Genomic DNA, 121,233 nt, shown 5'->3' on the forward strand with positions numbered 1-121,233 from the left:
TCAAAACATGCTATCCACACTCATCTGTGTCCACACTTGTTAATTATAACAAAAATAATTATGAGAAATTTTCACATGCATGTATTTCAAATTGTTAAAATTAGAAGATATTCATTTATATAATTAACACTACGAGTCTAGCTTAGAGTAGCCGTAATACATATTGTAATGTTGAAATAGTACAAACCATAATGTAATATGCTTGGTATTCGATAATTTGTATATCTAAACTTAATACCATATATGAATGTTTCATCAATGTCATATTTCAAGCCAGCACAACAGCTTGTGGTGATACTAACAGACATTTAAAACTGTGAATAATGTAACCTAACTGCTAACTTTTATCCGAAAATGTCATCAAAATGGCATAATATTTTCCTCTGAAATCTACATCAGTATATTGGGTTTATTTTAAACATGAATTTTAATTCTATTGAACTCTTTGTAATTATAGAGACTGTTTTGAAATTTGATATTCGTTAAAATAAATGAATTGTACAAACATTTTTTTATCAAATGTCAAACGTTCTTATATTCACAACAACACAACAATTAAATAGTAATTGTTTGTAAAATCGAGTGTTTGTCCATAAAAATATCTATTTTTAATAAATCAATCTATTTGGTCATGTCATAGAATATATATATATATGCATAACACATAAATAAATTGTTCGAAAATATATAAATTTTCATCAAAATAAATAAGTGCTTTTAAAATTAAGAGAAATATGTGTTTATTAAACTAAATCATTTGTCATCAAATAGCAAAATATATACATACAGGGTTCAATACTATAGGATTAAATGACTTTTTAAAGGATTTTATAGGTTTATAAATTCGTCTAATTTTTTTAAGATAAGAGAAAAAAGGGGTTAATTTTTTGAAGATTAGAAAAAAAAAGGGGTGAAAATTAAACGTTTACAGAATAACAGACCCCCTCCCCCCAATCCAGACCCTCATACACAATGAAGATTTAGACCTTTATAGATTGTATATAACATTGTAAATTTTTAATGGTCATTTGATAAATTTAATATTTCTTTGATAATTTTTGCTTTCTTTCACATCTATATGCTTAGATTGAATAATTCTGTCAACTGTATTGTTTTGGTGTTAATCTAACAGGGGTAAAAAAGATCGAGTAAGTAAGAGCCAATAAATATATTCAGTATTAAACTGGATAACATTGAGACATTTCATATTTCATCACCGCGGCCTTTTAGTTCGGTGTAGGTGTTTCAAATTATCATAACGTCCCAGGAGTATAATTTTATATTAATTATTTGCATATTTGAACTTTTATTTTGAAGAGGATGATTGATAGGCTGTCTCTTTATCTTCATATAATTATAGACAGATTATTTAAAGAGGGTACTGAAAGGTCGTGTAATCATACCATGGAGGTGTTGTAGAATTTAATGTCCAATTAGATGGTCAAATTATGATAATTAATAGTCTGATGAGCGTAATTAAGGCATATTATATTAAAGTAGCTTTAAATGTCATCATTGCATGCTTGCATATGTTCATTCGGCCTCATTTTTATCATTTGACATTTTGACAATAAATAACATAAGTACATTTTGTTTATTTAATTTTTATACATACCGTAAAATTACCACATGTAAACATTTGTGAGCTTCTATTTACAATCTTTGAAAAAAAAATCAAATGTTAATAAATACAATTCAACATTATACAGCATTTCCAAAGAAACTGTCACTTGTACAATAGAACGGGATAGATGAAGCTTCACTTATTTGGAAATTAAAAAAAATCTTTCAAAATTGAGATTGTTGATACTGGCTGCGGTGGATGGAGGTTAACAGGAGGAGAAAAATTGGGTCAAAAAATAAAGAGTTTATACTAATGAGGTGCTTACATAGTAAGAATAAAAAAAAATGGATAAAAAGCTTCAAGAATAGAGAAAAAAGGGCAACAAACTTAAGAATACAGAAATAAGAAACCCAATCCAGACTCTCATATCTATAACCGTTTTCAGAATATTTATTGTCTTTTGAATGTATGTTTTAGTTTTCATTTTAATTTAACTAATCAAAATAATGTATGCCTTTCTTTGTGCATGTGTCTTCCATATGTTTGAAAGTAGATTCTCTCAAATATTGCCGAGAGCAAAATTCACGGTGGAGTTTTTGTTTCTAACATTTATTCTGTACTATATATTTTTTTTTTTTTTTTTTTATTTTTTTTTTCCACAAAAGAGAAGGTATTTGGCACAACTTTTTGAAATTTTGAATCCTCAATGCTCTGCAACTTTGTACTTGTTTGGCTTAACTAATATTTTGATATGAGCGTCACTGATGAGTCTTATTTAGACGAAACGCGTGTCTGGCGTACTAAATAATAAACCCGGTACTTTTGATAAAACTATTTACACCACTGGGTCGATGCCACTGCTGGTGGACGTTTCGTCCCCGAGGGTATCATAAGCCCAGTAGTCAACACTTCGTTGACATGAATATCAATGGTGTAGTCATTTCTATAAATTTCCTGTTTACAAAACTTTGAATTTTTCGTAAAACTAAGGATTTTCTTATCCCAGGCATTGATTACCTTAGCCGTATTTGGCACAACTTTTTGGAATTTCGAATCCTCAATGCTCTTCAACTTTGGCTTTATTAATATTTTAATATGAGCGTCACTGGTGAGTATTATTAAGATGAAACGCGCGTCTGACGTACGAAATTATAAACCTGGTACTTTTGATAACTATTTGATATTTTTGATATATTACTTTTTTCTTTAAGTATCACCAGAGACCAAATGACACAGAAATTAACAATAATAGGTAACCAAACTGCCGTCAGACATGAGCAAAGCCTTAACCGCACAATCAGCTATAAAAGGTCTCGAAATTACATTGTGAAACAATTTAAACGAACGGCTTAATTTATGTACATAAAATGAACGAAAAACAAATATGTTACACATAAACATACGACACATATTGTATATATTAGTTAATTTGTAAATAAAACCTAATAACATATAATATATAAATGTTTCATCAGATGTCATATTTCAAGCCTAAACAACATCTTGGGTGAAACAAAAAGATACTTTTAAAAAACTGTGTAACACATGCTAACTTACTCCGCTGATGTCATTATCATAGCATATTATTTTTCTGTGAAATCTTCATTAGGATATTGGGTTTATTTTTCACTTGAGTTTTCATTCTATACTCTTTGTAATTGTAGATTGTTTTGTTATTTGATATTCGTTAAAATAAATTGTACAATCATTTTATAATGGCAAGGCAAACCTTGTAATATTCACTAAAAAATATTGAATATTCTAAAATAGTTTGTTAAATCGAATATATGTTCATAAAAAATATACATTGACATAATAAATCTATGTGTTCATGAAACAACATATATATGCTCAAAAACCTAATAATGTTTCATAAGAATTAAACATTTGTTCATAAAAATAATGAGTTGCACATTAAAATATTATCAATATTTCAGGATTAAACGACGTTGTAAAGGAACTTTTGGGTATATAAACTGGACCATTTGACTGACCATTTTGACTTAGCAAATTATAACAAAAAAAGTTTTAAGAAATTTTCACATGCATGTACTTAAATATATACCATCTTTTTGATAGTGGAATAAAATCATTCAGAAAAAAAACATTAATATAGAGAGACCTCTGATAAGGTTGTACACAATGTGATTGTCTTTTGCAAAGGTATTTTTGTTATTTGACTTTTTCTTTACATCACGTCAATGATTACACGATTTTTATTTTCGATTGTTATAAACGTCCTACATCTGCCTTAAGCTTCCAAATGGTTTGTTGTTATAACATATTTGAAATCTTTATTTAGTCTCAACATATATCAAACACATGCACTTGTATCTGAAAACACGTTTTAAATTGAATTATAGAGTTTTGTGTCCAGAGAAAAATGCTGTGATTTCATATTGTTAAATTTAAAAGATATTCATTTATATACTTAACACTAAGTCTAGCTTACAGTAGCCGTAATACATATTGTAAAGTTGAAATAGTACAAACAATAATTGTATATGCTTAATATTTGTTAATTTGTATATTTAAACTTAATACCATATATCAAATGTCTTATTTCAAGCCAGCACAACAGCTTATGGTGATACTAACAGATATTTAAAACTGTGAATAATGTAACCTATCTGCTAACTTTTACTCCGAAAATTTCATCAAAATGACATAATATTTTCCCCTGAAATTTGATATTCGTTTAAATAAATGATCTGTTCATGTCATAGAATATATATATATATTCATCACTGAAGAGACATTTATTGTCGAAATCCGGATATGGTGTACTAAAGAAATATTGACACCGAATGTTTGTGGCACAACATCCTGTACACAAGTTAACAATTTTTTTTTTTTTTCTGTGACGTATTAACTTTATATAAGAATCCATTTTGTTACATCTTGTGATCAATTTTATTTGGCAATCGCCAATGGCAGTCAGCAGGGTTAAAGAACATCAGTTGTTCGACCTGTTAGTCAAATGCGTTTTGTTTAAATATACTTTTTCACTCTTTTGGTCTTTTGGAAAATGTTGTTTGTGCTGTTTTTAGACCCTTCTACAACGAAATTTGTTTGACATGCACACGTATAAAAACTGCGGTTTTTATCCAACGCAGTCATAGGTTTGAACGTAGTTTTCAATTTAGACTCTTTTATATTTTTTGTTTGGGCATGTATCATATTTTCCCTCCGGTTTATATGATCCGTTCATCCTATATATTGACTCTTAAAATTCAAGAGTTAATCTAAAAATGAGGGTACTTTCTCTAAAAATGAGGGTACTTTCTCTAAAAATGAGGGTACTTTCTCTAAAAATGAGGGTACTTTCTCTAAAAATGAGGGTACTTTCTCTAAAAATGAGGGTACTTTTTATATGGCCTTCCAAATACCTTTTCGATCCCTAACATCACTGAAGAGACATTTATTGTCGAAATCTGGATATGGTGTACTAAAGAAATATTGACACCGAATGTTTGTGGCACAACATCCTGTCCACAAGTTAACAATTTTTTTTTCTGTGACGTATTAACTTTATATAAGAATCCATTTTGTTACATCTTGTGATCAATTTTATTTGGCAATCGCCAATGGCAGTCAGCAGGGTTAAAGAACATCAGTTGTTCGACCTGTTAGTCAAATGCGTTTTGTTTAAATATACTTTTTCACTCTTTTGGTCTTTTGGAAAATGTTGTTTGTGCTGTTTTTAGACCCTTCTACAACGAAATTTGTTTGACATGCACACGTATAAAAACTGCGGTTTTTATCCAACGCAGTCATAGGTTTGAACGTAGTTTTCAATTTAGACTCTTTTATATATATATATATATATGCATAATACACAAATAAATTATTCGAAAAAAAAATGTTCTTAAAATATATAAATTTTCATCAAAATAAATAAATGCTTTTAAAATTAAAAGAAATATGCGTTTATAGAACTAAATCATTTGTCATCAAATAGCAAAATATATACATACAGGGTTCAATACTATAGGATTAAATAACTTTTTAAAGGATTGTATAGGTTGATAAATTTGTCTAATTTTTTGAAGATTAGGGAAAAAAGGGGTTCATTTTTTGAAGATTAAATAAAAAGGGGTGAATTTTTTGAAGATTAAATAAAAAGGGGTGAATGTTTTGAAGATTAAATAAAAAGGGGTGAATTTTTTGAAGATTAAATAAAAAGGGTTGAATTTTTGGAAGATTAGAAAAAAGGGTTGAAAATTTAATGTTTACAGATCAACAGACCCCCTCCCCCCAATCAAGACCCTCATACACAGTGAAGATTAAGAGCTTTATAGATTGTATATTACATTGTCTATTGTTAATGGTCATTTGATAAACTTAATATTTCTTTGATAATTTTTGCTTTCTTTCACATCTATATGCTTTGATTGAATAATTCTGTCAACTGTATTGTTTTGGTGTTATTTTTTTGGAGTAAAAAAAGATCGCATAAGAGCCAATAAATATATTCAGGATTAAGCTGGATAACATTGAGACGTTTCATATTTCATCACCGCGGCTATGTAGTTGGGTATAGGTGTTACAATTTATCATAACGTTCCAGGAGTATAATTTTTATATTAATAATTTGCATATTTGAACTTTTATTTTGAAGAGGATGATTGATAGGCTGTCTCTTTATCTTCATATAATTATAGACAGATTATTTAAAGAGGGTACTAAAAGGTCGTGTTATCATACCATGAAGGTGTTGTAGAATTGAAAGTTCAATTAGATGGTCAATTTAAGATAATTAATAGTATTATGAGTCCAATTAAGGCATATTATATCAAAATAGCTTTACATGTCATCATTGCTTGCTTGCATATGTTCATTTGGCCTCATCTTTATCATTTGACATTTTGACAATAAATAACATTTTTTAACATAAGTACATTTTGTTTATTTAATTTTTATACATACCGTAAAATTACCACATGTAAACATTTGTGAGCTTCTATTTACAATCTTTGAAAAAAAATTCAAATGTTAATAAATACAATTCAACATTATACAGCATTTCCAAAGAAACTGTCACTTGTACAATAGAACGGGATAGATGAAGCTTCACTTATTTGAAAATTAAAAAAAATCTTTCAAAATTGAGATTGTTGATACTGGCTGCGGTGGATGGAGGTAAAGAGGAGGAGAAAAATTGGGCCAAAAAATACAGAGTTTATACTAATGAGGTGCTTAAATAGTAAGAATAAAAAAAAAATGGATAAAAAGCTTCAAGAATAGAGAAAAAAGGGCAACAAACTTAAGAATACAGAAATAAGAAACCCAATCCAGACTCTCATATCTATAACCGTTTTCAGAATATTCATTGTCTTTTGTATGTTTGTTTTAGTTTCAATTTTAATTTAACTAATCAAAATAATGTATGCCTTTCTTTGTGCATGTGTCTTCCATATGTTTGAAAGTAGATTCTCTCAAATATTACCGAGAGCAAAATTCACGGTGGAGTATTTGTTTCTAACATTTATTCTGTACTATATATTTTTTTTTTTTATTTTTTTTTTAACTTTTCCACAAAAGAGAAGGTATTTGGCACAACTTTTTGGAATTTTGAATCCTCAATGCTCTTGAACTTTGTACTTGTTTGGCTCTATTAATATTTTGATATGAGCGTCACTGATGAGTCTTATTTAGACGAAACGCGTGTCTGGCGTACTAAATAATAAACCCGGTACTTTTGATAACTATTTACACCACTGGGTCGATGCCACTGCTGGTGGACGTGTAGTCCCCGAGGGTATCATAAGCCCAGTAGTCAACACTTCGGTGTTGACATGAATATCAATGGTGTAGTCATTTCTATAAATTTCCTGTTTACAAAACTTTGAATTTTTCGTAAAACTAAGGATTTTCTTATCCCAGGCATTGATTACCTTAGCCGTATTTGGCACAACTTTTTGGAATTTTGAATCCTCAATGCTCTTCAACTTTGTACTTGTTTGGCTTTATTAATATTTTGATATGAGCGTCACTGTTGAGTATTATTAGAGAAAACAACACAAGCGACATAAGTATCTACTTTATACGTTAAATGTTACTTAACAATGGTATTTGTACGTAGGAAGCGTCAACTTCATGTTATTTATACCTTCCAAGCGTCATTTCAACATACATTAAACATATGAAAGTGAAAACTAATAATTTGGATTGTCTTTCTTTTCCCAAAATCATGTTTAGACCGTTAAACAGGTGAAAACGTATGTATTAATCACTGACTTTGCATACGTAAGATGGTAAGTCGGTGATTGTTTTTACAGATTTATATTTTTTTGACAGTAGGCCAAAAAATACGATTTTTATAGATATAATGAAATATATCAGTATCTTTTTATTTAAGTTGACATATTTCATACCTCTTTTTCCAAATTGATTTATTTAAGTTTTTGGTGAAGACGACTTGGACATTTGTATCTTTACAGTTGTTATGTTAATGTGCAATGTTATTTATCAACCGATGAACACTTATTTAGATTACTAGAAGATCTTTGTAGCGCCCCCAGTCATCAATTCCAATTTTTTAAATGCGTTGCAGCGCATGCTACAGGAAATCGAACAAACTTTGAAGTTTATGCAAGGAAATAAATCAAGATTTTAAAATTATAAGGAGTCAAAACAAATAAAAAGAAATGTAGCTGATGGCTGCAATTTTTTATTTTTTTATTTTTTTTGGTTTCTGAAAGTTTATCCTCTTTCATGCAGAAAGAGCAAGAGCCATTACAACATATGAAAAGTAAATTTGAAGAAACAGTCATACACTGGTCCACACGATTTCATATTACTTTCAATTTTTTTATAGTCTGAGTAAAGCCGTTTTCAATTAATATTTTATAGTGCGTCTTTTCTGTTTGAAATGTTAATATACTGCTGTATCAGGTTGAGGGTGAAGATTGACGCCTGTTAAAACGTTCAAATCCGCTGCATATATTATATGCACCTGTTCTCAGTCAGGAATTTAAGTCAGGAACAGTGCTTGTCGTTTGTTGGTATGTTTGATAAATGTTTCTGGTTTTGTAAAATAGATTAGACCGTTGGTTTTCCTGTTTGAATTGTGATACAAAGGTCATTTTGGTGCCCTGTATAGCTTGCTCTTATGCTCATTGTATTCTGCTGTTGCTAAGGGATAGTTATAATGTTGCTACTGCAGCTTTTAAGAATTAAATGAAGGAAATCACATTCAAACTCATTGCATGATTTTTTTTTCTATATTTATATGTTTCATGAATTTAAAGAAAAATCCCCTCTGTTCGTTCTTCACTCAAGCAACAGCAGCAGCAGCATAACTACTTGAGAAATGAGAACGAAAAAAGTTGCAGGAGCATTGGACACAGTTTATTAAAAAAATCGTTTAATCAGCAGCAACAACAACAACACTCTATCCTCAAGTAGCGGCAGCAGCAAAACACACACAAGAAGGTAGTGAGCACAAGTGCTGTAGAGGAAGTAAAAGCATTACATGGAAACACCTTGTATATGACTCAACATGAAGCAACAACAGCAACGACAATACTTTAAAGTGTGAAATAAGCATTACTACACTAGGTCGATATTTAATAACACAACTTGAAAACGTAACCGAAAGCACCCAAATTAGAATTTTATCATTTAAACCTATCAATATAAATAAAAAGATGTGGTGTGAGGGCCAATGAGACAATTCTACATCCTAGTCAAGTCCATATATGAATTTGAGAACGAGGACCTTATAGAAAGCACCCCAACCCGTAACTATAAAGCTCTGTATCGTAGTTGTACCGTTATAACTAAACTCCCAACATTGATCGATTCTGTTCCGGAACTACTTTAATTTACTCCATCTTTTAGTGAAGAGTTGGTCTGAGCTAGAACTGCCAGTGATTTTGCATTGTAACCCAAGATAAAAAAAAAATAACCTAGAACTATTTCTATACAAAACTACCCATCCGAGAAGTTCAGAACCAAAAAGGCGGAAAGATGTTGGTACTCCCAAACGGCACTCCAGGGACGATAAAGAAACTAACTTCGTCTGTATAACGTAATCCAACATTGAAGTTTAAATATATCTTCTCACAGATAAGATGAAGTCTTTTTTTCCTTACAGATTTAATTTAGTTTCACGAAATGTTGCACAATTCTGAAGCGCAAATTCACTGCATGATTTCTCGAAAAACCTTAAAATTAAATGATGCGGTTAATAGCATTCCTATCATGGAAGACCGGTTGCCGATTCACAATGTAAGGGGTATATTCACATCACTTAATGTCATACATCCGATATTTTAGGAAGCTACCATTTGATTTCAGGGGGGGGGGGGGGTAAGATAAAAACATTTTGTCCTGCTTTTTTTTAAAGTTGTAATTTCTGTCCTTTTTTTTTTTTTACTATATTTGGTCCGGTTTTTTTTGGCCCGGTTGCTCATCCTGCCTTTTTTCAATCGAAACTCATGTCCTGTATTTTTTAAATTTCTGTCCTGCCTTTTTTTAAATTTCATCCAACCGGAACTTGTACAACCTTATCTCAAAAAAATGTAATGAAGAAACAAATGTTTCAAGCTCTTTGATGAAACAAATGTTTTAATCTCATAGATGACATCCGTTTACATGGTGTCATCAAGGATGAAACATCGAAGTCCATGGTATAAACGCGTCAAACGGGGGATATAAATAAAACATATAGATCACAGAAAACTATTTTCTATAGGAAATTGTTGTTTAAAAACATGCTTCGTATCACTAGTTTCCAATTATTTTTTATCTGTCAAGTTCGTAATCCAGTCGTAGCAATATAAGTTAAAGCGACTTTACGACAACAATTACATGAACCGTCAATGAATTGTAGTCTAGGCCTTTTATCTGCAATATAGTATTATGCATTTTCTACACAAAATGTAAATCTCTGGATCGACTCAGTTTTGAATAGACCAATAATTATAGACTCATCTTTTAAAGAGTAACATTAAATTTTAAAATCCTAATTAATGTACCAAAAAAATGAACGAAAAACTAATATGTAACACGGCACTAAAAACGACAACCACTGAATTACAGGTTCTAGACTTGGGGACAGGCACATATGTACTTAAAACGGGGTTAAACATGTTAGCGGAGTCACCACCCTCCCCCTAACCTGGAACAGTGGTGTTATAGTACGATATAAGAACGAAATGTAAAAATCATTTGAAAAAGGATTATCTGTAGATATTCGGTCTCCACAGTATTTCATGTACCTTTTGGGAACCCGCAAATATATTTGCTATTCTCTTTATTTCATAGCAACGTTATGTTACATATTTATATATGGCGTTTAAAGCCAAGACGCAAAGATATGCTGATTAAGTTTGACTTGGGTTAATTAAACTAAATTGATTTGTGTGGGACTTGTGCTTAATTAGCTTAAAAAAAATATCTTTTGATTGATATAGATCGTTACTCATCTAGTGTTAACTGGTTTTACAAGTTCCTGACCTGTGTAGTGGAGCTGTAGGAGACCTTATTATATTTGTTTGTCTGTCTGTCGGGTGGTCTTGTCTGTCTGTCTGTCTGTCTGGTGGTCTTGTCTTTGTCTGTCTGGTGGTCTTGTCTGTCTGTATGATTAGTGGTCTAGTCTGATTGTCTTGTCTGTCTGGTGGTCTTGTATGTCTGTCTGTCTGGTGGTATTGTCTGTCTGTCTGATTGTCTTGTCTGTCTTGTGGTCTTGTATGTCTGTCTGTCTGGTGATCTTGTCCATCTATTAGTTTATCTGGTGTTCTTGTCCGTCTGTCCGTTTATCTGATGTGTATGTCTGTCTGTTTAGTGGTCTTTTCTGTCTATCTGTTGGTCTGGTCTGGCTGGCTGGCTGTCTGTCTATGTCTGTTTGGTGGTCTTGTTTGTGTGTCTGTCTGGTGGTGTTTTTATGTGTCTGTCTGGTGGTCTTGTCTGTTGGTATGTATCTCTGATGGTCTTGTCGGTCTGATGGTCTTATCTGTCGGTATATCTGTCTTTCTGGTGGTATAATTGTCTGGCTGGAAAATGTCCATGATTAAATCCAGACCATATTTTTGGGGGTCTTATGAGTTTGGCCGTGTAATTCTATACATGCTGGATACTGTCCACGCTAGTCTGTGTCCACACTTGTTTCATTCGATATTTCATAAAAAGAAGTTCTTCCCCAAAAATAAACTTCGTTATTTATGTTTTCAACCTTACTGTGGATACTCGTTTAAAGAGTTGTTTGGTACAATATGGCCAGGAGATAGCCACTCAGATGTTCCGTTAATTTTCTTTCGAATGTTAACATCATAGAAGGAACGAACAATCTTTTTATTTGATTAAAAAATTGGTGCGGAGGGGCATTTTATTTCGTACAGCCAATTTGATGAAGTACAAATGAAGCAATAAAGAATATAACTTTTAAAAAGTCCTTTGTTCAACCACAAACGATGAATGGTCGATATCTAACAATATTAACAATCATATTGCTAAATACAAGGGGGAGTAATGTTGATTTTAAGCAACTATTGGTTACCGTGTGATCTTCATTATTGAGCTTTAGTCCAGACCCAGGGCTCAATTTCAGATTGCCTTAATTATGTACTGACGACAATAAACAAACAAGAACTATCTTGATATAAGATATACGACACATTTATATGTTGGCGTGAAGTTTTGTATCAACCATAAGTATTTATCTTTAGATTTTTTTTATAATTTCACACATGTTGATTCTGACTTGACTAAAAGGTATATCTGAAGGGTTTATTTTCGTAGAAAAAAAACCTTCAAAATACTAGTTATGATAACTATACGTCAAACACAACTTTACGTCAAACACAACTTTAAATTAGAGATACAACCTATATTGGTGTGAATATCGTGGATAGACGGTCAACAAAGTGAGATGATATTTGTATTATGAGATTTTTTATTTCAATTATAATATTATAATAATAATATGCTTTGACTTAATTTATTAACCCATGCCATTTAAAACAAAGTAAAACAGATGTATAGCAGTGTCTCCAGTTATTGAATCCTAAACTGGATATCAGCTCTTTATACCTTCCTTTGCTTCCATTAATTACGATTATTTTTCTTGCGATTTAATGGTCAATAATTTTAAGTTACCAGAATCACTAAATACTTAAAAATCAAAACTGCTTTTTCAAGTTTAAGACGTGCATGTTAGCTTAAAGATTGACTAGTTGTGCACTGACGAAATCTCTTTTTTGGAAAGGGAATTAAAACGAGAAAGCAAACATGTGCGAACCAAAGACACATATTATAAGCAGCAACAAAGTCAAGCACTGAGTAGCATATGACCGAGCATAAATTATGGCGGTGCACAAACATGTTTACCGACTCAAAATACTCTCATAAGTTTAAAAAGCGATGCAACAGCAGTCGATAAAATCAGTTTAAAAAGACAGTTGCAACATTCCCAATAAATAACTCGTAAGAAATAGTCTAAGCTAGGAAATAGATTAACGATCTGAGATATTAAAGTCCGGGATGACCAAGTATAAAAAAAAGACCCCACCAGACCATAAAGCGGAATTCATCCCATTAATGACATTGGGCTGTAACTGTTTTTTGATCGGTTTGTTTCTATCAAACAAAAAAGACTTACACGTACAGTATTAACCAACAAAAGATTTTTTAATTGTCCAATTTATTCATGATTCCCTTACTGAAAATAAACGTTTTCCACTAATGTTGTCTTAATTCAAATACTAGTATCCTAATTAGATTACGAAAACATATGAAGATGAAGGCGAAATTATGGCTGAATGCATTTCGGAAAAAGGGAGACAATTCAATCTCAAATATAGTCTTAATTTTGATTTCTTACGTATACTTTATGTATGACGCTAGTAAAGTCAGATAAAGAGAATTCTCTATTAGAGAAAACAACACAAGCGACATAAGTATCTACTTTATACGTTAAATGTTACTTAACAATGGTATTTGTACGTATGAAGCGTCAACTTCATGTTATTTATACCTTCCAATCGTCATTTCAACATACATTATACATATGAAAGTGAAAATTATTAATTTGGAATGTCTTTCTTTTCCCAAATTCATTTTTAGACCGTTAAACAGGTGAAAACGTACATGTATTATTCACTGACTTTGTATACGTTAGATGGTAAGTCCGTAATTGTTTTTACAGATTCATACTTTTTTTTGAAAGTAAGCTAAAATATACGATTTTTTTTAGATAAAATGAAATATATCAGTATCTTTTAATTTAAGTTGTAATATTTGATACCTTTTTTCCCAAATTGATTTGTTAATATTTTCGGTGAAGACGACATTTGTATCTCTACAGTTGTTATTTTAATGCGCAATGTTATTTATTAACCGATGGACACTTATTTAGATTACTAGAAGATCTTTGTAGAGTCCCTAGTAATCAATTCCATTTTTGTTAAATGCGTTGCAGCGCATACTACAGTAAATCGAACAAACTTTGAAGTTTACGCAAGGAAATAAATCAAAGATTTTAAAATTATAAGGAGTCAAAACAGATAAAAGGAAATGTAGCTGATGGCTGCATTTTTTTTCCTGATTGAAAGTTCATTCTCTTTCATGCAGAAAGAGCAAAAGCCATTACAACATATGTAAAGTAAATTTGAGGAAATTTCAGTAATACACTGGTACACACGATTTCATATTACATTCATTTATTTTATAGTCTGAGTAAAGCCGTTTTCAATTAATATTTTATAGTGCGTCTTTTCTGTTTGTAATGTTAATATACTGCTGTATCAGGTTTAGGGTGAAGGTTGGCCCCTGTTAAAACGTTCAAATCCGCTGCATATATTCTTAAGTCAGGAATTTAATTCAGGAACAGTGCTTGTCGTTTGTAGTATGTTTGATAAATGTTTCTCGTTTTGGTAAATAGATTAGACCGTCGGTTTTCCTGTTTGAATTGTGATACAATGGTCAGTTTGGGGCCCTTTATAGCTTGCTCTTATGCTCATTGTATTCTGCTGTTGCTTTGGATAGTTATGATGTTGCTGTTAATTTGCTGCTTTTAAGAATAAAATAAAGGAAATCACATTCAAACGCATTGCATGATTTTTTTTCTTTATTTATATGTTTATGAATTTAAAGAGAAATCACCTCTGACAGGCTCTGTTCGTTCTTCCCTCAAGCAACAGCAGTAGCATAACTACTTAGGAAGTGAAATGAGAACGACAAAAGTTGCAGGAGCATTGAAAACAGTTTTAAAAAAAAATCTTAATATGAGTATTTTAAGCAGAAAAACAACTACTCTCTATCCTCGACTAGCGGCAGCAGCAAAACACACACAAGAAGGGAGTGAGCACAAGAGCTGTAGAGGAAGTAAAAGCATTACATGGAAACATCTTGTATATGACTCAACATGAAGCAACAGCAGCACAACTTGAAAAGTCACAGAAAGCACTCAAATTAGAATTTTAACCTATTAATATAAATAAAAAGATGTAGTGTGAGTGCCAATGAGACAATTTTACATCCTAGTCAAGTCCATATATGAATTTGAGAACGCAGAACTTATAGAAAGCACCCGGTCTCGTAGTTGCAACGTTATAACGCCCAACACTGATCGATTCTGTTCCGGAACTATTCTAACTTACTCCATCTTCTAGTGAAGAGTTGGCCTGAGCTGGAACTTGCAGTGATTTTGCATTGTAACCCAAGATAAAAAAAAAACCCAAAAAAAACCCACCTAGAACTATTTCTTTACAAATCTACCCATCCGAGAAGTTTAGAACCAAAAAGGTGGAAAGATGTTGGGACTCCCAATCGGCACTCCAGGGACGATAAAGAAACTAACATCGGCTGTATAACGTAATCCAATATTGGAGTTTAAATATATCTTCTCACAGATTCAATTTAGTTTCGCGAAATGTGGCACAATTCTGAAGCGCAAATTCAATGCATGATTTCTCGAAAAAAACTTTTGAAATTAAATGATGCGGTTAGTATTCCTATCATGGTAGACCAGTTGCCGCATCAAAATGTAAGGGGTATATTCACATCACTTAATGTCATTCATCTGATATTTCAGGAAGCTACCATTTGATTTTAAGGGGCGTGGCTACGATAAAAAAAATTGTGTCCTGCATTTTTTTTAAAGTTGTAATTTCTGTCCTGCATTTTTATTTTATTTGGTCCTGGGTTTTTCTTTTGCCCAGTTGCTCATCCTGCCTTTTTTTCAATCGAAACTCATGTCCTTTATTATTTGAATTTAAATTTCTGTCCTGCCTTTTTTTTTTTTAATTTCCCCTAACCGGAACTTGTACAACCTTATCTAAAAAAAATCTAATGATGAAACAAATGTTTTAAGCTCTTTGATGAAAAAATGTGTTAAGCTCTTTGATGAAACAAATGTGTTCAGCTCTTTAATGAAACAAATGTTTTAATCGCATAGGTTAAATCCGTTTACATGGTGTCAACAAGGGGGTATAAAAGCGTCAAAAGGGGGATATAAATAAAACAAAAAGTCATATATATCACAGAAAACTATTTCTTATAGGAAATTGTTGTTTAAGAACAAATTACATGTTTTGCTTCGTATCACTCATTTCCAATCAATGTTTATCTGTCAAGTTCGTAATCCAGTCGTAGCTATATAAGTTACGACAACAATTACATGAACCGTCAATGAATTGTTGTCTAGGCCTTTTATCTGCAATATAGTAATATGCATTTTCTACACAAAATGTAAAGCTCTGGATCGACTCAGTTTTGAAGAGACTAATAATTGCGATAGACTCATTTTTTAAAGATTAACAATAAAATATTAAAATCCTAATTAATGTACAAAAAATTTAATGAAAAACAAACATGTAACACGGCACTAAACGACAACCACTGAATTACAGGCTCTAGACTTGGGTACAGGCACATATGTACGTAAAACGGGGTTAAACATGTAGGCAGAGTCCCAATCCTCTCCCTAAACTGGAACAGTGGTGTTATAGTACAATATGAGAACAAAATGTAAAAATCATTTGAAAAAGGCTTATCTGTAGATATTCGGTCTCCACAGTATTTCATGTACCTTTTGGGAACCCGCAAATACATTTGCTTTTCTCTTTATTTCATAGCAACGTTGTGTTACATGTTTATATATGACGTTTAAAGCCCAGACGCAAATATAGGCTGATTAAGGAGGTTTGCTACTCAGTTTTTAGACATTTTGTCAGATTTTCGGAATCCTCTGGTTTTATCCTTCAATGTGCCTCGAATTTTTTTGCCCATTAACCCCCTTTTTTATTCATATTTTCAACGACTTATGTCTCGAAGACATGCACACGGACCCTCAATTTTTTCTGCTTTTATAGTTTCTTTAATTGTATACTATCAATTTATAACAGTCTTTTAAAAAGCTTGTTATTTTAAAATAGGGTAGCAAACATCCTTAAGTTTAACTTTGGTTAATTAAACTAAATTGATTTGTGTGGGACTTGTGCTTAATTATATAAAAAAACATTTTATTGATTGATATAGATCGTTACTCATCTAGTGTTAACTGGTTATACAAGTTCCTGACCTGTGAAGTGTAGCTGTAGGAGACTTTATTATATTTGTTTGTCTATCTATCGGGTGGTATTGTTTGTCTGGTCATGTCTGTCTGTCTGTCTGTCTGGCCATGTCTGTCTGTTTGTCTGATTGGTGGTCTAGTCTGGTTGTCTTGTCTGTATAGTGGTATTGTATGTCTGTCTGTCTGTCTGTCTGTCTGGTGATCTTGTCCATCTGTCAGTTTATTTGGTGTTGTTGTCCGTCTGTCTGTTTATCTAGTGTGTCGGTCTGTCTGGTGGTCTTGTCTGTCTGTCAGTGTCTCTTTGGTGGTCTTGTTTGTGTGTCTGTCTGGTGGTGTGTTTTTTTTTATGTCAGTCTGTCTCTCTGATGGTCTTGTCGGTCTGATGGTCTTATCTGTCTTTCTGGTGGTATTGTCTTGCTGGCAAATGTCCATGATTAAATCCAGATCAAGTTCGAATTTGTTTGAATCTTATGAGTTTGGCCGTGTAATTCATTATATGCTGGATACTATCCACGAGCCTGTGTCCACAATTGTTTCATTCGATATTTCAAAAACGTGTTTGCAAGAAATTCTTCCCCAAAAAAAACTTCATTACTTATGTGTTCAACCTTACTGTAGATACTTGTTTACAGAGATGTTAGGTACAATATGACCAGGAGATTGCCATTCAGATGTTCCGTTAATTTTCTTTCTAATTTTGACATCATAGAAGGAACGCACAATCTTTTTAATTGTTTAAAAATTTAGAGCGGAGGGGCATTTTATTTCGTACAGACATTTTGATGAAGTATATATGAAGCATAAAGAATAAAACTTTTAAAAAATCCTTTGTTTAACCACAAAAGATGAATGGTCGATATCTTACAATATAAACAATCAGATAGCTAACTACAAGGGGGAGTAATGTTGATTTTAAGCAACTATTGGTTACCGTATGACCTTCATTATTGGGCTTTAGTCCAGACCCAGGGCTCAATTTCAGATTGCCTTAATTATGTACTGACGACAATAAACAAACGAGAAGTATCTTGATATAAGATATACGACACATGTATATGTTGGCGTGAAGTTTTGTATCAACCATAAATATTCATCTTTAGATTTTTTTTATAATTTCACACATGGTGATTCTGACTTGACTATAAGGTCTGTCTGACGGGGTTAAACAAAAAACTTCAAAATACTAGTTATGATAACTATACGCCAAACACAACTTTAAATTAGAGATACAACCTATTTTGGTGTGAATATCGTGGATATCGTCAACAAAGTGAGATGATATTTGTATTTTGAGATTTTTTATTTCAATTATAATATTATAATAATAATATGCTTTGACTTAATCATTAACCCTTGACATTTAAAACAAAGTATAACAGGTGTATAGCAGTGTCTCCAGTTATTGAATCCTAAACTGGATATCAGATCTTTATACCTTCCTTTGCTTCCATTAATTACGATTATTTTTCTTCCGATTTAATGGTCAATAATTTTAAGTTACCATAATCACTATATGCTAAAAAAATCAAAACTGCTTTTTCAAGTTTAAGACGTCATGTTAGCTTAATGGTAGACTAATTATGCACTGACGAAATCTCTTTTTTGGAAAGGGAATTAAAACGAGAAAGCAAACATGTGCAAACCAAACACAAATATTATAAGCAACAACTTAGTCAAGCACTGAGTAGCATATGACCGAGCATAAATTATGGCGGTGGACGAACATGTTTACCGACTCAAAATGATCTCCTAAGTTTAGAAAGCGATGTAACAGCAGTCGGTAAAAATCAGTTTAAAAAGACAGTTGCAACAATTCACAATAAATAACTCGTAAGAAAAAGTCTAAACCTATATGACATAGATTAACGATCTGAGATTTTAAAGCCCGGGATGACGAAATATAAAAAAAATGAAAGACGAAAACATTTCAAAAAGACGACACCAGACCATAAAGCAGAATTCAGCCAATGAATGGCATTGGGCTGTATCTGTTTTTTTGATCGGTTTGTTTCTATCAAACAAAAAGACTTACACGTGCAGTATCAACCAACAAAAGATTGCTTAATTGTCCAATGTATTCATGATTCCCTAACTGAAAATAAACGTTCCACTAATGTTGTCTTAATTCAAATATCCTAATTAGATTAAGGGAAAATATGATGATAAAGGCGAAATTATGGCTGAATGCATTTCGGAAAAAGGGAGACAATTCAATCTCAAATATAGTCTTAATTGTGATTTCTTGCGTATACTTTATGTATGACGTTAGTAAAGTCAGATATCGAGAATTCTCTACTAAGACGAAACGCGCGTCTGACGTACGAAATTATAAACCTGGTACTTTTGATAACTATTTGATATTTTTAGTATATTACTTTTTTCTTTAAGTATAACCAGAGACCAAATGACACAGAAATTAACAATAATAGGTCACCGTTCTGCCGTCAGACATGAGCAAAGCCTTAACCGCACAATCAGCTACAAAAGGTCTCGAAATTACATTGTGAAACAATTTAAACGAACGGCTTAATTTAGGTAAATAAAATGAACGAAAAACAAATATGTTACACATAAACAAACGACACACATTGTATATTGGTTAATTTGTAAATAAAACCTAATAACATATAACATGTATAATATAAAAATGTTTCATCAAATGTCATATTTCAAGCCAAAACAACAGCTTGCGGTGAAACAAAACGATATTTAAAACTGTGTAACACATGCTAACTTACTCCGCTGATGTCATTAGCATAGCATATTATTTTTCTGTGAAATCTTCATTAGGATATTGGGTTTATTTTTAACTTGAGTTTTAATTCTATACTCTTTGTAATTGTAGATTGTTTTGTTATTTGATATTCGTTAAAATAAATTGTACAAACATTTTATAATGGCAAGGCTAACCTTGTAATATTAATTAAAAAATATTGAATATTCTAAAATAGTTTGTTAAATCGAATATATGTTCATAAAAAATATACATTGATACTAACAGATATTTAAAACTGTGAATAGTGTAACCTGCTAACTTTTATCCGAAAATGTAATCAAAATGACATAATATTTTCCTCTGAAATCTACATCAGTATATTGGATTTATTCTAGACATGAATTTTAATTCTATTGAACTCTTTGTAATTGTTGAGACTGTTTTGAAATTTGATATTCGTTAAAATAAATGATCTGTACAAACATTTTTTTTATGAAATGTCAAACGTTCATATATTCACAACAACACAACACTTAAATAGTAATTGTTTGTAAAATCGAGTGTATGTCCATAAAAATATAAATATTTTAAAAAATCAATCTAATTGGTCATGACATAGAAGATATATATGCATAATACATAAATAAGTTGTTCGAGAAATAATTTTGTCTTAAAATATATAGATGTTCATCAAAATAAATAAATGCTTATAAAATTAAAAGAAATATGTGTTTATAGAACTAATTAATTTGTCATCAAATAGCAAAATGTATACATACATGTTTCAATACTAAAGGATTTAATGACTTTTTAAAGGATTTTATTGGTTTATAAACTAGACTATTTAATGGACCATTTTGATTTAACAAATTATAAAACAAAAAATATACAAATTGAAGAAAATTTTCATGTAGTTAATTTTGTTTTGTAGTGGAATAAAATCGTACAGAAAAAAACCATTAACATCGAGAAACTTCTGTTGAAGATATACACAGTGAAGATTTAGAGCTTACTGATTGCATATTACATTATCTATTGTTAATGATCATTTGATGAACTTAATATTTCTTTGATAATTTTTGCTTTCTTTCACATCTATATGCTTTGATTGAATAATTCTGTCAACTGTATTGTTTTGGTGTTATTTTTTTGGAGTAAAAAAAGATCGCATAAGAGCCAATAAATATATTCAGTATTAAGCTGGATAACATTGAGACATTTCATATTTCATCACCGCGGCTATTTAGTTCGGTGTAGGTGTTACAAATTACCATAACGTCCCAGGAGTATAATTTTTATATTAATAATTTGCATATTTGAACTTTTATTTTGAAGAGGATGATTAATAGGCTGTCTCTTTATCTTCAGATAATTATAGACAGATTATTTGAAGAGGGTACTGAAAGGTCGTGTTATTATACCATGGAGGTGTTGTAGAATTTAATGTCCAATTAGATGGTTAATTTATGATAATTAATAGTCTAATGAGCGTAATTAAGGCATATTATATTAAAGTAGCTTTAAATGTCATCATTGCATGCTTGCATATGTTCATTCGGCCTCATTTTTGACATTTGACATTTTGACAATAACAGTTTGTTTTTTTAATTTTTAGACATCCCGTAACGTTACCATATGTAAACATTAATTTTGTGAACTTCTACTTGCAATCTTTAAAAAAATCAAAAGTTAATGAATACAAGTCAACACTTGTATTTTTTGTCTATCTGATGAGTTAGGCCTTTTTCAACTGATTTTTATAGTTCGTTCTTATGTTGTACTTGTACTGTTATACATGTTATACCACTATTCCAGGTAAGGGGGGTTGCGATCCCGCTAAAATGGTTAACCCCGCCACATTATTTATGTATGTGCCTGTCCCGAGCCTGTAATTCACTGGTTGTCTTTTATTTATGTGTTACATGTTTGTTTTTCGTTCATTTTTTACATAAATAAAGCCGTTAGTTTTCTCGTTTGAATTGTTTTCCATCATTCAAAATATGCATCTCATTATTCAAAATTGGCTAACATGTTTAACCCCGCCACATTATTTATGTATGTGCCTGTCCCAAGTCAGGAGCCTGTAATTCATTGGTTGTCGTTTGTTTATGTGGAACATATTTGTTTTTCGCTATTTTTTAACATAAATAAGGCTGTTAGTTTTCTCGTTTGAATTGTTTTACATTGTCTTATCGGGGCCTTTTATAGCTGACTATGCGGGGCTTTGTTCATTGTTGAAGGCCGTACGGTGACCTATAGTTGTTAATGTTTGTGTCATTTTGGTCTTCTTTTGGGTAGTTGTCTCATTGGCATTCATACCACATCTTCTTTTTTTTTTTATATAATACAGCATTTCCAAAGAAACTGTCACTTGGATAATTTAACGGGAAAGATGAAGCTGCACTTATTTGCAAATTTAAAAAATCCATCAAAATTGAGATTGTTGATACTGGAGGCGTTAGATGGAGGTCAATAGGCTAAAGATAAAGAGTAGATGATAATGAGGTGCTTACATAGAAAGAATAGAAAACAGTGGACAAAAAGCTTCAACATGTTCAAGAATAGAGAAAAAGAGCAAAAAACTAAAGAATACAAAAATAAAAAAACCCATCCAGACTCTCATATATCTATAACCGTTTTCCAGATTATTTCTTGTCTTTGGAATGTTTGTTTTTATTTTAATTAACTAACCAAAAAAATGTATGCCTTTCTTTGTGCATGTGTCTTTTATATGTCTGAAAGTATATTTTCTCAAATATTGCCGAGAGCAAAACAAATGGCTGAGTATTTGTTTCTAACATTTATTCTGTACTTTTTTTAAATCTTTTTTTTGATTTGCTACAAAATGGAAGAAATGTCAGATATAAGGGGAAATAACTCAGATATTAGGCGAGATAAGTCAGTGGTTTTCGTAAAATAATGTGTTGTGAATTTACCGCTATTGTAATAAAGCATGCAAACTAAATAAGTGACCTTAGTTTCTCCTTTTCTTATCGGAAAGCATCTTTTAATAGCTATCTTCTTATATCTTATCTTTCAATTCTAGGCTACAGTTTTTATTTATCTAAAAAAATAGATATTTACAAAAGCTGACAATTCTTCCACAATCCGAAGACAGAAATAAATGCCATGTTACCCATACTTTTTACTCTATTTGGAAAAAGACATGATATATATCACATCTCGACGAATTATTAAAAAAATCTATGTATTTTAATTTTGACCACCCCTTCCATTATAACTTAACAATGTGAACCCTTGTTAAGTACAATAATGCCAAAAATTGCTCATCTTAAAATTAAATGCTTCTTATTTGTGATGAACTTTTATATTTGAATTAAAGTGACGAATTATAACATTTATTTCAAATTTTGGAATGATTAGATCTAATAGAAAGGGTCATTTAAAAGTATTTTTCTCCATTATTAGATATAATGACAATCCACCTCCGCTGTGACCACTGTATATAAACTTGGGATAGTAACTGATCATCATAACAGGGATAAAGTGACACACCAAACATCAAAGATATACAGACAGAGCAAAATTCGTACAAGGTATTTGATATTTTTTTTCATATGCACACGTTAGCTTTGGTTGCTTTTATTTTCTATTTAATTATCCTTGAAAATGAAATTAAACAAGTTTTACAACTGACAGCAAGAACTTCGTACAACGTTGTTGGTAACTAGTCACTTATGAAATATCTAACTCACAATTCATAATTTAAACAGCTGTTTGAACAAACTAATATTTGAATATGAAAGAGTCCAAATTTTCTTTTTCATAACATATTTTAACAATTTTACACATTCCAATGATATTGAAATTGTCTGTTGACGACAACCTAAAAAATACATGGTCGTGTAAAATCGACATCTTTTCACTTTGCTTGTTATTGCATGAGAATCACAAAGGGTACCACATCTGGGTCAGAATCTGCTCACACATATGGAGCACCTGCTCAGTCTTCAGATTTTTATGTTGTGTTTTGTTACTGTTGTTTTTTCGACAAGGCGTTCTTGGACTATTTTTGATTAATGACACTGCTTTTCCGTTCGATACTCTTCGACTGAACTAAACAAAGATGAAGTAATTCGTATCTTATGTACAATTAACATACCTCCTTATTTATATTCTTCCATCTTGTATTTTCAGAAAATGAAAACCCTTTTAGTTTTGACCACACTTGTGATAGTAGGAAACTGTCTACTGGAAGATATTTTGGGGAACATCTCGTCAAATAAAAGATCGGTAAGTAGTATATTGACAACTAACAGATTTGAATGTGAAGAACCAAGAAATTTGTTGAATTGATAAATAAAAAAAGTAGTGCTGTACGAGTTTTGTCAGCAAAAACTGATTCGTCTTCTTTTCCAATTTGAAATGTCGTAAAAATATACATTGTACATTAAATGTGTAATAATGTTTTGTTTGTTATCATCTACTTAGTAGATTCTTAACAAGTTTGAGTATTCGAAGCGTACATTGTAATGTTGTCTTCTTACCATGCTTGTTATTTTTAAACATGATTTTCTTTTATAAGTTCAAACGAACATAAGATAAGCGTAATGACTGTCGATTAAAACAAAACATTGATAAAATGCAAATGCAGGAATGATACACACATTATAAAAAGGTCTTCTACTATGAGCATTTGGTCAAGTTTTAACACTAGTGGTCATCTGTGAAATGTTTAAATAGATGTGGATATATTGTTTACTCCGGGCGCTAATGTTTCTGGAGTGTTATTTAAAAAATAATTTCTCGAGAACTGTTTAACTAGCAGTTAAAAGACAATGAGTCTTAATAGTGTGTAGTTTTCTAGAATTCGAAAGGCTCTTCTATTGGTTAGTGATTAGTTTTGGAATCGAGGCTACACGACCAATCGTTACTACAGCAATAAAGGCAAGCTAATATAAAGAACGTTGTAGATTTTAGTTTAAAATATTATAGACGATTGAATTTATATCATGAATTAAATATTTCTCCTCAGGTTCAAATGCAAACTTACACAATGTGTTTCTTTGGATTTAAGTTAATCTTTTGTGTATCGAATATGTTTACATAAGGCATACACGAAATTGTTTTTTCAAATGTCAAAATTTGTTAAAATCACTTGTAAAAAAAAATGTCACGTAAAAAAATTGATTTTGTACCTAAAATTTTCAGAATTAACTGAAAATAATATTTTTAACATAAATGTTTGCTTTTTTGTATTATGATATGTGTTTTCATAAAGATAAAAATGATCATTTGTGTATGTATTTGTTATACAGCTTCTCATGAGAAGAGGTCATGAAAGTACACTCAACTTTTTGTTTATGGTAGCTGATGATGATAGGGACGGCAATTTATCCGCTTCAGAGTTGCTTCCATATACTAAACCAAAAGACGGAATGACACCAGAGGCGAAGGCTAAAGAGACTATTAAAAAATGTGACACCAATAATGATCACCAGTGTACCAAAAGAGGTAAGTTATCGATCTTTGCCATTAAAGCAGAAGGTTTTGCATGCCACGAAACCAGGTTCAACCCACCATTTGTATCTTAAAATGCCATGTAGGGAAATGACAAATTGTTATATGATAGTTCGTTTCTGTGTGTCTTACATTTTAATGTTATGTCGAAGTTCTCTTATATTTGATGTGTTCCCCTCAGTTTTACTTTGTTTTTTATCTATCGATTTTAGAATTTCAAGCAGCGGTATACTACTGTTGCCTTTATTTGCCACAAAAAAGTCTAAATTTAAGTATTTTTGTATCAGACATCTCCAATTTTACTATTACTTTTTGTTTTAAATTCGGATTTGCTTCAAATTGGAAATCTTTTATAAACAATTGTATGATGACAGTAGATCTACGACGTTTGTCGTTTGTTTGCTGTCTCTCTGACATGTTTACATTGGCACATCAAAATCTAATTGTGAATGTAACCCGTCTTCTGATTGGATATATTGCTTTGTCTATAAGCTTATAGACATACTTTTCCATGTGTCTGCGACGTATTTTTCATTATCTACTACGGTTTAAAATGGAATTTAGAATTAAATTATAAGGAATGACCTTTACCTTTTTTCTGTCTAATTGAAATGACATTAAAAAAAGGGGTGCACACTTTTAAGAAATACTTTACGCGGATTATTGTGGTTGCATAACATTTTGTATGTTATTTCATCATAGACAGAAATGATCTTACAGTCTTTCCTAAATTATCATATAAATATCATATGCATATGCATAATAGGATTTTTTTTAAACATGAAATTCACAAATGCATTTCACGTGACTAAGAATCTTTATTTTGGCTTTTTAACATTTTTTGAATCGAGCGTCACTGATGAGTCTTTTGTAGACGAAACGCACGTCTGGTGTAGATATAAAATTTCAATCCTGATATCTATGATGAGTTTATTTTGTATCGAACGTCACAAAATTTTGGAAGAATGTAGGGGTACTTTGCACACATGTAAATATAGCATAAAATTGAGAATGGAAATGGGGAATGTGTCAAAAAGACAACAACCCGACCATAGAAAAAACAACAGCAGAAGGTCACCAACAGGTCTTCAATGTGGCCAGAAATTCCCGCACCCGGAGGCGTCCTTATTTATCATATTTATTTTCACATATGATTTATTATTAAAAAACTTGTTCAACAAGACATGACAAATGATATAACAGAAAAAAATAATTGTGAATGCCTTTAGTAAAACTTCTTGCACCAATACATATTGTATTATTTTTGAGAAAGGGAAAACATAGAGTTTGAACAACTTCCACCTCAAATTTAAATTTTCTTTTTCAGAAATGCTGACATACTTGAGAAGTGTGGAAAATTGAGGAACGATTGGCGTTTGTTGTTGTAAAAATTATATGCTTTTCTTTATTTCATATTAAAGATGATCAGACAGTATAGATGTTAATAAAAGTAAAACATTAATGCTTCTAGTTTCGAAAATAAAGTTACCCTAGGCTATTGTCAACGAGAGGCGAAAATATACCAAATTGATATTCCATCGCATATGTCGAAAATAAAAACAAAACAAAAAACACAATACAATACAATACAAACCACAAAATAGAAGTTAAAAGAACGCGAATCGCTCCTTAAACAGGGGGTGATCTCAGGTGCTCGCGAATGATTCACAGATCCTGCTTTATGTGGAACCCGCCATGTTTCTCATTTAAATACTAACCCTGTATTAAATCTAGTCTAGTAGATGACTTTCGGGGGAAAGATGGACGTTATAGATCGCTGAAAAATTTATAGCATAAACGAAAAATAGTATGGTCAATGGTTTTTTTGTCAAACTAGAGTCCGTTAGTCGGAATACGAGGAAATATGATATAAAAAAGAAGATGTGGTATGATTGCAAATGAGACATATTTCAACGTAACAGCAACCCATACATTCAATTTACAATTCCCCCCTTTCATGTATTTATTGTAACGCACTCTATTAATGTATAAAAAGGAATGCCGCGTGCATGATGTGTGCTACTTTTCCTTCCTGTGCACATAAGATCACCCCAATTGTGGGTTTTTGTTGACTTTTTAAAATCTATAAAATGATTTGTTTCATGGCGTTTTCAGTTGTGAAGTTTGAATGTGTAATTGTGTATCTTCCGCTTTTTTCCAATGCGAGTAAAACGAGAAAAAGAAACCAGTTAGACATTCGGGGTTCGTGTTGCTTATTCTTTAGTTTTCTATGTTGTGTCATGTGTACTATTGTTTGTCTGTTTTCGATTTATGACTTTGACTGTCTCTCTGTTATCTTCCGTCCCTGTTTTGAAACATCGCGTCTTCTTGGCATAAACATACAATTTTCAACAACAGACATTGGTCAATAAACTTTAATTCGCCCGGACCAAATAACACCGTCAACATTATTACAAAAGAACTAACTTCGAATCGGTGTACAAAATTTTGTTATATGACCCTTATCGCATTTAAATTTAACAGGGTTTACTTGGACTCATGGTGACCTTTAATTCTTTATCAAAAAATAAAATCATAAAAATACTGAACTCCAAGGAAAACTCCAAAATGAAAGTGTCATAAATTATGGCAAAATCAAAAGCTAAAACACACCAGGCGAATGAGTAATAACTTTCGTACTCTTGACTTGGTACAGGCATTTTCTTATATAGAAATCGATGGATTGAACCTGGGTTTTATTTGTAGCTGAACCTTTCACTTGAATGACAGTCGCATCAAATTCCATTATTCGGACAACGATGCGTGAACAAAACAAACAGACACAATAGGTAAAAATATCAAAAATAGGGCCACAGCAGTCAACATTGTGTTATCATCGTTATCACCATAAAACAAACAAGTGAAACAAATAAGCACAGAGAGGCATAAATTAAATTAACAACCTTTTTTGTTTTTTTTATTATACGTTTTTATTGATTTATGAAAAATCCTCCCTTACAGAAAAAGGACATAAGTTGTAATAATGATTTGAATTTCGCCGATAATTCGTTCAGAATGTCATTGAAGAAAACATACTTTAACATCTTTTATTGTAGTCAACTTAAACCGTATATATAGAAATAAAAAAGAAGTGATACGGTAGCAAATGAGACAAATCTCTACAAAAGACGTGACTACACAAAATATAACAATTATAGGTCACCGTACGGACTTCAAAAATTAGCATAACTTATACCGAATAGTTAATTATAAAAGTCTCCGAAACTACAAATATAACAAAATTCAAAAGAGAAAAGTAACGGCCTAGTTTATATACAAAACAATAAACAAAAAAAACAAATATAATATACAGTATCAAACAACGACATTAAATTACAGACTCGGAGCAGGCACATACATAATGTGCAGGGTTAAAAAATATTCGCTGGCGATATTTCCCCCTAACCTTGGACAGTGGTGTTACAATAAATGAATCCAAATGTGCATAATATTTTAATGGATTCATCCAACTTTAAATTGACTTTATATCACAAATTATAACATATATTGTCAATTATGCTTTAACTACATACTACACAATATTTATCGTAAATTAACAATGAACGAATAATTTGATCTGTGATACATGCATGCAAATATATAGGTAATAAAAATTATAAGGGATAAATAATTAAGATCAAAAGTAAATAAATAGGTTTAAACAAGTATGATTAAAATAAATTTTAACAATTTTTTTTTACAAAAATCATCACTTTTGAAAAAAACCTGCGGTAATTTTACACAGTCACGTGAATGAAAATAATTTTGTTGTTACGCATACTTCTTCTGTGTGTGTAAATCCTCCATTTAGGAACGCCAAGAAATGTCTTTAATATCAATAAAACTAATTCAACACTTGGTACATATAGTTTGAATTTCAACAATAACACTATACAATTAAAAACCAATTGTTCAGAGAACAATTGAAGGTCTTTCCACTAGTAAAGATCTATTTTGATATTGATATCGGAAAAATCAGTTAATAATGTTAATTCCTATGGCTTTATGATGTATTTATATGAATTTAAAGCGAAGGTCAAAATCTAGAACGTCCTATTAACCTATGACCTTGACCTCAATTTCAAGGTCATAAACCAAGGACCATAATCAAAAGACTATAGGTCTTATTTATAGTTGGTTAATGAGTTATTTCACCATACGCATATTTTAAATACAAGAGGGGAGAAAACACCCTTTTACGTTCAACGTACCCTTTCAATCAAAATTTACGTGTAACGACATGTCGCAACAAACAATGCAGTTAAAATAATTTGTCGTTATCTTATACAGTTTCTGGAAATAAGAGAGAAAAAGTTAAATTCAAAAATTAAAATATGACCTTGACCTTTGACCTTGACCTAATTTTCATTTTTTTGGACCAAGGACCTCAAATCAAAAGTTCCTAGGTCTTTAGCACTTATGGTTTACAAGATAGAAATGCATTTCACTTATATCAAATGCATAAGGAGAAATAACTCCCATATGAAGCGTTTATATCGCTTCGGTCAAATAGAACAAATCATGCGAAGGATATAACAAGCGATTTTGTAAAATAAATTTGTCGTAATCTTTTACGGTTGCGAAGGAGTTGTGCTCACAAGGAAAACAGTGTTTGGGGAGATAACTCCTACAAAGAAAAGTATTTGGTTACGCAGGGTAAATTTCAAAAGCGCATTATCTGTTCGATATTATATACGAAATATCTAAGCGACATGTTGCGAAACAAATATTTATCGCAAGAACCAAATTAGGCGGAAGGAAAAAAAATAATCAGAAGAAAAACAATAGGTCTTTCCACAGAAAAGTAGAACGACCTAATTATTGCTAGATAAAATCATCTGTACAAGTGCAAAGAACAGTATTTAAGGAGACATGAAATTCTTTTGATGTTCAAAATACGAAGAAGTGAAAGGAGTAGGTTCAGTATGGCCCCTTTTTGCCCACAAGTATAGCAGTTTTAGAAAATTGTGAAAATTTAATATTAAAGCTACAGTTTGAAAGTAAAATGCTTCTGCTACATAATTATGAGCTGTTTTTGACAATACAATGCATAAATATCGCGTTCTAGCATCATTAACTCGTGCTAAATTACTATATTCTTCAAATTTTTAGCATCTTTGTTAATTTTTTAGACAGTTTCCGTCTAAAATGAAAGTGGCCGCATTTGTATTCATTCATTATATTGAAATGTAAGTTATATTTGATAATAGTACAAAACATATATAACGTTTAAGATGAACACGGATACGGCTACATTCATTTTATACAAAAACCATCTGAAAAGTGATGTTTTTTGGCATGTTTGATAGATTTTTCGCATTTAAGCTTGAATCAGAGCGTTTTTAATGACGAAATCAGTTAAAATCTTTCACATGAACTTATCGAATCAATTGAAATAGACATTTAAGTGTTGAAAAAGTGTCCAAAAATGTTCATTAGACGAACCTGAAATCTGAGGCCAAAATCGGCCCTTACCGGACCTACTCCTTTTGTAGTAATTCCAAATAATGAAAGCTGGTATATGGACAAGATCTATGTTTTAACCAACATTTTATAACAAAAATACATTACAAATAGTATCAACAGGTCACATTAACAAGAAAGTCCTATTCGAGAATACTCACAGTTACTGACAGCTTGTAAAAAGCCAGAACCATTAATGCTATAAAAAAATCACGCATCAGAGACTAAAATCAACTAAAACACATCCCAAGGATTTAGTATTTTAGCGTAATGAACTCTTTCAACTTTTACATATCTACAAAATGTGATTTGAAGTTTTTATAAGACAAGTCAATAGTTATCTTCAGTATTTTGTCTATATTATTTTTTAAATGATTTGTAGGGTAGTTACCACATATATCAGAACCATATGATGTAATTATTTTAAAACAGTATACGGTTAAAATATTTAGTAGAATTGAGATATTTTAAACTCGGTCATATAAGACAGTGAAGTTCAAATGAGGTATAAGTTTTCTTTAGGAAACAGAGAATGTGTTGCACTTTTGGTCATGCCCACTTTGTAATGTTATACAAATACAAAATAAAATACTGTGGGACAATCATGTGGTAAAGGTTGACCTCCAATATTACTGATTCATTATAAAAAAAAGGACTTTTACGCCCAAGGTTTTATTTTTAAAACCGCATTATGACATTAATAATTATATTCCAACTCGATATACATGTGGAGTGGAAATGCGGTCTCTTTTCGTTTTTTTACTTTGTCAAATTTTTAGTTTAGTTTACAACAAAAATAGCCTTTACAGCCATTCAAACATTATGAAAGATAGTACCATTAAAACAGTTCATCCAACAGGAGTCAGATATTGACCTTTCAAACATAGTTTAAACAAACATACTGAGATATTGGACAAATAAAACCAAGTTTAAACAAATATTTGTAGTGTTATGGGTTTCAAATTATGACTAGTATCAGCAAAGACCCACTAAAACAACATCTGATACAATAGTTTAACAATTATTTAAGATATATGGATGCTATATTGGCTCGCAATAATGACGACTTCAGTATGTATACTAGATATATTTATCCTGTTGAACTTACTTTATATAAAGCTAATACTAACTATGATTACTGCCCCTTTTCTCGATCTTGGTATCTATATCCTTAACGGGAAGCTCAATACAATCATTCATGATTTATTTTAGATGGTAACGTTCCCTCAAGCGTGTTACCATGATATTTATTTCCCATAATACCTAACACAAGCAAATGGTCACAGTTTTTGCAGTCAGATAAGAAACAACATATAAAGCTCATACTTATCAAACGAAAGAAAAAAAATTTGTCATATTTAAACCAAAAAAGAAGGAGATATGGTACCTTGACTCACAGTTATTTTTATCAGAGCGACATAAAATCATCAGAACCAGTTCAACTAATCGACCGATATGAAACCATGCAACGATTTCAATCAAACAGAGCGATATGGAGTCATCAAAGCCAGTTCAATTAAAGAGAGCTATATGAAACCATCTAACCCAACCCAACAGAACAGGGCTATATGAAAACATCAAACTCAGATCAACCAAATAGAGCAATATTAAACTTTAAATCCATTTTTATCCAAACAGAGCGATATGAAACCACCAAACTCAGTTTAACCAATTAAAATGAGATGTAAAGCCACTAACCAAAGTTTTAATTCAAAAATAAAAGACAAGGAACTATAAAACCTAGTTCAACCGAATGGGCTGAGAGACGGAACTATCAAAACTAATTCAGCCAATATGACTAAGATGCGAAACCATATCATCTAGTCCTAAAAGACGGAGTGAGATGTGAAACCATAAAACTCAAGTCGACCAAATGGACTGAGATATGAATTCATTTCGACAAGTCCAACAAAAATGAGTGATATTTTGAACCATGAAACCCAATTAAATCAAACTAACTGTGATATTTAAACCATAAATTTCAATCAACCAGAGTGATATATGGAGCCATAAAACAACGTTAAACCAGACACACATATAAAGTAAACAACAAACAAAATCAAATTAAGCGGTGAGAATTGGAACCATAAAACCTGTAACTCTGTAAAATCAGCTAAACGTTTTAATTACGTTGTGTTGAGAAGGGAAAATTAAGCTTTTCAAAGATCAAAATAAAATTTTGTCAAACTGCTATATAACCTGTGTAATTTTACTGATAAAAAGGTTGGTTCAAATTTTTTGAAATTTATATATTTTTGTCAAAAAATCAAAGTAAATACTTTGTCAAAATTTTAAGAAAATTAAACGAGCCAGATTAATTTTAGTTAAAGTGTTGGGTACCACCTTAAACAAACTGACTGAGACAAATCTATTCCAATTCCACAAAACAGAGGGAGATATTTTAAAAATACAACATATCAACCGAACGGTGAGATAAATACTGGTAACCATCAAACCCAGTTAAACCAAACAAAGTAAATAAAGAAATAGAACCACAAATCGTATTAACGAAGTCTGTAATAACAGTCAAAAAATTAAAAAGAAAAGATTTGGAAACCAAATATATAAAAAGTTGTAAAGCATCAAAACTAACAAGTTAAAAAATCGTTTTAAGCCATCTTTGCATGCGTAAGATCATTGCGTGGAAATAGGAAATTGAAAGCAATATTTTATCTTAGTTATATCGTGCAAAGTGTCATTGACGTAGCAATAGGACAATTTCAATCACTTAACATATTGTAAATAAAATTGTATTTGTTAATGGCCATTCGCTGATCTTAATAATTCTTTGATAAGTTTGGGTTTCTGTTGTAAGTAGGTAGCAGGTGCCAGTGCACGTGTCCCACGAAGAAATTTGGTTATAGTAAAGCTTTGAGGTGTATTAATGCATCATATGGACTAAAAAATAAATGAATGTAAATGGTAGACAATTATCCTACACAAGTAAGTAGTTGCGTACACAGGTTTCAGATTTCCTCCACGTATGGGTCCGATCAGAAGTCTGAATTAAAGTCTACTCACTAGACGGCATCCAATCTAAGTGGGGAAAATCAGTTTCATGTTAACAAATATATCTTGAGATTTCGATGGTTAGGATAGGTACGGAGAAGGCTCTAATTCACTGATTATCATTATCTCTTGAATTTAGCCTAAAATTTTTGTCTACTACTAGCAAAATTATGAAGGTGATGATTATTTTTGTTATATTTGTATCAGAGTATCAACTGTTTTGTCTTATTTTTAAGGCATTTTTTAATTTTAAATTTTCCACGCTGAACAAACACCCAAATTTAAGGTTTTCCATATACACATATACACTCAAAAGCACGCATATATCTTAATTACTTGAAACCATACAATTTATTTGTTTTTAAGCTTGAATGAATTTACAAGAAATTCAAAACATAAATCCACGAAACTCTAAAGATTTGTTGTTAAATAACCGGTTTCTGCTTCATATACTTCTAAAGGACTATTAAATTAACTATACTGTTTCGATGTTATTTAATGGGCTATGTAGCAAATTTTGCATACAGCCATGGCTCGTTAAACTACAAATGACAAATGAAAAAAACAATGCATTTTCTCTTTTATCAACTAAAATATTGATTTGTCTTCAATATGGATTAACATTAGAATATATAGCACATAAAATCGGCGACAAGTTTTGCAAAATTTGGCTTTAAAACACAATCATATGGTCTCCGACATCATTGTGTGTCCAATAATCAAATTGTTACCTTGTTGCTTGTGAAAAACGTCAAAAATCAATATTTGACGGCCTGTAATGCAATGATATTATAATTATTTCTACGTTTTGTGGGATTTGTTTTTTCCACAAATATCACTTTCGTAAAACCGAAGTCAGTTACCTTCTTTTCATTTAGCATCATTTAAACAGAAATTTAAATATTGACAACATATAGGTTTTTTAAAGAAAAATATGTGTATTAAAAATAAAAAAATTGATGATATTGAGACAAATTTTAGAAAATTTTGTCGAATATTTTATGAGTTTTCTTTACAAATGTTTACCCATTTTGAAAGAATTCATTTAGTTATATTTCAAATGATAAATGAGATAAATGCAATATTTTCGATTTTCTTTGTAGCTTTACTGAAATCTGTGACATAGCCAATTTATTGTAATTCGGCCTTAATCTAACAGGGATGTCGAAATGGATCTAATAATGGCTGAATATTATCGTGTTTCAACAGAAGGATTTTATTGAGAGTTCTCATGTTTCAGCACCGCTGCTTTTAAGCTAGGAGTAGGTGTCTGTAGTTATCAGCAAATAGAATAATTTGATAATGTTTAATTTGAATATTAAAACGTTTTTATTTTAATTTTTTAATTTTTATTTTTAATAGTAGGATAGTTTATAAACTGGGTCAATTTAGCCCAATTTATAGTCAGATGAGTCTTATTAAAGCAAATAATATTAAAATTACATTAAATGTCACTATTGAGTGCATGTGATTTTGTACTTAGCTTGCATATTTTTTATTGGACTTCATTTGGCATGTTGACAACAACAAGTGCAATATCTGTTTTACTTTTAGACATCATACAATGTAACAATGTACCATATGATATAAAAAAAACCTTGGCTTTTAGTTGTAATCTAAAAAAAAACCACTTCAAATGTAAATCAATATTATTCAACATTGCACATTATTTCCAAATCAAACAAGTCGGAAAGTGAAGACACCGTTGCATGCTATCGCTTCGAGTCTCTTCACATGTTCTGTCAAATGAATGGTTAGATTTGTAAGCTGTTTGACGTTTTATAATTAAGTGTGTTCTTTTGTTTGTATTTATCCAAAAAAATGTATTGACTGTCATTAAAGTGAGAGGGTTAGCGCTATAGAACCAGGTTTAATCCACCATTTTCTACATTTGAAAATGCCTGTACCAAGTCAGGAATATGACACTTCTTGTCCATTCGTTTTGTTATTTGATTTTGCCATGTGAGTATGGACTTTCCGAATTGATTTTCCTCTAAGTTCAGTATTTTTGTTATTTTACTTTTTGCTGTGAATGTTACATAGAACAGCCCTGGAAAGCGTCTAAATGAAACTGTTACATGAACAATCAAACAGGACAGATTACACTAAATTAATTTGCAAATCAAAATTAAATGAAAATTGAGATTGTTTTAAAATATTTGAGGGTGTGAATGGAGGTTAACAGAAAAGAGAATAATCAACAAAAAAATAAAGAATAAAGAATAATGGGCAAAATGTATAGACAATAGAAATGATATAAATTCAAAGAATACATAAACTTTTCTATTGATAAACCCTTTGATTTGATTTTGCTGGGAAATTTGGTTTTTGCTTTCATTTTTATTTAACGAATGCATATTGTATATATAAGAAGAAGATTTGGTATGATTGTCAAAACGAAAACTGTTCACAAGGGACCAAAATGATACAACAATTAACAACTTTCTTCGACATAAGTTTTTTCCAATATTCTTCTTTATCTTAATTGTAAATTTCCCTTATATTGCCTCATAGAAAATGTAGGAGGATCTTATTATTCTAATGACATTACTTTCATGTATTCGTCTCCAATAAATCAATAAAACAGGGATATTAAAATATTATGCTTTCTTTCATGGTCGATTATAATGGAAAGGTACACCAGTCTCAGCTTATCAGCATTTATCTGTTCAATCTGTACAATTTCTAATTAATCAAACTCATTTCAGAAGTCTACATATGGTAGATTTATGTTCTTAACCATAAAAAACAACACAAAAACAAGACACAGTATCGCATGAGCATATGTCGATAAATAAATTTGAAAACTAGTCGTTTTGTCAACCTTGATTCATTAGACAAGTACAACTATATCAATAGTTATCAAAGGTACCAGGATTATAATTTAGTACACCAGACGCGCGTTTCGTCAACACAAAACTCATCAGTGACGCTCATATAAAAAAAAAAGTTATAAAGCCAAACAAGTACAAAGTTGAAGAGCATTGGGGATTCAAAATCCAAAAAGTTGTGCCAAATACGGCTAAGGTTATCTATGCCTGGGATAAGAAAGTTCGTAGTTTTTCGAAAAATTCAAACTTTTGTAAACATGACCACATTATTGATATGCATGTCAACAACTAAGTGTGAACTACTGGGCTGGTGGTACCCTCGGGGACTAAACGTCCACCAGCAGTGGCATCGACCCAGTGGTGTATATAGTTATCAAAGTTACCAGAATTATAATTTAGTTCGCCAGACGCGCGTTTCGTCTACATAAGACTTATCAGAGACGCTCATATCAAAATATTTATAAAGTCAAACAAGTAGAACATCATGCATAAAGAGTAAATAATGGTCGGTGTTTTGTGGCATTTGTTTAAACTACCTGCTTTTAGTTTAAAGATAACAGAGATTATGTCTGCGTATAAGTACTGATACGATCATTTTATTGAGTATTCTGCATAAGTTTAGTTGTAGTTTCTTCTTGTAGCGCTGCATTTTTGAACAACAAATATGAAAAAAAAGATGTTGTATGATTGCAAATGAGACAATTCTCCACAAGAGACCAAATGACACAGACATTAATAACAACAGGTCACTGTCTGGTCTGAATCATGTCAAATTGTGTATAAAAATGTCAAGCAATTGATCATCAAAAAATAAATGCTTGCAATTTGCGATGAATTATATTTTTTTATATTCGGGTTAATGTTTCAAATTATAACACTTATTTTTAATTTTCGAATAATGTCATCCTACAGAAAAAATTATTTAAATGTAATTTTCTCCAATATAAGTTATAATGACAGTCCTCCTCCGCTCTGTGCACTGTATATAAACTTGTGCTGGTTACCGATCTTCATTACAGAGGTAACAGGACATACCAAACATCAAACATTTACAGACAGAGCAACAGTCGTACAAGGTATTTAATTTTCTACTTTCATTGTTAGTGTTGATTGCTGATTTTTTTTTTCAGTATCTTTAAATAAAAAACTAAACCAATTTTGCCACTGACAATACGTACCTTCGTTTATTATTGTCAATAACTGTTACATATTTGGCTCTTTTAGTCAACTTAAGAATCATATAAGGGTGAAATCATTCACTTAATATTGTCAATGTCGAAAAAAACCTAAACAGCTACTTTAGTACACGTAATCTAGGTGTACAGTTTTAAAGATAAATATCAAATGTACATCTGTAAATAGATATAGAAAGATATGTGAGTGTAAAGCTATGTATAAACTGTACATCTATAAGGCTATAATATATATATCAACTATGCAGTTATGGATCTGAATATAAACTGTACATCTGTACAGTTTATGTACAGCTTAACATATGTACAGTTGATGTACAGCTTAACATATGTACAGTTTTAAAATATATCTTAACATATGTGCAGTTAATATACAGCTTTACAGATGAACAGATTAAATACAGCTTTACAGATGTACATTTGATATGTATCTTTAGAACTGTAAACATTATTACTTGTACTAAAGTAGCTGTGTAATGATGATTCTACAATACAAGAACGATTCATTAGTAGAATAAAAGATAAGAGAAGATTTAGTTAATAGTTATCAAAGGTACAGGATTATAATTTATGACGCCAGACGCATGTTTCGGCGTCATAAGACTCATCAGTGACGCTCAAAACAGTTACAAAAATAAAATAATAAAATAACTTTGGATCGTCAGTAAATGTTTGTTTTTATCTATATATTTTAAACTGATGATACTATTATCTTTTTCCTAGTTAGGAACTTCATATGCTTTTATTGGCCTTAACAAAACTGTTAATACTTAAATATATTAAAAAAACATAAGTTTCAATGTGTCAGTCGATTGTCCAAAAAAAGAAACATGCAGGACCAAATTAAAATAACAAAACATATACTCACAGGTTTAACAGCTGTTTAAACCCCCTGGATAACCCCCTACAAGCACACTCAAAGCTCCAACATCACTTATAAGGATAACCCCCTTATGTACACTCAAAACCCAAACTTTTATTAAAAGGTCCTCTCTTATGTACACTTAAAGCCCCAACATCTCTTAAAAGGATTACCTCTCTATGACCACTCAAAACCTAACATCTCTTAAAATGATTACTTTCATTATGTACACTCAAAGCCCCAACATATCTAAAAAGGATTACCTCCCTTATGTACAATCAAAGTCCCAACATATCCAATAAGGATTACATCCCTTATGTACATTCTAAGTCCAAAAATCTCTAATGAGGATTACCTCCTCTATGCACAGTTTAATGCTTAATATATCTTTTAAGGATTATCTCCCTTATGTAAACTCAAAGCCCCAACATCTCTTATTAGCGTAACCTCCATTATGTACACTCTCAGTCCAATATTCCTTACAATAATAACTACCAATATTAATGTTATTTCAACTGATCGGACAAAGATTATGTTTTAATTTTCATAAGGACATTCTATTTGAAGATTTTTGTGAAAGGATCATTGGCGTTATAATTATTATTGAATTCTAATCAGATCACCTATCAGTGTCATCAAACGCATAATACAAAATAACTGAGTGTATAATATGGGACGAATAACTGGAAACTTAATTATTAATGAGTTAATCCCAAAACTCCTGTTATGGATGGAGTGGTGTTAAACAAGCGAACTATTTAAACCCCGTCAAGTCCAGTGAAATAAGTCTAGGAATACCTTCATGTCTATATTCTTCCAACTTGTATTTTCAGAAAATGAAAACACTTTTGGTTTTGATGACACTTGTGATAGTAGGACACTGCCTTTTGGAAGATATTTTGGGGAACATACCGGAAAATAAAATATCGGTAAGAAGCCTACAGAAAACACTGCAGATAAGTCACAACTGACTACTTACAGATCGGTAACAACTGACTACTTACAGATCGGTCACAACTGACTGCTTACAGATCGGTGTTTTACAAACAAACAAAAAAACGAACAATCAGTCAGTTTCAGAAATCGTGCATAAAACTATCAGATTGGTGAATAATTTTAAACTCTAAATATAGATAGTTTAGTAACACAAAGAAACAGGCAAACGATCTATACTATAAAGAAAACAAACAAATTTGTTCGCCCAAAACGTACCTTAAGGTGGTATGGGAGTCTAAAATAAGAATGATAGAATTTGTTCATACTTTGCCAAAATGTAGTATCTATTGATACATGTTAAAAAATATTATAAAAATGATAGGTCACCGTGCATTTTTTCAAGCTACGGGTCATGACAAAATGACACATTTTGTATGGATTATACAGGAAAAAACACCATTTTGTGAATAGAAACTAAACGAAATGATAGAATTGTAAAATAAATTAGGAAAATATAGCTTTCAAACAATGCTTTGATAATATCAAAAGAAAAGATAGGGTCACCGTACGTTTTTTCCGGCTAAAATACAAAGTAGGAAAATTCCATGAACAATTTAACAGAAAATGCACTGTTTTAGAGTTACCTCCCCTTAAAATAACAATTTCAAAATATTTAAAAATAACCAAAAATAATCTGCACTTGTACATATATTTATATTTATAAGTTATATTCTTAAAAATTGAATCTTTTAAATGTAAAAACACATGAAATATCTGCATTCTTGCATCAAATTTAGCTAATTTGATAGAAAATATGGACCTTAGATTCTCTGTTTTTTACAATCCAAGATGGCGAAAGACACCCATACCACCTTAAATATATTTGCTAGTAGTTTTAGTGTCATAAATCTGTATGTGTCTGATTCTTTGATTTATATCATTGTTAAGAATATTAGAATATATATCTGATTTGTTGAACTAATAGAAGAAGTTCTCTGTAAGTTTTGTCAGCGAGAGGAGATAAGTCCTCTAAATGTTTCATAATGAACGGTTGCAACTGTCGTAAATTATACAATGTCAATCAAATCAATTTTGTAGTCATTTTTGTTTGTTATTATCTACTTAGTGAATCATTAGTTAGTATTAAGGAAAAATAGTACTATAACATTTTCCCAGCATTATGTTGGCCTTTTCAGTACCCAAGGAAGGTAAAGGAAGTCAACTCAAAACCGCTATATTTAATTGAAAGGATACACTTTTTTATTTATCTATGAATAACTGCACTGTGTTTATTTACAATATGAAATTTGAAATCCATTGCAATATGTTCTAGAGAGATATTCGAAAATACTTATCTTATTGTTCCATATTTACACGACACTAATGTTTTAAAATTAATGTTTGCTTTTTATTTTTATTATTTCATGTGTATCTTCATATACATACTATTTTTACAGCTCGTCACAAAAAGAGGTCATGAAAATACACTAAATTTTTTGTATAGGATAGCTGATAATGATAGGAATGGTCGATTATCAGCTTCAGAATTGGCTCAATATACACAACCTAATCACGGGAAGACACCATTACAGAATGCCAGAGAGACTATTCGACTCTGTGATACCAATAATGATCACGAGTTGACCAAAAGAGGTAATATATCGATCGTTTCCTATGACACAAACAACTTTATGATTGAAGTCTTTTTGTATCATGTTACTCCCATACTTCTAATACTTTTGTGTTAAATACGGATTGGCTTCAAATTTAACATGTGTCCATTATCTCCTCATCATTTAATTGTTGATGCAACGCGGCTTCTGGGTGTATTGTCTTTCAGCTTATAGACAGAATTTTTTTATGCAACTGTGATGTCAATGATGTTTTTTCATGATATACTACGGCTTAAAATGGAATTTAGAATTAAATTATAAGGAATGATTTTTTTTCTGGCCATTATAAATAACGTCGATAGTGTGGTGCACACTTAACATAACACGAACCGCATTTTTACGTTATTTCGTCATAGACTGGAATAATATCACACCCTTTCCTTAATTATCATATCATCATCTGAATGAAAAAATATGCAAAGGAGAAAATTTGTATAACACTTGAAATTCATATAAAAAAAAATCCACGCGACTTGAAGAGAATGTTAGTAAAAATTGTATCAAATCATTAAATTTTGGAAGAACACTTTCCTTACATGTTAATATGGAGTATCTCTTTATACATATGATTTATTTTTTCAAAAAAATGTTCAAATAGACATAACAATTGAATTAACGGAAAAACTCCGACCGCGGGAATGCCTAAATAAAAACATATAGTAATGCATATTCCTATTGTATCATTTCTGAGATGACTTTATTTAGAGGAAGGGAAACATAGGGTTCGAATAACTTCCATCTCAAATTTTCTTTTTCAGAAATGCTGACATACTTGAATAGTGTGGGAAATTGAGGAACGAACGGCATTATTTGTTGTAAAAACTATTTGATTTTTATTACATATTAAAGATGATCACATAATATATGGGTTTATTAGAGTAAAAACATCAATGCTTCTAATTTCAAAAAAATATCCAATTGTAAAAGAGAGGCGAAAAGATACCAGAGATATTTTAACGCATATGTCTAAAATAAACTGACAATGCCATAAAAAAAAACCCAACAAAGACAAAAGACAAACAACACCATACAAACGACAAAATAAAAATCTTGAGACTGCACCATGAATCCCACCAAAAATAGGAGGTGATCCTATGAGACTGCTACACGAATCCCAACAAAAAACGGAGGTGATCCTTAATGACTGTGCAACACGTATCCCACCAAAAAACGGAGGTGGTCCTTTAAGACTGTGCAACACGTATCCCACCAAAAAACCGGAGGTGATCGTTTAAGACTGTGCAACACGAATCCCACCAAAACACGAGGTGATCCTTTAAGACTGTGCAACACGAATCCCACCAAAAAGCGGAGGTGCTCCTTTAAGACTGTGCAACACGAATCACACCAAAAAAACGGAAGAATCCTTTAAGACTGTGCAACACGAATCCCACCAAAAAGCGGAGGTGCTCCTTTAAGACTGTGCAACACGAATCACACCAAAAAAACGGAAGAATCCTTTAAGACTGTGCAACACGAATCCCACCAAAAACATGAGGTGATCCTTTAAGAATGTGCAACACGAATCCCACCAAAAAAACGGAAGAATCCTTTAAGACTGTGCAACACGAATCACACCAAAAAGCGGAGGTGCTCCTTTAAGACTGTGCAACACGAATCACACCAAAAACATAAGGTGATCCTTAAAGCGTTTTTTTTTTTGTAATACAAAACGTAAAAAGTACAAAAAAAAATGCCACACGCATAACGTGTGCTACTGAGGAGCATCCAAGTTTGTGGAGGGTTTCTTGTTAGTCGGTTATTTTTGATTCTCTTTTGCAATTTTCTTCTTTCTTTTAATTGTAAGTTTTCCCTAATATTTTCCCAGCTAATCAGCATTTATCTATTTCGTCTGTACACTTTCTAATCAATCAAACTCAATTCAGAAGTCTATCATTACTAACTTTAACTGTATTATCATAATTTGGATATGATAGTTGATCGTAATAGAATAACCGTTTCACAGATGATATGTCGGACATGTTTCTTACGTTAAAACTATAATCCCTTTCCCTTTTCATGAATGTGACCAACCGAATTATATCATTTACCGGGTTTGTAATTTTGAGCAACACGACGGGTGCCACATGTAGAGCATGATCTGCCTACCCTTCCGGAGCACCTGAGATAACCCCGAGTTTTTGATGGGGTTCGTGTTTCTCAGTCTTTAGTTTTCTATGCTTTTTCTTGTATAGTATTATTTGTCTGTTTTCTTATTCAATTTTAGCCATGGCTTTGTCAGTTTGTTTTCAATTTATGAGGTTGATTGTTCCTCTGGTATCTTTTACCCCTCTTTCGTGCATTTTTCCAAAGAACTATGGCCGTCACATACTATGCAATATGTATCTGTGTTCTCAACGTCTTGTACAATTCTGTTCATTTAAAAATCAAATATACTTTTTGTACCTCTCATCTCCGTAAATTATTATTATTGAAGAAACAGATATCAAATAAAAACTATTCATAATCTAAAATATATTTTAAAATATGTACTTTTTTACATCGCGTTGACCATAGGGGCATTCCAATGTATTGTTACCAAGAAGATTTCTACTTACGTAACCGATCTATAAATACGTGGACATTATCGAGGGCAAAAATAACATTCCTAATCGCTTGATATAAATTCATTTTTTAAATGAATACTTATAAAGTAAATATAAAATTGTTTAGAACATAAATCAATTCGTTGAAATTATATATGTATATATGATATGTATAAGTATAAAACACATTGTTAATATCTTTGCACACGGACAGGTCTTTGTTAACACATGCAGAAGAATATCGCAAGACCATTTTGCGGGTAAATATGAGTGCCTGCTCAAATCAGAAATTATCGAATTATTACAGGAGAGCGTTTTCCATGCACTTTCACTGCACTAGCTCAGTATCTTTGTGATTTCACTTTCTATTATTAGAATAGTAAACCAAAATGCTATACAAACGGATTATAAATAAACATAATGTAACTGTTATATACAAAAAAGGATATAATATATATAACAGCAAACCAGAGAATACTGATTTGTATCACTACAATATAAATCTTATAACGTCATGTCATTTTATTCATCATCCATTTCTCAGAGAAAAAAAAATCTGTACATTAATCTTACTTTCAGGTATACAGATGTAATTTTTTCTGAGACAAGTGCTTGTGACCATCCAAAAGAACTTACGGTCATCCGATGCTCAGTACTTCAGTATTTTGAATTTGATAAGGATTTAATATACATTCATCTTATATACCTTCTATTCCATATATATACAATGTACAACATTGAGGCCTTTAATAGTCAACTATTTTGGAATGATTTCAGATTAATGTTATTAGATGTACAGTCCGCTGTAGTCGTTTAGTTTTGGTCTTGGTTTGTAGCGGAGATCTGTTTAGGGCTTATCTTACAACGTATTCTTAGTTCTGTATATAATACATGATCTAGGCTATATTATCTGACATAAACCCTTACACTTGAAATAAGAAAACCTCTTTCCAGATGACACAAATCTGAATCAAGACCGTGTTAAATGCCGTACTTTGACTTAATATTGTTTACTTTTTACAAATTGTCACTTCGATGAAGAGTTGTCTCATTGGCTCTCATGCCACATTTTTTTATATTTATATATGACGTTAGATAATCTAATTTTGAATTCATTTCTACAAAACATCCTTATTCTGATGCATGACCGAAACAAAAAAGCTCGACAATAATACAATACGTGATGGCGACCATAAAACAGAATATGGTAGATTTATTTACACAATAAAAAATACAGTAGTATCTCATAAGCATGTGAACGATATATAAACTAGAAAAATAGTCGTTTTGTCAACCATGACTTATTGTTTAAATAAGTTCATCTATATCATCATAGTCCTAATAAAGCGTAAATAGAGGTCGGTGTTTTAGGGGTATATTTTTTAATTACCTGGTTTCAGTTTGAACATATTGGTGATTATAATTGCTTAGTACTTATACGATCATTTTATCGAGTATCCTGCATAAGTTTAATATCAGTTTCTTCTTGTAGCAATGTATTTAAAAAATAAATAAATTCTGAACAACAAATATGAAAAAGAAGATGTGGTTTGATTGACAAAGAGACAATTCTCCACAAGAGACAAAATGGCACAGACATTAATAACAACAGGTCACTGTCTGATCTGAATCATATCAAATTGTCAAATCATCAAAACAAAATGCTACAAATTTGCGATGAATTATATTTTTTATATGTGGGTTAATGTTTCAATTTATAACACTTTTTTTTTAAATTTTCGAATAATGTCATCCTACAGAAAAAATCACTTGAATGTAATTTTCTCCATTATTAGACATAATGACAGTCCTCCTCCGCTCTGTGCACTGTATATAAACTTATGGTGGCTTCTGATCTTCATAACAGAGGTAAAGAGGACATACCAAACATCAAACATTTACAGACAGAGCAACACTCGTACAAGGTATTTAATATTTTATTTTCAGTGTTAGTGTTGATTGCTGATTTTTTTTTTCATTATCTTTAAATAATAAATTAAACCAATTTTGCCACTGACAATATGTACATTCGTATATTGTTGTCAGAAACTGTTACATATTTGGCTCTTTTAGTCAATTTTAGAATCATATAAGGGTGAAAAAATTCACTAAGTATTGTCAATGTCGAAAACACCTAACCAGCTACTTCAGTGCAAGTAATCGTGGTGTACAGTTTTAATGATGAATATCAAATATAGACCTGTAAATAGATAAAGGAAGATGTTGTATGAGTGTAAAGCTATGTATAAACTGTACATCTATAAGGTTATAATATATATATCAACTATGCAGTTATGGATCTGAATATAAACTGTACATCTGTACAATTTATGTACAGCTTAACATATGTACAGTTGATTTACAGCTTAACATATGTACAGTTTTAAAATATATCTTTACATATGTGCAGTTTATATACAGATTTACAGATGAACAGATTAAATACAGCTTTACAGATGTATCTTTAGAACTGTACAACATTATTACTTGTACTAAAGTAGCTGTGTAATGATGATTCTACAATACAAGAACGATTCATTAGTAGAATAAAAGATAAGAGAAGATTTAGTTAATAGTTATCAAATGTACAGGATTATAATTTATGACACCAGACGCATGTTTCGTCGTCATAAGACTCATCAGTGACGCTCAAAACAGTTACAAAAATAAAATAATAAAATAACTTTGGATCGTCAGTAAATGTTTGTTTTTATCTCTATATTTTCAACTGATGATACTACTATCTTTTTCCTTGTTAGGAATTTCATATGCTTTTATTGGCCTTAACAAAACTGTTAGTGCTTAAAAATATATTAAAAAAACATAAGTTTACACTGTGACAGTCGATTGTCCAAAAAAAGAAACATGCAGGACTAAATTCAAATAACAAAACATATACTCACAGGTATAACAGCTGTTTAAAACCCCCCGAATAACCCCCTTCAAGCACACTCAAAGCTCCAACATCACTAATAAGGATAAGCCCCTTATGTACACTCAAAGCCCAAACTTTTCTTAAAAGGTCCTCCCTTATGTACACTCAAAGCCCCAACATCTCTTAAAAGGATTACCTCTCTATGACCACTCAAAGCTCAACATCTCTTAAAATGATTACTTTCATTATGTACACTCAAAGCCCCAACATATCTAAAAAGGATTACCTCCCTTATGTACACTCAAAGGCCCACCATATCCAATAAGGATTACATCCCTTATGTACATTCTAAGTCCAAAAAGCTCTAATGAGGATTACCTCCTCTATGCACAGTCTAATGCCTAATATATCTTTTAAGGATTATCTCCCTTATGTAAACTCAAAGCCCCAACATCTCTTATTAGCGTTACCTCCATTATGTACACTCTCAGTCCAATATTCCTTACAATAATAACTACCAATATTAATGTTATTTCAATTGATCGGACAAAGCTTATGTTTTAATTTTCATAAGGACAGTCTATTTGAAGATTTGTGTGATAATGATCATTGGCGTTATAATTATTATTGAATTCTATTCAGATCAACTATCAGTGTCATCAAACGCATAATACAAAATAACTGAGTGTATAATATGGGACGAATAACTGGAAACTTAATTATTAATGAGTTAATCCCAAAACTCCTTTTATGGATTGAGTGGTGTTAAACAAGCGAACTATCTAAACCCCGTCAAGTCCAGTGAAATAAATCTAGGAATACCTTCATGTCTATATTCTTCCAACTTGTATTTTTCAGAAAATGAAAACACTTTTGGTTTTGATGGCACTTGTGATAGTAGGACACTGCCTTTTGGAAGATATTTTGGGGAACATACCGGAAAATAAAAGATCGGTAAGAAGCATACAGAAAACACTGCAGATAAGTCACAACTGACTACTTACAGATCGGTAACAACTGACTACTTACAGATTGGTCACAACTGACTACTTACAGATCGGTGTTTTACAAAAAAAAAAAAAAAAAAAAACAATCAGTCAGTTTCAGATATCGTGCATAAAACTGTCAGATTGGTGAATAATTTTAAACTCTAAATATAGATAGTTTAGTAACACAAAGAAACAGGCAAACGATCTATACTATAAAGAAAACAAACAAATTTGTTCGCCCAAAACGTACCTTAAATATATTTGCTAGTAGTTTTAGTGTCATAAATCTGTATGTGTCTGATTCTTTGATTTATATCATTGTTAAGAATATTAGAATATACATCTGATTTGTTGAACTAATAGAAGAAGTTCTCTGTAAGTTTTGTCAGCGAGAGGAGATAAGTCCTCTAAATGTTTCATAATGAACGGTTGCAACTGTCGTAAATTATACAATGTCAATCAAATCAATTTTGTAGTCATTTTTGTTTGTTATTATCTACTTAGTGAATCATTAGTTAGTATTAAGGAAAAATAGTAATATAACATTTTCCCAGCATTATGTTGGCCTTTTCAGTACCTAAGGAAGGTAAAGGAAGTCAACTCAAAATAGCTATATTTAATTGAAAGGATACACTTTTTTATTTATCTATGAATAACTGCACTGTGTTTATTTACAATATGAAATTTGAAATCCATTGCAATATGTTCTAGAGAGATATTCGAAAATACTTATCTTATTGTTCCATATTTACACGACACTAATGTTTTAAAATTAATGTTTGCTTTTTATTCTTATTATTTCATGTGTATCTTCATATACATACTATTTTTACAGCTCGTCACAAAAAGAGGTCATGAAAATACACTAAACTTTTTGTATAGGATAGCTGATAATGATAGGAATGGTCGATTATCAGCTTCAGAATTGGCTCAATATACACAACCTAATCACGGGAAGACACCATTACAGAATGCCAGAGAGACTATTCGACTCTGTGATACCAATAATGATCACGAGTTGACCAAAAGAGGTAATATATCGATCGCTTCCTATGACACAAACAACTTTATGATTGAAGTCTTTTTGTATCATGTTACTCCCATACTTCTAATAATTTTGTGTTAAATACGGATTGGCTTCAAATTTAACATGTGTCCATTATCTCCTCATCATTTAATTGTTGATGCAACGCATGTTCTGGGTGTATTGTCTTTCAGCTTATAGACAGAATTTTTTTATGCAACTGTGATGTCAATGATGTTTTTTCATGATATACTACGGCTTAAAATGGAATTTAGAATTAAATTATAAGGAATGATTTTTTTTTCTGGCCATTAAAAATAACGTCGATAGTGTGGTGCACACTTAACATAACACGAACCGCATTTTTACGTTATTTCGTTATAGACTGAAATAATATTACACCCGTTCCTTAATTATCATATCATCATCTGAATGAAAAAATATGCAAAGGAGAAAATTTGTGTAACACTTGAAATTCATATCAAAAAATTCCACGCGACTTGAAGAGAATGTTAGTAAAAATTGTATCAAATCATTAAATTTTGGAAGAAAGCTTTCCATACATGTTAATATGGAGTATCTCTTTATACATATGATTTATTTAAAAAAAAAATGTTCAAATAGACATAACAATTGAATTAACGGAAAACTCCGACCGCGAGAATGCCTAAATAAAAACATATAGTAATGCATATTCCTATTGTATCATTTCAAAATGACTTTGTTTAGGGAAAGGGAAACATAGGGTTCGAATAACTTCCATCTCAAATTTTCTTTTTCAGAAATGCTGACATACTTGAATAGTGTGGGAAATTGAGGACCGAACGGCATTATTTGTTGGAAAAACTATATGATTTTAATTACTTATTAAAGATGATCACATGATATAGGTGTTTATTAGAGTAAAACATCAATGCTTCTAATTTCAAAAAATATCCAATTGTAAAAGAGAGGCGAAAAGATACCAGAGATATTTTAACGCATATGTCTAAAATAAACTAACAATGCCATAAAAAATAAAATAAACAAAGACAGAAGACAAACAACACCATACAAACGACAAAATAAAAATCTTAAGACTGCAACACGAATCCCACCAAAAAACGGAGGTGATCCTTTAAGACTATGCAACATGAATCCCACCAAAAAACGGAGGTGATCCTTTAAGACTGTGCAACACGAATCACACCAAAAAGCGGAGGTGATCCTTTAATACTGTGCAACACGAATCCCACCAAAAAAAAACCGGCGGTGCTCCTTTAAGACTGTGCAACACGAATCCCACCAAAAAAACGGAGGTGATCCTTTAAGACTGTGTAATACGAATTCAACCAAAAACACGAGGTGATCCTTTAAGCGTTTTTTTTTGTAATACAAAACGTAAAATATACAGAAAGAATGCCGCACGCATGACTTGTGCTACTGAGGAGCATCCAAGTTTGTGGAGTGTTTCTTGTTGGCCGGGTATTTTTTATTTATATAATATTTTATGTTGTTGTCTTCGTTTTTTTTCATTTTGTTTTCGGTATATAAATTGAAAATGGAAATGGGGAATGTGTCAAAGAGACACCAGTGTTTACTAGTGAGTTTTAATGGTGTTATGGTGTTAAACCGGCTCTTTTTTCGAATAAGAAATGTACGAAAAACAAATAGACATTTAAAACATATAGGCATCAGTTTACAATCTTTTACAACCATATTTGAGTTTGTTTTTCTTGTTGATAGGTCTTTAATTATCTTTGGACTGTGTTATGGAGTTGTAAATATTAAAAAAAGGCATTTTAACTTGTCTCAACTTGAAGTTTGAATGGCCACTTTGTTATTCCGTCATCTGTATATCCAACAAGAAACAAACGACAAAAACACATTAGACATTTAGACCGTTGATTTCCTGTTTGAATAGTTTTAAACTAGTAATTTTTGGGGACCTTTAAAACTTGCTCTGTCAATGAGATGAAAATGAGAAAATGCATCTCGTTTAAAATTATTGTACAAGTATAATTAATGTAAACCATGATATAAATATATAAGATCTGGAAAACACTAAAAAAACCATAATCTGTTTATACCATGCGTAAATCTACATAGAGAGGTGCAATTGTGACCGGTTTGAAACGTTATCTTACAACCACAAATCAAAGTAAAATAGTAAAAATAAAATACAAATGAATGCATCAACAATAAAAGAATACACTCATTTTCCAAAACATATTGAAATAAAATTGTTGATCTCAGGTGATGTAGCTCGTAGTTGCAACACGAACAGCATAAACACCGAGAGTGATTTTAGAATTCTTCAGAAGAGTGGCAGATACGGCTCCACATGTGGCATCATTCATGATGCTCATGTTTACACGACAATAGTGATACATCTTATTCAGTAGGTTCATTCAAGAAAAAGAGGACGCTAATGTGGTTACGACAACTGGTAAATATCCGTCGAATCGGAGAGACTTATTCTCCATAGCGTTCAACCAACTCATGATGACCTCTGTCAAATTGTCATAAAAAGTTTTAAAAGATCATCACTCGGAAACCTAGGTTTAAAAACATCCTTGTAAGCAGAAACCCTCTTTTAAGGAAATCATGATAGTAAATGCAAGCATTACAAGTTTACAACTGCATTGGCATTTTTCTCACATTAAGAGCACAAAGAGGTTAATTATGCCATACGTTGTTGCTATAATAGGGAATGAATTAAAACCTCAAGTTTGGTCATTTTGTATTTCTTATACTTTACATTTCTTCCTACACAGAGAAGGAGATTACTAGAAGTATTACTTTACTCAATTTAAAAACAAATGAATAGTTTCAGAAATGTAAAACAAATCAAAAGAAAAAAATCCAAAAGCATAAGATGACTAATATCAAAATAATTAACGAAAACAATTATGAGAAAGCAGCTAACGACGAACTCTAGATGACAGACACATTTAAAACGTGATGGGATGTAATAATATATGATAAGAGGAGTAATACCAACATTGATTTTCCCAATAAGTCTTTGTTAAATTGGCATTTTTCACAAAATTGTGCAGAATTTTTCTTTGTTACAAAAGAGAAATTAACATGTAAGACGTCCATTTTCTTCCTACACAGAGAAGGTATTTACCATTAGTATTACGTTACTCAATTAGAAACAAATGAATAGTTTCAGAAATGTGTAATCAATTAAAAGAAAAAAATCCAAAAGCATAAGATGACTTATATAAGAAATAATTAACGAAAAAAGAATATGAAAGAAAGCAGCTAACGACGAACTCTAGAGGACAGGCAAATGAAAAATGTGATGGGTTGTATCATAAAATGAGTTTTACCAATATGTATTTCCCCTATTAGTCTTTGTTTAATTGGCATTTTTCACAAAACTGTGCAGAATTTGTCTGTGTTACAAATAAGAAATAAACAAATAAGACGTCCATTTTCATTGAACTTGTACACATTTTGTTTAGGGGCCAGTTGAAATCCGCTTCCGGATGCTCGATTTTTTCGCTATGTTGAAGATCCTTTTGTTGTATATTTCACTCTTTTGTCTGGTTTTGACTCATTGGCACTAGGCATGAATAATGTTTTATCCTGTCCAGTACAGTTCACATTACCTTTCATTGCATATAAGATAATTCCTATTACTGTAAGTAAACAAATAAACTGTTCACAACTTTTCTCTTGTTATGATGAATCAATCGTAATGCAAAAATATTTAATTTGCCGAATAATTTGTACAATAGCATTATAAATTTTCAATCACTTCTTGCTCAGTATATGAAGGGATTAACGATGCCCTGAAACGCACTAAGGATATTCACTAAAATCAAAGTTTTCGACGGAGGTGCAACAAACTCGGAAGTGGTCTTTTTGTTCAATCTACAAAACAAAAAGACGTTATGAGACCACTGAAAAAGAGAGAGCATTCAAAAATATTTTACTCCAGTCCATGCCTCAGGAGGAGAATTTCTTTTGAATGCAAGACTTGGTAGACCAGTCAAAATCCAATCATGTTGAAGACAATGAACTGATTGTACACCAATAGTTTTAAAACAATGCTCAATTTCTATGTTTTCATATCAGAGGTTTTAGAATTGAAGTAACGTTATTAAAGAAACAACATAATATATTCTTTTTATTCCAAACACTATCTAGTTATTTCATAATTTCTATTTAAGGTAATATATCTTTAAAATCACTGTATAATTAATATGATATTTATTTATGTGCATGTATATGCTCGGAAACGGGCGCTCTGATTGGATTTAATGAATATTCTTATTCTTATTCGTGTTAAAAAAAACCTTCTCAGTGACTCTTTTATAAGAGCACAAATAAAAGAACGAAGCTGTTGAGAATAATCTTTTTGTTGAAGACCGTGGACCTGTTGATGTAGGGAACCGTCATTTAACGTCAAGGGAGGTTCGGGTTGGGTTATGTTTTAAACAAAATCTGATGCCAAATTTGATGGTCAAGCAAATGTCTAAAAATAATATTCTGATTCCAAATAGTGCTGAAAATGTTAAAAACTTTGAATTTTCCGTAAAACTAAGGATTTTCTTAACCCAAGCATAGATTACCATAGCCGTATTTGACACCACTTTTTAGAATTTTGGAATCTCATTGCTCTTCAACTTTTAACTTGTTTGACTTTATAAATATTTTGATATATGAGCGTCACTGATAAGTCTTATGTAGACGAAACGCGCGTCTGTCGTACTAAATTATAATCCTGGTACCTATTGAAATATTACTTTTGATTGATAGCGTCGAAATCATTTTTATAAATACGACAAAACACATACCCCCCTTGAAGTTTAACGGTTGATTTCTTTGTAGGTTAGTAATATGTACATAGACGAATATTATAGACGTTTGTGTGGATGGCTGTGAAGTTAGCAGCTGGTTCGTTATTCGATATTCGATATTCAAATTTGATTTAAAATCATAAAAAAGTATAACATTTGTTAACACTTAAAGCATTTTTTTCATTGATGAAAGGAGTGCAAAGATACGTAGGCATTCCTTTTATGACACCCATTACCAAAACGTCTATACTATCAATGTGTATCAAACTCTCGAATATAAACTATTATCAATGTTTTTGTATGTTTCATAGTTGTCTTTGTGTAATATAGATTTTTATCGATAAACAAAAACAAAACTGTTAATTTACATTTATTATTTTTGAAAAAAACAAAAACAATCACTCTAGAAACATTTTGAATTATGAATAGAAATATATATGGAAAGCCCCCAAAAAATATATATAAAAGTTAAAAACCTACCTGAGACCGCTTGAGTGACGATGAGACCCCCTGTTCTTTCAATATCCATAAAAGTCGACGACTTCATAGAATCTGTACATATAAAAATTGTATCACAAGGATTTCCCAGAATGATGTCATCTTCGATATCTAAGGAGAGATTAGCATGTCATTTTTCAGCTAAAAAAAATCAAAATTAAAGGACAAAGGGCACATGTAAATGATAAGAGCCCCAAGATTTCTCAATCTGCCTAATATTTAGCAGATAGTTAGTAAAAACATAGAGTTTAACATGACTAAAAGGAATTTTGTCTTTTATGTTTACGGAGGATCAAAAGTGCTAGTTGGATATCCAAAATATAGAGCGAAAACCTACCTTAGACCGCTAAAATGAGGTTGAGATCTCCTGGTATTTCAATGTCCATAATATTGAAGTAAATCATAGACCCTATATATATATATAAAAAGGTTGTACAAGGAAGATTTTCCGGAATAATGTCATCTTCGGTATCTAGGGAGGGCTTAGATTGTCACCTTTCAGTAAAACAAAATGACTAAGTTTAGGACAAAGGGCACAGGGCAATGGTAAGAGCCCCTTGATGTCCCAAATTTTCTTATATTATGCATACTTCCAGTTAATAACTACGTGACTAGATGAAAATTGAATATAAATCCTGAAAAGAAAGCCAAAGCAGCCAAACTTGGCCTTAAATTTCATGTTCATCTAACGAAAGATTTTGAAAAACGTTTTAACATTAGAAAATTGATGATATTAAGACACATTTTAGGGCATTTTGTCGACGACTTAATGACATTTGTTTACAAATGTTTACCCATTTTGAAAGAATTCAATTAGTAACATTTCAAATGATACATGAGATAAATGCAATATTTCCGATTTTCAGTTGTAGCTTAACTGAAATATGTGAAAAGTAAAATCACAAAAATACTGAACTCAGAGGAAAATCAATTTGGAAAGTCCATACTCACATGGCAAAATCAAAAAACAAAACGCATCAAAAACGAATGGACAAGAACTGTCATATTCCTGACTTGGTACAGGCATTTTCAAATGTAGAAAATGGTGGATTAAACCTGGTTCTATAGCGCTAACCCTCTCACTTAAATAACAGTCTCATCAAATTCCGTTACATTTACATGATGCGTTAAATAAACTGTCACAATCAATAAAATAGTCAAAATATGGGAACATCAGTCATCATCGTATAACAATTTAACAGGACACAACAACATCTACTATCTACGAACACATGGATTGATTTGAGTGTCTGACGTCAGAAAAATTATATACGTCACGTGACATAGCCGATTTATTGTGACTTGCCTTAATCTAACGGGAATGTCGAAATGGATCTTATAACGGCAAAATATGTTTCAGGAAGACTCTATAAAGATTTTTCATGTTTCATCACCGCTGCTTTTAAGCTACAATTGCAAATTATCAGTAATATAATATAATTGAATAATGTTAAATTTGCATATTAAAACGTTTTTTTATTTTTTTTCTTATAGCAGGATGAGTAATAAACTTGGTCAATTTAGCCTTATTGATAGTCAGATGAGTCTTATTAAAGCATATTATAATTTGAAATTACTTTAAATGTCATTATTGAGTGTATTTGATTTTCTACCAAGCTTGCATATTTTTTATTGGACTTCATTTGGCATGATGACAATAACAAGTACACTATTTGTATTATTTTTTAGACATCATTCAATATAAAAATGTACCATATGATATCAAAAACCTCCGTTTGTAGTTGTAATCCTAAAAAAACCCACTTCAAATTTAAATCAATATTATTCAACATTGCACATAATTTCCAAATCAAACAAGTCGGAAAGTGAAGACACCGTTGCATGCTATCGCTTCGAGTCTCATTCCACATGATCTGTAAAATGAATTGTTAGATCTTTTGGCTGATTCATTTATTTTAATTATGAATATTCCTTTGTTTTTCTTTATCCAAAAAAAAGTATTGCTTTGAATGTTCCCTAAAACTGCTCTGGAAAACGTGTGAATGAAATTGTCACTTGAACAATCAAACAGGATAGATCAAACTGTTCACAAGAGCCCAAATGATACAGCAATAAACAACTTTTTGTACATATGCCTTTCTGATTCAATTTTATTCTTTATTTTAATTATAAGTTTTCCTTTTTCAAGCAAAACTGAGGATCTAGTAAATATTTCAATGATTTGACTTGCATGTATACGTCTTTAATAAAGTAATAAAACAGTGATATTAAAAGATTATGTCTGTCATTCTTTCTTTCGTTGCTGATTATATTGGAAAGGTAATCCAGTCTCATGTTATCAGCATGTATCTGTTTCTTTTGTTCACTTTTTAATTAATCAAACTTAATTGAGAATTTTATATCTATTGGATATGTTTCTTACGTCGTAACTATAATCCCCTTCCCTTTTCATATATGTGACCTACCGAATTATATTATATACTGGGTTTGTAATAATGAGCCCCACGACGGATGTCGCATGTAGAGCATGATCTGTCTACCCTTTCGGAGCACCTGGGATAACTTCGAGTTTTTGATGGGGTTTTTGTTGCTCAGTCTTTAGTTTTCTATGTTGTTTGTTGTGTACTATTATTTGTCTGTTTTTTTAATTTTTAGCCATGGCTATGTCAATTTATTTTTTATGTATCAGGTTGACTGTTCCTCTGGTATCTTTCGCCTCTCTTTCATGATTTTTACCATAGAACTTTTGCCGTTACATAATATGCAATATGTAACTGTTTTCTCAACGTCTTATAAATTAAGTTCTATTCATATATTTATACTCTTTCTCCATTAAAAAAAAACCAAAAAGAAACCAGTATTACCTAAAGTGCACGATAAATAAACTTGAAAAATAATCGTTTTTTCAACTATGATTTATTGGTAAAACAAGTACATTTATATGATTATAATCCTCATGAAGAGTATATAAAGTTCATTGTTCATGTTGTTTTAGGGGTATATTTCTAAGTAGCCTGACTTTAGTCTGAAGCTATTGGTGTTTGAAATTGCTAAGTAAATTACGATCATTTCATTGAGTATCCTGCATACGTTTAATAGTAGGTAATTCTTGTAGCAATGCATGTTTAACATTGAGAATCAAAAATATGAAAAAGAAGATGTGGTATGATTGCCAATGAGTCAATTCTCCACAAGAGACCAAATGACACAGACATTTACAAGAACAGGTCACCGTCTGATCTTTATCATGTCAACTTGTGCATAAAAATTTCAAGCAATTGATCATCCAAAAAATAAATACTTGCAATTTGCGATGAATTATATTTAGTATAATTAGGTTAATGTTTCAAATTATAATATTTATTTTCAAATTATAATAATGTCATCCTACTGGAAAAGTCATTTTTTTGTGTAATTTTCTGCATTATTATATATAATGATAGTCCTCCTCCGCTCTGTGTCCACTGTATATAAACCTATGGTGGCTACTGATTTTTATAACAGAGATAACGAGGATATACCCAACATCAAACATCTACAGACAGCGTAACATTCGTACAACGTATTTAATATTTTATTTTCATTGTTAGTGTTGATTGATTTTTTTTTCCATTTGTCATTATCTTTAAAAGAAAAAAGAAAAAAAAGAAGAAAAAATTTAACTATTCTGCCACTGACAACATGTACTTTCATATATTTTTGTTAGAAATTGTTACATATTTGGCTGTTTTGTCATCTTTAGAATCATATAAGGGTTAAATAATTCACTAGGTTTTGTCAATGTCTAAAAAACCTAAACAGCTACTATAATACATCTAGGTGTACAGTTTTCAAGATGAATATCAAATGTGCATCTGTAAATAGATGTAATTTTGGGGCCCTTTATAGCTTGTTATTCGGTGTGAGCCAAGGCTCCGTGTTGAAGGCCGTACATTGACCTATAATGGTTTACTTTTATAAATTGTTATTTGGATGACGATTTATCTATAAAGCTGTATATCAACTGTGCAGTTGTAAATCTGAATATAAACTGTACATATGTAAAGCTTTTTATAAACTGTACATCTGTAAAATACATATAAACAACTTTACAGATGAACAGTTTATACACAGCTTTACAGATGTACAATTGAAATGTATCATTAGAATTGTAAATTAAGATTACTTGTACTCAAGTAGCTGTGTAATGATGATTCTACAAAACAAGAACAACTCATTAATAGAATAATTATTAAAGATAAGATAATATTCAGTTAATAGTTATCAAAGGTACCAGGATTATAATTTATTACGCCAGACGCATGTTTCGTCGTCATAAGACTTATAAGTGACGCTCAGATCAAAAAAGATATAAAAAAATTAAAAAAAATTAAAAAACTTTGGATCGTTAGTTAATTTTTGTTAAAAGAGGGACGAAAGATACCAAAGGGACAGTCAAACTCATAAATCTAAAACAAACTGACAACGCCATGGCTAAAAATGAAAAAGACAAACAGAAAAACAATAGTACACATGAAACAACATAGAAAACTAAAAAATAACCACCATGAACCCCACCAAAAACTAGGGGTGATCTCAGGTGCGCCTGAAGGGTAAGCAGATCCTGCTCCACATGTGGCACCCGTCATCGTGTTGCTTATGTGATTACAAATCTGGTAAATAGTCTTATTCGGTAGGTCACATTCATGAAAGGGAAGGGGATTGTAGTTACGACGTAAGGAACATATCCGATATCATTTGTGAAACGGTTATTCCATAACGGTCAACCAACTCGTGATAGCGTCCGTAAAATTTACGAAGGGATGATTTCAACTTCATCATTTGGAACTCTTGGTTTACCTATCTATATATCAAGTAATGATACTATTATCTTTAATCCGGATTAAGAATTTCATATGTTTGTATTTGCCCAAACAAAACAGCTAGTACTTACATATCTTCTAAAACATAAGTTTATACTGTGACAGTCGATTATTCAAAAAAGAAACATGTAGGACCAAGTGCCACTTACAAAACATATACTCACAGTGTAAAAAAGCTCTTTAAACAAACTAGTAAACATTTTGTTTAGAACCTCTTTCAACAATTTTGCATATTTCAATGATACCAAAATTATCTCCGTAAATTGTCATCGAAAATTTCGAAACAATATTGAAATTTGTTCATGATCTTGTAAAATTGACATATTATCACCGTTTTTGTACTCGAGTAACATGACGGGTGCCGTTTGTGGAACAGGACCTGCATATCCATCCATAGCCTTTGAAAATACTAATTGTTTCGTTTAGGTACGTGTTGCTCAGTTTTTGTTACTCTATGTTGTGTTTTGAGTAATGTTGATTATCTGCTTGTCCGTTTGTTTTTAAATCTTATTGTAGCTTAGGCGTTGTTTTTACTTGAAATAAGTTGTATCTAAGGGACACTTAAATTATTCATGTTTTTTTATAATCAGTAAAATTTCAGTTTTAAGCTATCTTTACTTTATTTAGCCACATGCTTAAAACAAGTAAGTGTTAAATACTACTATTAATAATAACTAGCGTCTTTCCACATATAAAATTTTTGTGTTAGATGTGAATTAGGACACCGTGTTAAAGCCCCAACTTATCTAATCAGGATTACCCCCCTCAAGCACCCTCAAAATCCTAATATCACTAATAAGGATAACCTCCCTTATGTACAATCAAAGCCCAAACATCCATAAAAAGGATTATCTTTCTTATGTACACTTAAAGCCCCAATGTCTCTTAAAAGGATTACCTCCCTTATTTACACTCAAAGTCCTGATATATCTTAAAAGGATTAACTCCCTAATATAAACTTAAAGACCTAACATCTCCTAAAAAGATTTTCTCCCTTATGTACACTCAAAGCCCAGACATCTCTTAAAAAGATTACCTCCCTTATGTACACTCAAATGTCCAACATCTCTAATAAGGAGTATTTGCCTTATGTACACTATAAGTCCCAAAATCTAAAATGATGATTACCTCCACTATAAACAGTCCAAGGCCTAATATATCTTTTAAGGATTACCTCCCTTATGTAAACTATCAACCCCAACATCTCTTATAAATGCTACCTCCATTATGTATACTTTAAGCCCAAACATCTCTAAGTAAATTTACCTCCCCTTTGTAGACTGTAAGCCCGAACATCTGTTATAAGGATTACCTCCCTTATGTACACTCTAAGTAAAATATCTCTTTCAATGATCATAACAAATGTTAATTCAACAGATCGGGCGGAAATTTGCATAAGGACAGTTTATTTGAAGATGTGTGTGATAAGGATGATTGCCGTTATAATTATGATTATTGAATCTAATCACCTAGTAGTATCACTAAGCGCATTAAAAAAATAACTGAGTGTATGATATGGGACGATTAACTAGGCACTGCATTGATGAGTTTATCTCGAAACTGCTTTCTAGAGATGAAATAGTCTTAATTAAGCGAACTATTTAAACTCCGTCCAGTCAAGTGAAATAAATCTTGAAATACCTGTTTGTCTATATTCTTCCACCTTGTATTTTCAGAAAATGAAAACACTTTAAGTTGTGATGACGCTTGTGGTAGTAGGACACTGCCTACTGGAAGATATTTTGGGAAACATACCGGAAAGCAAAAGATCGGTAAGAAGCATAAAAAATCCTACAGATCAGTCACAACATACTACTTACAGATCAGTCACACCTGACTACTTACAGATCGGTCACTCCTGACTACTTACAGATCAGTCAAACCTGACTACTTACAGATCAGTCACAACTAACTAATGACAGAACAGCCACAACTGACTACTGACAGATCAGTCACAACTGACTTTTTACAGATTAGTCACAACTGATTACTTACAGATCAGTCACAACTGATTACTTACAGATCAGTCACAACTGATTACTTACAGATCAGTCACAACTGATTACTTACAGATCAGTCACAACTAACTACTAACAGATCAGTCACAACTGATTACTTACAGATCAGTCACAACTGATTACTTACAGATTAGTCACAACTGATTACTTACAGATTAGTCACAACTGATTACTTACAGATCAGTCACAACTGATTACTTACAGATCAGTCACAACTGATTACTTACATATCAGTCACAACTAACTACTTACAGATCAGTCACAACTAACTACTTACAGATTAGTCACAACTGATTACTTACAGATCGGTATTTTACAAACAAAAAACGAACGATTCATCAGTTTCAGATATCGTGCCTAAAACTGACAGATTGGTGAATAATTTAAAACTAAAAAATTAGATTATTTAGTAACACATAGAAACAAGAAAACGATCTATACTATAAAGTACCTTACATATATTTGCTAGCAGTTTTAGTGTCATTAATCTGTATATATGTGTCTGATTCTATGATTTATGATCAATGTTTAGAATATAAGAATATATATCTGATTTGTTGAACTAATAGATAAAAAAGTTGTTCTTTGTATGTTTTGTCAGCGAGAGGAAATAAGTCCAACAATTGTGTCATTGTAAACGGTTGAAACTGTCGTAAATTATACCATGTCAATCACATCACATTTGTAGCCGTTTTTGTTTGTTATAATTTACTTAGTGGATCCTTAGTTCATGTATTAAGGGAACAAATTACAGTTTCCCAGCATTAGGTTAACCTTATGAGTACCCAAGGTAGGTAAAGGAAGTCAACTTAGGAGCGCTGTATGGAGTCATGTTTCATGTATCTATGAATGTCTGCAGTGTGTTTATATACAATATGAATTTTGAAACCAATTGAAATAGTTTCAAGAGAAATATTCAAAAAGACTTACCTTATTGTTCCACACGACACTATTGTTTTAAAATTAATGTTTGTTTTTTTATTCTTATTAATTTATGTGTTTCTTTATATACATATTATTTGTACAGCTCGTCACAAGAAGAAGTCATGAAAATACACTCAACTTTTTGTATAGGATAGCTGATAATAATAGGAATGATCGATTATCAGCATCAGAATTGGCTCAATATACACAACCGAATCACGGCAAGACACCGTTACAGAATGCCAGAGAGACTGTTCGACTCTGTGATACCAATAATGATCGCGAGTTGACCAAAAAAGGTAATATATCGATCGCAACCAATGACACAAAAAGTTGTATGAATTAAGACTTTTTGAATCATGTATCCCATATCTGCTAATACTTTTGTGTTAAATTCGGATTTGCTTCAAATTTGATATGTGTTCATTATCTCCTCATAATTTAATTGTAGATGTAACGTGTCTTCTGATAAGATTGGGTGTATTGTCTTTCAGCTTATAGACATAATTTTTTTATGCAACTGTGATGCCATCAAATTTTTTTCATGATATACTACGGCTTTAAATTTAATGAAGAATTAATAATCATGATATAATCATCTTAATAAAAAAAAGGACAATGGAGAACAGTGGTGTAGCACATGAAATTCATAAAAGTTTCCGTACGTCTTTAAAAGAATGTTAATACAACGTGTATCAAATCAACAAACTTTGGAAGAATATACACTTTCCATACATACTATTATGGAGTATATCTATATACATACGATGTTTTTCTTAAAAAATAACATGTTCAACAAGACTTAACAAATGATATAACGGAAAAACTCCCACCGCAAGAATGCCTTAATAAAAACATATAATAATACATATTCCTATTGAATCATTTCTGAGATGACTTTGTTTAGAGAAGGGGAAACATAGGGTTCAAATAACTTCCTTCTCAAATTTTAAATTTTCTTTTTTAGAAATGCTGATATACTTGAATAGTGCGGAAAATTGAGGAATGCAGTGCGTTATTTGTTGTAACAACTATATAATTGTTATTTCATATTAAAGATGATCCCACAATTTAGGTGCTTATTAAAGTAAAAACATCAATGCTACTTATATAAAAAAAAGTCATCCAATTGTATAAGAGAAGAAAAAAACCGCAGGGATATTCAAACGCATTTGTTGAAAATAAACTGATAATGCCATGAAAAATTGAAGGAAAAAACCTTAAAACAAACAACACAATTCAAACGATTAAAAACAAGTCTTAAGACTGTGCAACACGAATCGCATTAAAAACCAGAAGTGATCTCAGGTGCCCACGGAGAAATCAAAGATTCTGCTTTATGTTGTTCATATAAGTTCAAACTTGGTGATAAATGTTTTATATATATTTAGAAATGAATGTTCGCTAGTCATAATACAATGAGCTATAAAAAGAAGATGTGGTTCATTGTAGTATGATTACCTATGATATACATACGTCATGTACACAGCAACCCAACACAAGGAAATGAATATACATTCAACGAACATTCATCTTCCCTTTAATGCGTTTATTGTAACATACCCTAGTATTTTATAAAAAGAGATGCCGCGTGCACAAGATGTGCTTATTTCCCTTCCTGAGCACATACGTTTACCTCGTTTGTTGGTGTGCTTTTTGATGCAAGTCTTTTTAGTCTATATAAAAGAGCAAAAACACTGTTTTGTTGAGGAATTGCACCAATCCGCATAAAGGCTCCACGATTTGAGATACTACTCGTGCTACAACAAACCTGTGAAACTTGTAGAAACATTGTTAAAACTGAAGAACATGCATTATTAGAGAGTTCATTGTACGATGACCTGCAACGTTTTAGCTTTATTTTGTTAGAAGAATTTAACTTTTTAATTTTAATTTTTCTTATCTGAATAAAATTTAAATTGTTTTAAAAGGTAATGATTGTGATATTAAAAAAAAAGATGTGGTATAATTGTCAATGAGACAACTATATATAAAAGACCAAAATGACACAAACGTTAACAACTATGGGTCACCACACGGCCTTCAACAATGAGCAAAGCATATACCGCACAGTCATTTATAAAAGACCCCGATAAGACAATGTAAAACAATTCAAACGAGAAAACTAACGGCCTTATATATGTAAAAAAAAATGAACGAAAAACAAATATGTAACACATAAACAAACGACAACCACTGAATTACAGGCTCCTGATTTGGGACAGGCACATACATAAATAATGTGGCGGGGTTAAACATGTTAGCGGGATCCCAACTCTCCCCTAACCTGGGATAGTGGTATAACAGTACAACAAAAGAACGAACTATAAAAATCATTTGAAAAAGGTTTAACTCATCAGATAGACAAAATATACAGGTAGACGTGGCCTCGCAGTTATCTGACAGCTAGTTCAAAGCCACTAACAACTAATTAAAAAAATCCTGCCTCTTAAAACTCAACAGCATTGTAATGAATAATATCAATATTCGCAAATTTAGTTGGATAGAAGACGTTGTCTTTTTTAATCGTTAAACTTTATATAATCTAAACAATTCATAGTTTTTAAGAAATTATAAATTAAGCTGTATATCAATATTTACGATTATCTTATTTTTAATTGTGTCTCCCATAACTCTCTTATAATGGCACCAGTTTTTTTTTTATACTATTTGATGTATTCATCTTATGTGTTATATTTGTAATACTAATGATGTGACGTTAATGAACTATTTGTATTGAATTTGTAGTGTACTGTTGATATACAGTGGTTTTGAAATACTAAGGCTTTTTTGTACCCCAGGCATAAATTACCTTAGCTGTATTTGGCAAATCTTTTAGGAATTTTGGTCCTCAATGCTCTTCAACTTCGTTCTTTATTTGGCCTTTTTAACTTTTTTGGATTCGAGTGTCACTGATGAGTCTTTTGTAGTCGAAACGCGCGTCTGGTGTATACTAAATTTAGTCCTAGTATATATGATGAATTTATTTAAAATCAAGCAATGGGAACTTTCAGATTGCATTAACATGTTATATCACACAATATTTGTTTATGCTCTACTTTACTCAATGTTAATGAAAGTAAACAATAGTATTAAGGAAACAGTTGTATAATTTAAAAAGTCACAAATACATACATTCAGAAAGAAATCGTTGATAATGTCTGCAATTGAATTAAAAGTTTATAATCTTTAACACCATGTGTTAAATTTCACATAACCTTTGCAGCTTATCTTCTTCTCGTCTGATATTTACCTATCGTACAAGAGACACCAAAATGTCTTTCGCTAAATGTAAGTATTTTTTTTGTAAATTTAATGATGTCTGACAACTTACAAGAGTCATATAATAATTAAAGTATTTGCCATTCAATTTGTATGGATTCATTTATTCTGTCAAGTGTCGATTGGGTTACGGAAGTACTTCTTTATTAACCATTATTTTAATAACTAATGAACAATAAACAGTACAACGTGTATATAGTCTGGTAAAATGACAGATGAATGAATATAGGTTATACGTTAATAAATATAAGGGTAGGTACATGTATTACTTGATTTTTTTCACCTGAATGGGCGGGATTTAACGGTTTCTCATATTAAAATTCCAGTCAATCTATAGACCGGTGTTTTTGGATTAACCCATAAATAAACTCATCATAGATACCAGGACTAGATTTTGTATATACGCCAATGCGCGTTTCGTCTACAAAAGACGCATCAGTGACGCGCAAATCCAACAAAATTTAAAACGGCCAAATAAAGTACGAAGTTGCAGGGCATTGAGGACCAAATTTTCTAAACGTTCCTACTAGTTATTCGTCCCATATCAAACACCCAGTTCATTTGTATATTATAATACCTTTAGTGACACTGATAGGTGATTATAAATCAATAGTGATAATAACGGAGTTCATCCTTATCACACACATCGTATAATAGACTGTCTATATGCAAATCAAAATGTAAGCTCCGGCCGATAAGTTAAAATGTATTGGTAATATTTGTAGACAAGACACGATATTGACCTCCTTCTTGAACGGTTTAACAGAGCACCTGAGAACACTTCCAATTTTCGGTGGGGATCGTGTTATTTAGTCTATAGTTTTCTATGTAATGTCGTCTGTATTATTATTATTTGTCTGTTTGTCTCTTTATTTTTAGCCATGCCGTTGTCAGTTTATTTTTAATCTTTTAGTTTGACTATTCCTCTGGTATTTTTCGTCCTGCTTTCACAATTCAAACACATTTGAACAGATTTAAATTTTTCTCTAAATTACTAAATACGAATCTCGATATAAAACTTCTTATAGGCACCCTGAATACTAAAAGAAGAAAACATGGTTAATATACAAAAAAAATGGAGATGTAGTATAAATGAAAACTATTGTTTAGATAATTTGCCGATAAAAAGAGAATAATGAGATTTTATTAGTTGACACGGCTATAATCGTTTCGCATGATATTTTTGTCAGTAAATCGTTATCAAAAACAAAAGAATCATTATTCTATGTATATGATATCGATTTCAATTAACATGTATACGACATGTGCTTCTCGTAAATCTCCTCCCGAAAACAAACTTGTGGAAGTCACATATAAACCTATTGGCATATGTTTACCAACTCCATTCAACTATAACCATGAACGGATTTATCCACGTGTACACATCCCTCTATGTGGAAAAAATTTGGTTGATTATATAGTGAATCACTGAAGCATGACTGGAGTGGACCCCTTCGGTCAGTCAGTGCCGCACCTTTTTGATTATGCTGTGAAACACACCTTAAGAAAGTGACAAAAAAGTATAAAAAAATAAGACAAAATGTAAAAAAACTGAACATCACAGAATGAAACATTGTTAGTCGACTTGATCACGTTTACTCTTTGAAAAATGTCATTGTCAATATAGTCTGTGTTTTTGCTGTGAAGTACCTCGCATTCATTCTCATTATTGTATTTTTCTGTTATGATGTTATGTTGTCTTTTATACCACCATTTTCACTTATCTCAGTCACGATATTACACTGTATTATTTTTTATTTTTTTCACGAAAGCCAAGTTACCCTACGACTAGATATCACTATTCAACTCGAAATAAATGCACCTTGGATATAAAAATTTGCCCAGGATTCAGAGTATATTCATGATCTAAAGACGAAATTCAATATTTTGATCGGTTGAATTTTTGGTCGTAGTAATCGAATGTGTTGTATTGTAGTGTTAGCTCAGATACACATGACAATACATTTTGACGTCTATTTTAAAAATGGCACAAATATTGGGCCTTAATTTGAGTCTGTGACAACAGACCGGAGTTCTTTTTGAGGAACTCATTTCGAACATTTAAATAACCTGCCCTCTCTATTATTATGTCTGAAGAAATTACAAAGTGATAAGTTTTATCATATGTATCTGTATATTCCAGTAAGGTCTAGATCACTCACCTGCTGATTGAGCACCTGCTGATATAGCACCATCAGCTGGCGATACGGCACCTTTTTGGGAAAATTTGATTTGCCTCCCTTTGCACAGTGTCTTAAGTTTTCAGAGAAAAACTATTATTGATATAATTAAACTAAATTAAATTGCCAAAAAAATCATTGTGTTCTTCCACAACCATTTCAAACTTAATAACATATATTCACACATGTGTATTTTCAAAAACAAATCTAATTTACAACTATTTTCTTCTCATTTTAAGATAATTTAAATTATTTTGTCCGGATTTATTTGAATAAATACTTTGAAAATGTAAGTATTTTTCAATTGGCTTTGTAGTATCTCCTTTAGATTTAAATAATATGTAAACTATAAGCTAAAAGAAGAAGATTTAATTTTCGTTTTTAATATTTTTCATATAACTCACCAATAACGATGCCTGCCCTGGGATGTTTATAGATGTTCCGGACCATATGAGTATTTGGACCATACGCGTATGGTCATGACCATATGCGTATACTCATATGGTCCGACCATAAGCGTATGGTCCGACCGTACGCGTATGGTCCGACCGTACGCGTATGGTCGGACCATATGAGTATTATACTCGTTTGGTTATTAACGGGCCGGACCATATGAGTATTTGGACCATATAGGTATTTTTTCAAATATACAATAGAAATAATAAGTATTAATTTTACATTTTAAAGCTACATAAACATTAAATATTGATACCACAGTAAGTTTATCTTAGTTGTCATCGCTTATTGTATTCGTGTTTGCTTTTGTATACTTGGAATGTCATTCACTAGAAACTCTAGATCTCCAATATCGTAAAATGAATATCACAGATCAAATTAAATATAGGCAATAGCTATTTTCTAGCTCTTAAATGCTATTTTACTGGTCTTATAATTAAGATTAAAATAGAAGTATAGAAATAAAAGAAGATCCTTGCCGGTGATGTCACCTACTTTTAACAATAAAATTCCTTTTACAATATGTTCATTTGATTTTGACATCTTGTTATAATTGTACTTACAAATAGTAAGTAATATTAACTGTGTGAAACTGTTTTTTTTTATATTTTTTTAAAAATATATAATAAAATGCCATTTTGGTGACGTAACAACCAGAAGGGTCACACCTAATGAAGAGTTTAAAAGTATACGTGTTGATTACCCCGACCATACGCGTACGGTCCGACCATACGCGTATGGTCGGACCATATGAGTATATACCCATATGGTCATGACCATACGCGTATGGTCCAGATACTCATATGGTCCGGAACAGATATATTAGAGAATGATAGACAAAGACAACAGAATGGACACAAAAAAGGAAATAAAAAACAATAGGATAACAATAGAGAATAATATATGTAAACGAGAACTTAAAGACAAAAATGTAAACCTCGTACTAATTAGACAAACAATGGTGCCTGTCATGCACATGCATGAAGGTCTGGATTGGGTGTTGATATAACAGAAAATAACGGAAATAGAAGAAATAATGGGCAAAAACGAAAAGATAATAATATGGGGGGGGGGGGGGGGATAATGGGATAAAATATAATGAACATATAGATAGGGCCATAACAAAGAATAGGTTTGTTTGCCCAAACCCTACATACCCAGAAAAAAAGCTGCCTTCTCAAATTCTTTTATTGTCCTGATTTGAAGAAGTTTTTTTTAATCAGATAGGCATGAAGACTAATGAACATCCGATACTTCAATTTCTTTAAAAAAAAAAAAAAATGCCTACCTACATACCCACTGTCTCGACCTTGGGTAGGTTTTGGGCAAACCAAAATATTTTGAATTGTGGCCTAGAGCAGGAGCATTTTTTTCTATTTGAATTTAAAGCACAATGAAATAAATACGGAACAACTTCAGTTTTGATCAGTCTTTTAAAAGTTTTATATGTGTGTGTTTTGTGTACTTTTGTTTGTTGGTCATTTTTTCTTTTCTCCATGGTGTTGTCAGTTTATTTTCGACTTGTTAGTTTGAATATCCCTATGATATCTTTTGCATCTTATTTGTAAAACAGCTTGCTGAATGAGTGACGATATTTTCAATTCTTTATTATAAACAAAATAATCCACGACTAAAAGATTGAATTTTCAAAGAAGAATTAAGCGTGTTACATTCAAAGCTCTGTGAACAATTTAATTTTGAGAAACCGTAGGACTTGACTACAGCTAATTTGAAAAGAGCATTGTTCGAATCGTATATCCATGCCGGGATCCATGCACTTAATATATTTCCTTAACTTTTAAACACTTTCAAACTCTTAAATGGTGCGCATGATGTTACTAATTCATTTATTTTGACCGTAATGTGTTGCATTCCGAAATTGACATATTTGACTGCCTAGATACTACAACCGTTCAGGAAGTACACCACTAATTCATGGTCCCATTACTTTCCATGTTAAATTCCTCCATTTCAACCAGGCACACCTCTTTCATTTTAAGTTCAAATAAAATGGCAATCATTGCATGTCAAAGCAACACTTTATGGTGTCTTCTACTGAAAAAATCAGCATACATTACATTGCATATAAGAAAGAACTGGTTTCCGGAACTTCGGATGTACCAAAACAGGTACCTCAGATCTGGCAAACAGACCAAATGTACCCTCTTTTTAAAAGTTGCTGCAGTTTTTTAAATATTTAAAATAAAAAGTCCAAAAGTGTTCTACAATGATCACCAGTCCTTTAGCTTTCATTTGATGCCAAAAATACCTAAATATCTTACATATTTTGAAAGTTACACTCATGCGTTGGAACTATTTTGCGTTAAATATGTACTACTTTCTGGTATGTGCTTTCTGGCCGGGCCCGAATTAGTGGTGTTACACCTTCATGCTGGCTGTTCAAACTCCTCCCTCCGGAAAGTCACAATGCCAGCCGTTTGCTTCTTTACAAACAAAAAAGGGAGGTTCATGGAAGAGCCTTCACAAACGCTTTTACACTTATACTTATCGGACATAGAAATTACCATAATTGTCCTATTCAGAATCGAAATAATTGATGCAAGCTATACTTTAAACTGACAACGCCATGGCTTAAAATGAAAAAAGACAAACAGACAGACAATAATACACTTGACACAACATAGAAAACTAAAGAAAAAACAAAATATATTCGTGTTATTTTAGCCCTCACTATCGCTCGGGCAAAACGAATCACTAATATAATGCCTACCCATGTTAAAACTACAATAAAGTATAGCCTGCATCAATCATTTCTCAATATTATGAATCAGTGTATAATACAGAAAATTCTTAAATTTTACAACTGCTAAATCAGTTAATTCAAAAAATGTGGACAATCTCAAATTTGCAATTATTATCCTTGTTTTCATTCAGTAAAAGTGTTCTATTTCTATTGATCGTTCGTTTAATGTAATTTATATCATATCTGTAGATTTGCGTACTTTGTTATGATACATTCACTGTGTCAAAATTATTTTTTAGCGGTTTTTTTTACACCAAAACATTAACACAAGTCGCAAGTTTCCGTAGAAATACATGTATGACTGGACTATTTGGACTGTGCAGACGTGTGAAATTAGTTTTTAAACAACATTTTTTTATGTTATTTCATCATATATTGAGTAGTAAATAAAGTTGTTTTGAATATTTGCTGAATAACCTGCTATTTAATCCATATCGCGCAACTTTTCAATTGTTGTTAATGTATATTTAGGTTTTGCATTTATTATATTATTCTAGACATTGTCGTAAATTTAGGCAAAAGCGTTTTACACGGATTATGTGTCATAATCTTGGACGAAGGTTTTAAATGCATTTACTCTATTTAGTTTATTATTTATTCTCTGTGACAGTTTGGACTATAATTTACAAATACGTGTTGTCGGACACTTATTACTCTTTTAATCTACGGTTATTTCTAATTTGGCATCTATTAATCTTCTTAATACTTTAATTGCTTGTGCTTATATATATATATATATATTGTTATTGTTTGCATGTTATATTGCATTTAGTTTGGAGTTTGTTCTATCTTGCCGGACTGCTAAAATAAAAGATTAGGAGCGAGATAGTCCTTCTTGATTTACATTTAGCCGGAACGCCATTTCACCCAGTTATAGAAATATAAAAACTGAATCCTTTATGTTTACGAGGGTGAACAATAATTGGAAAATTCGTATATGTCTTTTTTTAAATGGGAAAGTGCTGCATATAGCATAGAAATTTAATATTATCTATTCATTTTTTTTTGTCATTCTTCAAATATCGTTTGACATGTCTGGTTGAGACATTAATTAAAAAAAAAAATATACTGAATAGATTATCAGTTGGTGTCTCAACTATTTTGGATTTTTTCTAGTTCAGCTTTACAAAAACGTTTTGTATGAATAAACGGTCATACTTCATTATTATTTTACTAACATCATATCAAAATAATAGTAAAATACGCGCATGGACTATTATTTAATTTTTCACCCTGATGTATAAACAGTTATTTTATTAGAGATAAAACTATTGGCGAATAAGCGTAATATATTGTCTAAACATGATGGGACAACTTTATTTAGGGTTAATCATATGTTCAGTTTCTCAATAATAAAGCAATCAAATGTAAATAGAATGCAATCTAATGTCCAATATTATACATATCAAGACACAGATGTAATAAAGATGTCATTGAAGTAATTAATAATGTCTTTATTAGCTGACAACTGTAACAGGTGCTCATCTCTGACCACTATGATAAGCACCATGTATGCAACCGAATACAAAATAATCATACTTGTTTCCATTGCATATAATTAGGGTCGGATTTAGATTTTGTAGATTTTTTGGCTGTTATCAAAGAAGCTACGTGATTGTGCAACAGATAAATATAAAAAAAAGAAGAACCGATATGATTGCTAATAAGACAACTGTCCACAAGAGACCAAAAGGCAAATGACACAGAAATGGAAAGTCTACATAGATTATAATTTCATATTTAAACTTTAAACGAGAACTCGTGCAGTTAAACCTACAAAGTTATATGGTAATGACGTGTGTTTAAACCGCTTTCAAACCCAAATTTAGGAATGCTTGTTGTCCTTTTACCGAATTTATGACAAATGTCCTCCTGAAAAATACTGCATTTGGAATTTTGTAAATATATTCTTGGTTCCTCTCCAAAGCAACATACCGTATAGCGGGTTATTTTCAAGGATGTAAAATTTCGCGATTTCCATAAATAAGGTATACAAAATATTTTGGCGGTTATTATTTTGGCGGATTCAAAACTTTTATCAATACCTGTGCATATACACTTTTAAATTGGCGGAATTTATTTTGGCGATTTTGTTCTATCCGCGTAAATAAGCGAAAATTCACACCCGCGAAAATAACCCGCTATACGGTATACATGTATAGCTATTTAAATAAATTGGGGGGAAATTGCTGTATATTTCAATATTGTGAAAGATATGAGTATACTGTACATCATTGGAGATAAATATAAATTTAATATTTTTCTCCAATAAATGGATAGAGTATCCTTTCCTTACTTATAATATCACCTGCTGATATGATCCCTTCCTATAGACACCATGTTAATATACAATATATGTACATTGTCGGAAAATATAAAATTTATTTGTATTAGCTTTATAAACAGGACGAAAAGCGAGGCTCAGCCGAGCTTTTTTCCTGTTTCGTAGCGAGTACAAATACATTTTATATTTTCCGACAATGTACATATATTGATTTTATCCTGAAATTGAAACCCAACACTCGAAACTTTCGTTGTCGAATATAAATCATATATCTCTAATGTTTCAAAGAGATCGACAGTTTAAACGCGCACCCAAAATGAACTGGTTCAGAGAAAGAAAAATCCCAATTACACCCTTCTCACCATGGAAGAGGGGTAACAGGAGACTTTATTTGTACATGTACAAATAAAGCAAAAAAATATTTGTATACCTGTTATTTGTACAAAAGAAGGCTGAATTGATTGCAGGATAAAGTGTCTCTATAGACTCTTTCTTCAATCATTATATCACTTGCTATTAGGATTACTCCATAAAGGCACACATAAAGTGTCTCTATAATTGATCCTTTCTGTATTTATAACATCACCTCCTGATAATACACTCTCCTATAGACACAATAGAAAGTGTCCCTGTTGGCCCTTTCTTTACATATAACATCACCTGCTGATATGACCCCTTCCTATAGACACCATAGAAAGTGTCTCTATTGATCTTTTCTTTACTTATAACATTACCTGCTGATATGACACCTTCCTATAGACACCATAGAAAGTGTCTCTATTGATCCTTTCTTTACTTATAACATCACCTGCTGATATGACTCATTCGTATAGACACCATAGAAAGTGTTTCTATTGAACCTTTGTTTACCAATAACATTATCTGCTGATCTGACCCCCTCCTATAGACACCATATAAAGTGTCTCCATTGATCCTTTGTTTACTTAAAACATCAACTGCTGATATGACCCCTTCCTATAGACACCATAGAAAGTGTCTCTATTGATCCTTTCTTTACTTATAACATCGACTGCTGATATGACTCCTTCCTATAGACACCATAGAAAGTGTCTCTATTGATCCTTTCTTTACTTATAACATCACCTGCTGATATGACCCCTCGATAAAGACATCATAGAAAGTGTCCCTATTGGTCCTTTCTTTGCTTATAACATCACCTGCTTATATGACCCCTCGACATAGACATCATAGAAAGTGTCCCTATTGATCCTTTCTTTACTTAAAACATTACCTGCTGATGTGGCCCCTTCCTATAGACACCATACAAAGTGACTCTATTGATCCTTTCTTTACTTATAACATCACCTGCTGATATGACCCCTTCCTATAGACACCATCGAAAGTGTCTCTATTGATCCTTTCGTTACTTATAACATCACCTGCTGATATGACCCCTTCCTATAGACATCATAGAAAGTGTCTCTATTGATCCTTTGTTTACTTATAACATCACCTGCTGATATGACCCCTTCCTATAGACATTATAGAAAGTGTCTCTATTGATCCTTTCTTTACTTATAAAATCACCTGCTGATATGACCCCTTCCTATAGACATTATAGAAAGTGTCTCTATTGATCCTTTCTTTGCTTATAACATCACCTCAGTCCTGCTGATATAACCCCTTCCTATAGACATCATAGAAAGTGTCTCTATTGATCCTTTTTTTGCTTATGACACCACCCGCTGATATGACCCTATCCTATTAACACCATAGAAAGTGTCCATATTGATCCTTTCTTTACTGAAAACATTACCTGCTGATGTGGCCCCTTCCTATAGACACCATACAAAGTGTCTCTATTGATCCTTTCTTTACTTATAACATCACCTGCTGATATGACCCCTTCCTATAGACACCATCGAAAGTGTCTCTATTGATCCTTTCATTACTTATAACATCACCTGCTGATATGACCCCTTCCTATAGACATCATAGAAAGTGTCTCTATTGATCCTGTGTTTACTTAAGACACCACCTGCTGATATGACCCCTTCCTATAGACATTATAGAAAGTGTCTCTATTGATCCTTTCTTTACTTATAAAATCACCTGCTGATATGACCCCTTCCTATAGACATTATAGAAAGTGTCTCTATTGATCCTTTCTTTGCTTATAACATCACCTCAGTCCTGCTGATATAACCCCTTCCTATTGACACCATAGAAAGTGTCCATATTGATCCTTTCTTTACTTAAAACATTACCTGCTGATGTGGCCCCTTCCTATAGACACCATAGAAAGTGTCCATATTGATCCTTTCTTTACTTAAAACATTACCTGCTGATGTGGCCCCTTCCTATAGACACCATCGAAAGTGTCTCTATTGATCCTTTCGTTACTTATAACATCACCTGCTGATATGACCCCTTCCTATAGACATCATAGAAAGTGTCTCTATTGATCCTTTGTTTACTTAAGACATCACCTGCTGATATGACCCCTTCCTATAGACATTATAGAAAGTGTCTCTATTGATCCTTTCTTTACTTATAAAATCACCTGCTGATATGACCCCTTCCTATAGACATTATAGAAAGTGTCTCTATTGATCCTTTCTTTGCTTATAACATCACCTCAGTCCTGCTGATATAACCCCTTCCTATAGACATCATAGAAAGTGTCTCTATTGATCCTTTTTTTGCTTATGACACCACCCGCTGATATGACCCTTTCCTATTGACACCATAGAAGGTGTCCATATTGATCCTTTCTTTACTTAAAACATTACCTGCTGATGTGGCCCCTTCCTATAGACACCATCGAAAGTGTCTCTATTGATCCTTTCGTTACTTATAACATCACCTGCTGATATGACCCTTCCTATAGACATGATAGAAAGTGTCCTTATTGGTCCTTTCTTTGCTTATAACATCACCTGCTTTTATGACCCCTCGGTATAGACATCATAGAAAGTGTCCCTATTGATCCTTTCTTTACTTAAAACATTACCTGCTGATGTGGCCCCTTCCTATAGACACCATACAAAGTGTCTCTATTGATCCTTTCTTTACTTATAACATCACCTGCTGATATGACCCCTTCCTATAGACACCATCGAAAGTGTCTCTATTGATCCTTTCGTTACTTATAACATCACCTGCTGATATGACCCCTTCCTATAGACATCATAGAAAGTGTCTCTATTGATCCTTTGTTTACTTAAGACATCACCTGCTGATATGACCCCTTCCTATAGACATTATAGAAAGTGTCTCTATTGATCCTTTCTTTACTTATAAAATCACCTGCTGATATGACCCCTTCCTATAGACATTATAGAAAGTGTCTCTATTGATCCTTTCTTTGCTTATAACATCACCTCAGTCCTGCTGATATAACCCCTTCCTATAGACATCATAGAAAGTGTCTCTATTGATCCTTTTTTTGCTTATGACACCACCCGCTGATATGACCCTTTCCTATTGACACCATAGAAAGTGTCCATATTGATCCTTTCTTTACTTAAAACATTACCTGCTGATGTGGCCCCTTCCTATAGACACCATCGAAAGTGTCTCTATTGATCCTTTCGTTACTTATAACATCACCTGCTGATATGACCCCTTCCTATAGACATCATAGAAAGTGTCCCTATTGGTCCTTTCTTTGCTTATAACATCACCTGCTTTTATGACCCCTCGATATAGACATCATAGAAAGTGTCCCTATTGATCCTTTCTTTACTTAAAACATGACCTGCTGATGTGGCCCCTTCCTATAGACACCATACAAAGTGTCTCTATTGATCCTTTCTTTACTTATAACATCACCTGCTGATATGACCCCTTCCTATAGACACCATCGAAAGTGTCTCTATTGATCCTTTCGTTAATTATAACATCACCTGCTGATATGACCCCTTCCTATAGACATCATAGAAAGTGTCTCTATTGATCCTTTTTTTACTTAAGACATTACCTGCTGATATGACCCCTTCCTATAGACACCATCGAAAGTGTCTCTATTAATCCTTTCTTTACTTATAACATCACCTGCTGCTTTGCTTATAACACTTTCTATGGTGTCTATAGGAAGGGGTCATATCAGCCGGTGATGTTCTAAATTAAGAAATGATCAACAGAGACACTTCCTATGGTGTCTATAGGAAGGGGTCATATCAGCAGGTGATGTTATAAGAAAAGAAAGGATCAATAGAGACACTTTCTATAATGTCTATATCGAGGGGTCATATCAGCAGGTGGTGTTAAAAGTAAACAATGGATCAATAGAGACACTTTCTATGGTGTCTATAGCAAGGTTTCATATCAGCAGGTAATGTTATAAGTAAAGAAAGGATCAATAGAGACACTTTCTATGATGTCTATAGGAAGGGGTCATATCAGCCGGTGATGTTCTAAATTAAGAAATGATCAATAGAGACACTTCCTTTGGTAACTATATGAAGGGGTCATTTCAGCAGGTGATGTTATAAGTAAAGAAAGGATCAATAGAGACACTTTCCATGTTGTCTATAGGAAGGGGTCTTATCTGCCGGTGATGTTCTAAATTAAGAAAGGATCAATAGAGACACTTTCTATGATGTCTATAGGAAGGTGTCATATCAGCAGGTGATGCTAGAAGTAAAAAAAGGGTAAACAGGGACACTTTTTATGGTGTCTATATGAAGAGGTCATATCAGCAGGTGATGTTATAAGTAAAGAAAGGATCAATAGAGACCCTTTTTATGATGTCTATAGAAAGGGGTCATATCAGCAGGTGATGTTATAAGTAAAGAAAGGGTCAATAGAGACACTTTCTATGGTGTCTATAGGAAAGTGTCATATCAGCAGGTGATGTCATAAGTAAACAAAGGATCAATAGAGACACTTTCTATGGTGTTTATATGAAGCAGTCATATCAGCGGGTGATGTTATAAGTAAAGAAAAGATCATTAGAGACACTTTTTATGGTGTCTATACGAAGGGGTCATATCAGCAGGAGATGTTATAAGTAGAGAAAGGATCAATAAAGACACTTTCTATGGTGTCTTTATGAAGGGGTCATATCAGCAGGTGATGTTATAAGTAAACAAAGGATCAATAGAGACACTTTATATGGTGTCTATAGGAAGGGGTCATATCAGCAGGTGATGTTATAATTAAAGAAAGGATCAATAGAGACACTTTCTATGGTGTCTTTATGAAGGGGTCATATCAGCAGGTGATGTTATAAGCAAAGAAAGGATCAATAGAGACACTTTCTATAATGTCTATAGGAAGGGGTCATATCAGCAGGTGATGTTATAAGTAAAGAAAGGATCAATAGAGACACTTTCTATAATGTCTATAGGAAGGGGTCATATCAGCAGGTGATGTCTTAAGTAAACAAAGGATCAATACAGACACTTTCTATGTTGTCTTTAGGAAGGGATCATGTCAGCAGGTGATGTTTTAAGTAAATAAAGGGTCAATAGAGACACTGTCTTTGGTGTCTTCACGAAGGGGTCATATGAAAAGATGATGTTATAAGTAAAGAAAGGGTCAACAGGGACACTTTGTATGGTGTCTATATGAAGGGGTCATATCAGCAGGTGATGTTATAAATAAAGAAAGGATCAATAGAGACACTATCAGAATTGTTTATAGGAAGAAGTCATATCAGCCGATGAGGTTAGAAGTAAAGAAAGGTCCAAAAGAGACACTTTATATATATATGGTTCATCTTTCAAAAAAAAAATACCGAAAGAATTCAGTATAATTTTACAATATATTCATCATGTCTTGTGCAGAAAATATTTAACCACATCTACATCATAGTGTCATCTTTTATCGCAATTTAATATTGTTACTCAGGAATAATGTTAAAGTGTAATGGCAACTTACATTTAGCGGTATCCTTACCAATGCAAAAAGCTAGGAAAGCATGTTTTAAGATTAAGAAAACAATTTGATTGGATAATCCTTGTAAACTTTTTGAAAAATTATTTGATATATTAGTAAGTCCGATATGACTGTATTGTAGTGAGATTTGTGGTGTTTTTGATAATTCGGGAGACAATTCCATTTTGGAAAAAATCCATATGAAATCATAAAAGAAAAGTTTTTTTAACATAATTATGTTAAGGTCTGAAAACACACTTGTATCCAAATTTTTCTGGCAACTGAAAAAAAACCAACCCGTGCACAAATAAATGTATTCTATTTCAAACAATCTAGGATTTTCAAACCTAGCTGGGGGGAAGGGGGGGTGGGGAGTTATCTATATTAAACAATGTTTAACAAGTATTAAACAACGATAAATTGATCAGTGCACACAGGATCAATCATCAAAAATGCACGATTCATCCAAACTAAAACTTTATCAACAATTTCATAATTCAAGTCAGCGTAGTTCTTATGTTTGTTAAATGTAGACAGCTCATATTTACCTTTGATAAGACAGCGTTTGTTTGATCAAGCTAACCAAGAGTTACAATTTTTATTAGATTCTTCTTCAAAGTGTAGATTATATAAGTATGTTGTAACAAATGTAGTTTTGCAATTTTATTTACAGAAATGCATTCCTGTACTTTTTCGTAAATGTATAACAAGGATTCGTTTGTCTTCACATAACCTTTGTATTGAAACTGGACGTTATGTTGGTACTAATAGAAATGAAAGAAATTGTATTTTTTGTGATTTAGGAGTAATAGAGGATGAATTTCATTTTATTCTTCAATGTAGTAGATATACTGATTTGCGAAAAAAATATATAAAAAAATATTACTGGTCTAAGCTATCAACTTTTAAATTATTAGAATTACTAGAACAAACCCGCGAAATCGCGGGCATTCAGAGCGTATTTGAAAGGATGTAAAGTGTTGTAGGAAGAATTTTGTAAAAGATTTAATGACTTGAGAATTTCAGGAAAAATTAAAAGTACTAAAAGGTACTTTGGGACAGGAAAATGTTTTTTTAACCCTCCTGCTTTATTTCCAAAATTCCCATTTTTTGTTTTCTATTAATTTCATTATGAACATACATTTAGTGTACATGTATTTTGAACATTCCAGTCAGGAGCCCGTAATTCAATGGTTCAGTGATATTTGTTTTTCGTTCATTTTTTGTACACAAATAAGGCTGTTAGTTTTCTCGTTTGAATTGTTTTACATTATCATTTCGGGGCATTTTATATCAGACTATGCAGTATCGGCTTTTGCTTATTGTTGAAGGCCGTAAGGTGACCTTTCAATGTTAATTTCGGTGTCATTTTAGTCTCTTGTGGAGAGCTTTCTCATTGATATTCATACCACATCTTCTTTTTTTGTAAAACATTTAGTGACTTGAGAATTTCAGAAAAGGTATCAAAAGTCATAGGTAATTTGGGACAGGATAATTGATTTTCTAGCCCGACTCCTTCTTTTTCCACTTTTTGTTGTTTGTTCTCTATTAATTTTAATGACACATGAATAATTTTAGCGCTTATCTGTATATAATAAACTTTCATTAAAGGGGGGTCGGATTTAGGGGGCCCGCCCCCCCCCTTTTTTTGGAAAATAATTGGTTGCTTATATAGGGAATCACTGAAGCATGACCGGAGCGGGCCCCACTTAGGCAGTCAACGGGCCCCTGCGTATGAAAATTTCTGGATCCGCCACTGCGGAGGGGCCCTGATCCAAATATCCCAGGCTTAAAAACATGAAATCCTGAGGTTCTGAATTTATTTTACAAATTAAATATCTCGACATCCCGAAATTCAAAAAAAAAGAAATCCCGGATCCCGAAATGGTCAATCCTGAAATTTCGATCTGATAAACACCCGTTCCAGACGTCCCGAAAGTGTATTTTCTTTTTACAGTCAATTCTCAGTGTAATAATTGATGCACAGCGGTCATTGATTGATTATTCAGACCCTGTCTATTAAATAAACCCTGTGACTGCCGCGGATACTTGAAAATTATATCAGACAGAAAAATACACTTTATTCGTAGTATAGGTATTTGTTTCAAAGTAAAAAGAAAAACGCAAACCGGAAGTCTAATCTGACTTAAAATTTCGCCCAATGACGGAAACATATCCGGACGTCTTTTTTCTCGTTTTTCACCCAAAATAACTTAATCCGAATAATCATATGAATGGATGACAAATGTGATTATGCACTGTACCCATAGGACACAGAGGCATGATGATTAATTTATTGTGGAAAGAAGAGAAGCGACACCCAAAATGAGGTCTTCTCGTTTAATAGTATAGATTATCAGGTGAAAACACAAAACAGCTTTGTAACTTGGGGAAGTATATACATTTCTCTTTTAAATCAAGAAACAGTTTATTGTAATAAAAGATATATTGTATTGATAAAACTTCTGACGTCATCTATTGTTTATTATGCATATTGTTTATATTGTTTGTAATATGCCATATGTATATGTTCCAGACCATATGAGTATTTGGACCGTACGCGTACGGTCCGGACCGTATACCTATACCCATACGGTCCGACCATACGCGTACGGTCGGACCGTATGAGTATACGCATACGGTCCAGCTGACAATACATGTTATTGAGTCAAATAGATTAAATTTAAACAAACATTCATCGAAATCTTTGTTTTTAGTTTTACAAATTGTTATTATTGCAATTAGATGGATAAAGTGAACAAGCGAACAGTTGAAATTAAATATTAGTTGAGCTGTACATCTGAATCCTATTTTTGTACTCTCGCACTAGGTGACACTTGCTACCACAAGTAACGTAATATTTGTTTACATTTACATGTTTTCAGTTCATGCATGTTCCTAAGCTTTGCATTATAATATTATAAAACAATTGTCCTCCCACATTATGCTTACTTCCGATATCTTCAATTTCAGTGAGCATAATTAAATACAGAAAAAAAATGTAATGTATTACATCGACATGCTAATTATAAGAGATTTAAGTAGCGTTCTTTTTTTAAGTAATTAAACTCTAAAGTTTGTTTTTCAATTACAATTGAACTTTTTATATTAATTTTAGAGTTAAGTTGTGTTGATCTGTTATATGATTTGTATCTAATAAACTTGACTAACTTCTTAATATTAGTCAGACCATACGCGTACGGTCCGACCGTATGAGTATTTTGAAAAAGTACGCATACGGTCCAGACCGTACGCTTACGGTCCAAATACTCATACGGTCTGGAACATATACACTGTACTGGTACTTGATTAAACTGATGAGCCGTAAGGCTCAAAGTTAATAAAGAATTTGAATTTGAATGTTGATGTGTTAAGTAATAAATTAGAAAGGTCATCTCTGTGTAAAATAAGATTAAGTGCACACAATCTTGCTATTGAAAAGGGCGACATTTAGGTTTACCCATGCACCGATGAACGAGTTTGTAATGTATGTAAATCGGGTGAGGTAGAAGATGAAAATCACTTTTTACTGAAATGTGAAAAAAAAAAAATTTTACTACAGAATAAACGTTAAAACTATTATATCAAATATACTTCCTACATGTTGTTGTGAAAATCAGCTTAATATTAAAAGCTGCATTAATAGTAATTCTTTGAAAGTCCTGAAAGTGACAAGTTCTTATCTACATAAATATCTGGTATACAGAAATATGAATTTGGCTTCTTTTAAAACTGTAACATATTTAATTATTTTGTTATAATGTACTGAAATATGGGCCTTTGCCAATTATTGTAATTGTGTTTGTGCCAATAAAGTATTTGTATTTGTATTTGAATTTATTCTGATATAAGAGCAAAGTCCCGTAAGACCCCTTTTAATATTTTAAAGAATGATTATATTTGTGTTAAACCCCAAAACTGACGCAGGAACTGCAGAAATATGATCACTTTTGTCTTTGAACCGACAGTAAAGTCCCTGAGAATGTTGGGCGTTCTTTGGATGAATAAATACGCAGCCAAGGAGATTTTGCATCCTTTGTCTCGTGATGAGATAGAGTGCCAGGCTCTCTGTGCGTTAATAGCCCTTCGAAGAACTTCTCCTTGCAGGGTCTAGAGGTGGGCTGTTGCAAGGCTAAATTTCAATTTCTCTATCCAATATACCCTCATTTTCCAGTGTAATTTCAAATTTGTCGACATTGATTTCGATTAAAGACCTTCCGGTTGTATTAATGATTATTGATTGGATATCATCATGAGCATGCATGAAATATTTGATGCTGAACGTAAAACAAACCACAATCAATTAATTTAATATTACTGTATCAGTTTAAATTAAATATACTTCTTCTGCTAGTGTTGTGGGGTACACAATACAACCATACAATAATAATTTATTAACTTCTAACCATCAATAATACAATATACATGTACACAATTCACATTATAAAAGGAAACCTTAAAATTATTACAGCCATTCTAAAAAAAATTTATGAGAGACGGATTAAAAAGGAACTATAGTACATGTATTAAAAAATTTCCAAAAAGCTATTATAAAACAAAAGTTAAATATTAAAACATATTTACATCAATTATAGGTATAAAAACCCGTCTTCTACGATCTAAAATAAGTTTGCAGGTTCTGACACATTTTTGTATCACATTAATATTTTCACTCGCTAAAATAAATGAAAGTTTCAAGGAATTCGTCAATACACTAAAATTTTCGTTTTCAAAGTTTAAAATCTTATACAGTTCGTCTCTAAGATCGTCGTACAACGGACATGCAGTCAATACATGCTCCTCCGTTTCAATTATATCGTCACAAACAAAACAAGTTCTTTGATCTATTGGAAGACTCTCGTAGCGTCCTGTCTCCACCCGAATTGAAACAACACCACAGCGAAACTGAGAGTCAATTTATGTTGAATAATCGAAAAAAATGAGTAATTACTAATTAAAAAAGCAAATCTTGGAACACAAGAATAAAAGATAAAGCAAATTAACACTAGTGATGTCAAGGTTCCTCTATTAAAATATATGTGAATAAAATGCATAATGATTGTATGTATTGATACAAATTATAAAATACATTTACACCTTGATTACATTGAAAGTGTAAGGATACCCTACATTTATCATGATAATTATGTTCACTGTGAACGAAGTCAAATTTTAGAATGACTATCCTCCCCCTTTTTACATCTTGTAAATTACTCAAATCATCGTTTTGCATTCATTATAAAATCATAGATAAAATTATATTAATTGTGTGGCAAACTTCTTTTAGTTGTGTCCAAACAATAAAATTTTAAGAAAAAAATAACCTATTTCCTCCATTTAGTTTTCATTTCACTTGGTTTTTTTTATCGTTGCAAGATTAATACAATTTATTGTTTCCCAAATCAATATTATGTACTATAAAAAAAAAAAAACTCTTATAAGTAAATTCAAATTTTACAAACCATTAAAATCATACTTCCCTGCAATCTTACATAACTAATGCTAGCTGTTATTTAACTTAATTAATAAAGTAACATGTCATTAATTTTTAATTTACAACCCGTTAGTGTACAAAGGGAAGCAACTTTAGTTGTTCTATGTAGGGGTAAAATTGGCAGGTTGATGGTGCAAAATCAGCAGGTGCCATATCAGCAGATGAGTGATCTAGACCCGTCTCGTATATTCGGTGTGCTTTATCGACGTCATCACAGATGGCTATTGCCCTTATTTATATAACACATACAATTTACCTGTATTTAATACTAATATTAAAAAAATAACATTACTCTGTATTTTATGTTGATAACTTATAATTTTAAAAGTAGTTAATAGCATTCGGTTTGCCTAGCTTAACGTGATTATATGAACAATCTGGTAACTACTTTTAGATATTATTGCATGCCTTTTCGTAGTGTTATTGCATATAAAGCAATTCGCTCTCACTCGGCAAATTTAAGGGACAAATACCTCAATGGTACATTTGTGATTTAAAAAAAGTAAGTTTCACCAACCCTTAATTAATATCAGTACATATAAAAAAAGAAGATGTGGTATGATTGCAAACGAGACAACCTTCCACAAGTCACCATAACTTAACCTTATCTTATAAACAATCTAAGATGAAAAATGTCATGTAATAATTTGACAATAACATGTTTGATATACTGCGAATTTTCCAATTTTGATGGTTGAACTTTTCTTTAATACACATTTTTTTTCACCACTTGCTTTATTGAGTGTCATAAAGTGTCACTTTTGTTATATAAACATTTAAAATATGGCCCATTTCAGTATTATTTCCGGGCAATTTATTCAATAGTACCTTATGTTTGTATGTTATTCCACAATGGTTTTGTTGCAGATAAAGGCATCATAGCAATTACTCTCTGTTTTTCGTATGTCTGTGAGTATCAAATTTTGCATAACGCATATGTCGCTCAAGATTTTGTCCAATTTCCAATGTCTATTTAGAAAAGAAAACGGCGCTACAGTCTTCGTACTGTCTTTGAAGTCCACAATTGGTTCTCGTACTACACAATTACAAGGTGCAAAAAAAAATTAAAAAAAAAAATGTAAAAATCTTATATAGACAAGATATCACAAATAAGGTTGACCTGTAAAAATCTCTTTTTTCGTCTTGTGTACATGTTATACCAGAAAATGGAACAAACCCAAGATAAAACAACAAATACAAGTGCCACGGCGCACTTGCACTACCATGCATTATTTAGAAAGAATAAAATAAATCTGAAAACTTTCTTAAAGAGGGAGCTGGAGAGAAGATACAAAACCATAATTTAAGACGAAAAATACTAGCCAAACAAAAAAGACTACTAAGAAAGCACCCTAACAATATACACAAAAAACTGAAGCTTTAGAATGCGCGACACAAACTTCTTAAACACATGGATTAACTCAGCTTCCCTATTGTAGCAGCACCTATTTTTCTGGTAACATCAGTCAGTTTTAATCAAGTTCAAATATGCTCTCAAGCATTAGGAAGATTGTAGGATTGTTATTTTTTTTTTGCAGATGGTGGTCAATTCTGTCTTTCCTGCAGTGATGCACCAGATATGGCTTCGTGTAGACAAATCACTCAATGTAAAAATGAGGAGGTTTGTAAGCAAAATATATATATAAAAAAAATGTCCCTAGTTGATAACTTAGACTATTGCACAGCTTTGTTTCTTGTTGTTCCACGTCATTTCTTCATCTGCACTTGATTATCAACAAATTTAACATTATCATTTCGTTTATACAGTGCACATATTGGTCTATCGTAATTTGAATGCCAAATATTAAGCATATCGATCAGTATATCATTAAAACAAAGTAAATTCAGATGTGAGGTTGATTTCAAGGCGACATATAAACAAGTAATATAATTTCTTATAGTTGCCTACATAGAAAAATATGTGTTGCATAGCTTTTAAAAACAAGTCGATTCGGTTTGTGTATGTCGATAACAATATCTATCCACACAAAGTTTATTAGACTCTTTCGATGACAGAGTTTTCTAACCATTCATGAAAAATGACAAATGAAGCCTTTACGATAAAATAACATAAACTGTACTATACCCAACGTTTTGTGCGATTAAACATAGAATAAACACATTTCGTTAAAAAGGGTTGTATATACTCATTTGACAACTGAAAAATTAATTTGTCACCACTTTAAAAATTGCTTAAATTTGTGTAAATTTCAGTTGCTTTCAGAAATAAATCATATCGCAGATCTAAATACAAAGTTTTTACATCAGTTACTTTCTACCCATAATGACAAATATTAAACAATTCAAAAAAAGATTGATATCAAAAAAGCAATATATCGAACTCCATGGACTTCAAAACGGAAAGTCCATAATCAAATGGCAAAATTATGTATAAAAGCCCAAACACATCAAACGAATGGACAACAACTGTCATAACCCTGACTTGATACTGGCATTATCTTATTATTATTAAACCTGGTTTTATAGCTAGCTAAACATTTTACTTGTAATTTCCGCCTTTGTATACAAGTTTATGAAAAATCATCAGCGTCCAAAAAAAAAAATGAAACAATTAGAAAAATGAAAAGAAAGTTGATATTTGAAGAAAACTAGACCTGGGCGTCATTGAGGTCAATGTATATTTGCAGAAAAGACCACTGATAAAGGTATTACTTTAATGTTAACGAAAGACATCAGGTAATAACAATAGTGAACAGGTGTCTTTATGTATGAAACAATTACACAATAGATACATGTATATATTTCCTATGACACAGATAATGAAGACACAACGCTTTATATGTCTTTAACAGGTATGCTTTGTTCACAAATATTCCAATGACAGAGATCAGATAAGATATGATATGGGTTGTTCATATCCAGAGGTAAAAAAGTTTTACAAACATTTAATTTATTATACATGTATCTCGTAATGAATAGCATAAAGGCCAACAAACGCCGGTACTTTTACCGGAAATATATGGTTTAAATTTATAGGTTTGTACTGTTTTTGACACAAAATTCCAATCACGATACAGAAATTTTGTTACAAGAACTATGAAACTATTCTGCTGCCACTGGTTCAAAACATTTACCGTCCGAAATTCTAAAATATCGGTGTATGTTGGCCTTTATGCTTTTCTACGTTTTTCTCATGAATGTTATATTTAATTTCTGTTCTGGATTATTCAAGTGACATATAAAGGGTTATTTAAAGCCAAACAGTGACTAAGGTTGTCTCGTACGTGTGCTAGTGATTTTGTCCCGATGGGTACTGGTGAAATGGTTCTAATCGTTGAAAGAAATATAGCCCTTGTCGAGTATCGAGACAGTACCACACCACCACAATGATGATGCTTGACGTTATCTTGAATATAAGATTGGAAGTAATAGTTATGATGTTTTAATTTTGTTACTCATTGGTTCATAGGTAAAAAAAACTATTGAATTGGCGGTTTGTTATTCTGCTGCGGTATTCATTACACAAAAGTGTTCATCATTGGTTTTTTTATGAATTTTTTTTTGTTATAAATTAAACGTTACTTTTCTCAACTGAATAATATCATATTTCTCATGTCAAGTAGATTTTTGGAATTCTGATTTGTACTTGATTTTAATTAGTATTATTCAGACCTTTATACTGGTGTCTTATGCACAAAGGTACATGTAACACATACCATTCAGTTGTAGTACATTCGTAGAAAAAGAACGAGGAAATATGCGACATTTGGAACATATCCGTTTTCCTCTGTGACACAGACATCCGTAATGATTATACTGGCACCCGTTGTAAAGTTTTTCACATGCAACTAGGTACCCCAGATTACTTGTTTGAATTACTAATTATAAAGGGTATCACAATAGGAAACGCAATCTCTGTAATTTTGTTTCAATTTGGAGATAAATACTCAATATGCAAGCACATACAGTTAGAGCGCTGAAATCTTCTCTTTATGTTCAATCTTTGATTCCAAAGAACACCAATTGTCATTTTCAATGGATAGATGCCTTCAAAATAGTCATAAGGTTAAATTATCAGATAAGAAGATATTATGTATGTAACGGAATGTTCAACATTGAAGCTATTAGTTGCACTTATTTTGAATATTTTGTTTTGTTTTGTTTTGTTTTGTTTTGTTTTGTTTTATTTTATATTTATTCTTTATCTACAGATTTGCCTGAAAGATGAACCAGGACACTTGTTTGGTAAAAGAAGTGATCATAATCATATTCTATGTCAGCAATGTTGTAATGATACTCATATTTGCAACGCTGATTTACCATGCATTGGACATATTCAAGGTACATGATCAGAAATTTAGAAGTAACAATATGAAAAACTTAACAGATTTAAAGAAAGACTATTAAAAAAAAGACTGTTTCAAGAGAGCACCAAGGACAAAATAAGAATAAAAACGAAAGTACATACAAAACCCTTACAAAATCAGATAGCCAGCTTAATAAATAATACCGAATAAGGGAGATGACCTGTTGTTCTTACTGCATTGAATTTCATAATATCTCAGAATTTTATTTTAATTTTTGTTTTAAGCCTAAATGCATGCATTTAAACTAGTTATCATATTGTTAAGAAAAAAAACTCTTTTCTCGAATGAATAATGAAATAGTGTTGTCTGGTAAAATTATCGAGTTCCAAAAAATCAAGTCAAAGGTTTCTGGTTGCGATATCCTAATCAAAACCAAGCAACAATTTAAAAATGCTGTACAGTTTACTTTGTTTATATATTGCACAGAATGAAAGGAAATATTTATTTTGTTTTACAAGATGAAGTTTGTCTTTCCTGTAGTGGAGTAGAAACACCTACAGCGTGCTTCAGGAATACATCTTGTAACAAGGAAGAGGTGAGATCATTGTTTAAAGAAGTAGTTATTGTTGATGTATGATGAAACCTGAACTAATGTATTCCAGTGAACAATGTAACCAATCTCATTCGGTTGGAACAACCGTTTGCATAATTACTCATGAAAAAAATCCAGTTTAATAATTGAAACATAAAAAAACGTCATTAGATCTTAGCTTTTAACTTTATCGTGTTTATAATTAGAACAAATAGTCTACCTTAAGAACAATTACACGAAAGATGTGTACGTATTATTAAATTGATTTAATTTCTTAAATAATGTGGTTCTACTTTAATTCCTCTATTAAAGTGTCATATTTTTTTAGTAAACGATCAAAACATTAAGTCAAATTAAATTGATATTATTTGATGTTATTTTTTTTTTAAAGGTTTGTTTTATGCACAAATACCGAACTGAATCTGGAAAGTTACTGTACGATTTCGGGTGCAAACCAGCATCAGTAAGTACATTACTAGAAAAAATTGTTTACGATGTTTGTTAATTTACATATACAATTATATAAAAGTAAACGTGAAACTGCTAAGAACCAATAATTGTTATAGTCTCACATATTTACTGACTGCAATATAATTGATCATTTTTGCATGTTTATATATTACTTATTATCTATAAATGAACCATGTCAAGTTCAGTACGCGACAATGAACATGGAATGATGCATAGCATGGTCTACATATCTTTATGACTTTGTTTGATTCTAATTTGCTGTCATAAAATTATTAAAAAAATATTTTAAATAAAAGTATCACAAGCATGCAAAGCTGTGATTCCTAGTCATGGATTGTATTTGTTGTAGGTACTTTTTGGTTTATCAGCTCTTAAATGGTTGTATTACGTTTTAACTTTAGATAGTTTGACATTATTTCTGAAGAGACATTAATTCCAGAAATTTGCATCTGGTGCAGTAAAAATGTCATTTCTCTGTACCAGTAAACCCCTTTCAATTAATTTGATACAGTGGAATTTGTGTTATTGGATCTTACACGTTTGATTGCGTAGAGTTATTGTTGATCTCACTAATAGCCAGATTTAAGTCTGAAACGGTCATTTTGGTCTCATCAAGTCTTGGTCGACTTAATTTACAGCTAGGGAAAAACGTAGACTTTTCAAATTTTAAGATACTGTTCAGATATGCTGTGTTCAGTCCGTTCAGTCATGTCAAGTTAATCAAGATGGAAGGCTCTAGCGTTAAATCAAATATTTTAAGACTGTTTTGGACAAATTAAGACCAATCATAAAAAGTAACTTTCAAAGCTTTCAGATCGGGGTTAAGATTCGTTTAGTGTTGAAGAATGATATTAGGAGTTACGCCCATTCATGTGGATGATACATTCTAATATAAATGCTAGAATAAAAAGCGTATATCATTTTGAATTATTAAACATAAAATCATTGGTTGACTTTTTATTTCTGTTGGTTTTTTTTTAAGAGATTTCAGAATTGATATAAGCAGAACGTCAACTCTCTGATGAGAGATTTTATAAGAAATTAGACTCTGAACCCACCCCTCAATTTAACAAAGATATCACCACAAACCTGAAAAACATGTGTGAACAGGGACATATTGATGAAAACACATTTAAATATCTAAAACCTGAAAAATCAAAGCCGGGGCGTTTCTATCTTCTGTCCAAAATACATAAAGTCAATAATCCAGGTAGACCAATTGTTTCGGCCAATGACCACCCTACAGAGAAAATATCAGAATTTATTGACTTTCATCTCAGACCACATGTAGAAAATTTACCATCATATATACAAGACACAACACATTACATTAAAACAATGGAATCTTTGAACCCTCTCCCACCTGAAACGGTCCTTGTCTCGCTTGATGTTACCTCCCTCTATACTAACATCCCCCATGACGATGGTATTGAAGCCTGTAGGGAAGTCTGGAACTCTCGTAACACCTTACATCCACCAACTGAATGTCTCATCCAGCTCCTCACTTTGGTATTAAAATGCAATAACTTCACATTCAATGGTGAACACTTTCTCCAAGTTAATGGAACAGCTATGGGAACAAAGATGGCCCCGTCTTATGCCAATATTTTTATGGGGAAATTAGAACAGAGAATTCTAAATTCTTTTCTTTATCAAGATAATACTGAACAAGAACTAAATTTGTTTATTCAACATGCCAACGATGCCCATCCCTCAATAAAATTCACATATGAAATCTCTGACTCTAAGATCACATTTCTTGACACTACAACGCAATTGAGGGATGGAAACATATTTACAGATTTGTATTGGAAGCCCACAGACAAACATCAATATCTGTCTCCTTTAAGTTGTCACCCTAAACATTGCACCAAGAGCATTCCCTACAGCCAGGCCATACGAATAAAAAGAATTTGCTCCACCAACGATGTTGCCAAAAAACGACTACAAGAACTTCGCGGTCACCTAAAACATCGGGGCTACAAAAGGAAAGACATTGATAAAGGTTTTTCTCGTGCTAGCAACATCAGCCGAGATGAACTTTTACAATATAAAGTCAAAAAGGTCAACAGGAGGGTGCCTTTTGTGTTGACTTACCATCCAAAATTTGACAACTTATCTCACCTTATCCGCGAAAGTTGGAAAGATATCGAAAAACATCCTAAACTATCCAAGATCTTTCCCGAGCCACCTGTACTGGCTTTCCGTAGGCCCAAAAGCCTTAAAGACTTGCTGGTGAGAGCTGAGTTATCCTCTCAAGCAGGCTCTTCGTCAGTGGGCTCTTGTAAGGGTTGTGGAAACAAACGATGTCTGACTTGCAAACAAATACTGATAACCCAGACTTTTAACAGTCACTCCACTGGTACAGAATACGCCATATTTTGCAATGTTAATTGCAAGACTACAAATGTTGTTTATCTCCTACAGTGTAAATGTGGTAAACAGTATGTTGGCGAGTCAGAACAGCCGTTTCACAAACGAATGAACGGTCATCGTAGCGACTACCAATGCAAGCCAGACCTCCCTCTTAGTCGACATTTGAGATCCCCTGGCCACACTAAGGCAGATCTCAATCGACTGACCATTACTATCATTGACCACAACTCTGCTTGGTCTAGGGAGGATAGACTTACTCGGGAAAGATTCTGGATAAGAAAATTAACAACTTTGGCACCAAATGGGGTAAATGAAAAGATGTAGTTCGACATCATGCAGTGCTTCACATCTGGGTTATACTACTTATTATTACAGTCTCTGTTTTTATTTCTTTACCTTACTCATCTTTAAAATAAATCTGTTGAATATAACAATTTAGATTGCTTAATTTTTTTAGGGATGTATAAGTACCAAGCCACGTTCAACCAGTTTACTTTAGTCAAAATTTATTATTATATTTTAACGGCCGTTGGTTTTAAACATATCAGACTCTAATGTAACTATACTACCGTTGTCAAATCTGAAATATTGACAAATTTAGACCGTTCAGTGCTGGTTTTTTTTGGAATTCTTACTGACGCAATCTTTCTTGTAACATCATAATTATAGATACCGTTAAAGCTTTGGAGTTGTGCTAGTTCATATCGCACATTATTTTTTTTTAATTTAAAGCATATATTTGAACTCTCTGATGTAAATAGTCATATAACCTATGTCGTGTTTAACACATTTTTAGAACTGTGCAAGCGTCTTACCTGATGTTCGGTTTGACCTTTTTAATTGTATAAACTTCAAGATTGTAACAGCTTAATCTAAGTAGACTGATAATTGATTCATTCAACATCAATCACAATCATCGGTGGGCATGTGTTACCTTTCCACGTCAGTTTTAATCTAGCGACGTATTACAGTACATGATATATAAGGCATGAAGATGTTATTGTTACAGATCTGCTAAATTATCTATAGTAAAGGATCCTACAAATTAATGTAAGATACAGTCACAGAAAATAATTATATTCATAAGTACGTCTGAGTCAGTGACAACCCTACAACAGATGTATCCATCAGATCGCCATCAATATATACATAAAGTTTTGTTATTTATTTGTTCAGGAAATAAATTATTCGCCAATAAATGTTTCTGATTTAATTTTATTTTTTTATTTTCTGATGTTAATTTATGTATTAATCTACTTATTGTTTGAAAAAAAAAGAATGGAGAATAATAAGGTACTTGAAAATAAAGAATTGATAAAATAGCCAAACATTCAAAAAATTTTTTTAGAAAAAAACCGGCCTTGACCTAAGAATACAGAAATGAAGGACCCCCTAAAGATCCTCATAGATTAAAACAATGTAACCTCATTTTAAGTTCACAATCGAGTATATGTCTTATAACATCTGCTTGTGAATGTGCTTATCCTTTCTTTATCCTTTCTTTCATTTGAATAAAAAACTTATTTAATATAAAAATATGTATTTATTTGTTTATTCAGGTTGCAGTATTATAAATAATTCTTCTTCGTCTTCTTCCTCTAAACTGTAAAAGTAACGTATGTATGCGTTAATATTTTAAAAAAATCACATTTTCATGTCGGGGCCTTTTAATGATCATTCGACTATATGGAGGGATTTTTCGCGTTATTGAAGGCCGTATTGTTGCCTATAAATGATTACATCCACTTCAATTTAAAAGGTTGGGCGTGCACACACATGTTTATCACGTCACCTTCTTTATGTGACTGTCTCAAGTCAGTGGCTTGTAGTTCAGTGGTTGTCGTTGGTACATGTCTGTCATATTTTTTTTCGTAAATTGTTAGTTTTCGAATTTAATTGTTCCATATATGTTCATGTCGGGACCTTTTATATATAGCTGACTATAAGGTATGGTCGCCTAACATAGCTTAAATGTGTTCATATAAACCTATAGAATGTTTTCATTACTTGAACTGCTGGAGGAAACGTTATAAAGTATCATTTGCTTTCACCATTGGTAAACTTTCGATCTTGCAACTTGCTGTATTTTCAAATGTCAAAAATGTAGAAACCGTACAGTTCCGTTCCCACACAATATAATAATTATATAATCAGGTTTTGAAGATCCCCATGGATGCCACATTTTTCCATCCTAATGTCTTTCAATGTATTATGAAAATAAGTACAAATGTAGACTCCTGTGTTGTTAAGAAGGAAATGAAATACCAGAAGTATTTTTTTCCTCAAAATATAAATCAAAATTTGCTTCTTTAGAAAAAAGTGTATCTTACAATTTCCCTTAAAACAAAATATAAACTCTGATAAACACTAAATCACTATTTATTAAATTATTTTTTCATCAAGTTGAAAATAAACTACGCTAAACCATTACGTCTATTCTACAACAACATAAACTTATCAATTAGTAACGATCAAAAGACAATTGTTTATTGGATAAGGTTGATTGAACAGTGATGCTTGGGAATTCGCAATAAGCCTTCGGTCACGTACCGCATGACACGCGCTGATTAACAAGTAATTTAACTTCAAAATTATGATATATATTGATACTAAATTTTATATTTATGAGTTATATACTTATATCTTCTCATATCCATGTTTGTGGTCTTATTACATCGTTTAAATGTCCTTAGTGCAAAAACTTTGTTCTAAGTGCACCAAGGATTTGTATAGTCCTTCAATATGTAATTACAGTTTCACAAATAATATTGGATATGTTCCTTTCTTCGTTACTACAATCCCGTTCCCTTTTCAATAATGTGACCTTCCAAATTAGACAATTTACCGGGTTTGTTATAACATGAGCAACACGACAGGTGACACATTTAGAGCAGGATCTACTTACCCTTCCGAAGCACGTACGATCGCCCCAAGTTTTAGGTGGGGTTCGTGTTGCTTAGTCTTTAGTTTTATATGTTGTGTTTTGTGTATTTTAATTTGTCGTTTTATCTTTTTCATTTTTAGCCATGACGTTGTCAGTTTATTTTCGATTTATGAGTTTGACTGTCCCTCTTTTACATGTTAATTTTGTCTATCGGTTAAAATAGTCTTTCTTTTTCATAGCAATATGTGACCGTAACAAGTATTGTGGTATACGGACAATAACGGCAGCTCTGAAATTAAAATCTATTTGAGAAATAATCAAATAATGGTATTTGTGGATTAATAATTGAAGTAACTGTTATAATTCGTTGTTCTGTTTATCTGTCTATTTTCTATACTAAATGCATAAATCTGGAAAAAAAACCTCTTTGATTATGATATTCAACACCTTTCATTTGATAAAATTATCAATTGGAACAGGCTTAAAGATTTGTTCTTTTTTTACATTATTTTTAGCTTTGCGTACATACATTTAACAATCTTTTTGGCCGCCAAATATCTGAAGGAAAACATCAGATCTGTGAAGAATGCTGTCATGGTAGCCACTTATGTAATCGAAATATAACTTGCAATCATCTCAGCCGTAAGTGCTTGTATCACATATTTAGGTTAAGGAATCAAATTTGGATTATTGACCCATCTACTAAAAACAACAGCAATAAATAATCATCATCTTTTTACCGTGTGATTATATGAAACAAAGAGAGAAAATTCGACTTTAAATTATTTGTGAGAATAGATATTGATATATGCACAACATATTAATTTGTAGTAGGATTTCAAGGTGCGAGTTTAATCAAAATCAATCAAATTAGAAGTTTTATTTTAATTCTGGCATTTCCAAACAGTAGGGGACCTTCGAAAAATATCAAATCTTTTCTTTGATCAAATTTGCATGAGAGAGTAGGAACCAGTTTCCTCATGACCTTTGTGTCTATCAAAGGATCGGTAACGATAAGTTTGTGATAAATCATGTCAGTATTGAATCACTGAATACTGATCTGATGATACCACAAATATGATACAGCTAGTCCTCGAGGGTATCGACCAATACTTAGAAAAAAATAACACTATTATTTTGATGAATTAAAGTCTGGAAACTGCTTTCCACACAACTCTTCACTGGGCGTTATGAATGTATACATTTCAAGGCGTTGAGTTACAACTGATCTGATTGGACCAAGTATGAAAATGATTGTTATTATACAGTTTATCATACATTTTTTTCTCTTTCATTTTATCAAATGTAAGTCTTTTGAAATTGAACTGATTAACAACAGAATGTTTCGTGATTTTATACGCATGTTCGACATCATACATACTTACTAGCAGGATATTGGGATAGCTCGAAACAAACATGCGTTGGTTACGTCCCCAAGGAAGTTTTTTAAAAACAGATGGACGAACACCTTTATTTGGATAATTATTCTGGGTAAGACATTTGTTCCAGAAGTTACTGATTTGACATTGAGAATACAAACAGGAATAGTTTTAAGTTAAATTTTTGATATGTAATTTATCACTCAGACGGTATTTTGTTGTTTTGGTAAAAAAGAGCCGAACACTAACAATTGTAATAAAACTCAGAAAGACTTTTTTAATATGACATAATATGACAGACTGCAGACAATTTTGATTACAGTTATACGGTAGCATTGTTGAAATTTGTTTCAGAAAATAGCGAAAATGGATCATGTTCAACTACATACGAATGCCGAAGCAATTTACTATGTTTGACTGGCACGTGCAAGTGTCAGTCAGATGCATATTATTGGGGAGATGACCGTTGCATGTCTAGTATGTATCCTTATAATGTCTTAAAATTGTGAATTATGTAATAGGTACATTGTAACAAGAGCAAGAAAAAGAGAGAAAAAAAAACCTCAAAAGTGTTGATTTTCATTTCATTTCTTATTTTATAAATGTTTCATCACTTTTATTGTTTAAGATTATTGAACAAGTCAAAATATTGATTTTGACAATTACTTCTTTAAGCTTATTCACTTATTATCCTTAGATGCATAATTCAAGATCGACAATCTTTGATAGTTTTTAGCTTGTGTAATCCTGTCAGTTTGATTTTTTTTAAAGGAAAAGCTGCATACAGTCATTGTGAAAAGTCTAAAGAATGTAAAGAATCGTTACAATGCACCAACCTTACTTGCCAATGTAATGATACAGAGTATTGGAATGGATCAGCTTGCATAATAAGTAGGACATTTTATGAAAAGTCATGCTGTTAAGCCTTTTTTCCTACTTCATTTCATAACTAATGTCATTTATTTACCAGGCATACATTCGTGCATAAAGAAATCAATTTAAGGCTTTATTTAGAATGTTTCTTAAGATAATTTTTTAATGAGATGTCAAAGCGTTGACCAAAGCACATTTTATCAGTAAATCAAAATTACGGATTCTAATGAAACATTCATTTATATGATTATTAGTAAATCAATGGCTGAATATTAATTTGTATATGTGAAGCTTATGCATATTCCCTCAACTACATTTGTTTTGAATTTTAATTGAATATTTCATTCAAACAAAATTAGTATTATCTAAAAGTCCTTTAAGTTTTGCCAAATACATCAAATGTAATATATTCAAAAGTTGTGTATACAGTTATTTTATAAATACGATCATATCTGTTCAGTTTAGAGTACAATCATATGTTTTGTTGTCGTGCATTAAGTACATTAAACTGAGCAATAGTGAATTTAAAATATACTAATTTACTGTTTGCAAAACTATGTACTATTCTTGATAATAATGATGTTTTTGTCCCAGGCGGATAACCATGGCCTCCAAACTTTTTGGAACTTTTGGTCCTCGGCGATCTTCATCTTTGTAGTTGGTATGGCTCTCAAAGTTAAGTCTGGCGTATTAAATATTTTTTTACCTGTTACCTTTTGATGGATATTATTCAGTTGTTTCTCTTTCCTACATTTTCTCCCGTGTGTTTGTTTATTTATTGTAACCCTTACGTGTATAGTTAATATTTTAATGTAATAATAAACACTGCCATTAAAACGGGAGGTTTGGCATGCCTCAAAACCAGGTTCAACCCACTATTTTTTCATAAAATGCCCTGTACCAAGTCAGGAAAATTGTCATTGTTACATTATAGTTCGTTTCTGTGTGTGTTACGTTTCGGTGTTGTGTTTCTGGTGTGTCGTAGTTCTCTCATATTTGATACGTTTTCCTCAGTTTTTGTTTGTTTCCCGCATTTGTTTTTTTCTATATCGATTTATGAATTTACAACAGCGGTATACTTCTGTTGCCTTTAAATACTGCATTGGATTAATTCTTAAAATTGACAGAATACCTGACATTGACTCTTAAATTTTCAGGTGAAAGTTAAATAAATAAAGACAATGAAAATTATATGTTAACATCTTGTAAAAATGTCCTTATAATTCCTGTTTACTAATAAATTGAATTTGTCTTCATCCAAAAGGAATAATTACTTCATGATGAAAACATGTATGTTTAAAGAATGCAAACAAGGAAAGATTTCAAATAACATTTATATTATTTAAGGAAAAAACTACCAGCAGTCCTGTCAGATTTCAACAGATTGTAAGAGAACATTATATTGTAATCATCAGCATTGTACATGTGACCATAACGATTATTGGACAGGACAATATTGTACTGAAAGTAAGTATATATGTATAATAAAAAAATAAACTTTCTCGGAAAATAATAATCTACAAAAATGTATCTCTTATATTAATTAACATCTCCATTAATACTGATTATAGTTAGGTTTCACTACTGCATATATGATGATATGATATTTCTTCACTCGATAGAGTTTTTTAAATTGAAAACAGAGAGGCTAGCTTATTGGTCTTTATATTTGATTTCATTAGGAATGGTCGCAAATTATCGTGAGATCTTAATAGATCCAAAGGAAGCACAAAAATTCGAACCCATGATTGAGTTTTGATCAATAAAGAACTGAGTTCAAAAGAACCACACGTTTATACGAAATAACCACGCGGTCTAGAAGATTATGAATAGAGTAAGAATTAAAACTTTAAAGAAAACATATTTGAACTATGATGAAACATTTTGGTTGTAGAAAACTATACAATGTTCTAAATCTATTAAAAATTGTTGATAACGAATGGAAAACATAGCTTTATGATACGATTTTATTCCATTCGAACATCTATATCGTTTACATATAGTTTGGATGTTCTTATGATAAATATTTTATTAATAAAATTAAAACATGTTTGTTTTGAAAAATAATCTGATTTTTCTTTACTCAAGTGAATATTACAACCAAATTGATTATGTATTTGATAGTGCAATATTCTGTACACGTAAACTGAAGGTATTTATGCATGTCATTTCTTGTTGGTATTTTTCAGGAAAATCACAAGGAGCTTACTGTAATTCAACCAATCAATGTAAACCGACATTATTTTGTAAAAATAGTACATGCTTATGTCCACAAGATTATTTTTGGTCTTTATCAGAGTGTATACCAAGTAAGTATTTGTTATACATACCGATCTTTTACAGACCAAGACAATAAATACTTGTTTAAAGACTCATACTAGTGTAAGAGGTAAAGGGTTGTTATATGCTATTTTTGACAAAAGATGGAACAAAACAATCAAAAATAATAGATGAAAAGATTTTGATGGTTAAAAAACGTTAATTAGAACCATCGTACAATGGCAACCAACAATTAGACATATAATGTTAAATTTATCAGTTTTTTTTTCAGTTACAATAATTATCTGTTTGAGTTATTTTTATTAGATATAATTTGGACTTATTTGTACACTCTGCATTTTCCCTCTTTTTTGCCACTTTTAGTACTGTTACCAAGGAAACGGTAAACATATGGGACTAAGTGCAATACTATTTTTTGTTAAGCTCATGTGGCTCTATTGAATTAATAATGTTTAAAACAAATATTTTTTAGTGTGTCCCGAAATATTTAGGTGATTACAGAGAACTGCTCTTAGTTTGTGATGTCCTGTCATCCAATAACTCATTTTTCAATTAACACTTAGATCCATAGAATTCTAGTGAATTTGAGATCTACAACACATTTGTTGAGTTAAGTGTTTTGATAATTCATGAGATAAGCGTTTTTCAAATGGATACTTATTATGCACCACTAATTACTGACTTATGTTCATACTCATGCACCTTCTCAAATTCAAGAATACAAAATATCTTGCAAATGTCCTTACTTCAACTTCAGATGTTTGTTGTGGTATTCTTTTACTTAATAACCAACTATTAATTAGTGATTTCATCTCATATATCAAAGTATATTAAGGAAACGACCATAAGCAGGTGGTCTGCTTCATTTCCCCCCTCGATATTGATAAATATGCACGAATTCAAACTCGAACCTTTGACAATCATGATGATTTCAGCATAGTTGTTGTCAATTTCTCATTTCTCTGCTTAAACAAAAAAAGCATCCTAATTCCGATTTTGACATTTTAATGAGTTTTGATTTCTATGGTGGGTGATGCATGCATATCATATCGTTTTGATCCTTAAGGAGGTCATGCTATTTCCTCAATTTTTGTATGCAAGCTTAACGTGTCTCTTTTAAATCTATTTACAATATTATAACGTTCGTAAAATACTATCGTCTATTAATGCAACGTTCCAATCTATTATCTCCTGTGAAGTGAATTTTTAATATTGCATTATAATTCCAATAAGAAACCGGAATATGATATTCCAAGTTTTGTCAACTGTTTTTCATCTGAAATTTATATTGAACTCCAATTAATAATGACACAGCTATTTTAAACTTTTTATGTATAATCTGTATTCAGTATTGCCTTAATTAGGTATCCTTTTTATTGAAATAGTAGAGTGCACTGTATATTTGTTACACGTTTTAAATTTTATTCAAACCTTCTCACAGGTTCTTTTGGAGCTGACACATTTCATTAGTTTACACTTCTATGAAGAATTTGTACTTACAAATTAAGTCTTTGTAAACTAAACCTTTCCAACCTTAAATGCCACCTTGAACACTGATAACATAACACAAATACTATCGATATTTTAAAATTTCAAAAGCTAATTCTTCCAGTCAGTTAACAAAAGGCATGCTTAGTCTTTTGTTTTCTCATCCAATTCCAAACGTTATGGTTTTGCCCTTTGAAGAAAAATTACATATCTCTGTCTCACGTTAGGATTCGTAAGTTCCGCAAATCAGTACACCAGATTGTAAACGTATATTAATCTTGTTTTAAAGTCTTTATGTCGTTTCTTATTGGTATTTTTTAAGGAAAACCCTATGGAGCGTACTGTAATTCCAGAAATATATGTAAATCGACATTATCTTGTAAAAACAGTACATGCGCATGTCCAAATGATTATTATTGGTGGTCTTCATCAAAGTGTTTACCAAGTAAGTATTTGTAAAAAGTTAAATAACTAAATTTCAAAGAAAATTCAAATTTGGAATTTTGTTATCAAATGGCAAAATCAAAAGCTCCAAATCATCAAACGAATGAAAAACAACTGTTACATACTTCATCTGGTAGAAGCATTTGTCTAAGTAAAAACTAGAGATTCATCCTTATTTTATAGCTAACTAGATCTTTCATTTATAGGACAGTCGCAAAAAAGTAAAAATAACATAAATACCGAACCCCGTGGAAAACCGTAATCGTCCCTAATCAAAGGGTAAAATCAAAAGCTAAAACACATTAAACGAATGATTAAAAACAACTGTGATATTCCTGACTTGGTTTAGGCATTGTTTTATGTAGAAAATAGTGGATAAAACCTGATTTATAGCTAGCTTAACCTTTCATTTGTAATGAAAGTCGCATACAATTCCATTCTATTGACAACATCGTGTGAACAAAACAAACAAACATAATAGGCAAAAATGTAAAATTTAGGGATACAGTTGCAACATTGAGTTATAATTTTACTTAATCTTGACATGTTAACAACACCTCGATTTTGGCAAAAACAAATAACAACAAATTGAAAATGTTATGACAGTTAACACCAACAGTTATCTACAATCGTCAAAATCAACACAAAAGCAATGAATGAAACGGGAAAGGCACACCTCCAATGTGTTCAGAACCACTGCACAAAGTCGCAGGAATACAAAGCCCTATTTAATCTTGAAGCTGATCAAGTTACAGATAGCACCTGCAAGTAATATATCTTTTTGTTGAACACATGTGCAGTCAATTGAATGTACAGAAAAGGCTGACGGGATGTTTGACTTCTATATCAATGTCTACATCATGAATCAACTTCTATAGTTCGTTCTAATTTGTACGGTATATACCACTCTCCCAGTTTAGGGAAGGGTTGTGGTCCCGCTAATATGTTTAACCCCGCCAGATTATGTATTTATGTGCCTATCCTTAGTCAGGAGCCTGTAATTCAGTGGTTGTCGTTTGTTGATATGTTACATATTTATTTTTCGTTAACTTTTTAAAAATAAATAAGGCCGTTAGTTTGTTCGTTAGTATTGTTTTACATTGTCATTTCGGGGCCTATGCTAGCTGACTATGCGGTATGGGCTTTGCTCATTGTTGAAGGCCGTACGGTGACCTATAGTTGTTAATGTCTGTGTCATGTTGGTCTCTTGTGGAGAGTTGTCTCCTTGTCATTTATACCACATCTTCTTTTTTATATTGTCAAATATACCAATAGTATTTAAGTCGATATTCATCATCAACACATTATGCATAATTATTATAACTGTTGCTTGGTATCTATAAATTGTGTAACACACTTGGTTGGCACCCTGATGATAACAAGCATAAAAAAAGCAATAAAATATGAACTATTTGATATTCTGCAGTTCAATATTTTATTCGCATGTCTTACACTATGGTATTCTTGTAGAAGTTACTGAGTGTGAATATATAGAGTCATCATACCCTGATGGAGTTTATGAACTATTTCCTGATAGTCAAACATCTGTGTTGGCATATTGTGTTGGACCTGGACGCAAATGGACAGTAAGTATATTTGTCAAATGCCATCTTATCACGTTAAAAGGCAATATTTTTATTGGCTAACACGAGGATGCTAATTTACTCTCTCACATGTCTAAACGGGCGACAATTTTCCTGAATGAAACCCTCTCGTTCAAACTAATAAAAAATCGATAATTTAAATGACAATGAATTGCATTTACACCAATTGACTTGACTCAGATTTTTTTGATCAAGATCAATTGAAAAAAAACACCTTGCTTAACTATTTTTTTTAATACACGTAATGTTGTTATGTACATAGAAAAAACTTTTAAAATAAAATTAATCTGCAAAAGACAATTATGATAGGACAATCAGAATAATAATGTAAATAACACATAACTGAGAGGCTGATAGAGCAGATTGGTACTCTTCGAATAGACATTGTCAATATTGGCTTTGACGCGGTTGACAATGTTTCTCTGGGTAACAATCTGCTCGATCACTCTCTCAGCTATGTGTTATTCATATAATAATAGAAACCTTTCTGATGTTGTTGAAAGTAATTGTTCGACAGTTTTTGAAAATCGAGTATGAATTTTGAGAAATGCCAATTTAACATACGTTTAATAGTCATGGACATGCATTTTGTTTCAGTTTTGGTGAAACCAATACCTCAGTGGTAGCATTGAAGAATTGTTTTCAAACGTATATTTATTCAATGAGAAATAAAATAGCTGAACGCCGAGAAAAATTCAAAACAGAAATTCCCTTATCAAAAGCCCAAACACATCTGATACAATTGTATCTGAATTCACATACATGCTTATATATGTATTACTACCATTTCGCATATAACAATTGTACAAGGGTTTTTGTTCATGACATTACAGTTTTGGGAGTAATAGAGTCTTTTGAATGTAACTGTATGGAATAAAAAAAAACAGTATTTACAAAAAAGGTTGATGAATGTTTATCCTTGCTCACTTGAATACAAATCTTCATAAAAAAAAAATGAAAGCTCATCCGAGTGTACTATTTAAATACATATATATTTTGTTTGCATCTAAATTTAGATTTCCTTCATTAGCATCACCAACAACATGCAAAGCCTATGAGGTCTTACAAGTTAGGTAGATATACAACAAAAAGATAATTAAATTAGCAACGTTGCCTGAGGGAGTTGTAACCTTAGTTTTTGATTTGGATCATTTTTAAGTAAAGCGCAACTACATGTTGTCAACAGATAAAAGACTGATTGAACTTGTAAAGCAAGAACTAATGAATCGCGTGTTCTGTTGCAACCGATATATTCTTTTACTTTTATTTACAAAAAAACAAATCTCATACAAGTTTCAAACAACATAGGAATGATGACTGTAATATTTTGATATCCGTTCCACTTTTTCGGACGGAACATTGGTATCAGTTGATTCTATCCAATGGTTGTAAAAAATCAACAACAAACGTTTTACTTTACAGAATAACTTTATTAAGATTCATTAGTGTCAGTCAATTCGTGAAGATACGAAAAATTTAATCTTTTAATACATAAAAACTGGTGGTTATTGAAAACTGCGACACGAAAAAAACATGTTTTCCTTCAGACATCTTTCAAGCATGAACTAAGAGGAAAATTAAAAACGGAAAGTCCCTAATTAAATGATTAAATATATATATCAAACGAATGGACAACAACTGTAATATCCATGACTTGGTACAGGCATTTTCTTGAATTTGATGGATTGAACCTTGTTTTATAGCACTAATCCTCTCACTGGTATGACAGTCGCATCAAATTCCATCGTTGTCAATATCACAAAATTGCTTTATATATTTTGTATTTGAAATTATGAAATAACCACCACTTTCAATTTTGATAAGGATAATCATGGGATTAATTCAAATAATTCACGGCGGCTTTCAAAGTGCATCATAACCCTGTTTGAACTGTTTGAAATGCAGGTACATGTTGTTCGTAATCAGACATATATTGCGGGAAAATAGCTCTGTATAACGGATGTTAAGACACGGTCTTCTGTAATATATAAGTTGATTGTCACTTTATCTCCTTCATCAGATGAATGTATGAAGATGATAAAATCTTTTTATCAAAATAGCAGGCTTATAATTATATACGCCAGACGCGCGTGGCGTCTACACAAAACTCATCAGTGACTCTCAGGTTAAAAAGTTCGAGAGCCAAAACAAATACAAAGTTGAACAGCATTGAGGAACAAACGTTCCAAAAAGTTGTGCTAAATATGGTAAAGGTTATCTACCAGGGATTAGAAAATCCTTAGTATTTAGAATGATTCATACTTTTGCAAACAGTAAATTATAGATAAAAACTATATTCTAGATATATGTGTCAACGCTGGGGTTACACAACAGTTAATAGAAATTACATACACAGTTATTGGTTTTAGGTCATCCAGAGACGATTTAATGGTTCAGTGAGTTTTGATAAAACTTGGAAGGAGTATAAATATGGTTTTGGATCAGCGTTTGGAGAGCTATGGCTAGGTTATAATTTTCATTATTTACTATTAATGCTAAATCCTTATTCTACTTTTATTTACGGGAAAGTACGAAATGGCTTCTTGTTTAAATATATATATCGTGTCATGTGAAATTATGAATATATGATTTTATTGTCCGTATTTACCTGTATTTGATATATAACAAAATCAGATAGTTAGATTGCACAATTGTAATAGAATTGTTGTTCATCGATTATACGAGATAGAATAATATTTCTTTAATTATTCGTCAATTTATCCCTTTCTGCACCCATTGTATAAAAAAAGATTTAATCATCGTGTGGTTTGTTTGATCTCAGTACTTCATTGGTTAAAATCCAATTATGACGTCCAGTTTTCTTGCTTTCCTCTGAAATTCCTATTGTGTGACGGCATGAAAAAAAGGCGACCATGCCTGATGACGTCACATAGAAAGAACACATCTATTTGAAGATCATTCGAAAAGAATAAGTTTGCCTGCATAATGTTAGAAACTCATTAGAGAAACAGATTCCACAACCATATCTCGTGTAATACCATATCTATCCACTCTCGACAGTTAAATGTTAAATATTTAAAACGCTCGGGCAAGCCTCGCGTTTTAAATTTGAAAATTTAACTGTCTCGAGTGGATAAATATCGTATTACAGTCGATGCAGTGGTATAATCTAAATATACCAGTGTCTTCAACTATATACATTGTATATTAGTAAATGTACTATATCTTTTATTTCGTTAATCAAGTGATATAAGTATAATTATATTCTAACTTAACATGTATTCTTGTCTTCCAATTGACACTTCCTTTATCTAAAACGTCATATATTCTGATACTAATTCTATCTCGTATGTAAAAAGCAAAATGAACTTTCTCATGTGTTCGTAGATAGATGTTTTTGTGTTCTGTTAAATTGTTCCTTTTAAAATTGTTATGGGATGATGACTGATGTACCCATATTTTGACTATTTTATTAATTGTGACTGTTTATTTAACGCATCATGTTATTATAACGGAATTTGATGAGTCTGTTATTAAAGAGAGAGGGTTGGCGCTATAGAACCAGGTTTAATCCACCATTTTCTACATTTGAAAATGCCTGTACCAAGTCAGGAATATGACAGTTCTTGTCTATTCGCTTTTGATGCGTTTTTTTATTTGATTTTGCCTTGTGATTATGGACTTTCCGTTGTGATTTTCCTCTGAGTTCAGTATTTTTGTGATTTTACTTTTTTCTCATATTAAACTTGGACTATTATCATGATTATACTTACCATGACAGTAAAACAGTCCCCGTGTTAAAAGTTTTTAGAAATCGTCGTATATGTATACTAATTTTTATCCATCCCGTATCTTGATTATGCAGACAATGTTTTATAAAGAATAATACATGACACAATTTGTATTGCATCACCACGAGAAACCAAACCAATATCAGTCCCGAGCCATACAGACGACAAGAGCACGTTTCCAAATATGTATAAAGTTCATTTATTGTATTATTGTTTTTGCATTTTTTCAAATTTAAATGTTCCGTTTCATAAAAGTTATTCACTTATTCCACTTAGTTATGTTTTTAACTATGATGAGCCACTAGGGTTTATTTCCGGAATTAGCAGAAAAACGTCGAAATGCTTTGCCATAAGGTAGCACTCCACAGTTACATTTTTTGTAGGTGTGAAGTTTTACATTTTGGCCTCTGATGATTTTTAAAATATGAGAGCTTGTGTGCAATAACATTAATTTTTGGATAGCTGAAGATTAAACTAACCTTCATAGAGGGGTTATAGGAACATCAAGATTATGTTATGTATTTTATTGGGGTTGTTTCCGTATGACAGTCCGTATATTCATATATCCGTACCTAACTTTAATTTTGGTCCGGAAATTTTTGTAATGATTTTTTGTTCAACTTTTGACTCATGAACTTTGGGATTAAATTTTCGAAAACATGGCCTAAAGACACTTATTTTTTTATCAGTTGGTAGAATTATGTCAACAGTTTCAGAAAAGGTATTACTCAAAGGTGCTAAATTTTCTTTTCACATTACACAATTGACATGACTTCATTATGTGCATAGTGTGAATGATCATTACACACCGAACTTATCAACAGCCATATTAAAACAAACTAGTGTGTAAAAAAATCTTTGGATGTTTACAATAAATATCGTGCTTTTGATTGTCCATTTGATTCTGTTGTCAGTTTTGACTTTTCAACACTTCCACATAATCCATTCAAACAAAATCTGAATGCAAATATATTTGCTGCAACTCTTTTAAAAATGTAAAAAAGAAGATGTGGTATGATTGCCAAGGAGACAACTGTCCACAAGATGCCAAAATGACAAAGAAATAAACAACTGTAGGTCACCGTACGGCATTCAACAATAAGTAAAGCCCATACCGCATAGTCAGCTATAAAAGGCTTCGAAATGACAAAGTTTATCAAATTCAAACTAGAAAATTAACGGCCTTATTTATATATAAAAAAATCAACAAAAAACGATTACATGTATGAAACACATACACAATTTTAATAGAACAACCCCTGAGTTACAGGCTCGGGACTTGGGACAGGCACATACATACATAATGTGGCGGGGTTATACATGTTAGCAGGATCTCAACCCTCCCCTAACCTGAGACATTACTTTAACAGTACAACATAAGAACGAGCTATAAAAATCAGTTATAAAAGGATTAACTCATCAGATGACAAAAAATACAAGTGGACGTGGCCTGATACTTGTACATTACAACAACAACGCACTAGGAACAGACCTGAGAGTACTCGCAGTTATCTGACAGCTAATTCAAAGCCACTAACAACTAATTGAAAAATCATACATCTAATAATAAATTATCAATCAATGCACATCCAACATTCAATGGATTAAGTGTAAAGACGTCATAACCAGTCAGAGAAAAACATGACCTTGTGCTATGCCAAGATACAAGTATCGACAGACTGACAATCCATGAATGTGTATATGTATACAACATACTAGTAATATTTAGTGTGCTTTTAATTAACTGATAACAAAATCAATATTTATACCCCCCAAAAAAACAATATTCAATTATCTTATTTCGGTGTTGAATTGATAACCTTTTAGAATAAGTTTCTTTAAAGGGGCGATAAGTTGACAAGGATCATTTCTAAATTTCCGGGCACGGTTAACAACATGTCCGTAAAAATGAGGATGTGCTATCCCGTTTGAAATAAGTTTCCTACAAGTACAACCAATCTTCAAAACCAAATCGTTATATATACGGAAGTATGAAGTAAAGGTTTTAAGTAATTTAGGTGTTGTTGAATTTATCGATAAAATGCAATTTCAACAGGTTTTTAATGCAGTCATAAACTGTGATTCGTAACAGTACAAACACAGGCCTGATATTAAAGGGGCACAATTAGTGCCCATAGGGGTACCTACAACCTGTTTAATAATCTTTCCTTTTTTAATGAAATTAAATAATTGATCATTTTCTAAATATGCTGCCGAAAATTAACACAAACAAATTTACTTTTAAATCTGATTTATTTACCTATGGGCACCAATTGCGCCCCTTTAATCGCATACTTGTTCTTTTCGGTTATGAATTACAATTTATGCTCAAACTCAGTTTATACCCTTATCAATTGCATTTAATTGATAAATACAATAACACTGACCGTTATGATTGCGATGATTATATTTCGTTAAATAGCATATCCTCATATTTACGGCGATGTGTTGTTTACAGTGCCCAGAAATTAAGCAACGATCCTGGTAAGCTGATCAATCCGTCAGATAAAGTTATTCAAAAAAGTTACTAATTTAACACTGTCATTTGTTCTTTGAATGATGTTTTAAATTAGTATTGATATTGGTTTTGTTATCAATAAATTTAAAGCAAACTTAATATTATTGTTTTACTAGACGTATTATACATAATAATACTAATACAAGAACATGTTTTTAGCCGACTCTTTTTGACGTCTTTATACTATATATATTGGATATTAGATGTGTACTGATTGATAATCTAGTCTTAGATGCATGAATTTAAACAAATATTTGAACTTAACAATTCTAACATACAAAAAGCATTGCATTAAGCATTTAAATGCAACCTGAAAAATAAAACTTAAATCTACCGAAGGCAATATAAAATTATTACTGTTGATTGATGGGGTCTTTAGTTTTCTATGATGTGGACTGTGGACTATTTTTTATTCGTTCCTTTCTTCGCGTTCTTTGTAAGCCATGGAGTTGTCAGTTTATTTTTGATCTAGGATCTGACTGTCCCCCTGGTATCTGTCTCCTCTTTTACAATGTTCTCAACTTCTGCAGAATCGTGGTCATAAAGTTAATAAAAATACTTTAATGATAAGTCTTTTATTGATTAGTAAGAATTAGTTTGTCTCATCTGTTTAAAACTCCATTTTTTAATGCTTCTGTCATCTTCACAATACTCAGTGATAACTTAATTAAATATTATTTTCAGGCAATGAATATATGCATTTAATTTCCAACCAAGGACCTCATGAAATAAGTATAAAGATCGTAACATCGAATGGAGATATTAAATATGCAAACTACTCAATGTTTAAAATTGGCGACGAGTCATCTGGATATGTTTTCACAGTAACTGGATATAGTGGAGATGCAGGTATGGAAACTATAATTATAGATGTACTTGTAGGACTCTGAATTGCGATGATACCCCGAACCTCGATGATCACGTCGAAGAACGATTGTTCGTGCTGAAGTTCATTGGTTAACACACAGAAGTGTGATGGTATAAATGTTACTTGACATTGATAGTTAAGATAAAGTGCAATGGTGTATACGTGATAAAAAGGGTCTGAAGTAGCACTTTGATTTGGTGTGATTATAAGAATGTTAGCCTCGTATTGGAAGGTTCGGCTTGATTTTTGGTCAGTTCAAATCTTTAATAAGACTTGTACACGTTTTGAAAATAACATTGCTATCAATTGATTTTATTATTTAATCGTGATGCAAAGTATACTTGCAGAAAAATTCCAAATTTTAATGTTAAACTAAAAACATTTCATTTTACTTACACAAAATTTGCACCATAATTTAGAAGACTTAGGCGAAGGTTACCAATCTGCAGACCCAGATCATCTAACAGTCGTTTTGCTTCCCATGATTTGCTGCATGACATATTTTTGTAACATTAACCTGCAGTTCTGAAAATTGTTCATTGCTTTCTTTTTTATTCACTTCGCATAAAACATTAATCTACAAAATCGTATCCTCTCCTTCACTCCTACCTGTAACCCAAATCCACGTTTATGCTATATTTGAAAACGTGACAATAGTCAAACTTTATGACAAACTACCGCTATGTAAGATTATAATATGACGTTCTTTAAACGCTTTGAGTACACATGCGTTGGAAAATATGAATATATATTGAAAAATTGTGCGGGACAAATTTGATTTCAAGAATTTGCAAATCCGACTTTTTTGTTTTCCGTTATAGGAAAAATATATTTTGGCCAAGTTGGTGGACTATTGGTCCTCGAGGATATCACTAGCCCAGTAGCCAGTACTTCGGTACTGGCATGAAAATACGGATTTTTTGTGTTATTAAAATTTGCTGATGCAAAATATGACAAATTATTATAAATTAACCCCTTCCTGTTCCCATCGGTACTCTGGTACCGATGGGCTATATTTTTGGGTAACTAACTTGCGCAATGTATTGAATCTTTGACATTAGTTGACGTACAGAAGTGGTTGATGGCTCAAATCAATCCCCTATATCACAGCTGTGTGATTAGTGGTGCCTAAAACTTCTTCCGAGTACGGTTTGGTATCAAATCGCCCCTAACTGACAACGTTTTCTCCTGTTAAAACCGTGTTTTTTTTTTTTTATTTGAACTTAATATTTCCGTCGAGTATGGGAAAATAAACTGTTGATTTTAGGGGCAATATGACTTTTTTTTTATTAACTTCGCCGTGTATTTTTGAGGGAAACTATTCAAAGTATGATTAAAACTTGTACTTAAGTGAAAAAAGTGATTGAAAGTGTACCAACGCAATCATTTACTCGAAATGCACTCTCAATTTGTGGTCATTTCTTTCCAAATTAATTGAAAAAAAGACAAAAAAAGACAAAAAGTCATGATTTTTTTTTTTTCGAAGTTGAAATAGATGTAACAGAACATTGTTTCTGATGTGCCTGGTTATGGAAATGTTGAAAACACTTTTGTTCAAATAAAGAAACCGGTAAACGTCTAGAAAAAAATGGCAGACTAAAGTATGATATCATCCTATATTTGCTCAAAATAATGGGTTTTACAACAATTCTATGTTATATCGAGACTTAATTTCTAAACGAAAACAGTAAACAGGCTGTTTATTTGATTCCTTTCACTTCGTTGCTTTATGAAAGAGTTAAGTATTAAAATTTCGATATATTAAACTGGAACTCCCGTGGTCCAGTGGGAAGCTGCACTAGCCCATAGCAGGAAGATTGCATGTTCGAACCTCAAAGCCGGAGGTGAAAAAATAATTTCCTATATTAAATGAAACTTAACTTAAAGAAACTTAACTTAACTTTACTTTCAATTTCAAAAAGAGGGTCATGAATACATACAAAAGTCAACTTAAAAACAATGTTTGTATGTTTTTAAAGAATTACTTTCAATTTCAAAAAGAGGGTCATGAATACATACAAAAGTCAACTTAAAAACAATGTTTGTATGTTTTTAAAGAATGTGTGTCCTAATTGCACCCCCCCCCCCCCTTAAACTAAAACCTCATAGTCCCAAAACACCAAAGTAATTATTGGTAATTTATTGAATCTTTACTTTCAAAGTCAAAATTCTATGTGCTGCTTGGAAAAACATAATTTAAGCTAAAATTTGTATCAAGTATAAGATTTTGACTAAAAAAAGGCTGAAAACCGTTATTTTGCATGTTGCGGGCATCCACGTTTGGGGGGCATATAGCACGTATTTCCTCCAACTATACCATAATGGTTACTTTCCTGTGTCTATCAGACTTAGGACATTGCTTTGACACTTAAACGTTATCCTATTAGCCCTTATAAAAGTCTCCACACGACCTTTTTCGGAAGACTTTTGTATTTTTTTACTTTTTTTTCGCAAGTCACGTGACTTTTGGACAGATAACACGTGACTTCAAAAGACAAAATTTCTGATATATTATATTTTTTGAAATATTTTATCATTTATCTCTCAAATGGACCTAAAACGACCTTTATGTAAGCCTCATTGCGAATGCTATATGCGATTGAACTTTGATAGTGTCTTTCCATAAGTTTACGTCCAATTTGGCGGAACGTGAAAGGGTTAAGGAATGCATCTCCCTCATTTAAAGCTCTTATTTCTTTCACGGATTTGGCTATACTTTTTGGACCTTTTGGATTATTGCTCTTCATCTTTTATATAAGCTTTGGATTTCAAATATTTTGGCTACGAGCATCACTGAAGAGACATGTAATGTCGAAATAAGCAGCTGGTGCAAGAAAATTGGTACCGTTAATGTTATTACTACCACTGGGTCGATGCCTCTGCTGATGGACTATTAGTCTCCGAGGGTATCACCAGCCCAGTAGCCAGTACTTCGGTACTGGCATGAAAATACAGATTTTTTGTGTTATTAAAATTTTCTGTTATAGTTACAAAATACAACAAATTATTATAAATTTAAGGAAGGTATCTCCCTCATGCAAAGCTCTGAATCCTTTCACGGATTTGACTATACTTTTTGGACCTTTTGGATTTCAAATATTTTAGCTACAGCGGTATACTACTGTTGCCTTTATTTATTGGCAACGAGCATCACTGAAGAGACATGTATTGTCGAAATGCGCATCTGGTGGAAGAAAATTGGTACCGTTAATTTTAATATAAATCACAATTAAAAAACAAAATTAAATAAAATTGAGAATGAAAATGGGGAATAGACAACAACTCGACCACAGAAAAAAACAACAGCAGAAGGTCGCCAACAGGTCTTCAATGTAGCGAGAAATGCCCGCACCCGGAGGCGTCCTTCAGCTGGCCCCTAAATAATATATATGTACTAGTTCAGTGATAATGAACGCCATACTAATTTCCATGTTGTACACAAGAAACTAAAATTAAAATTATACAAGACTAACAAAGGCCAGAAGCTCCTGACTTTGGACAGACGCAAAAAAGCAGCGGGGTTAAACATGTTTATGAGATCTCAACACTCCCCCATACCTTTAGCCAATGTAGAAAAGTAAACGCATAACAATACGCACATTAAAAGTCAGTTCAAGAGAAGTCCTTGTACTTCAAGTATTTCAAGTACATGAGCCATAGGAAATTAAAAAAAAATAAATCTTATGGGTATATAAGAAGTTCCCACTAAAACGTTTGACTCTCATCATTTAAATTTCCAACGGGAGCAGAGGAAAAATGTTGTTCCCAAGTTATTTTTTCTTTTAAACATTTTGTGCTTCTATGGGAACAGTCAAAATTAATTATTTTCTTCATAATTTGTAAAAAAAAAGAAGCTACGAGATATCGTAACGGACTAACGTTTCTTAAGATGTACACCTCTGAGGAACCAAACATTGTATAAAAAATCACTTTTTTATTAACCTGATCCAACATTTTTTTTAGAATAATATTATTAATTATCATCTTTACAACTTTTTCAAGTGAAATCCCTACATTTTTATCTTAATTTAAAGTATCACACTGTTCATTTGACCACGATTATTTCAAAATTGTCAGTGCAAAGATTCCTTCACCCCTTCCTTGATTGTGACATCACATAATGCAACTAATCATTGAGTGTAATTTGCCATGAGTCAATCGACGAGATGTATCCTATAAGTATACACAAAAAAAATATCGACACATTATAAATGTGATGCGTCCGAAGCGGATGTTGGACATTATTATTTTTTGTAATCCTGATTTACTTTCTCTAAATCGATTTATGATTTCGGAACAGCGGTACTTACGGAGTTAAAACCTTAGTTTCTACATTTTATTTTATCAACGGACAATATAATATTTTGTTTTATACCATGTACCGAATAACTGATGATATACTCGAGTACTAATAGTCTACCAGCAGAGGTATAAAGCCAGTGGTGTCAAATTAATACTTAAAAGTACAACACGTTATCAATTTCAAGCCCCCAAATCGCTTTTCTGAAATGATTTTCTTTCATCAGGAACGCTCAAAACCGTATATTTAAATGTCAAGGATGTTAAAGAAATGAAACTGTAGAAGAGTTTTATAATCAAAGCTGACCTGAATTAATAGCTAAATTCATCTGCTCATACTTCCAAATCATCCTGTTCTTTATGGGTATGTATCGCTCAGTCTATGGTTACTACAATTAATGTTTATCGTTTTCTTTTCAACCACTGACAATCTTGTTTGTTTGACTTTGATTGAAACATTAAGCAAATGCTCAAAATCTGCAATCACTGCAATCAGAAGACATTGTTTGGTTGAAATTGGTCAAGTGATTTCAGAGGAAAAGAAGAGACTTGGGATACATACACAAGAATTCCATTTTTTCAGAGGGGAGTTCCCTTGTCGATTGAAAGGTTTGCATTTCCAACCAATCGAGGTAACACTTCACTTATATTTGATTTTTTTTTCAGGCAACACGTATATCGCTAGTATGGTAGGGAAAAGGTTTACAACAAAGGATCACACAGACTCAACCCAATGTGCGATTTCTTATAATGCTGGATGGTGGTACAATGGTTGTTTTAGCTCAAACCTTAATATTTTATATGGAGACCAATTCTTTGAATGGGATAGTGCTGTGCACAATATTCGCCAATCTACAATGATGATTCGGAAGAGATGATCTTGAGATTCCGCCTATGGTCATTTATAATAACGATATGCATGTACTTAATTAACAGTATAGACCATTGCGCATGCTTCAGGTGCTAAGGACGAACAATAATGTATTTATGATATTTTTGAGTTTTCAAGTGTTTGAATGAAAACCATAATATTAAATCGAATAGCATTTGATAACTACATTATAGTGAAAAGATTACAATGCAGCAAATAATTTACCTGCATATAAGCTGCAAGTAACTATGAGGTTCTGGGTGGGGGCGGGGTTCTTCAGTTCTGTATTCAATAATTGTTTTAGGCCATTTATCTCTATCTATGCTACTGAATATTTGTTTACCAACATTCTTTAGCAGGTTTGTCTCCGAGCCGACGATCGTCTGATGTATTATAAATAGAGATTAATACATGGCCTTTTCCATATCAGCCTGGGTATCATCCCGAGACGGAGTTGAGGTGCTGATATGGGTCGAGGGATGATACCCAGGCTGAGATGGAAAAGGTCATGAATTAATCGCTTTATCATATACTTCCGACAATAGTTTTATGTAAGGCAAATAAACAAATGCAATAACTAAAACAGTCAAAAACTTAATAAAGAAGTTATGAATCAAATATACCATTATTGTCCAACAACAGCAGCATCACTACCTCCATTTATACTGCACTCGTTCTATTTGAGCAGTCAAAATGCGTTGACCGTATATTTCTATGTCATATACAGCCACTGACCTGATATCACTTTTCCTCATGAATATTTAAATAGAAATTGTCGAAATTATATTTAATTATTCTTACGACCTCTTCAACCTGTTCTTGTTTCCAATGTAAACAACGATGCATTTAACGACTCAAACTTGTTTCTTTTACATTTTTTGGGAAAACAAATTTCACTTATTATTATTTTTTGTTTGCAACTTATAAATCATTATGTTTTATGTTAATTGTTGATATTTTAGTCTGTAAACAAACGAATTCGTTCACCATTGATTCCGGTTTTCAACAGGTAATGATGTACATTTCATCGTTTTGTATATTTCTCCGCCTGTGTGATATGAGGCCTTTTTAAAGGGGGATTATCATTATTTATCTTGTTGAAATTAAATATTTTTATCACAAGTTGCTCTTCACTCTTCTTGAATGAAAATGCAAATGTTGTATAAGCTATGTTGAATTAACTACAGTATATATATATATCCAGGTTCATACAGGACTTAATTTTTCATTCAGCTGGTCCGACGTTTGTCACAAAGTGCAGGGTCCAGACTTAGGACACGCACACAAATATTGTGACGGAGTTATCATAGTTTAAAAACATTAAACCTTTTCCTGAATTATTTATCTCTATGGTAGACCCTATATCATGTCTCTTTGACTCACAAGTCTTGACATGCGAATTTTGATTTTTCTTTGGTATCTCCCGTCTTTATTACTTGTGTAACAGTTTTGCGTATCATATTAGTATCTTCCGTCAATAAAAATTAGAAAGAAGATGTGGTGTGATCCCAATGAGACAGATCTCCACAAGAGACCAAATGACATCGAACATGAAAAGTTATAAACCATATTGTTCGTCTATGTTTATTAATTTCGTTTTTAAAAAAAATAGCTGAATTTTAGGCTCATTCAGATTTTTAGTTTTCCGTTCATGTCGGAGTTTTGACACCCCAACCATATTTTTCATATTTTTTTTTTATATTATCATTATATTGAACGTTTTGTTTCACAAAATCAAAAGTTGAAAGATATCCACTAAATATTAAAAGTTATTGAAGTTAGAATTATATCTTCAGGTCCCTTCAGGTCTTTTCATTTCTCCGTTCAGGCCCAACTATTGGCATCAAAAATTTGTTTTTGATTTAAAACATTTCAATTTTATGAAATATGGATATTTACAATTAATAAAATTCCAACTTGAAGAAATTCCATTCAATAATAAAAAAAGTTATTGCAATTTGAATAATTTTAGTCGTATATTTTCAGGTCTTTTCAGCGGTGCTTTGCTTTGGCGCCAATTGGCATTTCATTTGCACCAAAACAATCTTTCATTTGCGCCACAAACAATCTTTCATTTGCGCCACAAACCATATTTCATTTGCGCCAAAAACTAAATCTTTCATTTGGGCCAATATTACAGGTAAGTACAGGTAAATACATGTAAATACAAATAATAATAGTATAAAACATAAAAATGTTCAAACAGTCTTTTAATAATAAAGAAAGTTTTAAACATATTCCTCAGAAATCAGTTATCATAAAATCATACAAGTAATGTTAAAACCTGAATAAAAACAGAAAAGAAAGCTCTATACACTGGAGTACATTATTGAGACATTTGTTAGCACTACAGTAAAGTAACAAGTCTGTTCTGGCACAAAATTTATAAGCAACGGTCTTGATGTAGTCATGTCTTGAAATTTCCCCTCTTAGGTGCATGCCATATTTCTCCATAAGACAGTCAGTTTTCTCTTTCTGCTGGTTTATACCATGATTGTGCTCGTTTAAAGTTTTTATAATTGTTTTGTTGTCCGTATCAGTCGTAATCCTGGCTTTACAGGTTTTTTTGGTACACCTGAAGGATTTGTCTCCATTTTTTAAAATATTTGATAACCTATATATGTGGTCATCAAAAATCACAGAATTATTTCCTCTGTTTGTCTCAGATTTGACTATGTCCATCTTGACACCTCACGCTGGACTGGTCATGTGAACACTATATATATATAATTATAACCTTAGTGACTTTTAGTTTTGTATTAAAAATGAGTATGAAGTCACACATATATCCAGGGGGAGTTATGTACAAACAAAGAACAAAATAAATCTTAAATAATATTTAACTTTTCCGTTAATTTACCTGTCATACCTGTAAAATGGCGCAAATGAAGGTTTTTGTTTGGCGCAAATGATAACCTTGTGGCGCAAATGAAATGTTGGATTTTTTAAAATTTGGCGCAAATGAAATGCGCCCCTTTTCAGGTCTTTTCAGGTCTTTTCAGGTCCACTTTCAGGTCTTTAGTGTAACCCGCTTAAAATAGAATTTGAATTCCATTCACGAATGATTCTAAAAGAGGATAATAAAGATAAAGTAACACAACGAAAATGGCTGAGCACGAAGTACGTGATGATGCTGAACATAAGTACAAGGCTTCTAGTAAATCTGTTCATAGGGTATTTCCGCAAATCAAATCAAAACTTGGTAAAAGAAAGCATTCTAATTCAGATGAGGTTGATAGTTCTGCTTCTAATGGTGAATCTAAATCCCAGGAATACCAGTCTTCAACTTCAAAATCAAGAAGTAGTGAAAGTCTAGTAGGTGACGACGATGTTCCTTCCAGCACTAGTTCTTTGAAAGCAGAAGAAATTTTTAATCAGTTGCAAATTGAATGTAGAGAATGTCGGGATCCGTTCTCCCTGTTTATAAGAGAATATATCTGTTATTAAAAAAAGATTCGCAGTTCTGTAACTGTATTTTGGAGCGGTTTCCTCGGCTCACTACAACAGATGATGATGCTTCAGTGACAACAGACGAAATTACTAAAGAGCAGAAAGAATTGATTGAAAACACAATTGAAGCGTTTGACCAATCCTTCAATTTAAACCACAGGAGCTTGTTACCATTGCCGGGTTTACTATCCATACGAACCCCTAAAAAAATGCAAGGGAGGAAGCTTATTTGCGACAATGCTTCAAATTATTGCTGTAAAATTTTTCCAAGACTTTCGCTTACTTTGTGACCTGGATAAATCTGTTCCCACTTGAATTATCTCTCCAATGACATATATTTATTACCTTAAGCATCCACTATAACTATTGTAATCCCTAAAACAAACTTCACATTTCTGAAATAGAACGAATCGAGGCCCTACTTTTGAAAATGAAAGTACTAAAGCGACACCTACCGGAAAATATATTTTCGGAACTCTCGGGATTTTACTACAATTGTTATGTTTTTCGGAAGTCTCCGGTATTTTACTTTTCAATAATGTAAAAATGGCGGGAGTTAAAGAGATGGATCAAATCCAATACAAAGCTCTTCACATGTTCACATGGCATTGGCAGGACATAATGTCTTGGTGACAGGATTTCCTGGCACTGGAAAATCGTTTGTAATTTCCGAGATTGCCCAAAACTTAAAATTATCTGGTAAAGTAGTTGCAGTTACTGCAACCACGGGAAAGGCTGCACAGGTCCTCCAAGGGAAAATACCACCAGCATCAAAACTGCAAGTGTCGACAGTCCACAAGTTTTTAGGACTCAAAGATGGAAGATATTCAAACGAAGAGCTGGTTTCACTTCTTCAAAGTAACGAATCTTTATCAACAAAAAATAAAAACATTAAAACAATTGACTGCCTTATAATTGATGAGATTTCTATGCTAAGCACAAAGTTGTTCGAACAAATTGAGTGTGTGCTAAGTGAAATAAGACAAACTCCTTCGTTTGGTGGAGTACAGCTGATTTTGTCAGGGGATTATTTTCAATTGCCACCTGTTGCCACCCAAGTTATGGGGACAACGGTTCGTACTGTTTCCTTTCCAGATTTATCAGATGTTTACATCACGTGCAGTTAACAAAAATACATCGACAGTCAGAGCCCGACTTGATAGCGGCAATACATCAGTGTGCAAGGTATAATAAATGACAGTAAAATATATTTGTCAGTAACTGCTATTGGTTGTACGATATCTAGTTTCATAAAGCTCCCAAAATATAGTTAAAGTGTTGATATTTTTTTATGACTAACGCCTGAATTGTTATCCAAATATTCCAAAATATATCAAATCAGTTCTTTATTACTAGTAACCAAATCATGAAAAATGTTTTACATCATATAAAGATCTACTGTATACTATGTTACAAAAAAAAACAGATCATGACAAAACAGACTGGAGAAGTACAGATATATACGTGAAAATATCTAGGCCTTTACATAAATATAACTCAAGTTTCAAGTTGATTTCAACTTCAACAAAAACTACCTGGACTAAAAACTGTTACCTGCAGCGGGCACTATCATTTTCTATATGTTCAGTGCACGTGAAAGTGGAGTCAAAACTCTAAAATTAGACAGATATCATAGTGAACATGAATACTAAGTCTGAGGTTAACTGAAATTCAATTTATTAAAGAACTACTTGATCAAAAACTTTAACCTGAAGCAGGACAGACGGACGGACGAACGAACGCACAGAATAGAAATATCTTATAAAATCTTATAAAATGAATTTTTTACGATTAATTCTTTTAGAGGTCAGATAACAGAAGACACCTTTAACCTCATAAAAAGGTTGAAGAGAACTTTACCACCAGGTCCAAAACCTCTAAAGCTATTTGATATGAATTTAGATGTTGAAATTTATAACTCTGAATGTTTGCTGGAAATGGAAGTTATATTATAGTTTAGATAAGTATATAAAGTATACATACTTTTGCAGTAAAAAACAAAACCCAAATGAATATTGACCCACTTTAAAAATCCGGTTCAGCGAGATAGTAGTACAAAGGAACAGTGGTGGATGAAAAGGGGGGGGGGGTTGTTCCAGGTGTCATTAATCGATCATTTTCATATGATCATGCTCTCATAAAAAATATGCATCTGACCTGCCACTGACAAACAGCACTGGACGCAAAAATCTCAAATGCTGTTTGTCAGTAACTTCGACATATATTCCCAGTGAAAACAATTTAAATAAACGTTTAATAAAAAATAAATCAAAATTAAACTACATGGGGGTTATTCGGGATATTCCCACTCAGGGGTACCCAAAGGGTATCCTGTCCACAAGTACAATGTACCTGTGGTAAAATAGAGATAAACAGATTATCATTGGTCATCTCAACTCGATTGCTTTTCTCACTTTCGCTGTACCAGCTCAAGCGAGAAAATCAATCTCGTTGAGATAATCAACGATAATTTATAGTTATCTCAACGATATTGATTTTCTCTCTTGAGCTGGTACAGCGAAAGTGAGAAAAGTAATCGAGTTGAGATGACCAATGACAATCTGTTTATCGCTATTTTACCTATGACGACGTTGACAATTTCAATGTTAATTTCGTTAGCAACGCCACATGGCCGCCTTAGTTTCTTGCAATAATCTTTCCATCTCAAGCGAGAAGCATGATATGAAAATTATCACAAAAAAAGATCAAAGGAAAAATGCACAAAATAGCGATAAAATCAGATATTTGTTTATTTCAATGACAGATCCATGCGTATT

General features: G+C 31.9%; 4 protein-coding genes across 4 annotated transcripts; all 4 read left to right on the top strand.

Annotated features, from left to right (window-relative positions):
• Window positions 1–23,246: 23,246 nt before the first annotated feature.
• Window positions 23,247–26,740, top strand: LOC134693217 (uncharacterized). Its single transcript, XM_063553956.1, has 4 exons — window positions 23,247–23,354; window positions 23,956–24,051; window positions 25,077–25,272; window positions 26,606–26,740. The coding sequence occupies exons 2-4, from the start codon at window positions 23,959–23,961 to the stop codon at window positions 26,638–26,640; spliced, it is 324 nt and encodes a 107-aa protein (XP_063410026.1). The 5' UTR covers window positions 23,247–23,354; window positions 23,956–23,958; the 3' UTR covers window positions 26,641–26,740.
• Window positions 26,741–37,541: 10,801 nt separating this feature from the next.
• On the top strand, window positions 37,542–42,106 carry LOC134693266 (uncharacterized). Its single transcript, XM_063554011.1, has 4 exons — window positions 37,542–37,657; window positions 39,470–39,565; window positions 41,030–41,225; window positions 42,004–42,106. Exons 2-4 carry the CDS (start codon window positions 39,473–39,475, stop codon window positions 42,036–42,038), a joined length of 324 nt encoding a protein of 107 aa, XP_063410081.1. The 5' UTR covers window positions 37,542–37,657; window positions 39,470–39,472; the 3' UTR covers window positions 42,039–42,106.
• Window positions 42,107–45,632: 3,526 nt separating this feature from the next.
• On the top strand, window positions 45,633–49,562 carry LOC134692228 (uncharacterized). The gene is made up of 4 exons (XM_063552678.1): window positions 45,633–45,716; window positions 47,525–47,620; window positions 48,491–48,686; window positions 49,462–49,562. The coding sequence occupies exons 1-4, from the start codon at window positions 45,633–45,635 to the stop codon at window positions 49,494–49,496; spliced, it is 411 nt and encodes a 136-aa protein (XP_063408748.1). The 3' UTR covers window positions 49,497–49,562.
• A 15,404-nt stretch (window positions 49,563–64,966) lies between these two features.
• Window positions 64,967–115,013, top strand: LOC134692229 (uncharacterized). The gene is made up of 17 exons (XM_063552679.1): window positions 64,967–65,026; window positions 84,907–84,948; window positions 85,578–85,660; window positions 86,853–86,924; window positions 88,212–88,341; window positions 88,826–88,902; window positions 89,291–89,362; window positions 95,146–95,272; window positions 96,364–96,486; window positions 96,781–96,900; window positions 98,230–98,349; window positions 99,072–99,191; window positions 100,973–101,095; window positions 102,565–102,680; window positions 105,068–105,164; window positions 109,653–109,817; window positions 114,802–115,013. Exons 1-17 carry the CDS (start codon window positions 65,011–65,013, stop codon window positions 115,011–115,013), a joined length of 1,815 nt encoding a protein of 604 aa, XP_063408749.1. The 5' UTR covers window positions 64,967–65,010.
• The last annotated feature ends 6,220 nt before the right edge of the window (window positions 115,014–121,233 follow it).

Source organism: Mytilus trossulus, chromosome 12 (genome assembly GCF_036588685.1).
Source record: "Mytilus trossulus isolate FHL-02 chromosome 12, PNRI_Mtr1.1.1.hap1, whole genome shotgun sequence".
In the NCBI taxonomy this organism is placed as follows: domain Eukaryota; kingdom Metazoa; phylum Mollusca; class Bivalvia; order Mytilida; family Mytilidae; genus Mytilus; species Mytilus trossulus.

What these genes read in the sequence shown, in the direction of transcription:
- LOC134692229 (XM_063552679.1), top strand. An exon ending in AACTTGCAATCATCTCAGCC is followed by an intron (nt 95,273 to 96,363) that starts GTAAGTGCTTGT and finishes AATTTGTTTCAG; the next exon opens with AAAATAGCGAAAATGGATCA. An exon ending in TTTATCAGAGTGTATACCAA is followed by an intron (nt 99,192 to 100,972) that starts GTAAGTATTTGT and finishes GTATTTTTTAAG; the next exon opens with GAAAACCCTATGGAGCGTAC.
- LOC134692228 (XM_063552678.1), top strand. Translation starts at nt 45,633, where the DNA reads ATGGTGGCTTCTGATCTTCATAACAGAGGTAAAGAGGACATACCAAAC. An exon ending in TACCGGAAAATAAAAGATCG is followed by an intron (nt 47,621 to 48,490) that starts GTAAGAAGCATA and finishes CTATTTTTACAG; the next exon opens with CTCGTCACAAAAAGAGGTCA. An exon ending in TCACGAGTTGACCAAAAGAG is followed by an intron (nt 48,687 to 49,461) that starts GTAATATATCGA and finishes TTTCTTTTTCAG; the next exon opens with AAATGCTGACATACTTGAAT.
- LOC134693266 (XM_063554011.1), top strand. Translation starts at nt 39,473, where the DNA reads ATGAAAACACTTTTGGTTTTGATGACACTTGTGATAGTAGGACACTGC. An exon ending in TACCGGAAAATAAAATATCG is followed by an intron (nt 39,566 to 41,029) that starts GTAAGAAGCCTA and finishes CTATTTTTACAG; the next exon opens with CTCGTCACAAAAAGAGGTCA. An exon ending in TCACGAGTTGACCAAAAGAG is followed by an intron (nt 41,226 to 42,003) that starts GTAATATATCGA and finishes TTTCTTTTTCAG; the next exon opens with AAATGCTGACATACTTGAAT.
- LOC134693217 (XM_063553956.1), top strand. Translation starts at nt 23,959, where the DNA reads ATGAAAACCCTTTTAGTTTTGACCACACTTGTGATAGTAGGAAACTGT. An exon ending in TCTCGTCAAATAAAAGATCG is followed by an intron (nt 24,052 to 25,076) that starts GTAAGTAGTATA and finishes TTTGTTATACAG; the next exon opens with CTTCTCATGAGAAGAGGTCA. An exon ending in TCACCAGTGTACCAAAAGAG is followed by an intron (nt 25,273 to 26,605) that starts GTAAGTTATCGA and finishes TTTCTTTTTCAG; the next exon opens with AAATGCTGACATACTTGAGA.